At 37.0% G+C, this 121896-nt stretch overlaps 10 protein-coding genes across 21 annotated transcripts; 7 read left to right on the top strand and 3 right to left on the bottom strand.

Annotated features, from left to right (window-relative positions):
- The first annotated feature begins 247 nt into the window (after positions 1-247).
- On the top strand, positions 248-11288 carry LOC108103071 (embryonic polarity protein dorsal). Its single transcript, XM_017208415.2, is given in 7 exon segments — positions 248-1748; positions 8064-8426; positions 8511-8689; positions 8751-9145; positions 9207-10547; positions 10549-10887; positions 10889-11288. Coding segments are annotated over 6 exon segments (2985 nt in total). The 5' UTR covers positions 248-1748; positions 8064-8082; the 3' UTR covers positions 11276-11288.
- Positions 11289-11724: 436 nt separating this feature from the next.
- On the top strand, positions 11725-14123 carry LOC121529967 (probable basic-leucine zipper transcription factor R). The gene is made up of 4 exons (XM_041818123.1): positions 11725-11866; positions 12833-12895; positions 12968-13533; positions 13598-14123. The coding sequence occupies exons 1-4, from the start codon at positions 11725-11727 to the stop codon at positions 13901-13903; spliced, it is 1077 nt and encodes a 358-aa protein (XP_041674057.1). The 3' UTR covers positions 13904-14123.
- Positions 14124-14320: 197 nt separating this feature from the next.
- LOC108103054 lies at positions 14321-15088 on the top strand. The gene is made up of 4 exons (XM_041818634.1): positions 14321-14449; positions 14499-14657; positions 14714-14878; positions 14933-15088. Exons 1-4 carry the CDS (start codon positions 14390-14392, stop codon positions 15086-15088), a joined length of 540 nt encoding a protein of 179 aa, XP_041674568.1. The 5' UTR covers positions 14321-14389.
- Positions 15089-15168: 80 nt separating this feature from the next.
- On the bottom strand, positions 15169-17088 carry LOC108103051. The gene is made up of 4 exons (XM_017208365.2): positions 16861-17088; positions 16225-16771; positions 15687-16153; positions 15169-15633 (listed from the first exon to the last, which is right to left on the bottom strand). The coding sequence occupies exons 1-4, from the start codon at positions 17019-17021 to the stop codon at positions 15294-15296; spliced, it is 1515 nt and encodes a 504-aa protein (XP_017063854.2). The 5' UTR covers positions 17022-17088; the 3' UTR covers positions 15169-15293.
- A 647-nt stretch (positions 17089-17735) lies between these two features.
- LOC108103063 (dorsal-related immunity factor Dif) lies at positions 17736-38107 on the top strand. 3 transcript variants are annotated; one of them, XM_017208407.2, is made up of 7 exons: positions 22347-23343; positions 31575-31625; positions 32544-33131; positions 33251-33633; positions 33721-33796; positions 36024-36131; positions 36990-38107. In XM_017208407.2, the coding sequence occupies exons 2-7, from the start codon at positions 31595-31597 to the stop codon at positions 37817-37819; spliced, it is 2016 nt and encodes a 671-aa protein (XP_017063896.1). In that variant the 5' UTR covers positions 22347-23343; positions 31575-31594; the 3' UTR covers positions 37820-38107. The 3 variants fall into 3 exon arrangements, with proteins under 3 accessions (XP_017063895.2, XP_017063894.2, XP_017063896.1); XM_017208406.2 differs by lacking the exons at positions 22347-23343; positions 36990-38107 and adding an exon at positions 17736-18061 and having other exon boundaries at positions 33721-36140; XM_017208405.2 differs by lacking the exon at positions 36990-38107 and having other exon boundaries at positions 21761-23343; positions 33721-36140.
- LOC108103064 (putative E3 ubiquitin-protein ligase UBR7) lies at positions 37836-40788 on the bottom strand. The gene is made up of 2 exons (XM_017208408.2): positions 39832-40788; positions 37836-38556 (listed from the first exon to the last, which is right to left on the bottom strand). The coding sequence occupies exons 1-2, from the start codon at positions 40664-40666 to the stop codon at positions 38180-38182; spliced, it is 1212 nt and encodes a 403-aa protein (XP_017063897.1). The 5' UTR covers positions 40667-40788; the 3' UTR covers positions 37836-38179.
- Positions 38743-39756, top strand: LOC108103065 (radial spoke head protein 9 homolog). Its single transcript, XM_017208409.2, has 2 exons — positions 38743-39151; positions 39212-39756. The coding sequence occupies exons 1-2, from the start codon at positions 38804-38806 to the stop codon at positions 39707-39709; spliced, it is 846 nt and encodes a 281-aa protein (XP_017063898.1). The 5' UTR covers positions 38743-38803; the 3' UTR covers positions 39710-39756.
- Positions 40789-41049: 261 nt separating the features above from the next.
- Positions 41050-41753, top strand: LOC108103066 (DNA-directed RNA polymerase II subunit RPB11). The gene is made up of 4 exons (XM_017208410.1): positions 41050-41203; positions 41276-41365; positions 41426-41600; positions 41664-41753. The coding sequence occupies exons 1-4, from the start codon at positions 41151-41153 to the stop codon at positions 41697-41699; spliced, it is 354 nt and encodes a 117-aa protein (XP_017063899.1). The 5' UTR covers positions 41050-41150; the 3' UTR covers positions 41700-41753.
- LOC108103062 (restin homolog) lies at positions 41749-68024 on the bottom strand. Of its 10 annotated transcripts, XM_041818730.1 has the most exons (19): positions 67269-68024; positions 66868-67203; positions 57799-57861; positions 53359-53478; positions 53184-53225; positions 51383-51538; positions 51107-51322; positions 50871-51036; positions 50597-50774; positions 50304-50369; positions 49324-49434; positions 46962-47072; positions 46210-46276; positions 44685-46141; positions 43683-44615; positions 42638-43558; positions 42446-42576; positions 42148-42356; positions 41749-42088 (listed from the first exon to the last, which is right to left on the bottom strand). In XM_041818730.1, exons 2-19 carry the CDS (start codon positions 67130-67132, stop codon positions 42042-42044), a joined length of 5259 nt encoding a protein of 1752 aa, XP_041674664.1. In that variant the 5' UTR covers positions 67133-67203; positions 67269-68024; the 3' UTR covers positions 41749-42041. The 10 variants fall into 10 exon arrangements, with proteins under 10 accessions (XP_041674664.1, XP_017063883.2, XP_017063882.2 ...); XM_017208394.2 differs by lacking the exons at positions 41749-42088; positions 42148-42356; positions 42446-42576 and having other exon boundaries at positions 43471-44615; positions 50304-50366; XM_017208393.2 differs by lacking the exons at positions 41749-42088; positions 42148-42356; positions 42446-42576 and having other exon boundaries at positions 43471-44615; positions 66868-67166.
- A 968-nt stretch (positions 68025-68992) lies between these two features.
- Positions 68993-81998, top strand: LOC108118474 (leucine-rich repeat and calponin homology domain-containing protein). The gene is given in 8 exon segments (XM_017231199.2): positions 68993-69292; positions 77684-78201; positions 78262-78687; positions 78689-78840; positions 78900-79518; positions 79582-79719; positions 79784-79861; positions 80416-81998. Coding segments are annotated over 8 exon segments (3276 nt in total). The 5' UTR covers positions 68993-68994; the 3' UTR covers positions 81463-81998.
- The last annotated feature ends 39898 nt before the right edge of the window (positions 81999-121896 follow it).

Here is a 121896-nt window from a genome sequence, read left to right as displayed (position 1 = left end):
TTTGATAATATTTACTAAGAATTTAAGACAATTCTGTTTCAATTTAATTCTGATTGCAAAAGGAAATAAATTATTTCTTAGAACGTTTATTACCAAGAAGTTTGTTTAAAAATCTATAATTACTTTTCTAAATTATGTAAATTGAAATTAAGAAATATAATAAAAGAAGCTTAAATGTATAACTACATTTTAATTTAATTAATTTAACTTAAGTTCAAATTTCTTAGTAGTTACAGTAACTAAAATATCTTAAATAAAGTGTGATTAATATAAAAATATATTCATATGCATTTTAAACACAAACTTTATGTAATTTATCACTAAATTACACTTAAAGATGCCTTCGCAGAAACTGTATTACCAGGAGACCTCAGTTAGCTAGAGTTAGTGGAAAACTTTGATTGAACGATTGTATTGTACATGACTCAGCTCAGCTGATCTCAAATTCTTCGCTAAGCTGACTCTCTGAATTCTTCTCTTCTTCTGAGCTTAACTTGAATCTTCGCAAAGCTTGCGTTTGACAACTTAACTCCAACGAAAGCTCGACGATCGTAAACTTTTGCGGTACTTTCAATGGCGTCTACGGTATTGAAAGTTTAGCAGCTGGTCTTCTGCTTCTTGGCGGGCAAAGTTACATGGGTTAGTCTTTAAAACGCGGGCGTCGAGATCGGTTGTGGGTTGTATCGCAGACCTTCACTCCGTGTTTTATCTTATTATTATTTACCTTTTTCTCGCCGTGCTTTAAGCTCTCGCTCTCTTTGGCACGTTCGCTCTTCCAAAGTTCGAAGGCAGGTTGTTACAATTACCAGTAGATAAAAATAAAACGAAAAGTAAAAGAGCTGCATAAAAACGCATAAATTCAATTGAGCTAAGCAAGTTTCACTTGCTTTTTTGTATCGCGAGTGACAAAAATAAAAAAAAGAAACAGACTTACCTTTATAACATGGCGCACGTATTGATAATTTCGATTAAAAATGAACGCTTTACCGATTAGATTACACACAGCACATCGACAATTCAACCAGAGACATTGCGAGAATAGCCAAAAACCGAAAAAATATAAAGAAAGAAAATTAGGTAAAAATAGAGAGTCAGAGCGCGATAACAAATTACTTAAATTATAAATTGAATAACAAAAACAAAAGCTAACCGATGATCGCATAAGCATAAAGCCCGGAATTCCCTAGAGGAATACGACGTCACTCTCGCTCTCTCTCTCTCTCTCTTCCCCTGTCTTTTTTTCTCGCTCTGCCCACTCTCTCTTTCGTCGGTCTTCGATTTCTTAACTTTTCATTAGTTTCTGTTCTCTACCATCCGTTGTTCTTGTTGTTATTATCGATATTATGGCACCCGCTTTGTGCGCGCGCAAAAATTAAAAAAAAAAATATATATAAAAGAATCCGAAAGAAAGAGAAGAAAACATTACTTATATATATATATAATATATATTCACATATATAAATAATAAGTAAACCGGTTTCTCTCATAGTTCGTTGCTGTGTGTGTGTGTGAAAATTAACATTAAAAAAGCCATATTTTCCACTATAAATAAATGACTTATTTCGCTCGCTTTGCATTAAACAAATTTACATAACGGCACCATTTTCCAAATAATACAAAACAAATTAAAAACGTAAAAAAATAAAAAGTGTATTTATTGATTCGTGTTAATTTTCAGGCACCTGTTATTATTTGCAAGCCGAGTGATCAATGCATATAGCAAATATTCAGTTCACTCCTTCATTTAGGTGAGTCCCCAATAGAGCCTAGACTTTTTTATTTATTGATTGTGAACTTTGATAGTAAGGGCTTAATAAATGCAATGGAAAATCCTAATGGCTCAGATCTTCGAGAAGGGTCTCTGTGTTTTGTATTTTCAGTTATATGCAATGGAAAGTTTAAAGGGTAGAATATTTAACTTTTGTCAGTAAAGGAAACAATTACTTGCTTTATAGAGTCAGAAGTTGGAGTCATTCAAAACTTTATCATAATTAGCTGTAAGAAGATTTAAGATTTTTAAACGATGATTCACACTTTTACACTTTGACAAGAAAGCATAGCATTATAACTGGTCATTTAACTATCTTAATTATGCTGTTTTGTAGGATAATTGCTAATATAAATATCTGGGTTTTTCTTTTATTAATAAGCATTTGACGCATTGCATGTTTTTCCGTATTCTTTAAACATAACCTTATATTGACAACTTCCTTATTACAACATGTATTAGTTTTCAAATCAAGTTAGACTTATCCTTGAAAGATTTTCTATTGATCATAAATATAATAAATTTACCTTTGAAAGGAACCTATACTTTTGGATCCATTGACTTTTACAGTGTAATCGCAAGTTTTCTTCCTTTTTTGGGTGGCAATTATCCATCTGCGTATTAAATAATCTACGGTGAATGCAAACGATAAACTTAAATAATATAACCAAAACACCTGTGTACATGGCAGCGCAGTCGCATTGGCTTTTTTCGACGTCGCCATAAATGAAAGTTTCTTACGAGCACGTGGGCGGCAAAGGGGGTGGTGCGACAATGGGGGGTGGTGGTGGGTGAAAAGCTTTTGCCACTTGCATTTGTTTTTTCCCAGTTTTTTTTGCGGCCACTCAAATACGCCGGAGAGGTTTTCAATTGTTTCATTCTAAGATCGACTCGATGCGCCTGCGGTCGTGTTCGCGCTAAAATTCTTTTAATTTTATTTATATTTTTTAACTATTTCTACTGCTCGGTATATATTTATTTGTTTCTTTCGTGTTAGAAACTAGTAAAATTTTGAAAAATACAATTTTCAAACAACAAAGAACGGTTATTGTGTGTGTTGTGTGTTTGTGGCCGAAAAGAAATAAACGAAATAAGTTAGTCATGTGTGCTAACTGGTCCTTGGTTTAATTCGCAGGTAATTATGAAAAAAGGCCTTTTAGATAATACGGTTTAATTTCGAAAACTGCAGTCCAAGTTAACTGCAAACCGGCTGCTGACTCATATCATCGAGAGTGTCGTGCCAAAAGGAAAACAAAACGCTAAAATCGCAAGTTTTTCAGCAAGTCATCGGCGATATACAAAGCTCGAGTGGAGATTTTTGTGTGCTAACAGAGATCTAAGGCCAAGTCAATAGATGATATTCCGTATATCTAGTGGTAGTTTCCCCGCATGCTAAATCCAAGTCATGATTGATACGATCTGGCTGTGGGTAAGGCCCTGTATGCAAATCATCAATCAATAGGGATTCTGTTTCTATACGAGATATCATTTAAGCCATATGATATGGAAGCATGACTGATATAAGTGAACTGATGGATAAGATATGTGAAGGATGGAGTCACATGTGTCTAATAATCCTCAAAATATAATCCATTGTGTACATGCAAAAAATAAAAGCTTTTGCGATTTTAAAAGTGGTCCTTCATAAATAATAAAAAAAAAAAAATTATAATATCTTCCTGTATTTCATAACTATTTGGAACTAGTTCCATCGATTTGTCAGCATATCGGTTATTTATTTTTATTTGAGCTGTAAATTGCTTGACGCCAACGATCGTTAAAAAACATTCTGTCTGTCTGGAGGTTTTTTTATGCGAAACCCGTTCCTCTGAGGAATTTTTGGCTGCTTCTGCTACTTTGATGTTGATCCTAATCTTAATTTGTGATGCTGGCGCCAATAGAACTTTTTCTGTGTGTCTTAGCTATTGGAAATTGCATAAAATTAGCATATTAAATGATCGAAACGAAATATTTTTATTTTATTTTGTTTATTTACCTTTTTATTTTTCGCCAAAAGAAGTAATAACTGAAAGATAGCCAAACGTTCTTTTATTAATCAATTTTATGGTTTTGAATAACTATTTTTGAGATAATTAAAAGGCTACAAAATAATTAAATTAATATTTGGTTTAGTTTTTAAGATATGTATAGCTTGATTGACCTTTTGAGGAAATCTAAAGTAAGTCTTAATTCATAAAAATGATATCCAATATTATTACCCTGTAGAACAGGTAGACAAACTATTAACAAATCCTCAGTCTACCGCCGTTCAGTTTTATTTTTATATTTCTAATCTTATTTCTGCTTATCGGGTGTATTGTTTTCGATATTTATACGCCAGCCACCTGAGCATTATCAGTCTGAATGTTACCGCTTTGCGAATTCTATCTGATGGGCATAAACAGTAGCCAATTTGGTTGGCAGAAAATGGTAATAATATCTGTGAACCTGCGGATGATGAAGAAATAATGGGAAATGGTGTCCGTACCTATATGGCAATTAAATTCGGTTCTGTACTTTACCTCTGAGTGACATTTTCAATTGGTTAATCGATTGAAATTGTGGGAATTTCCCATATTTTGATATCCTCAAATAAGGAGATTGTATCTTTCAGGGTAACTGACCTATTCTTTGCCAGGGGGAAAGTCACGCAGTTTGGTGAATGATTTCTGCCAAAAGTGGGTGGCACTCGAGCAAATTCCTGACATATTTCAATCTATATAAACAGCTTTGGCAATAGCGAGAAATTTGTTTTGTGACTCATTGTATTTCGTGGAAATTCATGGGCCAGATATTTTGTTATTAAAAATCTTTTGCTACGGATATAAGAATGCATCCCCCATTCATTTTGCCAAAAAGTATATATCCTCAGCATAGATCGTATAATTGGGTTCGAGCAAACTCATTTAAGAGCTTTCTGAACTGGCGCCAAAGACTCAAGGCAGATTGAACGGTGACAAGTGGCGACTTTTTCTTCTTTTTTTGCTGTGTATTCTGAAACGGAAATGCCAATAAAGCCCAAAGCCTACAGCCATATGCCTACTTTATATATTCGATACAAACAAATGTACTTGAATAATGTGTTTAGATTCACTGCAAAAGCAAACAATCCTCTGTTGATGCATTTTATGATAATTTGTAGATACCTTTGCATCTTTTGCTTAGATTAGGCGCATTTTGTGCGATTTGGTTTTTTCCCTCAATGAAATTGAAAGGTGACTAATTTTTGAAGAGTTTGACATGTAAAGTCTTTTCCTGTTTAAATATTTTTCCGTTAGTTTTAGGTTTACTTTTAAATTTGATTGACAATACTTTAACAGTTTTAAGGCATAAAAGTATTCATAAAACTTTTTAAAAAAGTAATCCCTATTTAGCAAATAATCTAGTTCTATTCTATTCAAAATTCATTACATTCTAATAGAAAATAACCTTTTTTATTAGAATTAATCGCTTATAAATCAATAAAAGTCGTGTACGAACTCAATCAATTCTATTTGTTTACACAACCGTCAGCAAAAGTTTATTGACATCGGAAATTAAGTTTTCATTTCAATTGTTATGATACACGGCTATGAATAAAGGAAATTAAAAACATATATATATATATATGTATATCTGCGATTTTTCGTGAAAAATTGGGACAACTGCCTCGGAGAATGAGAAAATTCCTTGAAAGCAACAGCAATAAATACATGACAAGATACAAATATATAAAAGCAAATGTACATTGTACCTACAAGCCAAACATTTAAGCGGAATACATTTTTAAAATATTAAGATAAATAAAAATAGCAGAAAGCTCAGCGACAAAACTTTTCGCTGGGCAGGCGTGCATTAAGAATTCTATGTTTTTTCTCAAAAACATTTTGCTCGGTTCAGTGTTCAGACATTTGGCGAGTACTCAAGACGTTTTCCGAGTGTGCTTTTGTCGGTTCCGTCCTCTAGAGAAATATTTCTCTCGATAATACCTATAGATTCAAAATATATAGATACTCGGTTCAAGACCAAAGCGACAAAGTACAGAAAAGTGTGTGATTATTGCAAAATAAAAACCATATTACTGAACTGGAAATATAAATATGTATATTTAAAAATATATTGAAATATTTTTGTCAATATAATAATTGATTAAATAATAAAACCTTTTTAATATCGAAAAAATCTTCGAATTCTATCTGTGTGTGGTGAAGCATTTTCCACCAAAGTTTGGCCGTGATAAGTGAAAGGTGATTTATCGTTCAATTCCCTGTCAAGATAAATACGTATGTGTAAAATATGTAGTAAATAAGTTGCCTTTATATTACATTTGTTGGCTTTTGTCCAATTGGCTATTCATACTTGCCAAAATCAAATTATTTTATGACGTAATTCATTCGCAATATTCTGTGCATGCTGATCGGTTTTTGGTCCCAACAATTGTTCTTCAAATCACAATTTCTTTTAAAGATATTATAGAATGACAGCACGTGGGAATGTCTTTTGATTTATTATTTATTTCGGTTGCTTTTAAGGTTATCGGACTTCTTTCGCAATTGATTTTTTGTTCTATAACTTAGAATTTATATATTAAATTTTGAACATTGTCCCATTGGACATGATTTATAATCGAAATATTTTTAGTTGACGCACAAAAAGCATTTGGCAGCTGCGAAAACTTTGATCGGGAAATCGAATTCCTATAGAAGAAAAACAGATGTCTTTTGTATATATATTTTGATAAGCTAAAACAAGTGTTTAGGAAAATAATATCACGATTTTCTAAGAAAATGACCTTCAATAATGTTATTACTGTAAAATGTAAATAAAACCTTTAGTTAAAATTAATTTTGTCCCGTTTCCCGAAGTTCATTCACCCCTTTTACAGTCTGATATTAATTAAAAGAATCGCAGTTATCAGTCATATTTTTCATTTTCTTGTCTTACTGAATATTAATATATATATTTATGATGAAAAAACAAATGAGTATTGAATTAAAGATAATTATGAGACATGGCAGCGTTCTAAGAAAACTGCTTACTTATTAAGATAATTATAGTTTATGAAAATAATTCTGCCTTTATTCAACTTTATAGATTTATCTATATCTTCAACTTGCCGATATTTACATGTCTTATAAAACACAAAATTGGCACACGTTTTCTCTAGTTTCCCTGTTTTTTTTTACCCCCACCGATCAGATCGGTTGGGATCAGACCAATGTATGGGCATTAGTTTTGTCAGCCATTGACGTATTTTACCCACGGCAGACCGATGTCTAGACATGATCAGAGAATAAACTCTGAGGTCATATAGCTACTTAGTCTTTGTCTGTATCTTATATCTTGAGTACGTATTTCTAAGATCGGCGAACGAAACACGTTGACAATTTGCTGAAATCATTGATAAAATGTTTTGTTTGGATTGCTCCAAATTGGCCAAAAACAAAAAACCAAAATAAAAAGCTCTCGCATCTCCGGGGAGGCCAGTCTGCGAGGCGATCTATATATATGGATTTGGTCCAACCTATATACATATACCACCTGATATATGGGGAGGCAGAGTTTTTGTCGCTTTGTGGCCGCGTTACGCAAAATGTTATTTTTAAACAACGCGTCCGGAGCTTTAGCCGGACTATACCGGACCAGACCGGGGCCGGACTCGGAGCCGGACCCGGCCAAAAGGAAAAACAGCACAGAAACGCATCCACTGCACCCAGCTGCCTTAGATTCTCTGACCAGTATTATGAAAATATACATTTTTCCTAATGACCCCTAAATAGTGCAATTAATGCCGTCCATCGTATACAAAAACCCACCCACTCAGATATAAGACGCTGAATTTTATGATTGCGATCGGTCTGCGAGAGAGAGAGTTTTCCACCTTTTCAGTTTTCCGCCAGACGTTTTACTGTTCGGTTCGTCATAGTTATATGGTGGTCAGGAGAATCTTACTCATTTAGTGGATCACTGCACGAGTCTGAGGATTTATTTTCGATCAATATCGTCATCGTCTGGCGTTGTCTGGGGGCCTTCGATTTGCTTGCCAAGGAATTGTTTCTCTTTTGCCATTGGCCATAACTTTAAACCAGAAAAAGGTGCGGAAAATCAAAAAATGTAACAAAAGATTCTATTTTAGTGAATTATCTCAACTTGAGAGTGAATTACAGAGAAAACCTTATGATTATTAAGTTTTTGTTGGTATGAAAATATACTAGGACTTGGAATGAAAACTAAATTGTTGTAAATTGTAAATTAAACATACAATATGTATCTCTATTAAGAATTATCTCAACTTGGTTTCTCTCTTATCTTTCAGTTAATATTTTGGCCACGTAATGTTTCCCAACCAGAACAACTTGGCCGCTTCTGGGCCGGGTCCAGCGGCTGATGGCCAACAAAGCCTCAACTACAACGGACTGCCCGGCCAGCAGCAGCCACAGCAGCAGCAGTTGCCACAGTCCACCAAAAATGTGCGAAAGAAACCGTATGTCAAGATCACTGAGCAGCCGGCGGGAAAGGCTCTACGATTCCGCTACGAATGCGAAGGTCGCTCGGCGGGTTCCATTCCGGGCGTAAATTCCACGCCGGAAAGCAAGACCTATCCGACAATCGAGATTGTTGGATACAAGGGCCGCGCCGTGGTTGTCGTCTCCTGTGTTACCAAGGATATGCCGTATCGGTGAGTAAATTTTTTTTCTCTATTCTTTATTTTATTACATAATAAATTTGAATAAATAATTAATAAAATATAATTTTATATCAGTCCCCATCCTCACAATCTGGTGGGCAAGGAGGGTTGCAAGAAGGGCGTCTGTACACTGGAAATTAATAGTGAGACAATGAGAGCCGTGTTCAGTAATCTGGGCATTCAGTGTGTCAAGAAGAAGGACATTGAGGCGGCGCTCAAGGCGCGAGAGGAGATCCGTGTGGATCCATTTAAGAGTAAGTTTATTTACTTGATATAATTAACTTTGACTAAATTTTACGTTTTTCCTATCCTCAGCTGGCTTCTCGCATCGTTTCCAGCCCTCGAGCATCGATTTGAACTCGGTGCGATTGTGCTTTCAAGTATTCATGGAGAGCGAGCAGAAGGGTCGATTCACTTCGCCCCTGCCACCGGTTATATCCGAGCCCATCTTCGACAAGAAGGCCATGTCCGACCTGGTCATTTGTCGGCTTTGCAGCTGTTCGGCCACCGTTCTTGGTAATACCCAAATAATCCTGCTCTGTGAGAAGGTGGCCAAGGAGGACATCTCCGTGCGTTTCTTCGAGGAGAAGAACGGCCAGAGCGTTTGGGAGGCCTTTGGTGAATTTCAGCATACCGATGTCCATAAACAGACTGCCATTACCTTTAAGACGCCGCGCTATCATACCCTGGAAATCACAGAGCCCGCCAAGGTGAGGGAGTAGTTAGTAAGAGTTTAGAGCTGCTCTAAAAAGGATACAATTTTCCATGTAGGTTTTCATCCAACTGCGACGTCCCTCGGACGGAGTCACCAGTGAGGCCCTGCCCTTCGAGTACGTGCCAATGGATTCAGGTAAACATACGTTCTGGAATCTTCATCGGCACCTCAAGCGGAAGCCCGACGAAGATCTCTTTCAGCAGATCCTCAGGTTGGACGCCAAGCGGGAAGTGCAGGCGCCGACTATTGAGGTCATTGATTTGGATACACCGAAATTAGAGGTGCAACATAAATTACCATTGAATGTGGACTTTAATCAAGAGGAATCTCAGCCAGAAGAGTCAGCTTTTGACCAGGAACCATCCTTACAACAAAAACAATATCAATCAGAGCAATATTTGCAGCAGGAACAGGAAACGTCCCTGCAACAGGAACAATCTTTTCAGCTGGAGGAACCGATGCAGCAGGATCAATCTGTGCATCAGGAACAGCCAGTACAGCAATCTTTGAATGAAATCCGAGACCATTTGACCGATCACACCTCGGATCATATTCCCGAGGATATGGAGGCGGCTGATGCACAGGCAGAAGCCGAGGCTCATCGCTTGCGATCTGAGCAGGAAAAAGAGATTGACACCATTATTGATGAGAAAGTGAGGGAACTGGAGCAACTTGAGCTGGGTCAGCACTTGGAGCCACGTCCCTTGACGGCCAATGACAAGATCACCGAGTGGATGAAGTCTAGTGAGATTGAACAGCAAGACCATGACCCGAGTCCCACTGCGGAAGCAGATGCTTTGGACTCGGCCATTGAGATTTCGAAGGCAGACAAAACCCTTGATGAACTCCTTGAGACAGTGGCCGAACTGGATGAGATTTACACGGACTTCAAAGTCCAGCGCGATACCTACAATAATACCATCCAAAATGAGTTGGCTGGAATTCAGGGGCGGGCCCCGCTGCAGGTGGAAGATAGCTTCGATGATGCTGCCACCTACACCAGCCTGCAAATTGCTTTCAAGAATCCCGTTCTTATACCCTTGGATGATATAATGCCCCCAACACCGCCCATGTCACAATGCGCTCCCGAAGATGCCCATCAGCATTACGATCCCATAGAGGTGAACTCACAGGCTAAACAGCCAGAGACTCCACCCCGTCCAGTTCCTCCGGCGCCGCCTGCAATTATAACGGTACCATTTCCACCAGAGGAGGAGAAACTGCCGCCCTTGCCACCGAAAAGGATTCGAAAGCAGGACAGCAATGTGGAGAATCGTTCCATCGAGGCCAACACCGTTCAGGCCAGGCCATCCACAGCTGAATCTCCTCTTAATAAGAAACTTCCTCCAGCACCAAAGAATCCGAACTTTAATACCCTGCCCAGGCAGAAGAAACCAGGGATTCTTTTCAAAACTCTTCTCCCGACGAAAGAGCAAACCAGATTTGGCCCAGGGACAGGAGAACAGCTCTCTGTTAGATTCCAAAGCGAATAGTCGGGAGCCCAGCATAGGTCATTTTAGCCTGCAGGATCCGTTGAGGGCATCCCTCCGCTCCTCCAAGTCAGCAGCGCCTTTAATCTCTAGTTCCCCACCTGCAAAATCCAGTCCTGTAAAGGCCAAGAAACCAGGATCAAAGTTGACCAAGCCTGTGGGCAGGAGTGTGAGCAGTGTCTCTGGAAAGAGACCCGCCTACTTGAATGCCGACGTGGTGCACATACCCCTGAAGGGTGATAGTGCCAAACAGTTTGCCCCAGCAGCAAAGAAACGAAGGCTATTCCCAGTCTAGTACAATTTCGGTGGGAGCGGGATTGGATAGACGCACTGCATCTGCTTTACAGCTGGCTGACATACCAATTAGCGAAGGTGGAATGGAACTGGTGGCCATTGCCGATCGCCAGAGTCTGCATAATTTGGTTAGCTCCATCGAGGGGCACTTCAATGTCCAGCTGGATCCCAATCTGGATCTAACTGAGGCCGAGCACTTTGCCCTGTACACGAGTATTCCGCCACTTGCGGCGGCCAGTGAATTCGATGAGACCTCCGCCTACTATGCTCCCGTGGATGCAGGAGAGATCTTAACTCCTGACGAGGTGGCCAAGCGATTAGCGGCGGCAAATGGTCTTTAAATTTCTTGGAACTGTTGTTTATAGGAAAAACGAACCAAAGGAAATCCTCCAACGAAACCCAAAAAAAAAAACGAAGCAAGTTGGCTTCAAGCCAGAGGAAATTGTATTTCCCCGAAAACTATTTCCATTATCTCTGGCGCCACAAATTGTCCACTTGTCAAAGGGAATCTGAAGGGAAAAGCTCTTCAGAACCTTCAAGAAATTGTATTTGTTTTATATTTGCTAATTGTGCTAAAAGTATCCCCGAATATTTTGTAAGCGATACCAGGCAACTGACCCCAAACCGAGGTCAAATCAGATTTGTTATTGTCCAGGTTTGGCCCATTTAAGGGGCCAACCTAACTGTTGTATTTAAGCGAAATCACTCAATTTTCAGAGTAGAGTAAGATTTCAAGAATATGGAATCGAATATATATATTGTTTAAATTGAAACCGAAAAACCCGATTATATGTACAACATGGTGTGTATATTTTGTCTTATAGATCCAGCGCACTTGAGGCGGAAACGTCAGAAGACTGGCGGTGATCCCATGCACCTGCTGCTCCAACAGCAGCAGAAACAGCAATTGCAGAATGACCACCAGGATGGCAGTAAGTTGACTGTTCAGATTTTCCATAAACTGGTGTCGGTCTTTTCTATCCTATCCTCCTATTGTGTGTCTCTATCGGCTTTGATTCGATTTTGTCCCATGGTTTTGGTTCCACTTGGGTACATAATTTGTTTTGAGATGCCTTTGGCCATCTAAGTGAATCCTACCTAGTCAAATATTTTTATATATTTGATAATATCTTTCGGTATACCAAAGACTTAACTTAACAAGTCATCGGCTCTGATGATGTATTAATCGAATAGACTCTTAGCAACTATTAGAAAGCACTCACTCAATGCACACACACTCACCAATGAACACCAGGAGAAAAAGTGAACTATGTACAGGGAAGGAAGTCCCTACTATATATTTATATATTGATTTACATCTATAGTCGAAATTATATAGTCAAGGATGAAAGAGATTGATTTGAAATCAATAAGCAATTTTTGTCGCTTTTCTATTCGTTTACATGCGAAGAATATTTGATATTTTTATATAATGAAAATTACAAGTTTGGTAAAAATATTTTATATAAAATAATGTAGCTTAATAAAACAGAAAAAAAAAGTTTAAATTAAAAAAAAAACAAAATTTAAGAAAAGGCTGTTTAATTCAAAAGGAACTGTTTTTAGGTTGAAGTAAGTTTTGCTCTATGATTGCATACTTTGAAGAAGTTTTTGACAGTTCTGAGTAAGTTTTTATTGGAATTTAAAATAGTTCATTTGGTTTTCAAGTTTGCTATTTTTTTATTTTATATAGAAATGTTTTTTGCATGTTTTCCTTACAAGTTTGATTCAATTTAATTTTATTGTTGGGCCATTATTCTTCATTAACCATTTTTAATACTAATCTCGTTTGTATTGTCTGGTGTTTTGTTGTTTATTGTTTGCTGTTTTCGTTCATGTTCAAATATATATTTTTTTTTATTTGCTTAACAATTTACGATTGATTTTTGCTTTTTTAGGACAAACTAACATGAACTGTTGGAATGCACAAAGTATACCGCCCATCAAAACGGAACCACGAGGTACGTTTCTATTTCGAATTTTAATATATTTAAAATTGTTTAATATTTCTATATTATACCAATTTCTATTAGATACCTCACCACAGCCCTTTGGACTCGCTTATCGAGCGCCTCCTGAGCTTACCCCCTCGCCCCAGCCGTTGTCGCCTTCGAGCAACTACAACCACAACAGCACGCCCTCGCCCTACAACATGGCCTCTTCGGTCACGCCTACCAACGGCCAGCAGCAACTGATGTCGCCCAACCACCCACAGCAGCAACAGCAGCAATATGTAGCAGCAACAGATATGGGCAACAACTACAATCCGTTTGCCCAGCAGGTTGTTGCACAGCAGCAACACCAGCAACAGCAACATCAACAACAGCAGCAACAACATCAGCAGCAGCAGCAACAGGCCTTGCAATTTCATGCCAATCCATTCGGTAATCCCGGAGGTAACAACTGGGAAAGCAAATTCTCCGCGACAGCTGTTACAGTAGCAGCAGCAGCAACCGCGACAGGAGCAACACCTGCCAACGGTAACAGCAATAATCTCAGCAATCTCAACAATCCCTTCACCATGCACAACCTGCTCACATCCGGCGGAGGTCCTGGGAACGGCAGCAATCTGCAGTGGAACCTGACCACAAATCATCTGGTGAGTGAACTTATTATTTTATTTTATTTATTTTATTTACTAAATATTTAATATTTAATTGTAGCACAATCAGCATACGCTCCATCAGCAGCAACAGCTACAGCAACAACATGCCCCGCCCATGCATCAGTACGACAATAATGCGTCCAGCAACAACAATCCCAATAATGGCAATACCAACAATAATAATAATAACAACAATAACAATAATAATAACACCGCTGGCAACCAAGCGGATAATGGTCCAACGATCAGCAACCTGCTTAGCTTCGATAGCGGGCAGTTGGTGCACATCAACTCAGAGGATCAGCAGATACTGCGCCTCAACTCTGAAGATCTGCAGATATCAAATCTATCCATATCAACGTAATACCTTATTAAATCAAACCCAATTCAAAAAACCGAGCAAAAAACATAGGAGGCAGTAAGATGATGATAATGATGTAGAATTCAAACTGATCGACCTGGTCGTCGTCTAATTGATTGTTTTAGTGCTGTAATAACTAGTCTTAAGGCAAAATGTAACATGTGTGTTTTTGTAGGAACTAAGGATTTTTAAACATGAATAAATTAATCGTTTTAGTAGTAAATGGAACGAAACAATTGATATTTTTACAAAACTCTGCTTCCACTTTGCTAGAGTGAACAAATATAATTGATTTCTTTTGACTAGCTATGCCATTATTTGGACATTATCTTTATCTGATTTATAATGCTTGCGCTTAATTTTATATCAATTTTAATTTTGTGTATTGATTTTTAAGCTAATGTGAATTTAATGCTACGTCATATTTACCTTTCAGTCGTAGTTAAATCACAGATCGTATTTGTTGTTAAATAACAGTCGAAGGCTATAATGAATTTACGGTATTCTGCATTGGTTGGTATAATATTTTTGATATATAAAATGCATTTGGTAAGTACAATTCTTAATATCAAAATCCAATTAATTTTTTTTTTCTAAGATGGAAAGTCGTCTTATTGAGTTTACAAACATAAAGTGTACATCGCTGGACAGGAAATTTAGCGAATTCGAGTATTGTTACTTGAAAGCTGCAAATCGCACTTATAAATATTTGTCATTAAAGGTTCTTCTCCATAAGATGCCGGTACCTCAATTTTCGGTTTGTTATAAAGTGAGAAAGTTTTACCTGATCTTAAATAAATAGATTTCCTTTAGCTAAATGCAGCAATTAATAAGCGATCGAATGGACTGATGCCGGTTAGCTATAATCTTACTTTTGATGGCTGCAGGATGGTAGCAGATATGGGTAAACCCTTGATTTCATTTCTTTTTGGGTTAATTAAAGCTTACTCAAACATCAACCATTCATGTCCCTTTGACGTAAGCAATCTCTCCTTAATGTTTACTTTGTTTAATTTTCTATTCAATTTCTAGCATGATATTATTGTTGATAAGCTGCCCACTCATTTCGTAAACCAACAACTCACCGGATTTTTACCCTTACCTGATGGAGATTATGTATTCAATAGCAATTGGTTGGCAAACGGCATAAATCGGGCCAATGTTCGGCTTCACTTCTCGTATACGTAATTTTTCTGCTTTTTTAAAGGTTTAAAAGGTGTTGATTTAATTATTAACTTTTGTTTCTTCTTTAACATTGAAGAATCGAATTTAATAAAATTATTTTTTTATTTATTAACAAGGATTTAAGAAGCAATTTTAACCATAAGGAAAAATATTGAACGTCTAAACAATAAAAGCAACTAAAGTGAATAAACATTGAACGTTAAGCAACTTAGTTTTGGGCTTCTGGAATTTCACCGTAATCGGTCTTATTCAAATCATCAGCATCATACTCAAACTCTAGTTCTCTGTGTGATCCCCGAGAAAAGAAGCCCTTCAGCCTATTAACCGCCCCTGGAAGAGATGGTGCCGGTGGCGGAGTACCGGGTAACATATAGTGGGCCACGAAGTGTAACATGCGATAGGTGGCCTGTTGGTAAGCCTGGCTCTGGGCGAAGCACTGACGGATCCTCTGGCCTAAGGTGGCAGCCAAGCAATTCTGGAGGGTGACCAGCTTTTCCTCCTTCTCCTCAATGGATCGTTCCATCTTCACAGTTTGCTCAAGCAGTTTGCTAGATTATATATATTTAAGTTGAACTCCATTTATACATTCTGGTTTCCTTACCTGTACTCCTCATCGGAACACCGCTTAAGATCCTCCAGCTTGGTCATGTTCTCGCGCAGTTGATCAATGAAGTCACGCTTCAGGGCCAGATCGATTTGGAGGAGATCCAACTGGCGAACCAGCTCTTCCTGAGCAGACTGGCTCTCCAGGTAATCGCGTTGCAGGCGAGTCAACTGTTCCAACTGCTTTCTCTGTTGGCTATTCACCTGGAAAAGTTCGTCTTTGAGTGATTGCTGCACCTCTTGAAGATTTTCAATGGTCTTGTCTTTTATCCCTAACTCCTCGACCAGTTTATCCTTTTCGGTCCTGATCTCTACTAGTTTTAGGCTCAGCTCCTCGTAAGATAGCTTTGTCTGGGCATTATCTCGATAGGATTGCCTTAGTTGATCGTTCAAGGTTTCGTTGCGACGCTTTTCAACGCAAAAAAGTGAATTGTAGACATGCAACTGGTTGCGATTCTTCACGGACTTTCGTTATAGTCGATATAGGAATTGGATTTTTAAAAGACGAAATATATAAAGATACTTTTGATACTCACACTCCTCTTGTAGTCCTCCACCTGGTCAGTGAGATTACGAACCTCCTCTCGCCTTTTGCGCCAAGCGTGAAGCATAACGGTATTGAAGATTCTCAGGCTGGCCACCCGGGCATCCTGATCTGGACCAACCACAAAGCTCATCTTTCCTTCAATAACAGCGTTATCCTGCAACACCAATTTGGCCATTTTCCCCTCCAACCCCAAGGCTTCAGTTGCTTCCTGCGGTTCTTGCTGTATAGATTTCGAGGGCGAGGGAACATGGGCCACCAGCTGATAGTTGCCTGTGCGTCGAGCCTCTTTAAAATCCATTTGAGAAAGTGATTTGCGCACACTGAAATTAATCAAGGTAGACGTTTGCTGACGTTTAAGGGTCAAGTATGGGGTCAGTGATGTTGGCTCCCGAAGCAGACTGGTCTTTGGCATAACTGTGTAGGTCGGTTGGCCAGAACTGGACACCGTTGTGGTCACAGAGTTGTCCGAGGAAGACGGTGTTAGTAGCACAGCTTTGGGTATCTTGTTCAGTTGTTGGTTATTCTTGTTACCAAAGCTGTTAGAGGATTATACGAAAAAATATGTATTTAAAAAAAATGTAAAATATGTAGAATAATGTCGTATAATCCCTTTCATTAAACTCACACGTTCTCCTTCTTCGAATTACGATATTCCATAAGGCGACGTTTGTTCGCCTGACTGGCAATAAGTGTTTTGGAGTAGCTGGTTCTAGGTGATCCCTTCTGAGGGATTCCGGTCAAGCCAGACTTGTTTCCCTGACGAATGCGTGGACTTTTGGGCAACATTTTGATTAAAAATAATATATTCAACTTGAAAGGAAACAAAGGTAAAAATAACTTTTTTATTTTGCTTAACACGTATAGAAATCAACAAGAAAACTGAACTTCTGTTGTAGAAGCAAGCAAGCATCTAATGAAGTCTAATAAAAGGCTTACTCTTTAGACATGTTTTTTAAATCAAAATAAATATACTTAACCTTGTTATTGAAGTACATTATTCTTGTTATTCCTTAAAGTTTTTTTTAAACTGTTTGTTTTACAAACTTAAGTTTACATTTTAAAGAAATCAGAACGATTGACACATGAAAAATTTCGGTCCAGCAAATAAACTTTGAGTTCAAAGGAACAAGATATCCTGTTGAGATGTCTGTCCCACAATCGCTTAGCTAGCACATCCGGTGCGGTTCTCACACATTGTGGGTAACATAATGCGGTGGCGGCATCCGCTTTTCTTATTTTGCGGGTCATTTTCCCTGGGGCAGAAATTTCCGCTAGATTGGGCGCCAAATGTGCGTTCGAACCTAGTTCACCACATGGAGCTTTTTTGTGGAAAAAACTCACCACACTGGCGGAGTCTGCGCAGGTGGTCAAAGCTTTCGACCCTACGACAACATTGTATTTGCTGCTGTTTTTGGTGTTTTGGGTGGTGTTGGGGTGGTTTAATGGCAGAGGGTGGTGGGCGGTACGACTACTCTGCGTGGTGGCCAAGGCGTCGGTGGCTTCATTAACGGTTCGTCGCTGTTGGCAAACGGTTCTTCGCTTCCTCAGAAATAACAACCTAACAAAAATCGACAACAAAATTACGATATCGAAAAAGTAACGTAAATTTAAATCGAAGTGTGTGAGCTCATAAAAACCTTAAATAATTAATCTAAATAAATCCAGTTGAAAAAATTAAATCGAAAGCGTTCAGTGTGTGCGTGTGTGCGAGTGTATGTGATTACAAAATTTTCCAAACGAACATAAAAATTCGAAAATTTAAACTAAATATCGAAAATCAAACAAAGCATATTAAATTATTGCCACGGCTGGAAATTCTGATTTAGGTGAGTTCTCCGCCTATAAATAATCTCTGGCCGTTCGATTACAAAATTCCAATTTGTTTATAAATAATTAAGAGCGTATTCATCGTAAGCGTAAGCCAGAACATCAATGAAATTGGGTTTATCCCAGCAGACCGATTAAGGTCCAAACAGGTCTCTTGGGATCTTACTCATTTTCGATCTCAGTTCCCAGGTGCTCTTACGTCTTGGGGAAAAAGTTACTTAATTAGACAAAAATTAAATCATCTCTCGATCATTTACCAAATCAACGTCATTTTCTAGTGACCTGTTTTGCGGTTATAACTACCAATCGAAAGGTACTGACGTGTTAACTGGAATCAAAATGATCGGAACGGCGCGCGCCTCCCCTTCCGAGAATTCTTTCTATTAATTTGTAATGTTTTCAGAACTGTTATTATTCCAGGAAAGCAACTGCATTATAAAGGGGTAAAGAGTAAACGTAAACCACTTAACTTGCAGTTATGACATTTAGAATTCGAATATCCTATAAATAGATAATATTACCAAGAAACATGTTTAAAATGTAAATCGTTTAGTAGATTAATTCAGCTTGCCTGCAGTGAATTATTTATGTTTGAGAGTAACATCACCTAGAAAAACACTTCTGCTTATTTTAGTTTTAACAGTCATTGTTGGTTTGTTGGTTTGTATGGTTTTTCCACCTGTTTCTGATAGTAATTGTGTTACCATGTTGTTTTTATCAATGAAATTCTCGTATCTATCACACTATAAAAGATTCAAAGAGTTCCACAGATCAAAATTCACAAAATAAAGCTCATTATGGAAAGTTATTCACATGAAGAGATTGGCACTTTGACCTTTGAACAATAAATTCACATTCCTCGACTGGAGAATATGTAAATAATAGTAAAACTTTGCAATTGCAGTTGCACATGAGAATTCAGTTCCAGTTTCATTTCCAGTGAGAAATGCCAATAAGTTTTAATCCCCATACCGCCCACTTGCATATCTTTGCCTTACAAATTGCTGACACATTAATTAATTAAGAATATTTGCGCACAAAGTTGTTGTTTTTCTGCTCGCGATGCTTGGCAATATTGTTTTTGATTCCCTCTAAAAGGCTGAAGCAAAACAAAAGTGCCGTCTATCTCCATTTGTGTCTTCGTTACCTTAACTTGTGAAATGATGGAGTCAGTGTCTTCGAGACTTTGGGATCAGACAACCTTGATATGGTCACAAAAACAAACTGTATACAGAGAGAACGAAAGTTTTAGTTACCATATTAAAAAAGTCGACTATATAAAATGTTTATAAATGTTACTTAATTCGTACTTTTATTTTTTGTGTTATTTGAAATGGAACTATATTTTTCTATGACAAATTCTTTCATTTTTTAACTTTTGTTCAGAAAAGCGTTGTTTGGTTTAAAAAACATTTGTTTGTCTAAAAATACTTGTTTAATCCCCAGTTTTTGTCAGTGTATAAAATGCAACAGAAACTACAGCCACATCATCGGTAACAAAAGCTGCACATTGCATGCGGAACTCCAACGTATTTACGAACAACTCCTGCAGTTACCAATTATGTAATGTGGCATGGCAAAGTGACTGGGAACTGGAATGGCAACCATACCCCCCTGGCCAATAAGTCCTCAAAAATTTCCCACTCTCTGGAGTTGATCATCCACGTAGAGATCTCTCTTAGCATTTTGCTCTCAGCAGATTTCCGCATGGGCAAACACTAAAACATACACAAACGCCGTAAGGCCCCAATTGAAAGTGACGGTGTGCGGGGGATACAATTGTGTTGTGTTTAGTTGGGCCGCAGAAATTACGTATACGTATGTGTGCAAGGTGATGATTCATCAGCGATTCGGGGAATCCAAAAGCCAATCAAGTGCCGCAAAACCAAAAACCAAGACAAGGCAGACGGACAGGTTTTTGGTTCACCTTTTACGTTATCTTTTTGTATGTCACGCCAAAGTTTTGCCAATTCGTAGAGTATTTTCATAGCTCTTGGATAAGTTTATCAACTTCTTAATGAGTTAAAAGGAAACTACACTTTAATTTATATATATATATTATTGTTATATAGCGAAGATATAGAATTGTAAATCAATAAGTAAACCATTTTCGTTGACAATTTTAAACATTTTTCTTTGATATTTTTTGATATATAAAGAAATATATAAACATAAATTGTTTTTTTGTTATCATACTACCAGATAAAAATAGTTTTTGAATTTCTATATATGGAAGGAAGTCTTTAGAATACTTTATCAGAGTACCTTATCGTTTCTTATGTTTTTACATATCGAACTTTGAGCTGTGACGTTTTGTTTTTTGATTTTGTTTATATATTTTGTTCCTTTATGTTAGAATACACTTAAGTCCCATGGAAACGAATAAAGTAAATGTCGCAGGGGATATGTATTTGACGTAGCTTGTTGAGTCATTTGTTAATCATGTTTTTTTTCCGCTGGACAAACATTTTGAGATGGTAATATTACTGCTCGTGTTATTGATACGCTGCCCCTTCATCCGTCGCCTTCTCTTATCACCAACTTCCCCGCCCGATTGTCTTGCATGTTAATGCTCTACGGTCTTTGTTTCTTTGGCTCTTTTGAGGGCGGCGGCGACCTTTCAGACTGACATATACTCGGATGATTTTAAAAAACTTTAAGTAAGAAAATTTTTTTTTGGTATGACTTGAAAATAAATAAGATTTAAATTAGTTTTAACTTTTTTTTCGTGTAATGAATTTTTATAAAAGTTATTCCTAAAGGAACATTTTTTTTTAAGTTTTGCATAATTTGTTTCTCTCAGTGCACAAATGTTGGCCTTAAACTGGCGCTGACTGAAGAGGAGCAATAAAAGCGGCAGCAACAACAAGTGGTTGCTTAACTATGCGCTCCACAGTTACGCCCCTGCCCTGCCGCCCCGATTTCTTTGGGGCCTGGCTTTGTTTGTCTGCAGTCCCTCTCTTTCCCACACTCTCTTACTCTTTCTCTTCGTTACTGTCCCGCTTACGCGTGTGACCTTGAATCACACATGTGCCAGAATTGCAGGGGGGCTTCATTTTGGGCAGAGAGGATGGAGAGCGGGATGTAGCTGCTGTGTCTTTGACTTCTCCCCTTCTTTCTCTTTTTCTTCTTCTTCTGCAAGCGCATAAAACAAACTTGACAAAGAGTTTGAGATTTTCGTGACGTCTGGATATGTTTTGTTAAACTTTGTTACTACGTCATGGGATATTTACCTTGGATTTGATCACAACTTAATCTTGATCTGGTTTTTAAATAAAGTAAAAAGTATCATAAAAACAATAAAATTAGCTCCTAAAATGTAAAGAATATCTTAGGTTGGCAACTTTCTTTAAAGTTTACGTCGTGACTGTTATTTAAATTCCCACTACGTCATGGGTTTTTATCTTTAAAGAATTAAATCACAGCTAAAATTTTTCTATTTTTTTTTTTTGTCAAGGATGTCATGTATTTCAGGGCAAACATAAAACTTATCTGTAGGTTTACTTATTTTTGTTATAATCCTATATAGACTATGCACATATATCACAGCCGGTAAATTGACTCGAAAAATGCATTTCCAGCGTAGACCAGCGCGGCCCACGCTGAATGCAAACTTTGTTTTTAGTTCAGAATTTCGTGGGCCAAACGAAATAAATTATATACTATTTTCATTCAAGCACAACAGTATTGAAATATTTCTGCCCGATTGGCAATGTTAACTGCAAATATTTTCCGTCTACGTGTTTGGCCTGCACTTGTGTTTATTTAAAATGACTAAAATCTGTCGATGGAACAGAAGCCAAAAATTGAGTTAATAACTCAGTTCGACCTTAGACGTTGCTTTTTTCGGTCTCTTTTGGGAATTTTGCTTGCGTGAATTAGCAACGTTATATGGATTTTATAATTTACATTTGACTAAGGTCGAGCTAGTTTCAGGTCTGTCAATTCCAGGGAAAATCAATAAAAATATTCAGCTGTCATATCTATATTTAATAAATAGATCTATTGTTATGCATCTGGCGAAAAATTGGCGTTTATTCTTCAGACTTTTGCGCCTAGAAACACGAATGAATCATTCAGAAATAAGACTTTTCTATTGCTGGATCTCTTTGATCTTGATTAACTTTTAGCCATCATAGTACTTTAAACGCCTTTTAACGAAAATGGAGTTCATGTGAAACAACATTTCAGGGATTTTAAATTTTTATGTGATTTTCAAACTATTTATTTCAATAAATTTTCACTCCCTGCAAAAAACACACATTTTTTGAGAGGAACCAATGTTTATTTATAGTCGAAAATCGAAATCCGAACACCTGCAAAGCGTTATAAAAATCTCATCACTTTTCCGAATCCACTTAAAAATCTATAACCATTTTTTTGCGCTCGGTTACGTCATAGGAACGCACTTGAAAAGAAAAAAAGAAAACAAAACGCCGAGTACGCACAACGGAAATAAAAATAAACAAAATAAAGGAAAAGAAAAGAAAAAGTGAAGTGAAGTAGGTATGGAAATGGAAAACAAAATTGGGAGCTACCCACAGCAGCGATCGGCGATCGACGGTCATATCAGCGGTAGTAAAATTTTTATCAAGTATACGGATCAAGTATACGAACCGAGTGCAGGCGATCGCAAAGAGCGGTCAGCTGAGCGTAGAGCCTAAGCAATCGAAGCTAGTCCGAAGCTCTCTTGCAATCGAGAGTGAAGCGTACCGCTCAGTTTCAATCTGAACTTGGCCGGCGACGGACGTGAGTGAACCGCAAACTTTACTATACACATATGTACACATACAAATACATACATATAAAACTCATATTGTGCAAGTCGCACGCGACTATATAGATGACTGTGTATTGGTTAATTATACGCAACACGACAACTACGAAGTGAACTACAAATGTGTGTATAAATCAATGTCCGCTTTTAACAGGCGGTTGCAGTGCCAATAACAAAAATATACAAAATATAATATATATATAAACCTAAGCAACTACGGCGTTTGCTGGAGCAACTTTTGTTTTTGTTTTCTACTTAATTTCTTCAACATTTTTTGGCGCGCCTTTTGTGAGTTGAACCGCGCGCATGATAAGTCAGACAAACAAACCAAAATAAAAAAAAAACCAACAACGGGGAATCATAAAAAACAAAAAGTTAATCAATTACACGTGTCGCCACAACAAAGAGATAATTCGATTATTGTCTCGTCAAGTGCATTTGGATCAAACAAACAAAATTTAACAAGAAAATAATCAAATTAAAAGCATACCATTCCACAAAAAGGTTAGCAATAATATATTAACTGAAATCAAAAACAAAGTCAGCTAGTCTAAGGCGCAGTTTGTAAAGTCCCGCCTATCTATGAGTCGTCTTTGAAAACTTAGGTACAGGCAGCTTCCCGTATCAAGTTCTATTGCAATGACACTGCAAGAAATGAATAACAAGCAGCTTAGCGGAATTCATAAATTTTAATCCCAGATACATAAATAAATATACTATTAAGATACTGACAATTCATTTTCTGAATGCCACGTGTAATGAAAATTGTATTTATTAATATTTAACTAAAATACAACAAAAAAGGAAACAAATGAGTTCGCTAGTCTGTGCTCCAAGCCAACAAATAGAGAACAAACTTTAATTAATAACAATGCTTAAACATTTTTTTTTAATAATTTATTTTAATAACTTCCCCTTCCTGCTGATATGAAATATATATTGGAAGATGCATATAAGTGAAATCAAGAATAATATTTTAACCTTAAAGGTCAAATAAGAAAATATATTAAAGACTCTTAATCTTGTTCATTTAAGTCTTAGTTTTAATATTTTAACTTCCTGCTGATTTTAAGAAAGTGTCAAAAAGGTCTTCGTTTAAATAAAATCCAGAATAATACTTTAACCCCAATTATCAAATATATATATACTGCAACCATTAATCTTATCAAACTTAAGCAACCTTATGATGACACAAAATCTTTTATTGCTTTTACATCCTGCTAATTTGGAATATATAGAAAATGAATCATTTTATTTGAGCCCAAAATGTCATTCTATACTAATTATTTTTTATGTTTTGCGGGTATATATTTTTGCTAGTGTAATTGCAGTTCTACTAGTGCAGCAAACGTATAATATATGCTAATAAAACTCAAAACAATGAAGGCGACTTGACTGCGATTTATTAAAAAAAATATAATACTTAGTTGGTATTTATTAGTAAACCAAGTGTTGCTTTCCCGTTTGATTTGTGGATTGCGCAAAATCATTTACATACTGGTTCAGATTTCATTCTTATATGTACAGAACATATGCCGGAACTGCTCCCCAGAGTAGATATTTCCTCTCGAATGTAATTACAAACATTATAATGCTTATCGCAAACATAAAACTCTTGCTAATTGCCTTTGGATGTTTTATTTTTATAAATTGTCAAGCGATAAATATTCACTGCGCAACAAAATTCAGAGAAACAGTTTACTTAGATTGTCTTCAGGTTCTTATCAGATATGCAGATCAGCTCAAGAGGATGTTTCTTAGGAACAGGAATTACAACAATGAAGATTTCAACATTAAAAAAAAAAAAAAAAAACCAAAAGCAAATGCAAATATTTATATTAAGGAAATGTAAATATTTTTACAAGTGAAATCGGCACGGAAAAAGTTTATAAAAATTTGCGGCGGCATCTGGAATATTTCGTTTATTTCATTTGTAATCAAAGGAATATATACAACCTGGACAGGCAACTGGAACTGCAATCGAAAGACACGAAATGCCATAAAATCTTAAAGACTTTTGCTTTATCCGCACGCACACACATTCGGCCAGTTGGCCATTTGGCCAATTGGGCAGTTCGGAACCCATAAAAATAGAACAAAATGGAACAGTCATGGTCAAAACTTACTTAAATATCGATTTATCTCAGGGCCCAGAAGCCAGAAGCTATCTAAGTTAAACTGGGCGATGAACCGATGGCCAAAAGGCAACGGAATTGTTTTCGTTAATTGTTGAAAGCAAAACACAAACAATACCCACACTTTTCACACCTTTTGGTCCATGTATGTGCGTTTGCTTACACAAAATATAAAGTCGCTCTCATGCATATACCAATAACTTTGCCAATTGTATTAAGCAGACATGTTTCCAATTGAAAGTTATTGTAAATTAAATGCCAAAAGCAGATGGAAGGTCACAGGTTGTACGTTCAGCATAGTGTGGGTGTGTGGCATAGAGCTGTAAACATTGTTTGGAAGGGTGCGGCTCTAGTTAGCGCATTTTGTTATTGAATTCTTAAAGAATCAACTTTTACCCCAAAACTTTAACTTTCGTTGAATTATTATATCGGCGAACAGGTGATTTCTTAAAAAATGAAATTTAAATATCTATCGACTATTACATAGTAAGTAATCTAACATTGATTCTTTTAAAAGTGTATATTTTTTTGGTTATTACATATAACATATTATTAACATTTCTTAACAGTCTAAACTAAAACTGCAAATGCATTTAAAATAAGTTCGCTTTGAGATTTTTTCAATCAACCGATTAGGTTTCGACTTTAATCAGCAAGTAGAAATTCCCAGGGGTCTTTATATTTTACGAGTCTGATAACCCCTCTCAAGAATCTGTATTCTATAAACATATATATAAAAAAACAGCAAAAATACTGTTTTTCCGCATGAACAAAAACCAACTAAACTTTACAATGATCTGTCATTCACATTTACACCGCTATCCGATTGCCAAGTTCCACAAAGAACTCACACCAACAGCAACCCCCTCCGAATTTTCACAAACAATAGAAAAAGCAGAATCCCATTACGCATACGCCATGTTGTACGAAATCAGAATTGATTGAATCGTGAAAAGTTTTATAGCAAAATAATTAAATGCTGCGGTTTTCTTCCAATTTTCGGTCATCGCGTGTCGGTCGTTTTTCTTGGCCAAAACCGAATGTATGTTTGTATGAATGTGCGAACGAACGTTTTGTCTTGGCCATTAGAATGGGAATTGCTTCAACGCTTGGGTAAATGAGGTCTGGTGCGCTGTGGTTCAATGTGGTGTGATGTGGTCTGGTTCGGCATTCTGGGAATGCTTTGGGTTACTCGGGCATTATTTACTTGACTGCAAAAATGCTTCCTTTGATTTGCTTGAAAGCCAACCAAAATCGATTGGCTGTAGAATTTAACTTTTGCCAGCTGTAATGGTCACTGATGAGCGAAGCCACGCCAAATGTAACCGAATTAATTGCCTTTTAATTAGTTGTACACATTAACAGTTTTCAGGTGGCACGGCACACCAAAGCACAATATATAATTGTACTAGAAAAAATATCAAACAACTTTTAACGATCATCATTATAAAAAAAAACACTGTCGGAAATTGTTTTTCGTGTTTATGGTTTCAGTCGTTATACAGACTCAGAATTGTGTCTCAACACAGCAAAGTTTACCTAAAGTGACACCAAGTCTAGTTCTTGCCCCATCTAAAGCTCTTCGTTACTTTGTTTAATCTCGGACATCATTAGCTGGGGATTAACCATTGATAAAACCTTATCAAAAGCGTCCTAGTAACTTTGGCACGTGACATCGCCAAAGGAAAACCCACTTCAGCAGCTGTTTATTGATGTTAAATATACATTTTTTTGGTAAAATATATTTGAGTTATCAGTATACCAAAAAATGTTCAATATTTAATTCGGAGAAACAAAAAAAGTAGAGATTACTTAAATATAAATGAAACTTCGCAGATATAAGAACAGAAAGTAAACAAAATATTTTATTTTTTCCGAGAAATAAGATATCTGTATGTTTCTTAAAAAAGTTGATTTTCTTTAATGGTTAAGTTAAATAATAAAATTTCTTAGAAATAACAATAACTTAAAGTTATTAAAAACTCTGTAAGTGATAAGACTTATTTTGAACTTACCAAATCTCACAGTTTCTTAAAAAACACACCTAAATAAGTGCAGTATAAATAGAAAACCCGACCAATATTTTCTGTTTGTGTTAGCAACAAATTCTATCGATTGTGACCTCAGCAAACTTCGGATCTAGGAGTAAACAAACATTAGTTATTTATATATGCAGTGCATATAGAAAGCCAAATGGATTTCCTGCAAATGACAGCGGGTCATGGAATGGTGAAGGACACTGTCAAAGAACTAGAAGAAAATCATAATTTCCAACGTTTATTGATTTTCCTGGGGACGTTTTTTATCCCCATTTTCCATTTTCGGCGACAGTCTAAATTTTTGTTGGGAAAGAACTTTTTATTTGAATTTAATTTTTTGTGCACATACCGAATATAATGCAAGGCACTCAGGACTAGGACCAGGACATTGACAGGACCAGGCACGCACACACACATGTCAGCCTAAGCACTTGAGGTGCCAAATGGGAAATTGTGTGGATGGATTGGGGCCAGTTGTCTGTTGTGTTTGATGTAGAATTTTGTGTGTGCGACTGGGTGTGATTAGGCCATCAGTGGGTGAATGGTGTGTGTTCGTTTCAGGCTTCTAGCCATCCCATCTCGTCATATTCCATCCACCATCTCCACCTTCCCATACCATTATTTCTCCTATTTAGCTGTGTGTTTATTTTCGGTTCAGAACGCGATTTTCCAATCGATTGGGCACGTGACAAGGTTCTAGCTACTGAAATATGTATGTTAGGCATTACATTCCAATATAGAGAAAGAGACGATATAGGACTCGAGCGTAATTCAAAACCCAACATCATCATTCCCGATGCCAATGCTATTTTTGACAACATTTAATTAACATTTTTCTTTTACCTAGCTCAATTTTTTTGTATTCTGCCGACGACATCCTTTCTTGTTTGCTTTATTTATGCATCAATTTGTAGCTCTGATTTATGCCACCAGAATTTTTCCAACCCTCCTGCTAACGTAAGCCTAAATGCGAATTAAATTTTGTGCGTGGCGTTTTTTCGTCTTTTTTTTCTTTCGTTTTAAGAGTTGGTAGCCCGGCCTGTCTTAAAGTATTATTGAGCTTAAGTGTTGCCCGAATCGAGGAGCTCCGGCAGGTAAAGTTACTTCGGGCTAGACACGAAAAATGGTACGAGAAGGTCCTAGAGAGAAGAGAGAACCCTTTGGAGTTGAACCAAGCAATTACGCGCTTTAGAAAAGCTCTTTGCGTGTGCCGCGCTTAATGAAATCTAAAAAAAATAATCCAAAAAGCCAGACAAAACGCGTTTGGAATATTGATATTTGGAATTAAGTATTTTAATTTCCGGAAAATCAATTGGGATTTGAAGTTAATCTTTAAAATTTTTATTCAAGCAACTATGTTTTTAAAATTGTTCCAAGTCGAATTTCATTTAAAATTTATTTTTATTATAAATGTTTACATTTTTATTGATTAAATTAATTTCCAAACATAAGAAGACAAATCCTTCAAAGTTTGCATTAGAAAAAGGTTAGAATATCCTTTTCCCTAAGAAAACAAACGGCTTTTAGACAAAATTTCGTTAAAAGGGCTAATTGACATACTTAAAATTCTATATTTATATCATTTGTACAGGGTCTAAGCCAATTAGCCAAGCCATTAGTCTGGTTTCCTATTTTAAGAACGATTTACCCTCCAGGGCACTAATGATTTTCAAGTAGCTAGTGTGGGAAGGGCTTAGATAAATGTATTCGTCATGATTTTGATTTATATAAAGCTACATATCTTTAAATTAGTAAAATTCAGTATTTAAAGAAATACTTAATAAAGTTGAAAGTTGCTTGGCAACCTGCATAGTTAAGCAATTGTTCTTGTATATCGTGTGTGTGTGTGTTACACTTGAGTTGCTTTATTATTTATGCCCATGAGCAGGACAATCGATAGGGTTCAACTTTTTGCTACCCCCTTTGTATAAAAATTTAAACGATGCCGCAGGAATGACCCCCATCACCCCACTGCCGGGATATCCTTAATGCTCGTCCTCTTGCCCACTGTGTGTGTGTGGGTGTGTGTAATTCTGTGTGTAAGAGAGATTAGCGAGTTAGGGAAAAGCGATGCTGCTGCTGTCAGAGCCAGTTAAGCCGCAGCTAGCGCCAAATACTTAAAAGTTTCCTGATGTCATTTGGCCCCATGTCGCATTGAACACTGAAAGAAAAAATCTTTTGTGATGTTGACATACAAAAAATGTTTTAACGAATATCTTAAGTGTAACCTTAAAAGTGTTATATTCAAACTTATTTATAATAATTTCTGAAGTGAAATTTCAATCCCTTACAGTGTAATTGGGCTCGACTCGTGCTGGACTTATAAAATTTAGACATTTTTTGTAAAGATAATGCATTGCATCATTTTTTGTTTCATTTTTTTCGGTGGCTACTGCTACCAACACATCGACCCATATTTGCTTATTACACAGCTCAGATGTTCGACACACGAAAAGTGGGTTTCGAGGAGGTGGAGAGGTGGACACATAAAGCGTCATGCGGTTCGTAAACAAAACCGTAGGATCTGTCTTCACTGAGGAGGAAGTGTGAGTGCAAGCGAGTGGTGTGAATTGCTAAAGAAAAAACACGCAACAACAAAAGTATATCCAGTGGCGGACAAATTGTTTTTGCAAGGCTATAAATGTAAACAAAATTACCATATGCAAATTTTTTAAGCCCCCACGTGTGTGCGAATGTCTCAGTATAAGCGATTGTATTGGTGGCTGCACAGAAAGAAAATATTTAAATTGCTGACGTATAACCACAGATTGAAGATAATTTTTAAGTTTCTAAAAGAAATTTGTATTTAATGAACCTCATTGGTTCATATTATGAAATGTACAAATCCTGTGTTTTATAATAATTAATTACTTATGACTTTTTAAAGATTTTTTTTAATATTATATAAACTTTGTAACTAACAGACATACATATGTCAAAAACCCAAAATATGAATAACTAAAATGACAAATTATATTTTCCCCAAAAGTTGATTAGGTTTAGAATTTAAAAACAGATATCTTAAAAAACTGAAACATCTTTTTTCCTGTGCAATGTTTCTGTGTTTTTGTGAGTCTGACGCCAACGTTTGGCATTTAGACAAATAGGCTGTCTTAAGCGGTGACTTCTTGCTGGATTTTATCTTTCAGTGTCCAAGAGAGTGTGCTCGGGTGTGTGTGTTCGTGCTCTTCTTTTGTTGAAAAGTTGAGTTATGTGCAGAAAATGCAAAATACTTTCGGCATATGCCTTACTGCAGTTGCGGAAAAGAGACCAAAATACGGGGAAAATGTGTCTCAGAGAGTGACTTGTTTGGCCTTTTTATGGCTACGACTATTAAATACACATTACACCGACATTGTTATTATCCCCTACAAGCGACTAACCACGATAACCTTGATCGATGCGGCAGTAGTCGCTATTTGAATATATACTAAAATAACAAGGGTAAGGATGAAGACAGAGGAAAAGGAAATCGTTAGGAGCTAAGCCATATGTTTGCCATCATTAAAAGGAAAACGCAAGAAAATAATGGCAGTTTGCTAACCAAGAACTCTTACAAGGTCTATACAAATATTAGCAGCAGTTGATCAATTTAAAGTGGCACCAAGGAAAACAGATGACAATATAAATATTTGCATAATGATGTAAAAGGGTTAAGTAATTGAGTTCAATAAATATAAAGGAGTTTTAAAAACTATTACATAAATTCTTATATTAAATTAATTTATTTTATTATGCAGTATGAATACTTATTAAACTTATTAAAAACTACTTAATAATCTACTTTCGTAGATTTTAATAAGAGTTTGTTTTAATGAAAACCGAAATGCAGACCTAACATTCTGTTAACTTTCTAGGAAATGTACGTGTAAACCTATTGATAACACTATCATAAATATGGCAGTCAATGCCATGCTAAGAGATTCCCCAGTACCACCTTTCCTAGATTATCACCAAGCCACATTCGATTTTGCTATCAGCAAGCATTTTGGGAAAGAAAAAATCACAAAGATAATACAGCACCTACAAAGAGCATTGAAAATGGGATTTTCTACTTTATAAATCAGATCATTATTGAGCTACGAATATCCCAGTGTACTTTGGGCTCTTGCGAAATTTGTGGGAGTTTACCAAACTCAATAAACTATAAGTACTTATTAAGTAGGGGGAATGAACGGAACTAAGATTAGGAACTTAATCTGGAAAGGCTTACTAAATCATTTCTTTGCCCTAAAATTAATTGAAATGATTAAAGAAATAAACGAGAATATAAGTGTAGTTATTTCATAATCAACAATGTATACCCTTACCTGTAATATTTTAAATCGTGTAACAAAGTAAAATATTTTTCAATATGGAAAATCGAGTGTAATCAATTTTAAAAGTATATGAAAAAATTTTTTCTAATAGACTTAATACATAAAATGGAAAACAATCCATCATGCTTATGTTCTACATACAAAGGAAAAAGCTTTATCTATCTATAATAATCTATCACTCCTAACATTAGCTAGATATATCTGAAAAGTTAATGACAATCTATCATTGGTTTAATTTTCAGGCAATCAACAGTGTAATCCAATGTTTGAGGAGGAGGCTTTTGGCGATATACGTACGTATAAACAGCCATCAATTTATGGCACATACTAACCCCAATTAATATTAACATAAACTGAAAGAACCCCCCATAATCCAACTCCTTGGTGGGAAAAAGAGATAGAGCTCTGGTTAATGAGTAATCTGTGGGCATAAGTCAATCGACAATGCGCTTAATTAGGCCAGACCAGAAAACATCAGATTTGTGTGGGGGAATTTTTAGTGGCTAATTGTACATTGTTATTGCTCTTTCCCTGGCTATTTGGCTATACAGACGTTGGTGTTGCTGTTGCCATCTGAACAAAATGCCAGCGGCATATATATATCGGAACAAAGTGGCATAATAAGTCTGGCAAATGGCTGCGTAACTTTTGACGTCAGAACTCGTCGCATAGTCGACATCTGGCAATAACAAAGTTCAAATGGAATTGAAGGAGGAAGCCTTCCAGCCCTATAGCCCTTCACTCTTTCGCCAAAAAACAATGGCAACCTAATGCCTTCCATATATGCATGTTGGTTAGTGCGTATCTGATGGATACAAAATTACTCACGCACACGAACTATTCCATCATCATTTAGCTGGCTGAATTATGTAATGTTTGATGGATGATTGAACATTCGTAAGGCATTGACTTTCATTTTTGGGAAAATATCAAAAAGTTCTAAGGTTTTCTTAAGTATTTATCTAAAACATATTCTTGCTTTATTCTCATTTCAATGAAAATATTTTCTAATATTTCTCACACGTTTCATTTTCTTGAGGTGGGTGTGGCTACTCCCATAACTGTCAGGGGAAATGGGTACGCGCGGGTACTCCATTTAATCTTGGAGTGTATTCTGAGCTTCTTTTCCTAGTTCCCCTTCCTTTAACCTAAGCTAAATTGTTTCTGGCACTCTGACTTATTGATTTTTGTGTAATACTTACCTTCCCCAGAGGAAATTATCAATGCCAGCATGGAGTTGAACGGTGGCGCCAACGGAGGAGGCCGAGTGGTTGGAGGAGGTGGTGGCGCGCAGCACATATTATCGCAGTCGACTTCCTTGCCGGTAATGCCGTCCCACCTGCCGGTTCACCTTCTGAACCAGAATCAGAATATGAATCAAAATGTGCCCACGTCAAGTGCTAGAAGTGGACCTTACCTGCGTATCGTGGAGGAGCCCACGAATCATATAATCCGATTTCGATATAAGTGCGAGGGTCGTACTGCCGGTTCAATTCCTGGCATGACTTCCAGTTCGGAAACAGGCAAAACCTTTCCCACCATCGAGGTGTGCAACTACGACGGTCCCGTTATCATCGTGGTGTCATGTGTTACCAGTGACGAGCCCTATCGCCAACATCCCCATTGGTTGGTCAGCAAGGAGGAGGCAGATGCCTGTAAATCAGGTGTCTACTCGAAGCGATTGCCTCCGGAGGAACGGCGATTGGTTCTGCAGAAAGTGGGCATCCAGTGCGCCAAGAAGCTGGAAATGCGCGACTCACTGGTGGAAAGAGAGAAAAGGAACGTCGATCCCTTTAATGGTGAGTCAATTTAAAAAAATCCCACTAAAAGATAGCTAAAATATAAATTTAAAAAATTGGTCTTTTGTAATTTCATAATTTTATTTATATAACCCTTTTTTTCCTAAACTCTTTTCTAGCCAAATTCGATCACAAAGACCAGATCGACAAGATCAACCGGTATGAGCTTCGCCTCTGCTACCAGGCCTTCATCACAGTGGGCAATGCTAAAGTGCCATTGGATCCGATCGTATCCTCTCCGATTTACGGCAAAAGCAACGAGCTGACCATCTCCCGGTTGTGCAGCTGCTCGGCTCAGGTGACTGGCGGAGCGGAGATTATCATGCTGTGCGAGAAGATCGCCAAGGACGACATCGAGGTGCGATTCTACGAGACGGACAGGGACGGACGGGAAACCTGGTTTGCCAATGCGGAGTTTCACCCCACAGATGTATACAAGCAGATGGCCATAGCCTTTAAGACACCACGCTACAGGAACACCGAGATCACTCAAAGTGTTAATGTAAGTTTATTTATTTATTACTAAGAATAATATTTTATATAATTATAATTTGTATTAACTTATTTTCCTATATTTTCGCCTCAACAGGTGGAGCTGAAGCTGGTACGACCTTCAGATGGAGCGACGAGTGCCCCGCTGAAGTTCGAGTATTACCCAAATCCAGGTACGGTAACCTTTGCCCGGTTGCAGCGAAAGCTAAAGCGCCGCCAAGAGCTGGACGTGTTCCAGCAGATTCTTTCCCTCGACAGCGAAACCACGGCCACCAAGTACTCATGCCCACCGATGGATCTCGAGGAGGATAATAATACGGTTTCATCGGACGATCAACAGAGTTCCGGAACTCTTAATGAATTTGAGATTGCAGTCAAGAAGCTGCAAATGCGTCAACGGGGTGAATCACATGAAATGGATGGTGGCACTGTCACCGAGTATACGGATAACGATAACGAACCGGACATGGAAATTGAGCTAGAAGTTCCGCAATTGTTACCCCAATTGGCGGACGACTGCACCCAAACATCCACGCCCATGGAGGAGATCCTACAGCATCCTCAACTGCAATCGCGTCCTTTAAGCAATGTGGACAAAATAACCGAGTGGATGAAGAGCAGCGAGTTTGAGAGAACGGATAGCTTGACTGTAGAAAATGGGGATACCCAATCCCTTTCGAATAGCACAGCTCAGACTGCATTTACCAATGTCAGCAGTTTGACTGCCAATACGACGATAACAAATCAGTTGGATGAGGAAGGGCACGGTCTTGTGGCTAATGGTTCGCGTAGGGATACCCTTGAAAATCCCGCCGTGAAAGACTTGCCGGAAAACGAAAAGGAACCGGAATTGGTTTCAGCCAGTGCCCAGGCTTCTGTGGACTTAGACGAGAACTTCGATGAGACAGCCACGTATACTAGCCTGCAGATAGCTTTCAATAATCCCATAGACATAGGAGTACCCAAAGAAAACCGAAAGCCAGTTCAAACTTATCCACCTACCAATCCGTTTGGTCAGTTGGATGATGCCGAGTTGGTGGTACTAACAAATCCTCCAGCACCCAAGATCAAAGTGAATGCTGCTCAGACCCCAGCCACGCCTCCCCATTCACCACCCTTGCCGTTGCCACCTCGAACTCCTTCACCAGTTTCGGACCAAAGATTACCTCCCTTGCCACCGAAACCCCAGAGAAACTCTCAAGATCTGAGTATAGTTAGTGATTCTATCTCTGTTAGTCGCTCGAGAAATGGCAGCTTGAGCTCCAATAGAACCACTCCATCTCCAATTATCATTATGCGAACCCCTGACCAGAGTCCCACTAAAAGGCAACCCACGCCAAGTGCTTCGCCCAAAAAGCGTCAGGGATTCTTTTCAAGATTCTTCTCCCGCCGAAAGAGCAGGGCCGATGACGATGAATCTCTGACACCCGGCGGCAGTCCCAATAAACAATTATCTGGTGGATCCAAGGCCACTACACCCACCGGCAGTAGGGAGCCCAGTGTGGCGCACTTTTCCCTAGGAGATCCCAATCGCAGCTCCACACGGTCCATGCAACCATTGGGCAAAAGCGAGGGTAGAAATGGGAAGCCTGTTGGTCGAAGTTCCAGTAGTGTTTCGGGAAAAAGACCTGCTCATTTGGATGCAGATGTAATCCACATACCACTAAAAGGCGGCGATAGTGAGAATAGTTTGCTACGCCCGGAGAGCTACTCAAATGCCAGTACCCTCAGTTACGGACGACCGCTGGACCGAAAGACCTTAAGCACTCTGCAACTAGCAGATATTCCCTTGAGTGATGGCAATATGGAATTGATAGCCATTGCCGACAGACAGAGTATCAAGAATCTGTGTGAGGGAGCCTACGGGGTGGTATTGGATCCCAGTGTGGATCTCTCCGAGGCGGAACATTTTGCTCTATATACGACTAAAAGTCCGGAACCACCGTTTGGCGGGGAGATCGGTGAGGGTGGAGCAGTTGGTGGAGCGGAAGGCGGAGTAGATACATCGGATTTCCTTAGTGCTGATGAAATAGCCCGACGACTGGCGGAGGCAAATGGCTTGGAGTAGAGATGGGGGGATGATGAAAGGGTTTTGGGTGACTGGCTTGCGTAATATGATTCATAATTGTTTTTTTCTTACACTTTGTTAAAACAAATTTTAGAATGTTTAATATTTTTCAAATGCAAACTATAATCAGTTACCCAAAACTCTAGCATCTAGCTTGGAAAAAAACAAAGCACAATGCACCTGCAACAATATCTTTTCTAGTCGTCTTCTCTTTCAGTATTAATTACAAATATGTCATAATGAATATACAAATTTTTAGCTAAGAAAACTCACCGATTTCTATTATATATATATGCTTTTCTAATCGCCCCAAAATCCGAATATCTTTGTAGAACTTCTAACAAAATACAATCGTTTGGTGGCCCGAAAAACAGTCGAAAGCCTAAAGCGCAGTCTCATGAGCACCGATTTGTATCCATCCAAGCAGGTTAAAACGTCCAGTAAGTTTTCAAGAATTTTCCGCATTTATTACTGGTGCTGGTATTGGGTTTCTTTATACAACCATTACGTCTGTGTAGTTCCTAGAATAAAACACATCTCTCACACAAAACTCATTTCTCGATTGTAATTTCGAGTAGGCGAAAATTGTTGGTGAATATTCACTATATATAGTACAGGACTTAATACCTTGTGGACCAATGGATAAAGTTGATGTCCGACCCAGAATTGTTGAAAAATGTTAAGATGTAGTCGAAGATTATTTAATTTATTTAGGTCGTTCGAATTGAATATATTTGTTCTATCCGCTCTTAATGTATTAAAATTTGATGAATAAAAGTTTTTTGGTAAAAGTCGTTGAATATCAATATATATTTTTGTTTATTTAAACTTTTATCATTTTTTTATACCCTTGACTTTTGGTAGAAGCAAAAATAAATAAAAATTTCATATTTTAAAGATTATCCACTTATGAATGATATAGTTTATTCTTTTAAATGTATTTATTGGTTAAAGATTTTAGTTTCATTTATGTGTTAATATACAAAAGCAAGGGTATTTGAGACTTCGGACCACCGAGGATGTGTCACTTCCTATTTTTTTTGTCTAGTATTCAACAAGCTTCATATTTACTACCAAAGCTGGACATCAAATAATGTAAGTTGATATTGCTGTCCTAAAGGCAATTTGATGTTGTGGTTTGCTGTTGTCCTTTTTGAGTTTTCGCAAATTGCTTTAGTTTCACCTCAGTTTCGCCTCAATTATGTAAATGCTTCTTTTGGTTTACTGTTGCGTTCATTAAATTTTTCTTTCGGTCATATTACAAACAAACAGCTAAAACTTTTGTATATATCTTCTAGGCCCGTATACGAGTACGGTGGCTCCAACACCACAGATTTTGACATCAGCACCGCAGACACAGGTGTCGCCGGTTATGCCAATGATGTATCCAGCTGGAAGTCCCAATTTTGTGAACGACATCAAAGTGGAAAACGGATTTATGGATGGGGATAGCTGGAGAAGTCAGTGCCCATCAGTTGAGCACAGTTTCGCATCACCTCGGTCCAATAGTACAGTGGATAGCATTCCACCGATGCAAATCGGCCAGAACAACCAACATCTATATATGCCAGAGACTTCAAACTTTCCGAATAATGGGAATTTTGCATCGCCTCGGTCCAACTGCAGCACAGTGGATAGCATTCCGCCGATGCAAATCGAACAGCGTAATCATCTATATCTGCCAGAGACTTCTAACTTCTCAATTAATAGCTGTAGTCCAACGCATTTTAATGGCGGCTCCGTAACACCAATTAACAATAATAATATCAACATTATGAACTACAATAACAATGATTTCTCGAGTCAAAAAATGAGTGCCATAAGCTTGCCGCCACAAGGGAATTTGGACTTAAAACAGGGATTCCAACAGACTCAGCAGCAGTTCCTGCCTCAATCGCAGCCAGAGCAGCTTCAATATTTACCCCAATCCCAGTCAGAGCAGTCTCAATTCCCACAGCAACATCAGCAGCAGCAGCAGCCGCAGCAACCACAGGAAGATTTACACGTACAATCATTAAGTGATCTTATTTCCAGCACAATAATGGATCTGTCGACTATTGACAGCACCGAACTTATCCAGGGCATTGATGCAGAACTAAAAAGTTTGGGATTGCAGACATTTAAATAAACAAAAACAATATTGCTAATTTTTAATGTACATATATTCATAAAAATATACCAGAAAATAACCAATTAGAGCTATGTAAAAAGGTCTCAAGATAGGTTGTTACCAATTTATAATAAATTTTACTTCTTTCTTATGTAACTCTATTTCACCGCAATGTACATAAATATTTTGGCTGGATAGCATATAGAAGAAAATGCGAATCTCATGGCCCGATGCCTTGTTACAACTTTTTCGTTATATTGACAGATCATGATTATTGTTTATAATAAAGTATAACTTAAGAATTTACATGGTGTATGTATGTTTCTTTTTTCATGGAGGAATGAGTGTAATACTATAATAATTTAAAGAGCTAAATATTTAGCGACAAAAATATGGCTGACCCAGGTTGGCATTATTCTCATTGCGCATGCCGGCAAAGAACCGATTGATGTCCTCCTCAGTGACTACCTTCTTGCTAGCAGCAAATGCCTGCAGGTATTCTTTCAGCTTGTCCTTCATGCGATTGTACTCGGTAATCGCATCGATTTGCTGTGTCCGGTCAATGGAGGCCAGTGCCCGAATGCCTTGCTCATAGCTGGAATTCTCCTCAGCCCGCTTCATGCCGCGCTCCTCATAAGTCTTAGCCGAGTCCTCGGCATCAAGCAGAAACTCCACGGCAAGTTCCTTGTAAAGCGATAGGCATTCGGAGCACTGGCAAAGCGATTTGCGCCAGTCATTAGTCCAGAAAGCGGCACCTTGAAAGAGGAATTGGAAAAATAGGTTAATAGGAGAGATTGTGGTTAATTGCAAAAGTTTGTGGTGCTAAAACTGTGCCATTTAATCCCAAGAAAATCGCATTATCCTTTTTGATTTTTGTTTAAGAATTCAAAAGGTTATTTTCAAAACGCTATCCAAATAGTTTCGAGAAATCGTTCAAATATTCGTAACATTATAGACCTAAACGAATTCCTACACTTCCCATTTAAATTTACAAAATATATCATGAATATAGAATACTTCACGGAAGGCCTCGACTGCCTAATGTACTGCGGCTTGAAGCTATCGCCGGAGCAGCGCATCTTGATCGAAAATTCACTAATCTCTTTGCAGAATGACAACCGCTTCTCAGGCATGTACCTGTGGGGTCGCATTACTGCCACCAAGAACGATTACTACATTGCCTTTGGTTACACAAACGATTGCCTGAAGGATCGAAAGTATTTCTATAGTTTGGACCAGTTTCAGTGGCAGTTGTTGCCGTTTGTTCAGAGCCCCAAGATCTTTCAGGCCACCATTCTTGCTAGAGAGCCTTTTATAGGAGATCCGAGCCTGATGTCCTATGTAAAGTTGGTAAGTTGAACTAAGGTTATATAGAAGATGTTTTGATTAATCGGTAATCCTTGTCTTTAGGATCCCACATTCGACATTGTGGGCAACCATGTGGCTGGTATCAGTCTCCCTGAAGTAGTAAAGCTAAAGGAGGAGGAAAGATTGGCAGCAATTGTGTTTATAATAACAGAAGAGTGCGCCATTTGTCCACGCGGTGCCTTCTACAAGATGACCGATGGTCGTGTTATACCCAACCAGATGTTCCGGGGCCTTAATGACCTGCAGATCGACAATCAATCCTATTACCAGCTTTATCGTCTACCACGCAATGATCTCAAAGTGAATTTGGCCAAGAGGAGCGACTATAACTATGCCGTAGACTTTCTGGACACTATCGACTGTGTAATACCGCTGGGTCAATCCTTTGCCCTGAATATGCAACGGAACGAGAGTTTGGTGGTAATTAAGTCGTGCCTTTGGCTGGGCATGACTTTCTTCCACAAAATCAACTCGCACAAACATGGTTTCCTTTACCTGGGCGATGGCAAAAAGAACTTTGACCTGCTTTTCATGTATTAAGTTTGATTTTAAATAATAATTCTCGTTATTTCTCGAAGCATATTATCGTGAAATTATAAAATGAGATATACATAGTTGCTGGAGAAGCTCTGAAGGCGTATCAAATAATATAATTTGCTTACCCTGGTGCTTTGTTGGCTTAGGACGTCGGCAGTCCTCTAGTTTAGGACGCTTCTTGCTTGGTTCGCCCTCCTCCTCTTGAGATTCACCCTCAGGAACTTTCATAATGTCGCTGATACTGCGGTCCAACTCGTTCTTGAGTTGGTTATCTTCAACCTCCGGTTTGGCTTCTTTGGAATCATTCACAACTGGCTGCAGGGCAAGCCCGGTATAATCCTTCAGGAAGGGTTTGGCATCCATGCAACCATCGCATATCATTTCGCTGCAGGTGTCCAACCATTTCTCGCATGAACCTGGTGCCTTCATGTGTGGCAAGTGGTACCAGTCCTCGCAGATAGCGCACTGCAGCATCACCTCCTCGACGGTACGATCAGGATCGGGATATGGTCGCTTGCACTTGCAATACAGACCCTGGAAATTCTGATTATATAAATTGCCCTCGTTCCGGGGTTGGACTCCCTCGACTTGTGGGTTCAGAGAGCACTTGCCCAGTCGCTGAGTCGGGCAATCACAGCGGAAGTTCCGCTTGGTATACAGTTCGACTAATTCGTGGTGCTCATGGCAGCGATAGGAGCAGGCCAAACAGATTCCAGCGGCCTTGGCCAGATCCTCCCGAGCCTCCGGGCAGCACGTGAGGCAGGAATACAGGGCCTGGCGGCCAATAGCGCCCTTGGCATACGTGCAGGACTTCTCGTCGGAGGCGCCCAGCACCGCGGCATATTCGTCTTCCATTTCCTTTTCATGCTCGAGGACATCTAGCATCGTTATGGTCGACTGTTCCAGCGGATTGGCCTCCTCGCCTTCGGTGGCACCAGCGTTGGCATTTAACTCACTCATTTCAACAGTTTAATAAACCAAATTGATCTTGGCGTCGTGTCGATTTCTTGAAACTAGAGGAATGCGCAGCGTTTGGCGCGATTGGATGAAAATTGCAAATAATTCAACCACCTATATTTAGGGATGGCCAAAAACTGTTTGTCTATGCGATATCTATCGTTTGCTGTGCTGGTGAGCCTTTGTATATAAAAGAAGCTAGATTTTTAATAGCCAGAAATATATATGAAATATAAAAGGCTAGTGTAGTAATAACAAAATAATATATAAATAACATGCGGATATATAATACTATTTTTGTGTGAGCTTGCAGAGTTTCAAGAAATTAACATTAATAGCTAGTTGTCTATTAACATACATAGCTACATTAGCAGTAAGGTGTTTAAGCGTTTTTCAACACTATACCAGCGAATTTTCGGAGCGTGCTGCTGATTTTAATAAACAATTTTGATTTTTGTCGTATTTTAAAGAAAACGTTTAGATCAAAATGAATGCGCCACCCACCTTTGAGTCATTTCTGCTCTATGAAGGCGAGAAGAAGTGAGTACGAAGTTAAATACCTTAGCTGAGAACCTGTAACCCGTTTTTGTTTTTGTTTTGGCGCGTTGATAGAATCATCAAAGAATTGGACACAAAAGTGACAAATGCGGCTATATTTACGATAAATAAAGAGGATCACACTCTAGGAAACATGATCCGCAAGTAAGTTGGGTAATTAATACTAATAATAATTACGAAATACATGGAAATGTTACTTTACAGCCAGCTCCTGAAGGACCCCAATGTATTGTTTGCCGGCTACAAGGTTCCACATCCCCTAGAGCATAAGTTCGTTATCCGGATCCAGACTACGGCTGACTATTCACCGCAGGAGGCGTTCATGAATGCCATAACCGATCTTCTGGCAGAATTATCTCTCTTTGAAGAGCGTTTTAAGGTAAGATATATCCATAAAAAACCAAAAGGACCATTTTTAATCATAGTTTTTCTTTATTTTTAGGATGCCATCAAGGAGAAAAAGGAGGGCGGCGATTAATTGTAGATTTACCACTCGTAATAACCCAATAAATTCTAGACAGTCCTTCTTCCACATTTTGGCTTTTATTTTTACACTAGTTTACACTCAAAAATTACGAAAACAACCGATTGTGTGTTTGCCACTAATCGCATTAAATAAATAAAAACAATTTAAAATAGGCTATTATCCATGAATGTGTGCATAACGCAAGATCACAATTTTGTATAGAGAATGTAGTTTGTGTGATTGAGTGAAGCTCTGCTGAGGTAAAAAACTGATAGATACGCGATCTCGCCATAAGGTTATGCTTAAGAGTCAAAACAAAGTAAAATGGAAAAATAATTTAGAATTTATCTAGAGCTAATAGGTTTCATCATCGGCGCATTCGCTCGTATCGTGGCCAAAGACTGAAATTGTGAAAAATGGTTAATTTTAATTTTATCTTTTAGTTTATAGTGTCACTTACCCTCACAGGAATCGCAGTATTTCCTGGGCGCAGGCAGCTTGCGTTCTTTTTCGTTGTTGTTGGCCTCGGATGGTGGTGGGGAGTAGTCCCGATCCTCACTAGCCTGAATTGGACAGTCCTCAGTCTCGTGTTGATCAAACTCATCACAGATGTCGCAGAAAAGTCTGGGAGCCGGTTTTCGCTTGGTCAGCACATCGAAGGCATGAGGTCTGAAATTATAGAATATAACATACCTATATAATACCAAGTTCCGGAAAAGAATATTACTATAAATGTAATTAGATAGAAATTTCCTCACTTGGTGAAATCCATTGGCAAGGTTTCTAGAGTTTGCACTTTGGCCTTCAGAGCATCATTCTTGTGCTGCATGTCTGCAATGATTGAGTTAAGGAAGTTGATCTTGGCTAGACTTGTCTCAGTGTCCAGTGACTATAAAGAAGATATGAATTTTAAAACCAATAAGTTTTATGTTCTTAAAAAAAAACCCCACCTCCAGTTCATCCCCCTGTCCTGACTTGCTGCCAGCTCCATTCATCTGAGTCTTAAGGGTCAAAATCTCCCTGGACTTCTCCAGCTCCAGCGATTCCAGCTGGCGCCTCAGTTCCTTAGTCTCCAGAGAAGCAGTCTTCTGAGCTTCGTTGGCTTGATGAAGTGCGGCCTCCAGTTCCACAACTCTATTCTGAAGCTGTTCCAGCAGCTTGGTCTTAGCAGAGGCCGAATCATCCATTTCATCTATGACTTTCTGATACTCCGCCAGTTGAGAGTCGAATTCATTGCCCTTTTCCAAAAGGGATTCTTTCTGAAGGAGGGACTTTTGGAGCTCCGCATTAGTTAGTTTAAGTTGACTCAGTTGCTCTGCTAACTTGGAGGTTTCCTCTTGTAGGCTTCTCTCCTTTTGCTGGGCCTGTTCCAACTTATCCTGGAGTTCGTTGTGGCTCTTCTTTTGACCTTCCAACATAGAATTAGTTTCCTGAATTTTAACCTCAAGGTATTTTAAGTTTTTATCTTTTTCAGATAGACCCTCCTGAAGTTCCTGATTGGCTTGTTCCAGCTGACGCAATTTCTCGGTGACTGCCAGCGATTCGCCTTGTAGATTTCCTTCGTTCTCTTGAGACTTCACCAACAACTCCTGGAGTTCTTTGTTTGTGGCCTGTTGAGCTTCCAGCTGGGAGTTAGCTGCTTGGAGTTTCTCTTCGAAAACTTTCACAAGTTCTTCTACTTTTACTAGGGAATCCTTCACCTCGGTATTGGCCTGTTGTACTTGCTGCAGTTCACCAGATAATTTGGCAGCCTCTTCCTGCAGGATTTTCTCCCTCTCACGGGCCTCCTCCAACTTAAGTTGAGTTTCCTTTGATGAACCGTTTTGGATTTCTAATTGTATATTACTGTCTTTCAATTTATTTTCTAAATTCTGTACAAGTTCTTCATTTTTCTTGAGGGTTTTGGAGAGTTCCGACTGGGTCTTTTGGAGTTCCTTCAGTTCTTCTTGTAAACTCTATTTCATTCTTTTGAGCTTCTTCTAGTTTTGCTTGTACTTCCTGGGACGAAGTGATTTGACCTTCTACAACGGAATTGGATTCCTTCAGTTTGGCCTCCAAGTTCTGGACAAGTTCCTCTTTTTGCTTCAGACTATCTTGAACCTCCACCAATGACTGTTGTAGTTCCTTTAGTTGTTCCTTGGAAGTCAAAGATTCTTGCTGCAAATTCTGTTCACTCTGCTGTGTTTGTTCTAGCTTTGTCTCCAGTTCTTGAAGCTTTGTCTGTCGCTCATCCAGTTGAAGATGTGTTTCCTTCAGCTCATCTTTCATTCCAGTGAGTTTTTCAATCAACCGCTCTGAATTCATATCCGCTTCCATTTCAAAAAGCTCGAATATATGATTCGTTTCGCTTTTCTCTGCCTGAAGGACTTCCAACACCGTCGAGAGCTCTGCATTGGTGGCTGATATGTTTGCATTGGCAACTTGGATGGCTTCTACAAGAGTTTTAAGATCAGCTATTTTCTGTGCATCTTCGGAGGCCATTTTCTCCTTATGCTGAAGCTCGGCATTGGTGATTTCTAATCGCTCTTGCAAGTCCTTAATTGTCTCCTGCGAGCCACTGCTTAGTTCTTGATTTTCCGACTTAGTCTTAGTGACTTGTTCCTGAAGATTCTTTATGGTTTCTTCCAGAGACTTTTCTTTTCTTTCACCCTCTGCTTTCAGTTTGGTTTGAGAATCCTGGCTATCTTGAAGCTGCTGCCTTAGCTCCAGAAGTTCTTTCTCTTTCTGCAGCATTTCTTGGCTCCAGGCATCGGCCTTGCTGGTCAACTCTTTTTGGCCTGTAGCTAACTCTTCCGAAAACTTGGAGAGTTTAGTGTGAAGATCACTGGAAGAGGATCGTTCAGCCAGTAGTTCAGCATGTAAGGTATCGGTGATTTCCTTAACCTGATCTTGCAGATGTGAAGCCTCCGCTCGGGATTCCGCGTAGTCCTATTTAGATTTAAACAAAATTATAATTTTTTAGTAAATAGGAAATTTTTTAAAATTGAAATTCCCTACCTTGTTGACCTTTTCCAGAGCTGCATTAGCAGCCTCAAGTTGCTTCGTTTTAGATTCCAAATCCGTATGACTTGAGCTGAGAGCTGTCTCCGTCTCTTCAACTTGGGATTTAAGTTTGGTGATCTGTTCCTGCAGATTGGCCAACTTTTTAGCTTCCTCCTCGAGACTTTCATTAGCTGATGCCAATTGTTTGTTTTTAACTTCAACATCCGATTGGGTAGATTTTAATTCGGACTGAGTTTTCTCAGCCTGGTTCTTAAGCTGATTAATCTCCTCTTGTAACTTGGCCAAATTCTTGGATCCCTCTTCGCCAGATGCGGTTGCCTGTTGCTGAAGTTGCTCCAATTGCTTTTGTGTGGAGACAAGAGATGCTTCAGTTTCAGTTGACTTGGTTTGGAGTTGATGGAGTTCCTGCTGTTTTTGGTTTAGGGCAGTCTCCTGATTTTTCTTAAGCTCTTCCAAGTCAGTTAGAAGTTTTTCTTGGGCTTGGATTTTCTCTTCCAGCTGCTGTTGCAGTTTCTTAACGGATTCGCTGGACTCAACTAATTGCGAATCTTTTTGGGCATTCAGATTTTTGTTTTCCTCAAGATGAGCCTCTGTTTCAGTTTGCTTCTTTTGGGAATCCCTAAGTTCGGTATCTTTAAGGGCCAACTGCTGCTCGATGGCTACCTTTTTTAATTTTAGTTCATTAATTTCAGTATCAGCCTTTTCCCTGACTAGTTTTTCTTGCTCAGCTAATTGTTTTATTTCTGTTAATTGCTTTTCAAGTTTCTCTTTTTCCTGTTGATTTTTAGCAGCCTCTTCTTTACATTGAATCAGTTCCTTTTCGGTTTTCTCAAGGAGACTAGATTTCTCTTCACTACCAGCCTTTTGCAGCCGTAGCATATCATCCAAAGCTGAACTGTCCGCTTTTTGTACATTCAATTGGGTTGTTAGCTCATCGAGTTGTTGACTTAGCTCCTTGATTTGCTCATCCCGTATCCTGACTTCGGTTTGAAGGATTTCACATTCATCGGTCTTGTTAACCCTTTCGCTTTCTAGAGAATCTGAGGCTGCTTTCAGCTTCTGCAATTCAGAGGTAACTTTGTCCAACTCTTCGGATTTTTCGGCCAGTTTTCGGGCGAAATCTGCCTGAGCTTCCTCCGCTTGCTTTTCATTTTCCTCCTTAAGAAGTGTTAGCTCCTTTCGCAGGTTTTCAATACCACATTCAGAAAGGGAGAACTTCTCCAGTGACTCATCCTTGGAAACCAATTCAGCCTGAAGAGTAGCATTCTGTTCCTGCAGGTACTTTACATTTTCTTCCAAACGCTTCTGCTCTTCCAGATGCTCGGCAATCCGTAACTCTGTCTCCCTTCGCTCTGTGTTTAGAAGTTCTAGCTGTTTGGCAAGTTCCTCCTTTAAGGCGCTATCATCAGGAGGCGGGACCGGTTGGGGCATGCTCTGAAGACTGGGCGTGGCTAAAGTAGTACAAAGTTGGACGATATTAGTCATGTTTTATTAAGTTTAATTAATGGTATTTCTTTACCGGATACCAGCTGTGTGATCTTTGACTCTAGATCGTGGATCTTTTCCCTGTAGACCTGGGACTGAGCCTGTTAATTAGGAAATTTTTTTATTAACAGAAATCCAGAATATATTTCGATGGTTAAATGGAAATGTACATTGACTTTTTTCTTATTTTACTCATTCAACATAAATTTTTAAAAATCTATCTAAATATAATTTTGAAATATTTCAATCGGAAATCTGCTATATAATATCAATACCAAAACATTTGTAAAATAAAAAATAAATAATCCCTAAATTATTGTATATTATTTATTTCAAGTAGTCATTAGGCTAATCGTACAAATTTTAATTATAATTTATTTTCCAGTGGTTGACTAAAAAGCTATGATGTAATATTGAACAAAGTCCAATCATTCTTCGATTTCGCCTCAAGCTGTTTATTTTCCATTTAAATCGCTGAGACAAATATAGCATACTTTCAGTTATAGTAACTGCAATAGGCTTGATGATATGCAATTTTGTGTGGAAAAAATGTTATATAGAACAGATTAATCTTTCAGACATTTTATTTGCCTGAAGGACAAAATAAATTACCTAAATTCTCTTAAGGTATCCTACGTTAATCGATAAAACTAATAAAATAAAAAATAAAGCAAAAATAAGAAAAATTGCAACTACTTCAGAAAGCATTGGATAATCTAACTACAATTTGATTTTTATGAAGCAAGTCAATGTACATTTCCTAATAAAATGTCTACTTATTCTTACATTCATTTCATCGCCACAAAACTGGGCTTCGTCTACCGAGAATTGCAACTCTTCCGACTTCTTTCGTTCATCTCCCAAAGCCGACTCCAATTCAACTATTCTTGCTTTTAGCTGAGGATCGAAGGATCATAGAGATAGGAAAAAAAGGATTAGCAAACAAATAATAACCATAAATAAAACAACATTTGGGGATTTCAAAAATGTTTTGCATATTGTTAATGTATTTTTCATCATATAGATAGTTTAAATGTATTTCGTATATATCGTATCAACTAAACCAACAGCAAGAAAATTCGCTTTCGTACAAAATAAACAAAAATTGTTAGACAACTTTTCCATTTTCCATTTTTTTCTTTCAAATTTCGTTTTTTTAGTTTTTTTAAGCCAGATAAAACCATTTAATTTAACTTTATTCGTTTTGGTTTTTCGATTGGCTTTCGTTATTTTTAAGGCTTTCTCTTTTCAGTATTTTAAAGATCTTTTATTCTTTATTTGGTTGTATCAGCTTAAAACGCTGTGCAGACTTCAACATTGTCTTCAGTGGTCTCTTTCTCGGTGCGAAGAAAGTTCATTCAAAAATCATCCAATCGAATAGTTTTGAGCACTGTGGCCGCCCATCCATCTGTCTTCCAGATTGTTTTTACTTGATGCGCAGCGGTGTTAGGACACTGTGCAGGATGCAGTGACTCTCGTGTTTTCCAGACCAGCCGCGGAACTCGCGTCGCAGATCGGATACCTTAATGCTGTGTCTCGCTATCAGGCGTCTCCATCGATCCGCTTCGATCAGTATTTGCTATAAGAATCATACAAAAATAGTTTTGTGCAAACAGAATTTCTTTTCTAGGGCCAGCTAAATTTTGTTCAAATTCAGAGTATTTCTTTTTTTTTTTGGTTTTGCGTTAAAAAGGATGGATAGTTCAGTGGATGAGAGAGGAGGAAATGGATAAAGGATGGAATTGGTGTGGTTTGGGATTGGGTGATAATTTTGTTGCTAATTTAACACTCAAACTCAAAGTGCGCTTGACAAATAGAAAAGTCTAACACGGATCCGCATATAATTACAAACACAAACAATTTATTCAAAACGAAACCAAACAGAAAGCACAAAACTCAATCATCCCAGACAGTCATCTTCTAGAAAAGCCCCCAAAAGCAATTGCCATAAAAAGCACATAGAAGTGTACAGTGCGCTTTAAGATTATAGGCCTTTTTTGTGCCTGGTTTTATATCGCAAAACAAACTGTATGAGTAAGCCAGCAGTGCAATAGTGCTAACATTTAATGCAAATAATTTTATTTATTTATAGTAGGGGGTTGCTGATTTACTCGTTGTAATTTTTAGGTAGTGTTCATGATAATTGAAGAGTTTTGTGAGATGAACTCAATGGAAATTTCTTTGAATGAAAAAACTAAAATAAAATATAAACTTAAACCCATTCAATCTTTCAAGATGCAAGTTAGATGTAAACAAAAATTTTGTGCCAGCACAAAATGCAAAAACAATAATGTTATTAATGTATGAAAGGTTGATTTAAAATCAATTTGTTTTGTATACATTTTAACAATAACCTTAACCCATTGTTAGCTGAATTTTGACCGAGTTAAATGCTGTTGAACCCCTGAAACCTTTCATGCCTAGTTAAACTTATGAAATTTGTACTCTTCTCAGCGTTCAAAGTTAATTTGATGAATCATTTTGGGAAAATGACTGACAATTTGGAGATGACTTTGTGTCTAAGCTGTGGTTAAAGAACAAAAACATTAAATAAAAACGTGCCAAAAAATCAGGTAAGTTTGAGTTAAATTAACAACAAATAAACACAAGACAATGATGAAAGATAATAATAAAGACGTAACTGTGAAAAATAAATGAAAAATTAACCAAACGAAAAGGAAAATGGTTGTGTATGTTTTTGTGTTTTTTCTGTCGTTAACATCCAGAGCGCGGGTGCATTGCAAAAATAAAATCAAACCAAAAACAAAACACAATTAATCGAAACCGAAGCATCGCACAAATGACTGAGCAAACATTGACTGGGCCCCGTTTTGTGTGTTCTTCAGCCAACTGGAAAGAGTTTCTTTTTATCGCAAAACCAAACTTTCTTTGGCTTGGCCTGTTGCTGCTGTTGCGTCTGTTGCAATATCTGTTGCTGCTGCTGAAGTGGCTGTCTGTTGCATGTTGTTGCTGTTATTGTTGGTCTTGTACTGGTCGTAATGCTGCTGCTCAATGTTGTAGGCACCCAGATATGTTGTTGTTGTTGTCGTGTTGGACTCTTAACCCTTGGCTTCTTGCCTGGACGATATGGTCGCGATCTATCCGCATAGGGCAGCGGTGCGTACATGGTATCGGTGAAGATAATTACCTCGTTGATGTTCCTCTGAAGCTGCAGCGCCTGATTCTGGGCATCCTCGCGGTCCAAGTCCCGCTCCACCATCAGCTGCTCTACATGTTGTTGCTTCTCGCGCAGCAGATCCTACAATATCGATGATCGATCGACCAAAAAATAAACAGAGCACAGAGAGAGCACAAAGCAAGCTTTTATGAAATGCCTGAACACACACAATTGCAATACAGGAGAGATACAGATACAGATACAGGAGGATATAGATACAGTTTCGGATACATATAGAGTGTGGGTGGGTGTATGTACAAGTATATAGGGTGCAGCTTGGTAGCAAAGATAACACTCATTATTGTAGCTTTACCATTTACCGGCGACAGCGAACACACATGCAAATAAAAATAGCAAATTTAACAAAACATTGAAAATAATCAACACTTAAACAGCAAAAGCGTGCAGGAAATATTTAAAAATATATATATATTGTTTTTGTATTATACATTGTGAAATAAGAACCAACTCAAACACATGGCATAAAATGCATAAAGACTTCATAGGCATACATTTATTATTAATTTACATAGTTTATTTTGGTGGGGTTTTGTTTCGTTTTGGGTGTGGGTTTTTGTTGTGTGGTGTTTTTTTTTGTGGATTAGTGTCTTATATGTTAGTTGTACGCTTACGATCTAAGGGTTAAGACACAGTTAAACAGGAATAATAGTCAGATCCATTAACGTCTTACTAAAAATGTATATCTTCTGATTCGAAAGTTCATTAATGTACCAAACCAATAAATCTAATAAGTACAGTAAATACCAAATAATCAATCAATAGCATAACCAAATATACTTTCAACGTTAATGGACTTGGCTATACTAACAGCGAGTACAGCTTAAACGCTTACAGCTCAGCAAACTAATAGAGCTTTTAAGATCGAAAGGAAAAACCAACAGCGAATACCATAAAATTTATTTGTGGATTTTGTAGAAGGGTTAGCATACCTGCATGGAAAATTGGCTTTTCGGCGTCGCTAAAATTGGCTTAACGGGCGTGATGGACTTGCGCTGCTAGGAACGGAACGGGATTTTGCGATTAGAATTGGAACGCGTTAGTAGCAGGGGGCTCAAAAATAAATTAACAATCAGGTTAATGTGTAGAATTAAAAAAATTAACAAAGAACATAACCAGAACGGTAAACGGTATTTGTGTTTCTTTTTTTTTAGGGACTGTGGGTGTTCTTTCTGTGGGAGAACTGGTTGGTGAGGGATGCCCTTTACGAGGTCACCGCTTATACCTGAGCATTCATGCGCATGCGCGATGTGGCCGTGGTGGCGATGCTGTTCATGGTGCCGATCGAGGTGAGGGACTCCCGTGATCCTGTCCTGGAAAGTCGCGTTTTCTTCGACGATGGCGACAGCGAAACCTTCGCTATGGGTACAAACACTCCGTACTTGGGTTTGCACTCAAAGTATCTGCAATGGAGGTGGATTAAGTCTTTGGCTTGAGATGTACAAACAAAATAAGCAACTTGTTCAACTTCACAAGTTAATTTCATTCATTTTTTATACCTTATGTCATCCACAGCTCCATCGTTCTTGCCACTAGGCTCATCCAATTCCACGCCGCACCAGTTGCCAGGAGCAAACTGTGTCTCTCCTAAATAGCGTAAGATACCCGGACGACTGCCAAATCCAGAGGAGACAATCACACGATCACCCACAGCCATGCCGTTTTCTGAAGTTTTTTTTAAACATTTCTTTAACTCTCAAAGAACTTTTCTACTATTTCCAAATAAGAAACTTACTGCCACCAATTCCGGGACTACGAAGCATAGAGCTGCGAATACTCGCAGTTGGAGAGACTGTGCGAGATCTGTCCGGTGAGTTTTTGGCCAATGGAGAGGTCGGAGTCTGAGCTCCGGACATTGGATATGTGGTAAGACGTGTAAGGCGTGAGAAAATGCCGCGTTTCGGCTCGCACTGGAAGTATCTTTTGCCCGAGACACAGCCATCGTTTTTACCTTATCACAAACATAAAGATTAAATAAGGATTTCCATAGGATAAGATAGAATTCTCGTACCATTAGGTTCATCTAGAACAACACCGGCCCATTCGCCGGGTGCAAAATGTGTCTCTCCGATGTAGGCAATCTGTCCGGGACGAAGGCCACCAAGCCAAACCCGCTGGCCAATGATGAACTGCTCTGTGTTAGCTGTCAGCACGGCGCTGTTGTGATCTGTTCGATGGGAAAAAATAATATCAAGTTGGGGGGTCCCATTAGTATATCACCCGTTAGGTCATCAATCATAATATACACAATGCTAAAATTGGCTAGACTGCGTTTTCATTTATCTCTCCCAATACAGTTCATTTTCATGTGTGTTGATGTTGGCTATGATGTCATTTGGAATATTTGCATATCGCCCGCTCAATGGAAAATCATTGAGAACGATCCCCCGCATAATGAATATATATTCTTTAAACGGATTTAAGCATTGTAAACTTGACATTTGCAAACTGTTCAATATTCCACTTCTAAGTTAAAAGTGGCTATGAATACTCTCCGATTTTACTTTTAAATAGCCATTTATCTGCTATCTGTCGAAAGGGGAAAACCATTAAGTGGAAAATTACAGGAAACAAGCGGATTAAAAAGCTAAATAAAAATTGCATGCAGCTCAATGAAGTCATAACAACTTTTTTCCAAGTTTGGCTGTCGTGTCAGTTAATTTAATTTTGCTGTTGACTGCATCCACCCACATCTATTAGATATGGCAACTTGTTCAAAGTTTTCACAAAGTCGTTGCTAAAAATTAACTGCTCTTAAAATTGCATTTCAGTAACACTACAGGCAGAATAAAATAATGGTTTATTTTTCATTCCCATATGCGGTTTTTCTATTTAAAAGGTATTTAATTTCCACTAAGCCTTTAATGTTACATTATCCTATTAACTGTGTTAAATTACTGTCAAGCCTGTATCTAATTTCTATAGCATAGAAAAATATTCCATTCGAGTGATTACAAATCGAGTCTCACAAAAATAGGTTTCTCACACATTGTTTTTACAGGGAAAAATCACCAAAATCCTTTCACTAAATTAACATAAACCGAAAAGAGTTTGAGTTTTAACATAAATCACCAACCTTGGTCATATATAATATTTCTTAATTTATTTTAATATTTTCCAAGTTTTTGATGGATTAGATTGCCTCATCAATTTAATTCCTATTAAAACCGTAACGATTTTGCCCCAAATTTCATTAAGCCCAAGACTTGGCCAAGTTAATTTAAAAATAATGAATTATAAAATGTGCATAGTTAACCCTAGAAAGACCTTGACTTGCTACATTAATTCAGCGTAAATATTGTCACAGCAATGGCTCATTAGAGACGCAATTACACCCACAGTGAGAGGTAAACTTGAACACGTTTTCAGTGGCTCATTAGGCTTTGTTAATTTGACAATACCCGATGCTACCGAAGATGCAGAGATATGTGCCTTAAGCATGGAAAAACTATTTGACAGTTTGGCCATAAATTTGCGCCTTTAACATTTCTGCCGAATGACCATTTAAGGAGCGATCAACTGGCCTAGATACATAGTTATAGAAAACGCCATCCACCTGCGCAAATGGTTAGAACCAGACAAGCTCTGCAGATACAAGGTACAAGCTGGCAATAAAATTTTTCTTTTACACAATAAAAAAAATATAACTTTGAAAAGTAATGAACTTAAATATAACTTTTCTTCAATATCTTTTGGAAAATCCAAAGATCCTGTTGTTATTTTTTAAGTAAATTAAAATCCCATCCATAATTTTTTGGGATAATTTTTTTAGTTCTGTGTATCAGCCACCCACAATCGTAGCGAATGCTTACCTGAGCTGCGACGTCGCCCAGTGGCCTCTAGATAATAATCATCTTTGGCGTTGGAAAACAAAAACAGTAACGAAAACGAAAACAAAACAAACAAACAGAAAAGATACAGAGATACGAGATACCAGATAAATAAACATGCGGCTGGCATAATGGCAATGGCGGCCAAAGAACTTACAAGATGTGCGACTTCCAGCCTCCGATTTTAGCGAGCGTCGAGCGGGCGAAAAGCGGTCCCAATCGGATGTGGGTGAGAGCGAAGATCGCGTAAAGCGCCTGACAGTCTCTTGATAGAGATCTATAGACGGGTTTACATTTTGTATATATATATAGTCAAACCGAATTTCCATAAAATGCATTTGCAATTGTTTAACATTTCGGTGTGATTTGTGGGTGTTAACCAAGCGAGCTGTGCAGCCAGTTTTCCTGACATTTCCCCATTTTGTTACAGATATATATATTTATGCTTTATATTGGTATTGGTTAAAAATTAGCGTATTTGTGTTAAGCCCAATTTGCTCTTTTGGGTTGTGAAAGTTTTTGGCAGCTTGTGTGCTAGGGTTTCTTGTCTTTAATAAGATCTTGGCCGCAAGCAGTTGTGGTAAAGGTTAGATGGCAGCACAAAAATAGCAAAACAAAAAAAAAAACAGCGAACGGTAATCTGAGATGTTATTAAGCTTGAAATATATAGATATGGCTTAGAGAGAGGTTGTCGTGTGCTAGTAATATGATTTTAATGGAATGCTATAAAATTTCTCTTGATATGAATGTAAGTAAAGCTTTTATTTCAAAATATCTAAAATAACAATGAATAAATCATGTTTATGTATCACTAACTTTTGTATCTACCTAACTTTGAAATCTCCCAAAAAACTGATTACTTTTCCTTTTCTTTTTCCAAAATATGTGTGTCAAATTGTTTATTAGCATTGATATGTAACGTATTCTGTCTTTTTTAACTGCAACTTTCAAAATCAATTTACACTTTGGCCAAAAGACCAATCAAAGTATAAATCAATTAAATTGTCGACGGTTTGGTAACGTTTTCAGAGCCATTGAATGACAGACGGCAGGAGATTTAAAATCACAATTGCAGCTGACAAAAGAGATGCTGCCGAGAAGGAAGGAGATCGAGAAAAGATTTCAATTTTTCAATTGCACGATTTCGGTTTCCGTTTACTTTCAGTACACAACAAAAAAAAAAGTTAAAGCTGAATAATAAATGTACAACTAATTGTTAAATTGAGCGTATCAATATTATTTAATTTTGTATCTTATTGTGCTTTTTCTGTTGTAAAATAAAATATGTTTTGATTATATATTTCTTTAACGAAATTGTTTTTGAATTATATTTTATCATTCAATAGATGTTAGTTTTTCTTTGTGTAGCATCCTCATCTTCAATTGTGTGCCGTGAAAACCTCGTCGTGTATACGTCATGTAGTTAATTGTGTTTTTGTCAGTTGAAATTGCTTTTATTTTCCCCGTTTTTTTTTTATAATTTTTCATCATTTGTAATTTACGCCAGACATGCTGTGCTTGAGTACGACGAGTGTGTTGAAGATGCTTTCCAGCGGCTTTATGTCTTGTGGGCTACTGTTTTTGGCTAATCAACCGATTGCGTTGGCCCAGCCATGACATGACATAACTTGGCCAGGCCAGGCCAGACCAGCCAACTTCAAGGTTCAATTGTATATTGTATCTGGCAGATAAATATATATACATTCGCTACCGTTCGCCGATCGTGCAAGACAATTTGTTATTATTTGCCATTATACATCATGACGGTGGCAATTTATTTTCTGTATCCTACATGTTCGTAACTATCTTTTTTTTTTAATTATCACAATTGGGCGTTGTAACTGTTTGTATGTCTTTCGCTTCGAGTTGTTCCCTTTTTTTAATTTGCAAACTTTCACTAATTGTAAAAAATAAAAGGGGAAAAACATTTTCTCCGGTTTCGACGTTCTGTTTTCGTATCGGTAACTGAGTTTTTATGTAATGACTGAAATAGTAGCCAATGTCAGGCAATAAATCAGACATTACCTTCGCTAAGTTAGCCACCTTTCCCCCGTCTCTCATTTAATTTGCAACATTTAACTGTGAAACGTGGTCATTCTAAAAATACGCACGCACCTAGATGACAAACAATTTCCTTGCAGTTGACATTCAGTGTCAGTGCTGCTAATGAACTCATGTATCTGACAGATGAATCATCAAAGAGCACCGCTCAGAGCCCGGTCGAAACCAAGTGGAGTGTGGCGCCGCCAATAGTTGACTTGACTTAGCCAAAAGACAGCCCGGCTGCGACCCACTTTGCTCACGATTCTGGCCAAAATGAAGCAGCCAGCGAGATACGTTGAAATCGAAAACAAATATTTCGCCAGCCATTTATGGCGGATCGATCGCGCGTCGTCCGGCGATAAATCAGCCAAACAGTGCCGGCCATGTCAATAGCACATTATCTTTTGAGATGATTAAACAACATTTAATTAAACTAAACTGTGTGCAGGTCGCCAAAAGCGCCAGCTCGATCTACACCTTCTCATCGTCTCTAGCTCCCTGTGTAGGTTGCAATTGCAGTTCCCAACGTTTCGTATCTGGCTTTAATGTGGGTTTTTACACTGACAAAAACTATTGGCTACCATACTTGTAAGTAAATGCCTAAATTCGTATAACATTTTTAATTATATCTGACCAAGATCACTTCTTTAAGTTAACTTTTTGAGTGTGTTTCATCGTATTTTTCTGTCTTTTAAACCATTTCGAGTCCAGTTTTTACTACAGCTTTGACTACCCACATATCGAGTAGTTTTTCACAACCCCAGGCTCGGACTGTACATGACTTACATGACTTTTCGGCACGTTACATGCAAATCCATCTGCGAGTCTATCTGGCAAATGCCGACAAAAACTGATTATTAGCTGCTGATTGCCGATCTCTAATTCCTGATCACTGTGGGCTGCTTCAACATTTCCACTGAAATGCTCGAGCAATTACAGTGAAGCTTGTAATGAGGGGGAGCGCCTGGATAAATATAGCACGCTTATAAATACAACTTTTATTTTGGGGGGTGTGGCGGCTGAAAGTAATTTAGTTACATGCCCCGATTTAATCTTTGTGTTTCCTGACATCTTGAGTCAGTGCTTTCCCAACTCTAAAACATTCGTTATAACACAATCCACACTGTATCTGCTCAAGCATGCCATTATTTTTATCTCAATTGATTTAATTTCTGCTCATTGTTCTGGGCACACAATAATTGCATCGACAATGCATTTATATGAATATTTATTTGCCATTATTTGAAATGCTAAATGTTTTCAACAGGAATCTTTGTGCGACAAACTAGAATTTCACCAAATAGAAAACTGGTTTTCCAGATGAAGACGCTTACGTGACTCGCGCTGATCGCTTAAAGGCGTGTCCCATATATTATTAATTATAGATATATACTATATTGTAAATAACCAAAAAATCCGGTTGGGCCTCAGTTCCAGTCGCGTATTTCGCATTACAATTAAAATTTGTTTAAGTTTAGAACGTGTTTCGAATGCGAAAAGGAAAATACAAAACACATGGGCCAGAAGGGCAAACAGTTGAATGAACATTCCAGTGAACACACATACCGGCTATAAAGACGATTTAAGCCTAATGAAGTTGCCCTACGGCTAAGGTAAAAAGCGATTAAAATTATGACTGATTACGACTGACTTTGATAGGTCTTTGATTGGAATATATATGAATGGGATATAGAGATACAATCTTTAAGCTATCGTAGATCGTGAGATTGTTTTGACATTTTGCCTATCTGAGGGAAGATGTTGCATACACAAGTAGATAAGGCAATGAAATGTCTGGTTTTTGTTCGGGGATCACTGAACTAAAGATTGAGGGAGGAACGAGTAGTGTTTCTGTTTTCAGGGTTAATACATATCGCATTGAGGTATACAAGTTTTTAAATGAAATATATTACTAGGTCGATAAAAGTAAACAAGTCTGATAAGATACAATATCTAGTACAGAACTATTCCATTTCCCTTTCAAGATTTTAGGTGACAAAGTCATTGATTTATAGAAATATGTTTTTAAGTTCGTTTTTCTTTTGAAAATGTTGTAGTATTTCATTTATGAAGATGTTTGGTCATTTAAAAGTTATTTTAGTATTATAATTCCTTCTCAGAAAACTAGAAAGTTACTGGTTTTATATAATCGCTTTTGCTATTGTATTGTAATTTTTATAATTTTTCCAGTAGCCTTTATATTTTCTTAGTAAACTATGACTCAGATAAACTCAGATTAGTCAATGAATTGATTATGGTGTAATTGTCTTTAATTACTTTACCAACATTTTTATGACGTATTAATATCTTGCAATAATTCCCATCGAATTCCGAATCGATTATTGTTATGCCCAAAAAGATGTTAACACAAATGTGTTAATTCCGCCCACATCAACAAGCAATTAATCGGATATTAATTATAAATTAACAATGTCATGGAATAAGATTAAATGAAACGCATTTAGCAGAAAAGCCAATTAAGAAAAATGTGTAAAATTAACAATTAAACGCAATCAATAAAATATAAATGAAACATAAAAATATATATATTTACCTGTATAAGCCGAATTGATCGAACTTAAATTGTCATCGCTTTCACGACTCATGCTGGCGGTGTCTAAAAATAAAATTAAAAACGAAAAAAGAAGAGAAAAACGAGCGCAAGAAACGCAAAGTGAGCATGGCTAAATTAACAGCACATAAATGTTAAAATTAAAATTAAATTATAATTATAGCTAAGGGCTGGGGGCTATGCCAACCGTATTCAGGCCACGGTAACGGGCCAAGAAAGCTCAGCCAAACAAAAATGTGGGCAAAATAAAAGGCACACACAAAAAGTAAAGTGCAAAAGTGGCAATTAGTTATGGGTCGCTCTAGCAGATCAACCTTCCCACCCCAAAGTAGTTTTATTTCATTCGAAACGAAAGATATTAGATAACTGAGAGAGTGTTGGGTGAAGGTTTTCCTGGTATTGCTTCGCAGAAATGAAAGATATAGGCAGCTAAGCAAACTGTTTCCGCAGACTCAAATGTCAGAAATTATCAGCTAAACGAAATTCTGGAAAAAAAACCACCTTTGGCATATTCTGTATATATAAGGTCAAGCAAAAAACAAATCTAATATCAAATTACAAATTTGTATATTTACATAAGATTCCGCTTAATTTCTTTTATCAAACCTCTAAATGACATGACAAAAAATCAAAATTAATGTACAAACTTGACATAAATTGATTTTAAATTTTTATAAGAAGTCATATAATATTTCGCTTATTTTCCTTATATTTATCAAATGCTTTATGGTCCACATTTGAGGTTAAAATGTTTAACCCAGCGAACCAATTGGTTATTTTTAAATCGGTTTTAGAAGACTAATGAATACAGAAGTTGCTAACAAGATATCCACAGACAGTTAAGATAAGCGCATAGTCTCTGGACCACAAAACTCATTGGCTATAATATTGATGTCAAGTCTTTCCCTTGGGTAAAACTTGAAGATTCTTAGCCAATGAGAATTAGCATTTTCAGCTAAACCAATCCATCAATATTATGCAAAAACTTAAAAAACAAGTTTCTAACAGAACGAAAATAGCCAACATTTAATGACCTATAAAAAAAGAAAAAGAAAACTTAATTTTAAACATAAATTCGAATTGACATTTGACTTTTCCACCTGCAATCAATATTTGTTTACCAAAGCCATAATTAACAAACAAACGAGAGAAGTTAAGCAAATAAGCAACTTAAGTGTTATTTTTTATTTGTGAATAATTAATATTCTGACAGACGCGTGTGTTTTCGATCTTGAGATAAGCAGAAAAAACAACTTAATTATTGTTTATTTTGCTATGTCACATTATGAAAAAGACTTTTAGCCAAAAAGCCAGCGAAGAATGCTGAAAGTAATTTGCTTTGTATTTGGTCTGTTGCCATAAAAATTTCGATTGTGCAACCCACACATAATTGGAAATGGAATTTATTTCGATGGATCGCTTGGATAGCAGGCTTTAAAAATGTGGGCGTGTCGCAATTTATAACTGTATTTAAGAGTCAGAAATGGACATTAATGTCATCATTAAAGGAGAGCCCATCATCCATCAACTCAAATGGTAGTCACTTAAGTTTCGGTTAAGTTTAAGTTTTGACAACTGTTATTTTACAATTTAATTATTATTTTGTTAAACCTTTTGGTAATAATTATTTTCCAATTTATTCTTAAACGTTTCAGGGTTCTTCATATTTTAATTATAAATTTAGTTCTAACAAATATATTTAAGTTCGCATTTCTGTTGAACATTTCAGCTTAGCACTTGGGGCTATTTCAGGCGAGACTTAAGTGCTCGGTCCGAGAATTGTGTAAGTGACGTGTTAATTTATTTGACTTTTGCTTTTGCTGTTCTTGCTCAAAGCTTTATTGCATACGAAATAATTAAAAGCACTGAAGTGTAAGACAAACAATGAGCAGAGAACTCAAAAAAATTACCAAAAAATGAGGGAAAAGTGATTAAAAATTGTTGTTTAATTGCTAAATGTTAAGCATTCGAGCTGAACTTGGATTTGGAAGAGGCATGTTATAGCCAAGAAAATCCAAAAGAGGCAGGAAATACCCGGAACCCATTTTTATTTCAAAGTTAATAAATATTATACAAAATAATACCAATTAATATATATATATATATATATATATATACTTCTAGCGACCCAAAAATCTTCTGAGGTCCACTCACATTTTTTAATTAACACTTCCATTAAGCTTACGAAAAACTTCCTAAGCCCATAATTCATTAGAAGCAGAAAAGTATCTTAAAGAAAATAAACAAAAAATGCTGGCCAAAATCTAAGCTAACAAAAAGAGCCGAAAAATGAAGGCAATAATGGGTTTGTTTACACGAACATTTCGAGAAAGACTTTGGGGTTCACTCAGTTGTGACAATAAATCATTTGAAAACATTTTCAAGTAAAACAGGTGCAAACTGAAATATCATTTCATAATCGAAAAAGAAAAGAAAACCAGGTACGGGCCATAAAAATTAATTAACCAAAGGTGGTTACACCTTCTTCAATTTCTTCTCCTTTCATTACCGATTTGTGTTCAAGTCAAAGAAAATGTAATTAAATTGCCGGGGAAGTCAGCGAGGAAAAAAGTAAAAGGTGCCGCCGGCGGAAAAGCAAAGAAAAAAGTCGAAACAATAAATTGAAAATGAAAAATCATTTTCGAGGCGTGTGAAACGCAATTAGGCAAAGAAAAGCGCATTTACCGCAATTAAATGCTTATAAACGAGTGGCAAATAAAGTGCAATGCAAATTAGCCTGGCCTAAAAGGTGCGTATACGTGATCAAACAGCATCGCTTATTACTCATACGCCCCATATACCACCCACGTCACTTCGGTTTGCCTATGCCAACAGCTCTAGAACAAATACCAAGCTGAGATCATTGGCTAGCTTCAAAAAATATACAAATATAAATCAAATATAACAAACGCCACCAGCAACAACAAAATTGTGTAAACAAACCGACTAAATTGAGTGGAATGACGACAGATCATTATTGCCGGTGGCGGGATCCACAGCAAATATATATAAAAGTATATAGATTCGGAAGTTTGTGTTAAATAAATAGGTATATATCCCAGTTAGACAGCTGGGATGATCAGTCTGTCAAGGTGATGCCTTCAAAAGGCTTTATGACATCGCTCCCACACGCCCACAAGTTTGTACAGGTGGATTGTGTAATAAAGAATATATCTAGTTCTATATACGACATTTCCATTCCATTTGTGTAAGCAGCTGAAGCCTTGAAAATTTTTTAAAATTTCCTATAAATCATATTTTGCGTTCTACAATTTAAGTTTTTTTACGTTTTTGTTAGAACTTTTTTTTATGGTTTTTCATATTTATTACGTTGTATATTTTTTTATATTTTTATAAGATATGATAGGTATACATTTTTAAGAAGCTTATCACATTATCTTACAAAGATATAATATCTCTATTTATCAAACGAAAATTCCAAGATTTGATGCATTTTCACTAGAAACAATCAGTACTCTAATCAGCATCCAAAATGAGTAAGAATTTCACTACCTTGCGAAAAAATAAGTATTGATCTCACGCTCATTGCTCACTAACTCAAAAGATAACATAGCAACAGTAAAAGTTGTAGAATTTTTGTGCTGGCAATGACGCTGACAAAGAGAGAATGAAACCCAAAATGTGTTTTCTTATCACAACAGTGCCGGTAGAGCCAAAATATAAATAATGGCAACTACAAAAAGAACACACTCACAAAAATGTAGAGCTGATAAAATACCAGTTAACAATAACAACAACAATGTCAAAGCCAATGCGAATGAAAACACTTGGCCTGGTCCAAAATGCTTAGACAATTGACAGACAAAATGTGCGTTATGCGAACGGAACGTGGCAGTGAAAAGAAAGCCGCAAAACGGAAAGAAAGTTAGCCGCAGACAACTAAATACAAAAATTGAAATTTGCATACAGTGTTAGCCGCCGGTGGAAGCCAACTTGATTTAGCAATAAGACGTCAACGACGAGCCCCATAATAAAAAAAAAGCGAAAAATCACAAACAAATAAAAACAAAAACCAAATTGCACTAAAAATCAAAGTCTTAGGCAATATGCAAATATTGCCACTGTGAAAGTCATTCCATTTCGCATATATATATTTGTATGTATTTTTAGACTGATCAGCAGTTGTGACTCTTTCAGTCAAAATACGAATCAGCATTAACAATTTTGTATATCTAATTAGCGGTTAACCGCAAATTTTCAATACAATCCGCAACCGAACTTTGTTATTGCTGTTTCGGCAAATAAACTTTTGTTGTTGCTTGGAGTTTATTGTAGTTAGATAGATATAGAATGCCTTAAGGTTATCGCGTCGATTTAGCCGACATTTCAATGAGAGAGAGAGGTTGGGGACACGTGCTTAGCCCATTTACATGGCTTACTCGTATTTTTGTGTGCGTCAATTTACTTATGTAAGTACTTGTAAACAGGAAAAATAAAAGCGGATGTCAGCGGAAAAACCGTAATTAGCTACGTTCTCAGTACATCGATAATGGCTAATGGAAAGGGCCAAAAGTACATAAAAGTTACAAATGCCAAGGGCCAAACCTTGCCTTGGGAACGTTTTTTATTATTATTATTTTGCAGTTCTTGGTAGTTCCTTTTGTAATTCTAAGAGAAATAAAAGTAATTGGTTAAAAATGCAATCTAAAAAATCATTCAACTTGAAAATAATTTAGAGATCAGTAAGATATCACTTTTTGATTGAATTTTAATTAAACTCTTTTTACTACCACGAATCTAGTTCAAAGTTGGTACGAAATTAGTCACACGAACGTAAAAACCAAGAAAATTTCGGTTTGTTATTTGTTGACCTTATGTTGTTAGCCAAATTATAGTTGCCATTAAATTGAACAGACATAAATGAGTCAAGCCCAAACAAAATCGGCTAATTGATAAGCACACTGAAATGTTATAATTTAAAAGGATAGATAGCAACTAAATATCTTATCGCTGAATAAAAAAAAAAAAAGAACTTTTAAAAAATTCTAGGTTTGGCTAAAAGGGAAAAATTCAATAAATATTTATGACTCCAGTATGTTGAAAGCCAAATCTCAGTTTCACAAAGCAACAAAAGAATAAATTTGATTAACAAATGGTAATCAACCAGACGAACCCAAGGTCAAAGGCTGTCACTTGAAGTATGAAAAACAAAAGTTTCCAAAAATATCTCGAACCGAAATAAACTGGCATCCTTTTTAGGGCATCGACAAGGACAAGAGAAAAAGGTACACAAAACTTTTGCCTTTACAGTTCATTTTTTTTTTGAGCCTGATATTTTGATTAAAATAATAACTTTATAATTTTCCTAGCACTTAAAATCACCTTTTGTGTGTTTTATAACAATAAATTAGTCTCTGTTATAGAGCTGGCTTTTATTTTGGATTTTTTAAATTTCGTTTGCGTGTTCACTATATAAGCTATATAGTATAGAGCCGATCAAGTTCAATTGGTTGCCATCTGAGCTGCAATCCCGCGTCCAACACGTCCGCCTCGCGAAAAGTCGTTTAAGTAACTGAACGGCGAGCGCCAATCGCAAAGCGAAGCCAGCGCCAACGTTGAGATACTTTTTTTTTTGATTTTGCTTAGCAGCGAGAGAGCGTTGAGCGATTGCCAATCCGGAATCGTAGCTTTGTTGGCCAGTGTTATATAGCAGACACTGTGGCAATGCCTCCGCGCTTTCTGGGTGTTTTTATTGAATAAACGTCTACTCGCGTAAAATAAGAGCCGTAAAAAATATTGTTTTTATTTTCGACTTTTGCACGGAGCCGTACGTTAAGTAAATCCAGTAAACAAAGAGTTGCCACATGGCTACTATTGTGTTTTCCCTTTATTTTCGATCCGATAATGATCGATCTCCCAATGGCTTTCAGCACTTTACCATAAGTGCAGCGAAAGCATTAAAAAAATAATTGAGGAGATAAGTTAAGTCAATATTTCGTTTGGAGTTATTTTCTTACATCAATATTGAAAGATATTTTTGGAATTTTTTAATGTTATTTTCTTTTGTAAAAAATGTAGTGATTCTATTCAATGATTTCCCTAAAAATTACAATTTACCCTGAATAATTTAGTTTTTATATTAAATTTTAATTTTAATCTTTGTTTACCGGCTTAGACTTTTTGTTACGCTAACTAATTAATTATCAAAACCATTGATTTATAACAAATGGTTTGAAAACAGAGAACAATTTCTTTATTAAGATTTTAGTAAAGTAGTTTGCAGATTTTTATCAAGTGGCTTTTTAAAGTGGCTTTCGAAGCTTCTGAATCACTAGTTAAACTAAAAAGTACACAAAGATGGGATATCTTAGGGGTTTTAAATAGTAAAACAAACTACATAACTGAAATCTCGAAATCTTTTTAATATATAAATATCTCATGCAAATTATTTTAAAGGTAAATACAAAATTGATTGAGAAATTCCATTGAGAAATATTGGAAAAACTTGATTTATTGTATCACATAATGTCACTTTCCTTTTAAGTTAAGAAACTGTTTTTTTTTTGGCTGAAATCTGAGACGTTTTCTGTTTAAATATCCAACACGTGTCTTCAATTATAAAGATTTCAACAACTTAATGAAGTGAAGTCAAATAAGTAAGACAAAAAGTTGTTAATCATAACATCAATATTGACTCTCCCACTGAGTTGGTGATGTAAACAAAACAGAGCTTAATCTAGAATCTAATGGAGTAATCCCCGGCCAGACGATGCTCATCCATTAGACGTCAATCCCGGACCCGATTTTGATTCTATCTTAATGCGAAGACAAATGAGCTTTCTGTTTTATGGGTGGCTCCACTTTTGTTTCCGATCGAAACCAATAAAAGTGACATAAGCTCATCCACGAGCCCCACCATCGCATGGCGACCGCAATGATCATATCAGATCAAACGAGAACGAAACCCGGCATCCAAAATGCGCAGCACAAAAACACCTCAGAAGATCGGAACAACACACACAGACAGAACTAGAAGATACATTTCGTGTATATTTTCTGTGTCATCGCCAGAACAAATTCAATTAGGGAGCGACACAGAGAGAAAGATTGCCGGTCGGTCGCCAGGTTTTCTCGGTTCCGAGTTGATGAGGTTTTCTCAGACGTGTGTGACATTGAGTGTTGCGAGGTAAATGACAGGTCTTGGCAGAGAGTCAAACAGTTCCTTTCAGAATGTTAGGAGAGATTTTAGAAAGCTGATCTAGCCAGCGGATCAAAGCGTTGAGCTTGGAACTGATTTCGATTTAAACGAGTGAATGAAATTTTTATGTCTTACTTTAGTAATTGGTTGAAGCTAACAAAGTAGAACAACCATTCCCACAAAGCCTGCTTATCGCATGGATAATATTTATTAAATAATTTAACTTCTTCTATTAAATGGAAATAGCTTCTCATCAATGACATAATTTCTTTGAACAATAACTTAATTTCATAAACAAAATCAATTATTAGCGATAAACAACCATTTTGCAATTATAAAACAATTTTTTAATGGAACTATGTTGGTAGTTATTAAAAACTAGTTTGCAAGCCAATCTAATCTAAAGAGATAATTAAAATTATCATAGGCGATTGCTACATTTACAGTGACTGCCGAGCCGTGTGAAGTGTTCTCATGGGTGCTGCATTTCTCACACCTGCTGTACTCTGTACGCATTATATGCACCTCGTGACTCAGTTTAAATATGCAACAATATTGCAATACAAATTTTTGTGTTTATTTTGGGTAACATTGCCCTAAGGCTTTCTACGATTTTGCGGTTACATTGCGACTGTCAATTGGATATGGAACGTGTGTGCCTGTGAAATAGAAAACCCGTCGTCGATCAATCGATGGATCATTTGGCAGATCGTTTGCTATATAGGCTAGTGGGTCGCCGAATGAATGTTGACGGTTGCGGTTAGGTTACGTGCCTGAAATGAGCCACAATGGGCGGATCAATTAAATGGTAGCAGCACTTGCCTAATTGGCCATAATTCTCCTTCCCAAAAAACACTTTTCGGGGCAGCTATATAATTATGATCGAGAGTTCAGAGAGTGGGCGGCAATTTGTTTTGTTTATTTTTGTCTTGCGCGTTGGTGGACCAAAACGATTAAATAATTGAGTGAAGTGAAGTATTTGTTTACTAAACAAAACGGTTGACGGTGGGAATTACACTTTAATTTTATTAATGGGTTCCCCTCTTTAAAATGAATTTGCATCTATTTCTTCAAGTTATCGGAAAAAATTATTCTAGAGTTCAATGTAGTGCAAAGAGTGCACTTAAAGTGGGTGGGGTCAGTGCATATATATTTTCAGCAAGTGAGTGGGTCTGTCATCGTTTCCATTAGATCATTGCATTTACGTATGGTATATTGGGGGTGCCAATGTAGGTGGCTGCAGTTGGTTTGAACCGGAATTACAGACGACTTGCTTGGGCACAAGATTTTAACACGAAGTTAGTGCAATTTCGAAATAAAAAATTGATTGGTAGAACAATTTAAATAGACTTTATGACCCTTTTCAATGCCGAACTTTACTTTACTTTATTTCAAATGCCACTAGTTTTTTGTTTGTTAAACTTACCATTCTTTTTGATTTTCTTTTTAATACTTCTCACCATTATTGGGCAGATTAATATGAACTTATATTTTAAGTTGAGAATATCGCGGTAAATTTATAAATATTTAATCATATTAAACAGGGATATTTTCTCGCGATTCAAAGAAATTTACACACTTTCCGTTTTTAATGATGGCTTACTCTTTGTTTACAAAAATATAAAATTGAGAAAGCCCTCCTGAATTAAATTTGGTTTGTATGTAAGTATGAAATCACAATTATTTAGTGAAATAATTGTAGATGTCAATTTATGTCATTTTCGACAACATTTTCAAAGGGGATGTTGTTTAATATAAGACTACTCTTGAAATGTATTTTAAAAATGAATTAAATTTAAGAAAGGTTATAAAGCTTATAAAGAGTTCCCACAAATACCACTCTAAGAACAGATTACCTGGCTTGTACTGCAACGTAACTGACTTGAACTCACCTCTGGGTGGTGGCCCCGTTTTTGGGGTTGTGTGATTGCAGCAGGGTCTTCCGATTTTGGAAACAGAACCCGTAGAACCAAAACTGGAGGGGGCCTTCATTTTGCTGGGCTGCGGTATTCCAGTACTTGAAGCAGCGGGCGTGGGAATATTGGATCTCGTTGGACCCGGTAATTTGGATGGAGTTGGTCCAGGGTCTGGATCTGCATTTGCTGGTGATGGAAGAGGGGCAGTGGCCCCGCCCGTATCGCTGGTTTCATCACTCATTTTTCACTTTTTTGTTATATTATCACTTTTCTTCCTAGACACACGCGTATTAAATGTAAACGATTTAAAAACTTAAGAAAATAAATTAAATAATATAGAAATATTTGTTAAAATTTACTGAAAGCTGGTCACTTACCTTAACAAATTAAAGTATAACTCGTTTAATTACCCTTTATTATTAACTATAGAACAAATTGATTTAGAAAATTTAGCTAGGTTTTCAACCACTGTACCACTTTTTTTGTTGTTTTATTTTGGCGCGCAGGCAGGCTTTCTCACTCGCACTTAGGCGGCCGTTTGGAACAGCTGATTGGAAGCGGATTTCTTTTCTTCTTTTTTTCGTTGAGCTTGAAAAATAAACAAAAACCGCTTTTTGTTGTTGCTGTTGTTAGGTGAAACTTCGTTATAATTTCAAAAAAATGCGGAACCGAAAAAATGTGTTGAATTAATTAGTCGCACACAAAACCGCTCAAGGGTATTCTATTTATATGGATTAGTAATTATATATTTATAATTTATATTTGGCTGCTGATAGCACTGATTTCAACAGATTTAAACTAGATTAAATTGAATCAAATTGCTTATCAATTTGTGCATTTAACACACACACAACCACAGGCGAACAAACGTTGTTCTATATTTGATTGTTGTTGTTGATTTGACACAGTTATAGAAGAGGAAGAAATAGGGGGAGGGAAAGGGACGCGAAAAACGCACTCGTTTTGGGGTGTGTGTAAGGCGCACACAGAAAATGATTGCTCACTTATAGCGTACACAGTACTGCGAAAAACTATTCAGAAAAAACAACGCGTTTTGCTTTATTTTACACTAAATTTAGAACTTTTTGCACAATTAGTTAGCGTTGCGTTGGAATCTTGTTGTTGCACTGGGATAGAGAAGGGAGACTGCTGCAGTGCAGCGGCTATCGATGGTCATGGAGAAAACAATCGATAGTTAGTCGATAGATGGCGCGGGATAATTTCATTTTATTTTCTTTTAATTTTTTACTCGACTTAAGATTTCATAAAATTTAAAACATTTGAGATAAGCATTTCTAACTTGAGATTCCAAATATGTTATATTTATTACATTTGAGATGTTAGATATGAAAATACATTCCCCTCGGCACATAAAAACATATTTGTTATTATTGCTTCATATTTTTATAAGAAAATGCTTAAATACCAATAAATAATTAAAATTGATCTTTAAAATTCACATATAGAGTTCAACGGCGAATTTAATTTTCTATAGAAAGACGACCAAGTTACGATATAAAATAAATATTTCTCAAATTTTCTTTAGACTTCAAATATACGGTTGTTTCAACATTGTCCAAATTTCACACCGTGTTAACATAACGTGAAAGGCCGTACCAGTCTGTAAGAAATGAAGTAAGTACTGCGTTTAGTTCTTACGTTCTGTTAACCAACATACAAACATACTCGCAATGCTCAATCATGTTAACGACTCGTCAGTATAACCAGATGATTCTCTTAGATTTTTTAGGATATTCTCGGTTTGTTATTTATGCCCATTTGACCGTCTGGTAACATCGGGCAGTTGTTTGAAATTATTGCTGTGCGCTTGCTGTTTGTGCGCTGCCGTCTGTTTGTGTGAGTGCGCGTGTGTGCGAGGAGGCCAAGAAGAGGAAGCAAGAAGGAAGCCGCAAAAGGAAAATCCAATTCCGAGAAATCTTATCAATGAGCCAAGAAGACTAAATGAAAAATTATCGAGATGCGTTCGTTTCAATAGAGCAAATTTAGTTTCAAGCATTGTTTTTTCGGCACTTCACTCCGTTCGTTATTCGGTGTGGCTAGTGAGTGTGTGTGTCTGTGAGTGTCGCCACGCCTACACGGGAAATGGCAGCAACGGTTTACCAACGCCTACATAGCGTCGCTGTCGGCGTCGGCGTTACCAGCGCCTCTGGCAGCGGGTCGTCTTCCTATCAAGGAGCGACATCTGGATCGGGATCAGGAACTGGAACTGCAAACAACTCCACCTCCTCCGCCCTCCTCAGCCACTCCCAGCTGACGCGGTCGCTGGAACGAATCCTGGAAGAGGCGCATTTCAGCGGGGAACTAATCCTGACAAATCGGAAGCTGAAGGATTTTCCGAGAACAGGAACAAAGTACGCCCTTACGGACACCGTGATTGCAGGTGGGTACCGATTTTCTTTATAGTGTGTATTTCGTAAAGTGAACAAAGCAATAGTTGGCTAGCAGGTGCGGGTTCTGTAAATGTTAATTAAGAGTGAAAAGTAAAATCTAATAGAATGGGAGGAACGTCTTAGCAAAGCAAAAGACCTAAACCCTCAAAAAAAAAAAGTTTAGTTTAAACTACTAAGATAAGTCTGATTCCCTTATATAGTTTTGCTTTTATTGCTCAAAAAAGTAAAAGTAGAGTAATTTGTAACTGCTGTCTGCTTAATTAAGGGTGCGGCTTTAAACGAAAAGAAGGTGTGTGCCCGGTGAGTTAACAAAGTTTTCCTATCTCCATTGCAGTAGCGAATTTTCTTTTTTTGTACGAAAATCAATAATCTGCAGCAGCCGTCGGAGGTTCTCCCTTTTTCTCAGTTTCTTCGTTTCTGCCCTCCCATCAGCTGCTCTCTCTTTCGCTCTCCCAGTCTCTCCCTTTTTCGCCTGCGCTCAAGGACAATAATTACCGCAGTTTTTCGCTCTCTGGCACTTTGCACTATCCTTATTTATTTCCTTTTTCGCCGCTGCCGGCGCGATAATTTCGTCGAAGTTCAACCAACTTTCGTTTTTGTTAGGGCCAAAAAATCTGCACCAGCAGGGAAATGGAAAATGGGAAATACCAAAGGCGAATCACCCACCCAAAAACAGAAAACCCACAGACCACCGCCCTCTCTATCGACCTCGCCTCCTTCTACAGCTGCTGCTACCCTCGAACAGATGTTCTCACAACGGGACATGTCTCTCATCGATTTTCACTTGTGTTTGTTGTATACACATACGGTGGACACACAAAATAGAAAACCAACAAAATGAAGAGTCTCAATCATACATCATTTTGACTAGGACGGCTGAAAAGGGGTTTTAATCTAATCGCTTTGGGAAGAATAAAATAGAAGACATTGCATATTATATCTTATCGCATTTGTCTATAAGAGACAAACTGATTATGCGCACTGTAATGATTGAAGTAATCAGTATAAAAATTTGACCTAATAGCTGGTTAATCAATGTACTATTTTAGAATTCCTGATAAGACTAAACAATTTCTTAGGCAGAGCATGGATTTTAACTGGTCTAAGTTTTAAAATATAATTTCAATGAAACATCAGGGTGTGAACTCTTTAGAGGGCGCACTGTATCTATATATATTTTTATTTTGGTGGAAATATCTGGAATAGAAGGGAACTTTTTATATTTGGCTTACGAAGATTAATTGCCGTGGCTGAGAGATAAAAATAAATTGTGTCATAAATTGAAAACTAATTTGGTAAAAGAAGTGGAAAAGAATTTTATAAAAATACCTTTTCGCTTCTGTCTCAATCAGTCATCCTAGAATTAAAAATAACGACAAAACGTATCTTAATTTGTTTGCAATTTACTCAATTAAGATTCAATTTTTATAGGTTAGATAAAAATTGATAGATGTTGAGTTTAATCAATTAAAAAGCGTTTGAGACAATTTAAGATTTCCGATGGATGCTGAACATACTAAAAATGGTCCAATTTAATAAGCATGCATTTTAAAATATTTTATCAGCTGCTTGAAACGGGTTTTAAATTTTTCTTAACCTACGCTATAAATTTTCAATTTCCTTTCGTTCCATTCCCATTCCTTGCCTGCATGTACGTGACTCGGCTTGTGAATTAAGCTGTGACAATCCGTGACTTATGGTCACGCGCTATCAGTACGAAATGGGGAAACGATCCCTTCTTCTTTGGAAAACCCTTCCCCATATGGAGACTTAAAGTGCTTCCGGTTTTCCGTACATTTTTCGATTAAGTTTCTTACGATTTCACACTAACAATTGAGTCATAAGCTGCGAAGGCGTGACTAATTACTAATTAAAATGCTGGATTTGGTGTGAATGAAAATCTGAAGAAATAGGGGGAAATCGAGATAGGTTGAACCTCTCGTTAAGGGTTAATCTATAGGGAAAATATTTGTAAATACACCCTAACGAAAGAACCTCTACAAATTGCCTTTTAGAGAACAATGAAGCCACCCTCAGCGAAAGGTTTTCGCATGTGGGGGAGGTGGACCTTAAGAGGTGGCAACAGCTCTTAGCCTTAATGGTCTGCAACCACAAGGGTTTTGAGTTTCCAAGAAATCAATGATTCTAAAGGAAAAGAAAGTCGAAGGAAAATAAAAATGGGGATAAGGAACCATTTTTCTTTTCTTTATTTGTACGCGTGTTGTATTTGCAACCCTTAAAATGGCATGAAATTAATGGAATGGGCCAGGCGCTTGTCAGCATTTCCTAAAATCATTTGTTGTTGTGGCTGCCCACTCCGCCCCCTATTTTTTTTCGAAGTGCATTCCTTTGGGGCGTTTAATTAACACGCGTGTCACGTAAATCAAACAGAACCATAAACAAAAACCTAGACAAAGACCGGCAAACGAAAGAGTCAATCGAGAAGAGCCAAGAATTAACATGACAACGCTGTGGCAGGAAATTGTTTAAAATAATTGCATCGAAGAGGAAAAAGCGAAAAACGGGTAAAAAATTGCAGCTGGCTGTGGCAGCTACATTGTGAAAAGAGAAGCCCAAGTTAATGTAAGAAGGTAGCAACAGCAATATGCGGCAGCAGCAACAGCAGCTGCGCAGACCGCAACGTTGGCGCCGGCTTAGGAATCAGCAGCTGACGAATGGTGATGGCCATTTGGCCTTTTTTTGTATTCATATACAGGGTCTCTTAAGATGTTATCAATAAAATAAAATCCTCCAAAGCAATAGTAAATATAAAAACTTAGAATTAAAAAAACTTAAAAATGAGATATTTAGTAGTTTTCAATGCTTATGCAATGTGATTTGAGTTCATTAAAAAAAGAACTTGAGATTGTCTAGAAATGTAATCGATATTTTAGCATTGTAGTTTTCTTTTAGTACTTGGTGCTACTTCCCCTATGGTAAGAATACCTTTCACCACCCTAAGGCTGGGACTATTACTTTTTTTTAGTTTGAGTGAAATGTCTGCCAAGTGACCGAGAACAAGAAATCTTTTCTGTTTTGGGGAAGTCAGCGTATTTTTATAGAGCGAGGGGAAATGCTTTTGTCGTGTGTATCCGAAGCGTTTATTTGTTGTTTGCATTGTAAATATGATGGGGCATAAAAAGACAGCTAGTCTGGTTTTTTGTACTTTTATTACTATTTATTCTACGTCTGCAGCAGACAAAAGAGGAAATGCGACCGCTGCAGCACGTCGCTTATCTCCAGTGGCTGTCAAACTGCACGGTTCATGGCTTGCATGCACAATGCAGGCGAAAGAAAACATTAAAATGCACCGGGACTGAAGATGGTATCATGATAAAGTATTTCCCAAGAAAGTCGATTTTAAAATACATACTTGAAAAATTGATATGTCAAAAAGGATTTCTTAGAAAAGAGGAAAATGTTTTTTAAAATATAAATTATAATACTTGAAACTTTCGACACTCATATAACATAAAATTAAAAATATTATTTCAAAAACCTTTAAAATTCCACACACGAATGTCGATAATATTTGCGTTTGAATTTTCCCACAGTAATATTATTTCTTACCGAGATCTTCTTTGTAAACAAATTATTCAATGAGTAGATACTATATTATACACACAATACCAGACCATTGCATATAGTCCACGATCCCCTTATATTATATCCATTTCTAAATGCACCCTCTTTGTGCCCATTTGCGGGTTAAAAATAACATTATTATTTCAGCGATAAATGCAATTTGCTTGCTTATCTCTAGTTGAACGACTTGTGCAGCTATATATAAATGTATATGCTTTCTATATACATATACCTAACATATCTTGGCAATATTGAGGGCAATGTAAACTTGACACAGATAAAGGCGAATTAAACATTGAGTCATTTCCATTAATTTATAAGTGTAAGCATTATTTAACAGGCAGACAGGCCAATTCTTCTAGTTGCTTAATTGCTGTGCAGAGCACGCGCTCATAGAACGAGGCAAAGAGAACAAAAAAGATCTTGTTACACACACTTCGAGTACAGGAGCAACCCGCTAAGATGAATTTGTAAACAAAACTAGGGTTAACAATACAGAAATGTCATGAATTTTTTTTCTTAAGAAATGGTAGATCAAAATAAAATTTAAATTAAAAACGAATAAAAATGTTATTTAAACGAACGTGAAGTAGAAGTATAGTTTTAATGACAGTTACCACTGTATGAAAAACTAGACTCTTTTCTTTGTTTTGATCTCCATTTCTTACTATGTTTGTATTTACATTGGAAATATGTAACCTGAAAACACAGCTGTTACACTTTGAATTTCGAAAGAAAAACATTAATCAGCGGCGGCAAAACAACAACGAACTCATAGCTGCTTCCAAATATTTGTTAAATATTTGTTGTTTTCCTAGATGTTTACACTTGGCCAACACAGATTTCTAGTGTTTGCCTTGTGATTAAATGAGCATGAAGAACGGGATGGCTATGAGAAAGAAATTCTACGCGGAATTTGCAGAGTCTAAAATAAACAAAGTGGAACAGACTTTCCCAAAGGAACGGAAGGGGGTGTGTGTTTGCATTTGGAATTAAAAACGCTCTGATTCTACATCAGTTTGTGTTAGTGTGTAACTGTGTTTTGATTGCTTCCAGCTTTCAATATCAAAAAGTAATCAATCGATGTAGCAAGAGCCAAATGCAATTTTCCATATTATTTATTTTGATTACTTCGAAGTGCGCATATAGTTGAGACATTGCCCTATATATGTGAGTGATCTCAAGTGGTTTCAATATAATTCCGAAGAGTGAAATACAAATAAATAAACTTTTATTACCAAGTAAGTGGCTGCCTTTGGGGTTTCGATTCTCAAAGAATTCCTTAGACAGCTTTGTATATTTTGATTCGTGGAAAATGTTATTCGATAACAAATAGTTTCGAGAATTGGATAAATATTTCATTTGTTTATCTAAGGTTATATGGAAAAAGCTTAAAGTTAAGACATATTAAAAATACATTTTATTATTTGTGTTTTTGCATTACTTACTCATTACATCTCAGCCATCTGTCGTTTTCCACATTGTGTATATATAGCGCCCCTTTTTATTCATATCTTTATATGATTACCATTGAATTCCTCCAGACCTATACATAATGATTCATCATTTCATCGCCCCACTTAAAGTCTACCAATTTAGCAATAACACTTAAAGAAATTAATTTCAATAAATCCATCAATAGAATCGTATGTAGATATTTCTGCCCCTTTGCCAGCTAGCCAGACTGGCTACCACACATCCACAATATTAATTTTGTGTCTAAAAAAATTGAAAGACCTAGAGCCAAATAAAGTATAGACTCTTTGGGGATTGAGGCACGTGTTCCACCTCCATTCTCCTAGAAAAGTCGTCGCCCACATGGCTAGACCAGAGATTTCCAAAAAAAAGTTATAACGGAGCGGGAAAAGAAATAAAGCTCCATTTGCCAATCGCGTTGGGCGCCATCAATTTAATTTTTTGCTGCTTCCGACTTGGGCCCACGCCCTTCAATACCAGAACGCCACTCAATGTCTGCCATATGCGTCTCTCTTTTTTGCGGGCCAAAATTTTTAGCGTACAGGGTATGCCATGAGGATTGCCCTTCAGGAGGGTGCATTTTACTATCTATATACTGATGTGTATTATCTTATCTATCAATCAAGTGTTTTGTATCAAACTGATATGGGCTGTATCAATTTATGGCATAATCTCTTCAATACTATACCTTTTAATATATTTGTAACGAAAATTTACAAAAAATAATTTTATTCATATTTAAAATATTTAGTTCAATACCCAAACAATTTTAAATACATTTATCAACTCTGTTAGGAAATATAAAATATTTATGCACCTTCATTACCTCGAAGGAGGGTCATATCCGAGTCGTTCACTGCTCCACTTACATCATCATATTCCTCCATTGTTAGCGTGTTTTTTGACAAAGTTGACTTTGGGCGTTTCTCGAATCCATGTTTGTTCCAAATCCCGAAGTCACACCCTTTTTTCGGTTGGATAAAATGCCTGCTTGGTCCGAGGACGATTTTTGCAATATTTATGACATTACGCCGAGCCTTAGGTGGGCAAATAAAAAATGGAAAATTAAAAAGAAACACGAACATTAAAAAATGCCAACAAAAACAGCGATGGCACTTTGAATTTTTTTCGGCGTGTCAAAAAATTTGATATATTTGGCGAGACATAAAAAACACATTTTCGCCTGTCGCATTGCGTTGAAGTTGGCCAAAAGCCAACGGTGGGGCAGCACAAAAGGGGAGTAAGCGGAGAAATAGAGTGGAAACTCTTGGGAAACTGCCAGAAGGCACAATTGAGCAGGTGTCGCTAGAGATAAAAAATATCTTCGTTACGGGTCTGCAGGTTCAAAGTACAAAGTCTCGCTTGTGGTCCCATTTTGCCCTAAATTGATGCCTCCGCATCAGGGAAATCCAATTTCCGCATCCGCATCCTCGAACAACTTTTCAACTCTGAACCACCTCATCCCGACGTCATTGGCCGGCTAAGGTTTATTCAACTTGTCAGGATGCAAGAAAAAAGGATTTATGCACTTGCAAAAAAATATTTATGATTATGAAATGAAAAAATTTAGAAATATTTTTTCATTCTATAGAATTCCAAAAACTATACAAAAATTTAATTTAATTTAAATTTTGATATATAAATAGTTTTGGTTCAATATATAACTTTTGGTATTACCTTTTTTAAGTGTAAATTTGTTGCCGCCTTTTAGCGTTGCATCATTGTAAGCTCATATAGTATGCAACAAGAGTAGAAGCTCTCCATGTGGCAGGTTAATGTCTAGAAGCTACCGAAGTCAAGCTCCCATTCATTCATCGCCTTTGTCCACAGGAAGATATATGTATAGTCTACAAAGTCTAGTCTCAGTGACTCCTAGCAAGTGCGTAAATCACTTTACACTGTCGTCAGTTCGTCGTCAGTTATTCAGCCAGTCAATCAGTCACTTATTCAGGCTAGCAAGTTTTTCTTGCCTCGCAGTTGTTAGTTTCTGGTTTTCACTGTGTTTTGGCAAGTTGCGTAAAATATGCCGGCGGTAAGGTGAAGAGCCAAGACTGGTCCGCGGTTCGTAAATTTTTACGAGTTGGCTATTAAGATTCACCAATTTCTTATGCACTGTTTGCTAAGTGCTTCAACGCTACTTGAAAAAGGTGAAGTCTTTGCCATCAACATTTTTATTATGATTTTTGGAAACTCGCTTTTCACCTTCTGAACATTATTGGTTTCTGCAATTTCATTTGATGTGAAATTAAATTTTGATCTCATTTGTAGCGAAAGTTCTCGGAAATGGCTTTAAAATAGGTGGCCCGATATCGAACATTTGGTCATTGATGTGGGCTATTTTGGACTACGAATTTTCAAATGTTTTGTTCAATTATAAACTATTTTGTACTAGATTTGTGTTTTCTTTTTCATGAAACCAAAGTATTATGTCACCCTCCTACGCACATTTAATTACTAAAAAACACAATCTTATCCAACCTCGATCTGCCCAATTTCGCAAAAATGCCTTGATGTTAAATTTTCCTTGCGTTTTTCCCCGAAACTTTACGCACAATTAAGAGCTGATTTACGCTTTGTTTGGCTACACAGGGGAAAAAACATTTTTATCAGGTTGTCTTAAATTTTACAAGAATTACATGTTTTTAAATTTTAATTACCGTTTCGTCTATGTAAAATATTTATGTATATTTTAATATTAAGGAAGTTATTATGTGAAAAATTAACAATAAAATGTTGAAAATGTTTCTGTGCACCTTTTCCTGTTTCCATTTTCCTTCTTTTTAGTTGGTTTATTCATTACCACTCCCCACAAAGTTACAGTTTTCGTTCTGTTTGCGCTCATTTCGCATGCAAATTCATTTAGTAAATTAATTGCCCACTCCAAACTCAGTTGCCCACTTTTTGATATTCTCTCGGGTATTAAAATGCTGTGTATGTTAGGGATCTTCAAAAAAATATGAAATAAAATATTGAAATATTAATATGTATATATAATAACGAATTCTTAGGTTGTTTCTTAAATATAATAATTTATAACAATTTATAAAGTGTCTTAAACAAACAAAAAATCTCCCAAGAGAGCATTCAATAGTCGAGCAATCCGGTCATATTTGCATTACTTTTCCTGTTGGTCGGAATGGGGCGAATCAAATTGCCGGCAGATTGAGGTCAGGCGCTCCACTGTGGCGTGGATTTGAAAAATAAGGAGGGGAATGGGACTGGGAATGAAAGTGCGTGTCAAATGGAACAAGGGTTCGGGTTCACTCAACATCCCCCAGCTGGATTCCAAATTAATATATGCCCTCTGCTTCCATTTACAGATCTGTCCCGGAATAGATTTGCCGAGTTGCCTGAAGAAGTCACGACGTTCGCTTTTTTGGAGACCCTGCTGCTGTATCACAATACGATTCGCAGCATTCCGGAATCGGTGAAGCAGCTATCCTCGCTAACCTATTTGGATCTGCGCAGCAATCAGCTGTCTTCCCTTCCCCGGGAAATTTGTTTCCTGCCCCTTCAGGTTCTTCTGGTTTCCAACAATCGATTGGCTTCGTTACCAGATGAACTTGGTCGACTGGATCAGACCCTGACCGACCTGGATGCGTCATATAATCAGTTGTCCAATTTACCTGCTCGTCTGGGGGAACTGAGATCTCTGCGTTCGCTTTCGCTGAGAAGCAATCACTTGCTGTATCTGCCCAGGGAGTTAACCTGCTTAAGTTTGATTTCCCTGGATGTTAGCAACAACAAGATCGCTAGTCTGCCGCTGGAGATTCGACATATGAGCTCTTTGGTAGAGCTGCAGCTGGAGAATAATCCCTTAACCTCGCCCCCAGCTAGTGTGAGTTGATATACCTATTGTCTTACTTTCAAGATTTTAACTATCTTATTTTATTTATAGCTTTGCATGCGTGGCCTGGTGCACGTGTTTAAATTCCTGGAGACGCAGGCCACTAAGGACGAGAAAGGTTCCCGGTCGGGAGGCAACTACGATGGATATACCACACTACGAAGAGCACCTCGTCACAATTCCAGCGGGAATGTTCTTGAAGCCAGCACCAGTGGCAGCAGTAACAACCAGCGGAGACATCAGGTCGACTCGGGCTACAGCACTAGTGATGGTCTAGACAAGCGCTGGTCGCACGATGTCCCTGCTAAATCAAAAACAGATTCACCGCTGCACTGTGTCTCTAGTTCGGCGGCTGCCACTTTACCCAGGACGCTGCCAAGTGCTGTTCATTCGCATGCGGATATGATGGATGCATCCCTAACCTCTAGTACTAGTACCATTGTGGATGAGAGTCTTACTCTGAGTCCCACGGCATCGCCCCTGCAAACTAAGCTATGCGCATTCGAATAGCTCTAGTAATGGATCGTCGCCGGATCAGGATGAAGATATCATGCTGGACCACCAGGAGCGAACTGTGCACACAGCCAATGGAAAGTCTGGAAAGAGTCTGGGCAATATTCAGACCTACAAGTAAGTGTTTATATTTTTTCAAACATTTCTGTATAAATTTCATGTAACTTTTCTGTCAGGGAATACAAGGAGGCCCTGAAACAGCAGCGTAATCAGGAGATCAGCGTCTACAAGCAGAAGCATCCGAATGCCAACCATAGTCCCAATGACGACGAGGATCTTTCCCCGTCAGCGCCGGCAATTTCGAATGGATCGTCTGCAAACACATTGCCAAAGTCTATAATGAAACAGAATAGTAACCAAAACGGTCACAATGGGAACGGAAATGGAAACGGAAATGGGAACGGGAATGGAGTCGATGATGTTGTCATACCAAAGAAACCAATCCAAAAGGTTATACCCTCTCGTAACACGGAAATAAAGCCGGCAACCACATCCGGTATTCCCTCTGTCATTTCATCGGATTGTTTGGGCTACGTTAAGCCACACAGCCCCATGAAAAATGGAGCAAACAAATTTAATCCGTCCAATGGTGGAGGAGTGCCAGCAACTGTGGGTATTGTCAGCAGCACCACCATCAAATCGCCAGTCAGCTCCACAACCAAACTTGGTACAGTAAAGACACACCGTTCGGTGACCTGGAACCATGATATTCCCGCCGAGAAGCTGAGCTTCACCATGCGACGGGAGTTCGATCGCCAAAGGGAGGAAACTGAATTGATGTCGGAGTTGAGAAGTGTAAGTGTGGAGGAACTGATCAGAAAACATGGGTATAGTTTAATCAATAAATTATTTTTGTAGATTATTGAAACGCGTTTAAAAATGACGTTGCCCACGGATATTGCCTCTGCTCTGACGGACGGTGTTATACTGTGTCATTTGGCCAACTATGTGCGACCACGTTCAGTGGCCAGCATTCATGTGCCATCTCCTGGTGTGGTGAGTAGATTGAAATTGTATTTTAATTTTTCATTTTAATGAACTGTTGTCCTTGGCATTTCAGAACAAGTTGACCATGGCCAGGTGTCGTCGGAATGTGGATAACTTTTTGGAGGCATGTCGGCGCATTGGTGTAGATGAGGTACGTTTATGAATCAATGTTTTGCTACAAAAGTACAGTGCATTTTGAAACACAGTAAACCTTATTTTAAGTTTATTGCAAAAAATGATTTTATAAATTTTTTTATAAATTTGAAAAAAATGTTTGATTTTCAAGTCAAATTCCTTTTAAGTTGGAAACAATGTTATTGATAACGATTCTATTTTTAGAGCTCTTGATAACAACAAGTTGGAAGCTAATGCGATAGCCTACAAAGCTTTTACAGAAAATTAATTTCTGGTATTATTATAATTCCTTATTTATTTTTTAACAAAATGCGCTGTTACTTTCTATTGTTTTTTCAGTAGTCATAGTTATTGTGTAGCTTCAAGGTTAAAAGGTGGCTTTGGTTGAATGCTTTACTATGCTGAGTGCTTTCCATTTGCTAAATGTCCTGGACAAATGTAGTTTAGTTTTAAGTGTTAAACCCCAACCCATACACAAGTACACACTCCACACAAACACATACATACACAAAAAATACCCAAAAAATACAAACAAGAAACTGATGCATCTGTTATTGGTGTTGGTTGCAGGAGTTGATTTGCTCCTGTGAAGATGTTGTGCCACAAATTGAACCGCAACAACCACAATTGCCACGTGCTGACGATGACTATGATGCTGATGTTTATGTCCAAGATGATGGCAACATCATTAGCAACAACAGCAGCAGCAGCAGCGACATCAGCAACGTGCCATGCATCAGCGATGGCAACAGCAGCAGCAACTATATTGATAGAGTGCCCAATGCATTGGCCCTACTGCGAACAGTGTCCGCTCTGATTGCCTTGGATGCGAATCCGTATCATCAGCAATTTCATCATCATCTTCAGCTGCAGCAGCAATCGGTTGTTGTTGTTTCCCAGCAGCAGCAGCAGCTACAGCAATATCACTTCGAGCAAGAGCAATTCAGTGAGCAAACTACCTGCAGCCAACAACAAGAACAGATGTTGCAGTTGCAGCAGCAACAGCAGCAACTAGAGCATGTTTTATATGAGAATGGCCAGCCAAGGGCTGAAAATGATGATGGGGTTGAGGATCGTGATGATGATATAGGCAAACGGCAGCAGCAACTGGCTGTAGTGGGTCAAATTCTCCTGAAGGCCAAGCAAAAAACTTATGAGAAAATCAAACACAATCTGCTAAGTGCCCATGGTCAGCATAATTTCCATCCCAACAATAATAATAGAAAGTTGCACACAATTGTGGAGAATGAACATGACGTGGCCGCCGCTGGACCGGCTGGTCATTATCAAATTATTGACGAAAAGGAGGAGATTCCGCAACAGCAACAACCAGAGGACCTGAATGACGCAGGATCATTGGCAAATGCAACTAAGGAAGCCATCAGCAAACGCATCGAGTTTTTCGAGCAGCAAAAGAATAGCAAACAGAAACTAGAAGTGTTTAGCATCTATTTGCCCAAGGAGAAGAGTAAGGAACTCGAGCAGAAATTAAAAGCCAAGACCAACGAAGCTGGAACTTCAATATTAAAGCACGATTCACATACCTTGACAGTGGTCCTGTCGTGCGTATTCATAGCCACCTTCCTCTGGCTGGTCTTCTTCCCGCTGCCCGGCTAGTCTACATAGTATAGCTTAATTTTTTGTTTTTGCTTTGGGTTGCCATTAGATTTAAGATCGACAACAAAGAGAGTTAAAGCTGCTTTTGCGCTTTTCCACTTGGTAGTGAGTTCTTGAGGCTGCTTTTGTTTACCGCTTAGGCTTATAACCCATATTTATAAAAACCATCTATACCCAACTTTTGATCTAACCAAAACCCCCGAAAGAAAAAACAAACAGACAACTTTTGAGGCATTTACTTGAGAGAAAACCCAAAGACTTTGACATTATAATTAATTTTTGGCTCATTTTTCTCTATGATTATTTTAGGGTATGCACAATCACCTATGAAACGTAATTTACTTAAATAGTAAAAACATTAGTTCCCAAAAATACAAATGCTCTTTTTGAGTTTCAATCTAAAGTTCCTTTACAACATAATTTATCTATGTTTCTACATTTCGTTTTTATTATTTTCTTGTATTATTTTACAAAATATTCCTATACTTTAAGACTACTTAATATTTAAGTATCTTACAGTCTTATCTTATTTATCAGATTTAAAAAAGACATTTATACCTGAAGTAAACTATTTTAAGCATACTCCAATGAATAAATATTTTTATATCACCTACAAATTCAATGAACTATAAATCAGTTACTTTAAATAGACTTTGATTGTGCATACCCATAAAAAATAATTGGAAAAGAGCGGTTTTATAGATACCCAAATTATAACCACATATTCCTAGTTCATGTACAAGCTATTGAACTCTAAATTGGATTAAGAATTTTACGAAAAAAAATTTGTAGTCTTAAATCATGCTGAACTGAAAGAAATACATTAATAATGCGCTTCATTTCATTATAATTATATAAAAAACATGATTAACCTTAGTTACAACGAAACTATATCGATTTAAGTTCCATTCTGGTAAAAAGATATATGAAAATCATAAAGAAAATGTATAAGTATAGCTATTAGGATGATGATACAATATATACCAACCTAGTTACCTAGATGGGAAAGAAACTTAGAAAGGAAAGAAACTTGTTACAGTTTGATGGCAATTAACTCTGGTAGTTATTGTAAAGTCAAGCTACTGGAAGAGGTTGGAGTTGTATGGTTTTACTTGAAGCAGGGACACTCGGAATAGTTGTAGTAAAGCGTGAAATAGTTATTGAATGAAGATAAAGATCTATAGCCAACTAAAGTACCAATTTCAGAAAGATTCTTCTTAATGTAGTTCAACAAAATGGTGAGAAAACTATATAGTTAAATACTTTAAATTGTAATTATTAATATTTTTTGTATTCATTTTCCATTCAAACTATTTAGAGAACTTCTTAATAGATCTTTTGATGTACAAACTAAATGTGTCAAAGAAAAACAACAACAGTACCCTAACATGTTTTTTTTTAAGTACGACAGAAACATAACTCACTTTCTCAACTCAATTTAAATGTGCGCACTTTCATATAAAAATCGACCATTTAAACACAAATAATAATCACAAAATAGTGCCTTTGACTGGAGTGCGGCGCGAAAGTCTAGTCTGCCTAAAATCTATCACAACTCATTTATTCTTCTCAAAAGTAAGTCATTGTCATTAATAAATTTTCAAGAACGACGATTTTCTGTATCAATTGAATTTACATACAAACTTACTTGACCACTCTTTTCAATGTGCTAACAACATTCCTAACATTATAAATAATTTATTTAATTTAAGTATACAATTGTACTTAAAGAGAAAAAAATTGAAATCTAATCAAATTTCTACAAGAAGCACAATCTCTAACACTCAGAAAAATATACGATAAACATATATATTTATCTAGCGTCTAAAAGCAGAAGTATATATTTTGTCTAACAAAATTATTGAAGGGAAGACAAGGCGTTGAGGCAGCTGTAATCAGTAATTAATTTTTATATAAAAAACGCGTATTTAACATGCATATACAATACTGAAAATATATATGAAATCTCCAAAATGAAAATTGAAGCCAAAACTTTTTGTCAACATTTGTCAAAGGAATTCCATAAAATTACTTCCAAACCAAATGAAAATGAAAACCGTTGCATTTAAATTTAAGCACAACCTGTCAACTTAGCGCTATATATATATACAAATGAAATCAAAGATCAAATATAATGACAAATATACCAATAAAAATTTAAAATGTACGATGTTTAAAAGCTTACAGTTTTAGAATAATTGTGACCAAGCTAGGACGCAAACCGTAAAGTGTGGAACGCGGAAATTTACCCAGTACATGATCCAATTGCCCAGAAACTGCGTCATTGTGGAACGTAATAAATAAAATCGCTTAAAGTTCGAATAATTATTGGTCTTTAATAACGTATTTAAAGCCAAGTTAAATACGGGTTAAGATTAAATAAAAAAAAAAAAAACATACAAATAATACTCTCTCTTGACCGCCTGCTTAAAACACATAACAAAGGAACATTGCCAACTTTTCGCCAAACTTGTAATGAAATTTTAATTTATTTGTGTAAATCTTATTTTTGTAGAACCTAATTTGCTGTGCTGCCGACGTGCTGGAAGGAAAAGGTGCCGTCCAAGTGGCCATTACGGTGGGTGAACTTTTCCGGCTTCATGGAAATGGTGGCTGTGGCAGTGGCAATAGCAGTGGAGCTGCTACGCCCACAAAGTCACCAACCAGAACGACACGTGCCACAATGTCACCAACGCCGTTGGCTTAGGATCTAAAGAAAAAAGAAATATTCCACTAATTTCGGGATGAGTTGGCAAAATGGGTTTCCTAATGGTCGCCATATACACAATTACATAAAATACATGCCAAATGTATGATTTGTTGATATTTTTATCTCACTCATTTTTCTAGGTTTGTAGTTCATTTATGTAAATACACAAAATACAAAATACACTTACAAGGAACACTGAATGAAACCAAAATACAAAGAACACAAAACAATCGAACTTATATATCGAATCAAACAACATAAATCACAAATTATTTATGCGAAATTATTGTTTTGTGCAATTGTTTAGAGTTAATTATAAACATATATGTGCTATAATTGTCAGTTTGTTTTTTTTGTTAAACTTTCCTTATCACACCCATAAGAGCGAATAATCTGGCCAAAATTACGACTAGCGATTAATTGCATATTGAATACTGTTTTAAGTATGAATCACATATGAACATCCAAATATTTAGATATGTATGGAATTATTATTATGACATATTTATTATGTAGCTTAGCTGTAGATCTTGGATTAACTGTGGTAAAACTTTTCTACCGGCGCTGCATCATTTCTACGAATCGAATTGTATTAGACCCCTAAGTCTTGGATTAAATAAACATATATATCAAATAAAAAGCAGAGAACAATTTTCGTACACAATAACTATACGTGTGTTTTTTAATCTCTGGATGTTTTTTTATTTGCCTGCTGCTCGACAACCAAAAATTGGCAAAAAAATGTCAACAGCTGGGTCCCAACAAAAAATGGCGTAAAAATCGTGAAAGTTTTCTTTTGTAGTTTCATAATTTGCATAATGCGCCAAACAAACAATTGACTTTTTTTGGGGGTTGGGAGGGGTGGTAATCGGAAGGAGCAAAACTGCTCGAGCGAAAATTAAAAACACTCGACACATCCGCCGGTTCTTTTTAACAGCTGCTCTTCTATGGCAGTCATTTTTGGTAAGTCAAAAGTGCGGAAAGTTGACTACAGGAAAATAAAAAGAAAATCTCATCCTTAGAGGCAGTTGTTGTTAAAAATGCTAGAAATAAGAGTATTAAAATATATATTTTTATCGTATTACTATTATAAACTATTATAACTATTATTTGTAATAGCAACTAGTTTATGATATACTAAAAACCCCACATTTAAGAAAATAAGGACAGCATGTAAAAACTGTCCACTAATTTCAGAAAAAATTAACTAACTAAGGACCTCCCTCATCAATTAGTCGGGACATAACCGAAACATCATTCATTACTATTTCACGCCTACGGCCAGAAACAGACAGGACACTGAACCATTTTAAGGATATGCCTGAAAGGGAAAGAAAACGGAGAATGAATAAATAGAGAGGCTCCGAGTCATTTATCACTGTGGAATTTATTAAAATGATTATCTCGTATCTATATTTCGCACGGAATGCCTAATTTTTACCAGGACAAAACAACACGCTCCTTCGTATGACTTTCAGTTGCTAACTGTGGTGTGCTTTTTTTGTGGTTTCCTATTAGGGGTATTCCGGCAGTTTTTGTCATTTTGAGTCACTGATAAGAGAAACGAACAACAAGGCCCAAAAGAGCGAAGGTGCACTTAGAGAAACTATTTCAGAAACGTTTTTTGTTTACTAACACTTTATACGTGTCTTAATTTAAACAAATCTAAATCTAAAACAAAACTGTAATGTTACATAAATGATGATCAAACAATTATTGGAATTTTCAGCAAAAAAGTTGGGAATTTTAAAAAGAAAATATTTTTTGATTTGGAAATTGCATATATTTTTTCAGTGATATGGGCGGAGTTTTTGGGGCCCTTTTCGTTGGGGTTATAGTTTAATTGTGACATCTGAACAACTCCACAACCCCTCCACTAGAATACCGCCTCAGGGGAGGGCAATTAGTTGAACTGCGCCCTGGGGAATTGCGATAATTAAAATGCTTCTGCTGCTGCTGCGGCTGCTACATGCGGAAATATTTTTAAGCAACTAATCTGATTGCTCCTATATCAACTCTGTCAGCTCGATGTGCTCTTGTTCTTGGGCGTTTGCTCATAGTCCTTTTGTGTAAGCGAAACAGAATCAACATTTGCATTCAATTCGATGGCAAAAAGCACTTTAATTTATTTACCCCCATTGAAAGTCATTTCATTCTAATCCTATTAATTCAAATTCAAATTCAAACACTTTTACCGCATCAAATAGAATTGCTTTTTGAAGGACGGGGGGATAGAAAATGTTTGGTAGTTCTTTTCTGTGGGCGAAAAAAAAAAAAGATTGAATTGCATTGTTTTTAGTACCCAGAAAATATTTTAGCTTGGCAAAGGGATTCAACTTTTGTGTTCTCAAAAGCGATTCCCTTTTGACTACGAATTCAGAACCTGGACGCAATCAAAAAATCGAACTAGAAAACTCAATCAAGGGAACGGGTTTTGTCAAATGACATTGGCGAGTATTTGATTTCGATTAATACATTTACTCTTACTGTAAATCTCGGAATGAGGGGAATCTATTTGAAGAAACCAATTTTTATGAAGAAGAGTTAAAGCTTTCACCGATTGATTTTTAAAAACATACTTAAAAAATTTTATAAATTTATAAATTTATTAATTGACTCATTTTTGTATGAAAACAATGACATGAAAATATTAAATTCATTGCTTAAAATTAAATATCTCTTCTTAAAAACAACAATCCTTTGATTTTATTTGATGAGTGAAAATATTCATTTATTTATGTCTATGCCACTGAATACTTGAGGCCTTATTTAAATGCATTTCCACTCACTCCAGCCCTGGCAGCATTATAATGAAGATGAATTTTTGTAGATTGTGTATTTTTCCGGTTCGTGTAACAATTTCTTGCTAAAATTTGTTTGGCCAAAGTTCAAACCCAGTTGATTTTCTGGCTTTTATTAAGCCTTGGGCACATTGTAGGCAAAATTTAAATATTACAAAAATAATATATATATAAATTATGTGTATATAAGCGGGTCTTTAAGATGACTTTATATTTTTTGAGTCGCATGAGACCCATTAAATATGCAGCAGACGATCCTAAAACACGTATCATCCTCTGATGCCGCCACAGTTTCGCACTTTCGTTGCGCTAAATGAGTTTCAGCTGCAAAATTAAAAACTTTATCAGAAGCAGCACCAGCAACAGCAGAGGTGTGTGTGTTCGGAGGAAAAAAAACTTGAAACTTTTTCATGAAGTTAAAGCAAAGTAAAATCAAATTATTGTGGTTGCTCGCAGGCTGGCAAAAGGATTACGCGATGGTGGTGGATCTCAGCCTTACCTGCTGCTCCTCCTTCCCCTCCTCCCTCTTCCACCGCCCCATTTTCCATCCCACATCCCTGCGAAATTTCCACCCACTCCTGTGCCCACCTGTAATACAACATGCCGGCATTGCATTTTCGGAGAGCAGACAGACAGAGGGACGCCGACTCCGTAGCCAGACAGTTAGACTCGCCTGGCTGCCTGTTCACATGAAGTTGGCGCATTCTAATTGAATTTTCACTTTTTTCTCTGGGCCCCGCACACTGCCTTTCCCCGATTTTCCACCGCATTCCGCCCGCCCTCTAGCTCACCTGTGCGACTACGTGACGATGCCCTGGCACAGAAATTGAAATAATTATTTTTAATCTTAAGTACGACTTGCGCGTAATGAGATTTGGATTATCTCGGCACCCTTTTTTATCCAAACTCCCCTCTAGACTTGTGAAAGAAGAAACTGATTACTATGAGACGCATAAAAAATATCTGGGTGTTTGGACAGGACATAAAGGATGTAAAAATCGTTGCCGAATGTGGTGAAACTTTTTTGGGTGAAGCTTTGTAGTTCTTAAGAAACTGTTGATTTTGCAATGAAATAAAAAAAGAATAAAAATTCAATCTTTCGGATATTTTTTTTCAAACCAATTTTTATTAGCCATCCCAATTTGTAAAATATCTAAAATTTTATATTTTTATTGTTACCTAAAAGATTATTTGATCCAGAACAATAATCGAATTATTTTCAATTACTAACCAATTTTTTGAAATTTCTCTTTTTTTTCAATCCTATTTCTTCCTACTTTTTGCCACAGCCGAAGGACGTCTTCCGCAACTTCTGCATCGCATTCTGCAATCTCTGCAAAAACCAAGATATTCCCTCGGCAAAAAATCATTCATTTTCTGCAAACGTCGAGTGCTGCTTTGTGCTCCAACTATAGATCCAGATGATGATGGTTCTGACCAATCGCTATTACTACCATCGTCGTGTTCTTCAAGAAAATCGATCAGTTTCAAGGCAGTTCGCAGGCGATTATTTCGAGAGGTTCCGGCTCGTGGTTTTTTAGTAGATTCTTTGGAAAGTCGATTTACTTCAGAGGAAAATAGACACGACCTGGTCTTCCTAATATTTTTAGAAGATTTTCGATACGATTTCTTAGCGCTGGCTTTGCTGTCGATTTTAACTTTTTTTTTGGGTGGTTCACCCAATCTATTTCGATCTCTTTCATTCTTTTTTAATTTGAGATAACATTTCAAAGGTGGAAATTCATTTTCCGGAGAAGAAGGCCGTTTGCGTTTATTGGAACTATTGGTCGATGTATTTTTTTCCGCCATAATCAAGAATATTTACTTTATTTTCGAATTTTTAGAATTTGACTGTACTTCCGGTTTTGAATGGAATAAATTAGGGACTGAACACTGAAACTTGATTTCTTTTTGATTTCGTTTACTTGGCCTACGTTGGTGCATAAATTGCCAGCAGGCAGGAAAAACTTTTGCCACCAAAACCCCTCGCAAATATTGCATTTTCATTAAGTTAAAGTTTGGTTTTTAGTTTAATTTTTTCGTACCCTTTGCGGCTTTCCTCTCTCCGTTTACTTAAAAACTTTTTGCGGCAAGTTTTTTGGTTCAAACTTTGCATGTGTCTGTCTGTCAGTGTGTGTGGATGTATGTATAAGTGTGAGTGAAAGAGTGTGTATGTGCGTGAGCCCGTGTAATAATCATGTGCGCAGTCAAAGCAAAATGACGATAGCATTGACGCTTGCCTAAAAACTTTTGACGGGCCAACTTGCTTTGGGCCAAGTTTGAAGTTGCCAGCTGCAGCATCGTCGCTTCTCAGACAATTTCCAAGAAATCTCTGTCTGCCAATAAGCTTAAGTTAGGAAGGCTGATTAGGACAAGATCTTAAGTTAAGTGGATTTTAGTGGAAATCAATTTAGTTTTATATCAATTAATGTAATACCTTAAGGTAAAGGTGTTTTTTGAAATTTTAAATATTTAAAATGATGTTTTGAGTATACATGCCTGTTATTAGCTACTATAAATGTAAATATATATTAAAAATATAAAACTTGCAATTAATTATTTCCGATTTAAGTGCAGCTTTTCAAAAGTTTCATTAAAAAAAACGCAGAGAACAAAAATGCCAAGTAACACAGTAACATTTTCAATTCTTTTAAGTTAATTTTCAGCTCCAATCGTTTTATTTAATTATTCTTTTGAAAGTCTCTTGCAAAAATCGGAAATTTCCCTTACCACTACAGTTCATTTGCAACTTCGTGATTTCATAAAGATAAAATAAAACACCAGAGTCAGGGAAATTTAATAAAGTTCAAAGTCAAACTGAAAACCATTTTCACACTTGGACGATCGTTTACAATAACTAAAAATTGAACAATTCTTTCTATCACCGCACTTTTCACACTTCTTTTTTGTATGCATTTTTTGAGCTTTATGTCAAAATGAAATGAATAAAATATTGGCTGACTGTATGGGGGAGATTCGGCAAGGGCGGATTGCCATCATCATTTTTTTAATAAACTTTGTTCAGTTTATGAAAAATCTTTTGGATGTCAATGTGGTGGGTCTGGCGTCGGAATATTGTCTATAAAAATGATTTGATTTTTTTGTGTGTATATTAATAGTGGGACGATTGCAGTTTCCGCTAAAATATTCTTTTGTGCTTTTTCAAGCTTTGATTTTTTTTGTCGTTCAGCTTTTGTTGGTACTCATTTTTTTGTAGGTTATGAAAAATAAATTAAATGCAATTTCTATGTAAATGTTTTTGTCTTTGTAAGGTCATTTTGCGGCGGAATTTAGTGCGAAGAGATAGCTATGAGCTAAGAGTTATATTGAATTGTTAAGTTGTTGAATTTAAATAAAATTTAGAATAAAAAGTATTGTATAAGTTAATATAAAAATATTTTTGTTTTGCCAAAAAAAAATGGAGGTATATATTAATTGAACTCTAAATTTAATAGCTGATAGTCCTGGCAATATAAGTTTTTACATTATTTCCATTAAGACTAAAAAGTCGCAAAAAATTTGTATTTTACTAGCCATAAAATATATACTTGAATACCGCATAAAGCATACATACTTACCTCCAGTTATGACCCCATTTTATTTAGCCATATAGAATAAAGTTCAGCAATCACTCTGGTAGTGTGTTCAAACTTGTTGACCCAAATATTGACACAGGTCCTCGAGCACTCGACAACTTGTTGGGACATCGTCATCTCTATTCTGCCCAATGAGTAAAACATTTTCACTGGGCAATGGACACGGAACTTGCAGTCGGGCAGCTGCTCTCAACTTGTGCTAAGCACATCATTATGTTGGCTCAACTTTCCGATCATTTTTAATTACCCACCCACACTCTCCCGAAAACCCTTATACCTTCATTTTCTCGACTCCTTTTGCTTGCACCACCCTTATTTTCTGTTTTTTTCCGCCATTAATTCCTTTAATGGAATGCTGCATTAATAAAAAATACGTTATGAGCGCATAATAGAAATAAAAGCTAATGTAATTACATGCCGCACTTGTTTCGCCTTGTTGCAGTGCAAAAGTATGAGAATTTCCCACTCCCAGTCTGCAAACAAAAATCCTGAAAATTTAATTTCAACAGTTAGAACCAGTTGAGCGTTAAAAGGTGAGGAGCAATGGGTATATGGGGAATATGAAAAGATGAAAAGCAATTTACTAAGTTAAAAAATGTTACAAGTGGAGATGAAAATGTTTAGGAGTTAATTACTATTCTGTGTCTCTTAATTAAGAACAATGAATTGGATATTAAAGAGCATTCAATCAAAGTTGACTTGTATAATTTACCTTTATTCCTTTAATACAACTCAGAGGGTATGAAAAACTTTGAGTTTCCCCGCATGAAGTTTGCATTTCTTTTATTCGTTTTCCTTATTTTTTCTTTATATATTTTTGTATTTTTTAGCGTGTTGCAGTTGTTGGGTGCTTAAAAGCTTTGCATTAACTATTAAACGCAACTTGAATCGCATAATGGCACTTGGTACACAAAGAGGGCGAATTTAGGGGGTGACGGGGAAATAGAAATTGGTGTCAGCAAAAGTTGCCGTGGGGCTTAACAGGGGAAAATAGTATGGAAAACGCTTGGTGCGGGCTAACAATTGTAGTCAAATTATGGCTAAGGGCGGAAGAACTTCCACGCTTATTGTTAGCTGATTTGTGCCAATAAATTTGAAGCCATCCAATGCCAGGTAAACAAATATTGGTTTAAAAAGAACGCGATAGTGCACTTGAAAAAATTGTTTGAATGAAATCTAATTACTTGTGAAAACTTGAATATTTCCAAAGAATTATGTTTAGAGTTCTCAAGAACAATGAGTACATATTTTTGTTATTTACAACTGATTAAATTTATTTTTAGTTAAGTGTACCGAAACTGTAGGTTTTCCGCTAAATAAATTTTTATTTATTTCATTGCTCGCTCTTCCCATCTCACTTGCTCTTTCAGCTTCACAACGGCACGCGAGGTGTGCTAAAAAATTCATAGAGCATGGGTAGATGCTGTGTAAAATGGAAAGGGGGAGCGGGTTGATGCTGTGCAGCTGAAAATTCCTGGGCCAAAGGAGTTGAGAGTTTGAAGCTGTTAGCCTGACAGGTTGCAATGCTATAAAATGCAATCAGCTGCAAAGAAAATAGGTTTTGCTTCACCAAACAGACAAACTGCGGAGGTTTCGAGGGGAATGGGGAAAAACAGTAGAGTGCATCCACAGGAGCTGTTTCAACTGCTGGCTGGATGGCATAAATTAAAGCGCAACAAGACCAAACAGACGCAGGGCATATTTGCCAACACAGAAACACACACACATACACTGAAAATGGGGGAAAATGTACATGGGTAGAAAAGGGAGTGGGTGGAAGAAGTGGTGTATCTTCAGGTTTATACAGACAAACAGATTGTGGACTGACTGTGGACATTGAATGGAAATGCCACAGGAGAAGACAAGACACGAAGAGAATTCTTCAAAGCGCTGACAACTTTCTCGCTGAATCTACTTCTCTTTCCCTTTCTCTGGGCGAAATTCCTTCCTTTCTTACTTGCTCGCGGCACAGCCAAGTTTAATTGCCGGCTGTCGCTTAGCTAGACAAATGCAAATTGGCCAAGCGAAACGTTAGGCAGCTGGCTAAATGGCAACACATAATTAAATCCTCAACAGCAGTTGGAACTCTTTTCGGGCTAAATTCAATTTAGTCATAATTATGTGATTTCATAGAAGCCTTTGAAGTGTCTGTAAAATGTGTAATTTATACTGGTTAAGGTAACTGAGTGAGTTTATGCACTTTATGGTGAAATAAGAGAAGTCTGGATACTATAGGACTGATAAGTATATGAGTACCAGCGCCCAGTTAGGGAACATACTATTTTGAAAAAATAAAACCATATTACGTATACGACATGAGTACTGGTTCTCTTAGTTTCCTAATCTTTTTTTTTATATCTACTTTTACCTTTTACGCTCTTTCATTGCTTCGGAACTATCTTCACCCACTTCCACTTATTCAGTCAATAAAGTAATTTATTAGTAATCTATAGTTAACTTAAAACCAAATTGATTCCCAAAAAGCCAGAAGAGCTATTCAATTTCAGATCCGCCAGTAGCTTTGATGGACCAAAAATTGAGGGGGAAGTTAGAAAGCCAAAAGCCCAGCAACGCCCACAACCCCGCCCAATTACAGCTCCCTTGTCACCCTTCGAAAATTCCGCTGCAATGTGAATTTGAATTGCAATTGCGAATGGCCGCGTACTGGAAATTAAATAAAACACTCGCAACGAAAGGATGTTAGGACGGGGAGTATCCGCAGATACAAACTTTGTCATAGGGAAAAGTTTTTCGCTGCACACTGAACCAAAATGAAAACGTAGCCGAGCGTGATGAGCCATGGCAGGATGCAAAAAGGGAGGGATCTAGGGAACGAGAGTATGGGCAACGGGATAGGGATGTCCTGACATCTGCACCCAGAACAATCAACAAAAAAATAAAGCGTCGAATAAACTAGAGCCAGTGACTCTGATGCTGAATCAAGCTCAATTTAATTGCGTCTGACCAAAAGTAATCTAAGCCGAAATGTAAACAGCGATCCATAGCTTCAAGCACTATAAATCATGCGTCCCACTCATTTGGGCACAGTGCAGTTTCATATTTGATTTATCCTCGGGCAGACAACCATCATCAACTGTCGAATCAATTGCATTTTTTGGTTAGCAGCTGTATGCGATTTTTGATGGAACACCGTGTAGAGCAACCACTTAGACCTGTTATTAGCCATCATAATTCTTGTGTAGACAACGAGCAGCTGCCACTTTTGGGTCGTCGAAACGGACGGACAGCACATCTATCAATTTGCTATCGTCGACCCAAACATATTCCTCGTCCTTCTCCTTTTTATCCTCTGCCATTCCATCTCTCACTTTTTGTACGAGGGCCTGCATAAGAAATTTAAATAATTTGCTGAAAAAAAAACAAAGATAAAATGTGGACTGAATGTACGGATCAAAGGTTTCAAATTTGAGATGCTCTGTAGTTTAAGAGAGAAATGTGATAAGAATATAATTTCCGTTTTTTAAACAGACAAAACAGGAAATAAATAGTAAAAATAACAAATAAAAACGTAAATGTGTGCTACTTTCAAAAATAATATTTATCCATTGTATGTCTGCTATGGTTTGGTTTTTATACAATATCAAAGTGAAATTTATGTGATATGAGTGTTAGCCACTGAAACTTCGTGGTCACCCATCAAGGATCAACTTTAAGGGGTAGCCAGTGAAGAAAAGAAATCACATCAACACGTTGATAGGTGGGCAGGACGAAGGATGAAGTTTCGGCCATTTATCAGAGTCATGGGCCCATAAATAAAACAAATAATACGAAAATATGCAAAATAAAGAATATAAAAAATATTGAAGAACAGCAACAGAAATACAAAAAAAAAAAGGAAAACGGGTCCAGGATACATTTGCTCTAATAGATGGACTGAAGGAAATGGGCCCGAGCCCCTGGGCCATAGCTCTACCAGGCCATATCCACTTAACCGCCCGAACACCCTTTCTATGCATGTGGATAGCGTTAAACAAATGGCCGATGACCCATAATAAAAATTATTATGAATGAAACAAGAACAAGAAAAACCCATTGGGCCACTGCCAAACCCCCTTGGCATTCCCTCTCGTTCCACCCAATAAATTGGGATGCGTATGGCGAAGGATATGAAGAGAACTGGTGAGAGTACCCTGTATCCTTTGGGACCGGGGAAGCCCCGAATGCGATGCCATCGCAATGTCCGCCTCGGAATTATATTTGGGCTCTGTGCCAGGGCACGTGCATCAAGATTCAATTGAGAGTTCTAAACACAAAAATGGAAAGCAGCTCTACAATGTTGCCACACCACACTCGCACTCTTACTTTCTGCTCAATCTTTTTCTTTGAGTGTGTGCGTGCGCGGGGCATTTCCGTTTTTGTAGCATACTTTGTTGCGACTACAAGAAAGATTTTAAACTTTGACGTTTGCAACATATTTTATGTATTAAAAGGGCTTAAATATTAACTGAACTAAATTTTCTTTATAAATATGTGATATATTTCCTTTATTTTTTTTTAGTAAATTTGAAAAATCTCTAGAAACATAGTATTAAATTTTATATTAATTAAGGTGGAAAATTTATTGACTTTGAATAAAATGAACGACGATCAATATTTTTCAAATTTTTATCAGAAGAAACTAACTATTGAATTTATAAATGAACACAAAAACTTTTGGGATGCCCCATAAAATGGCCTATAGCGCACTGAGTGAGACAAAAGGGACACATCTTGACCCTGTCTCTGGACTCCTGGTAAGTGTAAAATATGAAAAATATACATAATAGAAAAAATAACAAAAAAGACTGAAAACTCTCTCTAAACACATTCCACACGCTTCATTGTGTCCCTACGCCGCCCCCTTCGTTCTTTTTTTATCAGTGAGAGGGACAAGCGAATGCAAATAGAGAGTGTGAGTAAATAAATAATAGAAATATTTTCCTCTCAGCTATTTTGCATATTTTCCATGACCAGTTTACTACACTAAAGTGGGCGATGAGGTGTTGTCAGGGTGAGGGAAGCCGTTGAACCGCTTTTTGGATATGTGAAGTGAAATGTTGTTCGGGCATTGTTTACCCTGTTGTTTCGAGTACTTGGACTGTAAGTGAAAATAAATACATAAATATAACAACGAAAAAATGGAAATATACTCGTATAAATACAGTATATATTTGTATCTATGGGAAGAGGAACTGAAATCCATTAGCCGTCGAGTCTCAAGAGCAATGATAAAGGGCGCAGCAGCGCCAGCGAACCTAATAGCCTCGACTCGACGTGTTGTCCCTTTCAATTATATGAGCGGCGACCACCTCCTCCCAGGGCTAAAACCGCCACCCTCTTACCTCCTCAAGGACTCTGCGGTTGTTTCTTTTTTTCTCTCCCTATTGCTGGCTACTCGAGAGAATTTTTCAATTTTACACGTTGCCCAAAAGAAAAAGGCGTTTCCACAACAGCCACTGAGAATCGAAGCCAGCTCATTGTTATTGTACGTGGGGGTTAGCAAAGAGTCGGGGGAATATACACTGGCATAAAATTTGTAATTTTACCTAAGGATCGTAGGTCCTTTTTTCAGATCTTATGAAGACATTTGATTTTGTTGGTTTTTAATTTAAGTTTTTGAATGAAAAAACCAACAGTCTTAGATATGGACATATTATTTGTTATATATTTTTGATAATTTTTGATAAAATCATTTATATTTCTTGACATCATTTTCGTCATTTTTTCTCCCCGTTTAAGGAAATAAACAAAAAATATTTCATCATTTTAGGTAAGTAAATTTTAAAAACTAGATTTTTTCATTACTCAAGATATTTTTTTTGCAATGTAGAACGTAACAATCCCGTGGGTGGAAACGACTACCGCCCCCCAAAAGTAGTATCCAACAACCATGGGGGACCGGTATCCAATCCTCATCTATTTGCCTCGTGAAATTTATTGGCAACAGAATAATGCGAGGCACGTTCATTTGATTACATTAAAACGAAAGTGGCTAAAAAGGTTGGACCACAAAGAGAGCGCAGAATAGAGAGGCCAGCGAGTGGCAGCGGAGACTAGGCGGAAATTTTTAAATAAATAAATAATAAACGTAGAACGAATTGGTGTGGGTGCCACGATCTTACTGCTTATTATGCTGCAGATAATGTTGATACCTTGAATAAGGGGATTTCCCCATTGTTTATATTGGTCTAACAATAGTTATAATGACCTTTTATATGTGTATATATATGGGCGTGGCACATAAACAATTGAAAAGGTTAATGAATGAGGTTAAAAACCAATCGAAAATCAAGTGCAGTAACTGTATACTAATTACATAAAAATATGAAGAAAAAAGAGTAAATATTTACTTAAAAATCAATTTAAAATGTAGTCAAATTGACATGAAAAATATTTTCAGAAATCGCATTATAAAATCGCAGTTGGTAAAAAGTTTTAATAAACAAACGTATCAATTTAACTTGGATAAAATGCCACAGTTATTTGGCCACAAACATCACATTATAGTTCACTGAACCAATTAAATCAACATTTAAACAGCAATTTGAGGCCAGAAAACCAATTGCAATGCACATCACGCCGTTAATTACTGTGTTTTATGCTAAGCCTAATAAAACGGCCATTTAAAAGGATATATATTTATAATATAATTTAAAATGTACATATGTATTTATTTCTATAAAAAATGCAGTTGGTATCAAATCAAGCACTTCACTTAATTGCATTTAAATTTAATTAGCATTAAATGTTTACAAATTTCGTGGCAAAGCCGAGGGCAAACAATGGTGTTAGGCCGAAAAAAATAAATGGGATTAAAAGTTGAAAGTGGACAGAAAATATACATATAGTAATAAATCCATATAAAACTCACCTAATTTGTATTGAATTTAATGCTTTGTTTACATTTTATTTTATTTTATTTATGTAAAGGCAGAGCCAAGAACCGCAAATGGGATATAGCTTAATTTATATAGATGGGCAATAGAAAAAAATAGAAATAATAGAAATTGAATGTAATTTTATATTTGTTACTTTTTACCTATTTCTATTGCCCATCTATATAAATTAGGCTATATCCCATTGCACATTTATTACGAATAAAAGTTTTTAATTATAGAATGTAGTAATGGTACTGATTAGGGTGTCGACAAATTCGTATATCTAATTCCTTAGCTTTGACTTTTAATATACCATTTTTTATGTTTTATCTGCAGCGGTTAGTTCATTCGTGTAAATGCTGATTTATTATGGCCCACATACCTTTGCCTTCTTTCCAACGCCATTAAAGTTATTAAGCAAAGTGCATAAATTAACAATAATATAGGTATGGCAAAATGTGAAACAACATTCGGATCAATTTACATGGCTCGTCTCTGCATAAATAATAAATAAATAATTTCGCTGGCTCATTACAATAGTAGCAACGCCACAAAAATAAAAAAAAATAGCGAACGAAGAGTTAATTTATCTATCGACTGGACTATAAAATGCAAACGAGTAGTAAATTTAATAAATTCATTATCAGCTCATTAACAGCGGACACACGGGGCGTATGCGCAACGAGCAATTTGTAATTAAAGTGTTTACCCGACGAAAAATATATGTGTAGGAAAACGCTGACTGCTCTGACTGAATAATGCCTACCAACAGTCTGCCAAAAAGCCTTAAAGCCAATAAATTCCAGCTTCCTGTTAGCTTTCCTTTTTCCTTTTCGTTTTTTTTTTTGTTGTTGTTTGGTTTCTCTTAAGCCAAAAGTGTATGGGCGTTGCTTTGAGGCGCAGATTCTTAATTGCAAAATAATACAGACACAAAGCCGTTGCTGGAATTTCGGCCAGGCCTTTCATCAATGCCACGCATACATGTGCACACTTCAGGACACGCACTAACACTTGTTCATGTGGGCGGACCAGAAGGGAGGTGGGAAAGTAAGGCGTAACTACAAGGAGCGCATGTTTCGGTTAATTAGTAAACATCGGGAAAAAGTATTGCCCAGCAGATGCGGAGAGTAAAGTAGCAAAGGAAAACGAACAAGCATAAAATAGTAAAAGTAGGTAACAAGCAGGAAATGAAATTGGATGTGAAAAAGGGTAGACGAAGCAGTGATCATCTTTAACTTCAAAAACTATAAAACTTTTTATATAATTTACTTCGCATTTTAAGTATTCTAATTGGTTAATAAAAAGTAGAACAAAATATAGTGATTTTTCTTACAAAATACATTTTACATATTCTTATTAAATACAAATTTATTGTATTAAATCAATTGAGACTTTTGAAAATTTTTACACATAACTTGAACCGATTTCCTTGCCTACTTTTCGGTTGCTGGGTATTTGAGAGCAACTAGAACTGCTGTTGGCCAAGTAAAATGTAACATTGGCAGGTGGTTAAGGGCCCGGAGTTGGTAGCCAAGAAGAATTTGGGCATGAGGGCAGAGTGTTAAGCCTGAACAGTGCTTAAAGTGCTACTGCATGTGCCGCTGGCCATGCTCTACTTTGCTATCTTTTTCTACCGGCTAGTATCCGTCTCTTTCGCTGGACACTGTAGTCAATGCTTAATTTGTTGGCATATCCAGGGGATCTCCTTTCGCCTGCTGGCAATTGAATAACATGTGTGCGAGTGTGTAAGCCCATGAGGCATTTTATTAAAGCATTAAGCTTTGTATTTTATGCCAGCCATTTGTGTCTTTATGCCTGGCAGGGGGCAAGTTTGTGGAACAGCTTCATCTACAATACCATTGAAATAGTTGCCTGCCTAAATGGTAATTTGTGTTCAGTAAATTGTTAAGCAAACTGCTTTCTTTGATGCAAATCCACTATTTTTAAAAAAGCTGTTCAATTTCTGGTAAGAAACTTGGAGAATTTTTTTAATTGGTTTTAAATCTTTTTTGCTTAAATGAATTATTCCGCCTATGTTATATTACCTGCATACTCGTATATGCAAATCACACTTTAGATCAGCACATCAAATTGTTGCCCCCGTAAGAAATTTCAGGGTTCGCAACTCAGTCAGTCATCAGTTTTGCCAAGGACTGGCCAATGCACTTAGGGCAAAACTTTCTTTCCGGCAAGTATTAAGCAAATATATGATGTAAAAAATGTGATGGTGTGTGTATACGTGTGTATGCGTGTGTTTATGTGGTTATATGTAAGTGAATGTCTGAATAAATTGCGAGCAACGTGGCGTATACACAACGAACACCGCAAACTCACACAGGCATACACGTATTTCTCGCCTTATGAATTCGTATTTCATATGAAATTTTTTCACTCTAGAAGGACGAAGGGATGGATGTTGTTGCCGTTTTGCAAAATGCAACACACCAATGCATAAAAATGCCATATTTCAGAATGCAAATATATTCTTTTAGCTTTTTTGATAAATGACAACGCGGTGTGCGCGCTGCGCTGATGAAAATGCTGTAAAGGAGTGGCGGTTGGGGTAAAAAGGAAAGCTCGTCGTCCTTCGTCCTTTGCTTCAATAGAAGCGAAGCGAAGCGCGTGAGCAATATGAAGCGTGCCGAGGCTACTATTGCCACTCCTACTGCCATTTTTACTACTGTTCTTCTATTTCATCTTTTTTTTGTATACCCATCTGCTGGCCAGACCAGTAACCGCGCCAGCACACACATATCAAATAACAACAGCAAAAACCAGCAAGAAATTACATTTCTTTTGCTGCATTTTCGTTCGCTGGCATTTTAATTTAATTTGCACACACTGAAATTCCTTATTGATGGAACGCTTGGTCTGGTCATTCTTGTTTTTCAACTCTATCTCAATTTATTTATTTATAAATTTCCGTTTTTGCGATTATCATGTAACAATTTAATTTATTTTAACCCGAGCTCAAATGCAAAAATGTCAACTGCAGAGTTTTGCTTTGCGTAAAACCGAATTATTTCTGAATTTAATTTCGGCTTTTTCGGCAGGGCTTATTTTCAACTTTGGGTATATATAAGTGGGTGATGAAATTTATATTTTAATTTGTGTACAGCAAAATTGGATTATTCTTCAAAGTAATTGATAAAAATTAGGCTCATAAATTTGGAAACCATGAAATATTATTATTGTATGTGTACTTTTTCTTTTCAAGAAATGTTTTAAAGATTAAGTTGACTTTATAAAACACCAAGTAACACAACAAATTAACGAGATTTTCATCTGATCTCGACACATTTTTAAACCCTCGGGCTTAAAGCCTCAACAGCAAGATTTGACGGTCCGTAAAAGTGTTTAAGTGCCTGATGAAATATAAATAATATTTTTTCTGCTAGCGTCTGCATGGTGTTTTTATAATTTTTAATTTTTCATTTTTGGTCGCCGCTCATTTTTTGTATTATTAAATTTCAGCATTTACTGTTGACATTTGAGTGCTGACTTCAGCCACCCGCGGCGCAACGTATGCGTAACATTTATGGAAAAAAAGGCATTAAAACGAGAGAGATTGGCTCACGTGACATATGAGCAATTTTTTAATTACCAACCGCAGCAGCAGCAGTAGCAGAAAACCAGCGTTAATAATATTTCATGACGTCTATATATGCGTGTGTGTGCGTATTTAACGGGCTTCATTAAACGTACATTTTTGCGGGTGAAAAATAAAAAAAAATGGGTTAAGCAATCTCCGAGCGGTTGACATTCCATTCAATGATTTGCATGCCAAAAGTCACAAAAAGTTGTGCTTTGGCTTGACATCCTTGCAATTGCAGCACGTAACCATGGGGTAAAATTGGCTGTCTTTAAAGGAAAAGCCAAAGGATTTTCCCCTCACTGTCATTCTCAGTGTCATTCGGTGTCTTTGTGGGCCAAATGATGCAGATGATGATTCATGGCCAGCTATTCTTTGCTAAGACCAACCGCAAGCCACAAATGCAAAGCAGCCACACCGTAAAAGCCAACAAAAACACAGAACACAAGCTGTGCGAGAAACAAAAGCACAAATACAAATTCATGCAAAATGACATAAGTCACCGCAAAAGTAATTTTTCACTAATGAGCTTGCCAGGTAGCGAGAGGAAAATGTAGAAGGAAAAGGTAGGAAAAACGGGAACATTATCACTGGCACAGTGGCTAAAGAGGATATATACGAATATAGAGATTTGTTTACTTTGAATTGGGTATAGTGTAAAAAATTAAAGCAAGGGATTGTTTGTTTAAATAATATTTATGTTGAATTTGAAGCATTTAAATTTATATATAATTTATTTATGACTTATGATTTTTAGCAGAAATTATTCTAGATTTTTCCTCATTTCTGATAAATATTACTAAATACTATTGGTATAGCGAAATAATATAGAACTCAAAATTAATTAACTTATGAAAAAATGTTGGCTAACTTTATAAGTTTTTGCACTACTGTTCGGAAAAGATAATCTCCTCTCCCTGGTGATTTTCCGACACCAACCTCTTTGTGTCTTCCGTTTCCGACCCCTCCTTCCTTTGCCATCATTGCGCGGTATCTTTTGTGTTTAATCTAATGATGTATCTCAGGTGTTTGTTTGTGAAATTTATCGGGAAAAACTTTTATGCTTTTATTTTTTTGCTTAAGGCGGTACGCTTGGCCAGATTTATAACCAGCTATTAGTTTGGATATAAATAAATACATATTAAAAACAAAATATATAACCAAAAACAGCCTTGAAGCTATGTAATGCATAAGGGAGGCAAAGGGGCTTAATCAGATGAGTTTCGGCGGTTTACTGGTATTTCTGTTTGCATTGCCTATAATTAGCTTGCAATCTGACGCATCCAATTACATGCCCTGCATGCCTCTTCCTCGTTTTCTCTCTCACCCATCCAAACAGCTTTCTCTCTCCGGCAAACATTAGCACCTAATCACGACAGCAGCAATGCTAACAGCAACAAAAACACCTGCAGCAAGGACTAATGCACAAATTACAGAATGAATATTCATATTTCGAGTGGAATTTGGGGGCGGTTTTGCCGAAAACTGGAGCTGCAACTCCGAAAACTTTACCATAAATATGGGGGAAGTGCGTAATCGCCGCCACAGCTTTTTGCATATGGAAACCGGTAGTTTTTCATTATTTTTTCGATGCCATTGCCTTTGATTTTAGTTGCTTCGTTAGTTGTTTGGCTGATAATAGAAAATGCCCTACCTAAGGAAAAATATAAGGTTAACAGAGCTATATTAAAATTTAATAAACGTTTGGACTAACAATTTTAACAAATTAAGATAATTGTTCTTAAAATAGCATTAAATATCAAGCTAAAATTTGTCTATAACGAAGATATAAAAGAAAACAATTTTAAAATGCTGCGTTTTAAACTATTTAATCAAGTTCTCGCTTATTTGCTTTTAATTTTTCTTGCACAAAATATAACTTTTACTATCGTATTTGCAGATTTATCCTTTGGTCGTGACTATTTTTCAAACTGTATTTTTCAGTTGTTTTTGCCGTCAGTTCTTTTAGCCGTTTGTTTGTCCTGCGAGCGAACACCTGCACTCCAGTTGAGCTGCTGCAGGTGCCCTTTGCATGGCTTTGGCTTCGGCGCTTAACAATGAAATTTGCGCATAACCACATGCAAATTGCCAACCCACAACAGCAGTAACAACAACAACAACTACATCGCATACAAATAACCTGCACACATACACATACACTGCATTGGTAAATGTACAAATAATAATCTACGAGTTTTCCAAAGAAAAAAATAGGACAAAAGGTGGAACCAGAGGTTTGAGAGCAAAAGAGATGTCAAAACGAAAATTGCTGCAGAAACCGCAGAAAGTACACAAAACTGTAAGAGGAAAATATGTGGCTAAGTGATCGAATTAGATCTACTCTTTTATTAAAAATGGCTTAGTTATTTTAGCTAGAGATGTATAACTATTGCCGTAGAATGGGCCAACAATAAATTGTAAGAACATGAAACATATCTTAATAACCGTATTTAAAGCTAAACTCACAAAAACATTCCATATTATAAGCGAAAGTAATAAATTTCTTAATTATCTTTTTAGATAAATATAAGCAATAAACACAAATTTCAAATTTTCTTTGATCTACATAAAAAGCTTAAATTAATTTCCTCGTAATAAATATCCAGTCTCATCAAATATCTAAAGTGACCATTTTTCCATAATCGAGCGTCTGTCGAATTGAAAAAAAACGTTGCTGGTTAAACATAAATTTGCCATGAAAACCGCTTTTGGGTCAGATGAGGGGAAAACGCGATGGGAAATCAAGTGTGAGAGGTGAGCATATTGAAAAATATTACATGACTATACCATTTCCGATTGCGGGTGGTGGAGGAGCATGGATGGTCATTGGTCGGTGCCTTGTTTTACATATTAATCGATAAACTTTATTATAATTTGTTATGGTTGCAATCGGTTTTGTAGCTTTGCGGTAGAGTATGTTTGTTGCATATTACACATACGCCATGTTGTCCGACCTTTTTTCACCGTCTGACCCGGCCTGTCTGCTGCAGAATTTTTGGCAATTTTCACAATGTCAATGGATATGAATAATATTTCATTTTTCCCCGGGGCGGCAAAAGGCGGTCAGTCCCAAAGATTGGCGGGTGGGCGCCACAGACAACTTTTTGTTTATCAGTTAATTAGAATTTTCGATGGATTGAAGTATTCGCCAATTGAAGTTCGAGCGGAAAACGGTTGAAAGTTATTGCCATATTTTTTTCCCCAACATCCGTTTCGATTTAACTTTTCGTGGGCCCCAGTGAAAACTCTGGACATGCAAACATTGGTTACACTGCGTTTTTCTCCTGCTTTTTTATTTTATTATTGCATTTTTTTATTTTTATTTTTGGTTGCTGTTAAAAGTCCACACAAGCTCATAAATTTAAAAAATGTAATATCCCTCTTACGGAAATGACAATTTATTGGTGGTTTTTACTATTCGCAATTTATTTTAACTCCGCAAGGAAATGCATTGCGGATGTAACACCCCGCCAGTACCCTCTGTCCATCTCTCCAGCCATCCGTAGTAAAAGTTGCCAGTAAACAGAGAAAGCGACAGACGAGCAGACAAACAAACAAACAACCGCTTGTCCAGTGTAAATACAACAGTAAAGGGTGGTGGGGCTGGCTAACGAATGCGGAGGGTGGCTAGGGAAAAAATAAAATAAAATAAATATAAATATCGGCTGCAAAGTGGCCAGCATCCGTAACCGTTTCTGTAACGGTGGTAGATAGAGATTTTCTCACTCTAACACATTGGGATACCCTTCTCTAAGATAAATATGATTAAGTAAATACCCCCAATATTCTATAAATATTTTTTTAAATTTTGCAACTAATAAAACATAGATTTTAGTCTTATATTGATTTTTTTATATCAAATTAATATTCTTAAAACATTTAAGTTTTCCCAAGTTCATATTAACCCTTAACACTTTGCTGAACCAGTTGGCCAAGCTCAGCTGTGGCCTGAAAAGATGGGGCAAAATGTTGGGGGGAAATGGGGAGCAGCGACTGAGATTGAAAATCCGTTAAGTCATCGCCACAGCTAACCGCTGTGGCCATGGATGGATATCGGATTTTTCCAACCCTACACCACCCAGCGATTCACCTTTTCTCGCGTTGTTTCTTTCGGGGCGGCTGTCAATGTGCTTGTGTTTGTATTGTTGCTTTTCTGCCGCACCGCTTTTCCAGCTTTTCCTCACTTCTTCCACCGCTCTTCCGCCTTTATACCATCCTGCCACTCTGCCTTTTGCCGCTGCTTGGCTGGCTGGCCAAATCCTATGACAAATAAACGCTTCTCCTGCAATTTGTACTCGCAGTCGAGACTGACTTTGCTTTTAATTTAAGCAAAGCCGGGGCCGAAAGCTCGGGGAATTGAATTGCACGATGAGATTTGGCCAGACTTATTCGCGTTACCCTCTTTTTCTCTGTCCATTTCCGTCTGTGGTGAAAACAAGCCAATGACAGGCGAACATTAAATCGCCTCCGATGAACTGTGAGCTTAAGTTTTTTAAGCCGATATATATATTTCCATCTAGAAAAAGAAATCACCAAAAACTAATTTTTGTTTGTTAGGAATATCAACAGATTTGGGTATGCACTATGTGGCGTACAAGTTATAAGCTATGTGACTATTTTTTTAAAAGAATAAATTCTTTCATGTAATTACAGACTTGAAACAATCTTCATTCATTCCATCTTGCTTTTCTCATGTTTTACCCGCTAACCAAATATCAGCAAATCATCTGGATCTACATATGCATCCTTTCCATCATAAAATTGCATATTTACTCAACTAAATTGCATTTTCCATTTGACTAGAACACGAGCAAGACATACAGAACTTCCAGGATGGCAACCCTGACGAATACGATTAATTAGACGATGAACTAATTGAATTAGAATAACTTAAATTAGGTAAACAGACTGAGTGGTGGAGTTGATCTGAGTGCACGGAATGCTAATGTTGTTGACAAACTCCTGCAAGAGCAAAAGAAATATTTTTCAAATCCAATTTGAACTGGCAAACGTTACCGTCTCTTTTGCACTCTATCTCTCTGTCTCTCTTGAGCGCAGAGGGAATTAATTAAGTGCATTAAAACTTATTGAACTGAATGATGGGTGGGCTGTTAGGTTGATGCTGGTTATTCTTGGCATAGGGGTTTCGAGGTGGATGCAAATGATTTAACTAGAGCATGGGCGACCAACCAATCCCCCAGGCAGAAACTCCCTTCTTAGAACCCCATCCGCCGCCTATGCCCGCTTGACTAGCTGCAGTCAAATGCTAAATGCCGCCACAGAACGGAGGAAGGGAACACAATCTAGTTGGCCATGGGCGGGGAGGGGACTTACAGAGTAATACTAAAACAATAAATAATTTTAAATATATTTATAGTTTAGTTTATAGAAGTTCAACAGGTGCTATTTAATGTATAAAATTTATTAATCCTTTATTTATCATCAATAAACAAATAAATAAAGTCATTTATTGAATGCATTTTAGAAAGCGAACGATAGGGCAAACTAAACCCCTTGAAATCATTTTTGGTCATGACCATGACCGGCGATCGTCCTCACGTATCCGGCGAAAAACGGGACGTGGATATGGCCACCAGAGGCACACACACACATTTATATGTATGTATGCATGCACAAATGTAAATGCTAGACTGGTATTTGTGTGGCTATGTTTGTGGAATGCGTGATGGAAAAGTTGCTGCTGGCGCGTGATTCCAATCGAGTTATTACAGAAATTAATCATGTTGAACATGTATGGGAATTGCACTCTCACACTCGCCCAAAGAAACACACACATACACACATATGCAGCAAGAGCATATTTGCATCAGCATGTGCACACAAACCCGATTCCAAAAGGGATTCCAAGGACGAGCAGGGGCCACCGAAAAGATTATATCATTGTAAGCATTCTTTGAGTGAGTGATTAAAATGCAAAACTGTGCGAGTTGTGTTGAAAAATTGTCATAGCAGCAGGGCATGGAAGCACTCCAGCGAGGGTGAATCAATTAGTTTATAGAATACATAGGAGAACTATATAAAGTTAATTTGTCAATAAATAAACTAATTAATAAACAATATAGTATATTTCTAAGGAAATTTAAATAGAGATTTTAATTATTTATTAATTTCGGCTTACTTATGATTAAAAGGCATTTTAAGTCTAAATTTAGTTTATCCACCGAGTACAATGTTTTCTTAAGTGATCGATTATTATTATTTGTTTTATATTTTTTCCATTGCTTAAGCATTTTTAAAGAATATCTGTTCGTAATATTATTACATTCCTCCCATTAGATATTAACTCCTTGTTTGCTATCTTTGTTACTGCTCAGCTTCATCTCGTTAAGCCACCAACTCCCCAAAGAAGCATGTGTTAAGCTTCCAGCGATGTCACAAAGCTGGCGAGGAGAAAATGAAAGGGACGGCAAGAGCATTGGCAAGTGTAATTTGCATTGATTTATGAGAGGCAGAGTAGCAGCAACATGCACAGCAGCAACCTGCAACAACCTGCACTGCAGCAACAATGGAACGGTGTCAAGGTGGGTCAGACACACTGCTACTGTTAATGTGTCTACGGTGGCGTTCCATTCGATGCCGATACATTCAGGGTTCGTGCCGTGTCACGTACATTCAATTAAACGCCCTTGAGTGGTGCCACACTGCTACTCCCCATCCTCCCACCATCGAACAGCACCCCTTCCGACTCTTTGGGTTCTGTTTATTGCCATTGCAGTGCCAGGGATAGCAGCGATGGCCTCGGGAGCAATGAGCCGCAGATAAATAACAAGCCATATAACGCATACGCACTGTGTGTCGCCGGACCCAGTATGCAACAGCAGCAGTAGTGCTAAAAGCAAGAGCAAAAGCAAAATGGCAACAGGAGCAGCCGTTTACCTTTGCCTTTTGCCGAAAAGGAAGCGCATTTGGGCGGATACACGCCCCCAGACGGACGATATACGAGTTGTACTAAATATCAGGGAAATTCAGGAAAAAAAAGGTAGATATTGAATTTATTTTCAATTACTTCTGATTGAAATACTATCTCCAGACCTGAATATTTTGTAATCTTTAAAAATTTTTAATAACCATTTAATCGTTTTCCGTTCCTTTCAAGAGTTATTACTGTAGAGCGTTCTCAGTCCGTTTTTGGCAAAGTCCGGACATCAGCAAACAAGCACGAATCGCTGCTAGCAGGAACGATAAGGGAATATCTGCACCTATCGCCACACTAGGGGGGCCCTAGGGGGTTAGCAAACCGCCCTACTTTCCTCAGTGTATGACAAGCTCTAGGGCGTTGATTTCCACAGCTGCCAAACGCTTGTCTTTTGATCTCCCGCGAACCCTAAAACCAAAAATCCCCCTGACCCTCCTCGATGGCTCACAACAAACGCAATTTCAATTAAATTTTAAATATTTATGCGAGAGCAACAGTACCAGAGCAACATTGTGCGAAAGAGGAAGAGTACAGGCCAAAAAGAGACAGAGAGACAAAAGCCGATGCAGACCAAAACAATTACAACATGGCTTAATCCTTTTTTACTGTTGTTTCCGTTTTTCGCCCCTTTCGATTGCATTTTCCGGTCTCCAATACCCACATGTGCATATGTATATGTGTGTTGCGATGGTTTAGTGGCTGTGTTGGGCATTTGCACTTGATCAACACATTTTTTTGTGGGATTTCCATCTGGGATGTTCTTTTGTCGGAGCTGCATAAATTTCGAGAGAATTCTTTGCATAGATGGAAGTAGAAGTCAAGAAATTGCCAGAGAAAAGTCTTACAAATTAGAATGCTTTGCAATAAGTTGTTTTAACGATGAGAAATCGGAACCTTTTTACATATCCTTCTAAAGATATACTACTACTACTATTGAAACTACATTAAGGTTTCATATATATATATATATATAAATCAGTTCGACTAGTTCCAATACTAGATTTATAACTTTAAGTCCTTTAACGATCCCAAAGGATCCCATTAAATAGTTAAATTCTTCATTGGTTAATGCTTGTACTCTTTTGCTCAGCACTCCCCGCCGCCCACCTGCCACGCCCACAAAAGAATGTCACCGCCACCGGCAGTCATAATTCACTGTCTCATAAGCGTTGTTGGTCGCAGTCGGAGCGCGTAAATCATTTCCCGGCTCTCCAATAGCCAGCACCAAACACCCGTCGTCTCTTTTGCACCCTAGCTGCCCCTTCTCTTTCGCCCAGCATGCCTATTATCGTGCATCTCTTTCTCATATTACCCCCAACACTATACGTATATCCCTGTGGGAGTTACTTAAAACAGAGGGAAGCGGAAAAAAGCCAGTGCTCACAACACACACTCGCCCATATACACCTGAATGCCACAAATAAATCTAATAAGGCCGCATAATTTGCATAATTTTCGTATTTAATAGAGAGGTGGTAAGAGTGAAGCATACAACTAGAGGGAGACGGCACAACAGGCAGATAAGCTAAGGTAGCAATTGAAGCCAGCAAGCTCTGTTGCAACATAAAACACTCAAAGGATATGCTGACAATGAGGCTTAACTCTCGCATACAAATACGAAACAAACGCAAGCACACACAAAGCCATAAAGATGGTGCGCGAAAGAGACAGTGAGATTGAGAAAGAGAAGGGAGGAGAAAAGGAGGAGAGCTTAACAGAGCCTTGCCTGCTGGTGCGCCTAAAAGCGCGCTTAAATAAATTCAATTTAACGTGACTAATACCATTTTATCGCATTGTTTAAAGCATGAAAGCCTTGCACACAGGATCTTCCTTCTGCCTTCCCAACCTACTTTATCCTTAGCCCCTTTTCCGGCAACCCGGATTTTCAATCCCCTTTTCCGACGCCTCTGTCATCAGACTGTGTCTGTCTTCCTTACCTGCTCGGATGTTGCCTTTTGTATGCCAACAATATTGTCAAATTTCATAAATACAGTTTAGAGGGCGTGCTAAAAAATACAATTTAATTTAATAAATACAATTTTAAGTGTAAATTTCCAACTGTTTTAAAATTTACAATATGTTAAGGTATTCTTTTAATAACTTATATATCATTTTTGATACCATAATTTTGACCTCAACTGTGCATGTTCGTATTGTCCTTGCTCTCCCAACCCCTCCCCTTTCAAGCATTTGGTTGTTTAACTGTTCCGATTTACGGACTAACTCCAACGACGACGTCATCGCCAAATGCAATGAGGAAATAATAAATACAACATTTTGAGGAAATTGAATTGTATGTGCTTATACTTATCTGTGTGTGTGAGCGTGTGTTGTGTGTGTGTATGTTGGAATATGTGCAAGTATTTGATTGTCGTCCATGCTTTGGATAATTGTACAGCCAACAAAAGTTAATAAAGTGATATTTTATTTAAAACAATATTTGTATAATATTACAAAAATGTTTAATTTTATAAAATGTATTTTCGGAATTTATGTAATATTTTAGATATTTTGTGAAATTGAATTATTTTCCGTATTTGAACTTGTTTTTGAAACTTCTGTCACCTGAACGAGTTCCCGTTAGAGTGTGTTTGCTTCTGTTGGCTGATGTGCTTATAGGCCACTTTGTTTCCTGCCGTTTGTTGTATTGCCGGAGGCTTTCCATCCGCCTCGGTTCCTTCTCCGATTTTCCACCCACTTAAAACTCCCACTACGTTTGCGTTTCGATGGGAGTTAATAAAACAGCCTTTTATGGGCGCCATGGTTGCCTTTGTTGCTGCTGCTCAATATGTTTTCATGGCCATTTTAGCATCTGAACGTATGCAGCAATCAAATTAAATGTTATGTAAGCTTTAAAACAAAAGCTGGGCGATTATCGAATGTACTTACATCTCGCTGCCGGCAAAATCAAAAATTCCACTCACTTTACTGTCAAGAAAGAAAGACAAAAAAAAAAAACGTAACGATAATGAAAATGATAATCCAATCATTATCTTCGTTCGATTTTTCTTCTCTTGTTCTGAGGTTCTCCTATTGAACGATTTGCATTTCAACTAATTGAGTTGCCTTAAGCTAATCGCGATATAGAATACATAATTTGCTAAAATATTCCGTTCCACAATTTGCATAATAATTTTTTTTCCGTCAGAAAAAGCAAACTTAATTTAGCGAATTTTGCACGAAATGCGGTTGGCAATCCAGGAAATATTACCAACCTAAAAACCAGAAAAAAACTCAAACCACATTTGTCAATTTTATTTATGGTCACGTAGCGTTTGCTTTAGATTTAGCACTGCACCGAAAGTAAGTTATTTTCAAAATGGTTTTTCTATATTTAAATACTTAGCTTTAAGTTTTAGGTAATTTATTAAATATGAAGTACAAATTTTAATTAAAAAGTGTTTTTATAGTTTGTGGTCACATACATTATAAGCAAACATAATAAATTTATTTATTTCTTCAGTGCACCACTAATGGTTGCTACAAACAGGACTGAAAATACAGAGGACATGACACAAACAACAACTACAACAATGTTGCACCTGCAACAAGCAGCATCAGCAGGTGTTAAAGGCCACTTAAGTGCTGAAAAATGTAAGAGTGGGCGGTGCCCCTGAGCGTCCGTTTGCCGTAATTACGTCGCCTTTTCTATACAAACTCACATACAGACACACACAAAAAATGAGAAAGAAGGTAAAAACTTCCAAGGTGTCCAAAGGAGTCTGCTAAGTCCAAGGGTTAATGCACAAACAAGGACGAAAAAGGAAGGATGAGCCAGAGAGTGTAGAATGCCGGGCTTAAGTTTGAAGGATAGTCTAGACTACCGCATAATTTTACCTATATTTACGTTTAAATGCAGCTTAATTCAGCAGTAAGGTACAATATTTTACTTATATTTCATAAAAGGATAAAACAGGTTTTTAAAGAATAAAAAAAAATAAATAAAAAGGTATTTATTTAACAAGATTAAATCTAGTGTACAATACTAAACCTAATGGATTACTTAAAGAGTACTAGCTGCTAAAATTAAACTTAAATTCCTAAAATATATGTTCATCAACAAAATATTAAAAACAATTTGAATTATTTAATCTAAGAAAGTGTTAGTCAAAATATTTTGCTTACTTTTAAATGCCATTTGCACAAAAATAATTGCTGATCACTAAAGGCTATTTAAAAAAATGAATTCCGGCATTTTAACTCCCAACTCAATACTTTAAACTCTTAAAATGTTAAATATTCTGTAGACAGAGTTGCAGATTTTATTCATAATTTTCCTTGCCAAGAAAATTTGCATGTGTCTGGCATTCGGACAATTGGAATTTCTCTAAATTTTTTCTTACACTTTGCTAGTGCAAAAATGTCATTTCATGCTTGAAACGACCGATGCAACAATCAACAGTATTTTGAGTATCAGACAAGCCACTTGTACTGCTGTGTGTGCGGGGCAAAGTTATGCCCTGTTAAAAATGCCCATGGAGTGCAAATGTGGAATTTTGGGGCGTTGGGGGAAACTGACAAGTGGAAAATGCCTGGGTGTGGGTCGGCATCATCATCATTTTCACCATCGCCCGAATCATCAGCATCGTCATCGTGTTAACAAAAGAGCATACTCAAGTTACATACGAAATGCAATTCCACTTTGGCGCACTTTATGCCAACATTTTGTACGTAAATCTTTGTGAAAGACTATGCCAAACGCTCGTTTCCTGGGATCAGAGGTGTTCCCAGGATTTTCATTTTACTCTCCCTTGTACCTCAAAGATAAACTGGCTCCCGTTTACATATTTAAGATTTTTTAATTTGATTATTATTAATTAAATTACAAAATTTTGCGTTATTTAAAAAAATCACATTATAAATTGGTATATTTTATAGCTAAAATATTTCTTTAATTATTAAGTAAATACGAAATATATTCCAAATCACCAAAACTTTACAAACTGGGAACCGTTCCAAATATTTATTCTTTCTGTGTATGTAAAAGTGTCAAAAGTGCTTGAAATTTCAGCAGGCTTTTTCTGTAGCCCGGAAAAGAGTGTAAAGAGTGGAGAATGGGGTGGATGAGAAAGTGGAGAAAGTGGGATGAATCCAAACTGGACAGTCAAGCCCTGGGCATCCTATGAATCCCCTTGCCACACTTTCGTTTATGCCCAGCAAAGCTCAAATGCAGAAATCACGCTCATATGCTCAGTTGCACGCAAAGTCAAAAGTCCTTTGAGTGCGGCACACACACACACATTTAAATGTAGCTTGTGTGTGGCTGTGAGTGTCTCCAATTTTTTTTTGTGATGTCCTGCATTCACACACTTTCTCTCTCGGTTCGGTTCTCGGAGGAAAAAACTCCGCTTTCTGTTTGCGCTGGCAAGAAATTTGATATGCGTATTTGTGTTGCGCTTTTCCTTTGCCTGCCATCTAAAAAAAGTCTTGCATCCTCCGTTTCTGTAGTTTTCCTGTTTGCTCGCCTTGGAGAGAACTGTTTAGGCGATGCAAATAAAGAAATCTACACCCTAAGAAAAGTTTAATTTCTTTTGTATTCTTCAATTTTACAAAAATGAAATACAATTTTAGAACTTAAAATATGTTTCTTTATTCCGATAAAATGAAAAAGGGTTGTTATACCAATAATTTTATATTATATCATTAAACAATTTCCCAAATTACACTTTATTAATAAATAAATTGAAATTTATATAAAAAAACTTTAATTTTTTTGATATTTATAGTTCGGCTTTTTTTTTCCTGTAACAATTTGGGTACAACAAGATCAACACACTTCTTTTTCCTTGGATGATCGTTGGCGTTTGCCGTTTTCCCATGAAATATTTGGCTCTTGAAGCGTTTTTCACTTTGTGGCTGACAAAGGCCGTCTTTTTGGGAAACATGGAGGAAAAAGAAAAAGAAATTATTGGCAAGGTGGAAAGCTCTACTGAAGGTTCTCGCGTTAAACAAACCTGCGGCTGTTTATCAACATTTTTTCACACTTCTTGATGGGTAGATGTCAACTTCAAAAAGCATCGAAGTTTACAGATAGCAGTACATATTATCCCTATTAATGGGAATTTAGAGAGATGCACCTCTGTAACATTATTTAAAGGGCATAAAATGAAACATTAGCGCAAGCAAAAACACATCGATATTATGGCAAAGTGGTTACATTACTTTCTGATTTATTTTCCAGCCGGATCAACTGAACAATTAAGCAACAAATCTGTTCATTCACAAAGAAAATTCACCGAACTCATCAACACCGTAATCTATGAAAAACTGAGTACACAATATTCCCACCTCGGTTACTAACTAGCAGCAGGAATTCCCTCAATTGGAAGCGCATTGGATCCAGGTTTAAAACTCACGGGAACTCCCTCGAAATTCCCTCTCAACCCATCTCTATGATAAAATACTAGTATGCAAACACAACCATGCGGCAAGAGTGGGTGGTAAAAAGGGCCAACAGTGAGAAATCTGGTAATATACTGGTAACTGTTATTGACACGACATCATATTGAAAATATGAACATCGTTTTTTTTCAGCCGTTTTTTTTGTTTGTTGCTACTTTTTTAAGAGGGGTTGGGTTTGGGAAACTTTTCTGACTCCGTTGGGAGTTTGGGTTTGGTTTGGGTAAATAAATGCGACACACACTCGAAGCGATATATCAAAAGTGCAACGGCAGCTTCGGTTGCATATTTTATACTCTTGTCCGCACTTGCTAAGAGTGTGTGTGTGTGTATATGTTATTTCTTGTATAGGTGTTGGTTCCACATCCATGTCAAAAATGGGAAAAGGCAAAAAAGCGGTATCATCATGTTACACAGATAAACGCCTTAGGCAGCCGCCTGTCACACGCAGCGCACCGGAAAATGCGTTTAAAAGAATATCGTCGGTGGTGAGACACTGTAAAAATGTATAGCATATCTTTATAAATAAATTTAAAATGCATTCTTATTAAATTATAATATAAACTTACACAAAAATGATTTATTTAGAATTCTGTCTTTGTCTATGTATATACAATATACAATGGTAAATTTGTTGGGGAAAATGTTTTACGTTTCGCTATAAGTTATTTTCTTTCAGTGGGCATATCCTTTTTATAACACTGCACGGACGTTTGTGTATGTGTTGACAGCTTATGATTTTGTAATTAAATGACAGATTAAATAAGAAATGATGGACGTGGACAAGGAAAATCACTGAAAAACAAGATAAGTGATAGGAAAACCAACCCAATCAAGTCGTTTACTACCTTTAAACCACAAAACCAACAGCAAACCGAACCGTAATGGTCGCCATTAAATACCATTTATTCGGCATTATGATGATAGAGGACTGGTCAATCAATCAATCTTGCAGCTGGGTAAATTTATGGTCGGGAATGCCAAAGATTCCAGCTGGCTATTTGCTCATTTTCTAATTAAAATCCATTAATCTTTCAAAATGCTCCCGTAATTATGCAGCATATTTGTGAAGCACTCACGCACATACAATAATTGAAGTCCCATGGGCATAAGTAACTGCAAGTTGTAGATATCCTGTTTGTATGTGTGTATGCCTACGAGTGTGTCAACTTCATTTCAATATTACATTGATTAGGTGTAAATTTATTCACTGTGATGTGGGTGTATTCCATATATATCGGCATATATACATGCGTATGTATTGATGTTATTGTTTCCTTTCACAGATTTGGGCTTAATTAGTGCAAATTCTCAAAATTGACACTCAAGCTGGCGTTAAGAACTTGCTCATTTGGTTAATTATTAAGTTATCATTTACTAATACAAAGTTACACCAAGCTTCATCGAACTTTGTCACTATTTTAGTGGGTTTTGGAGTTAATTTAAGTTTAAAGAAAGCACTCTTGTCAAGTCCCTCAACTTCCAAGATTAAAAATTGAACTTTTTCTCCATATTTCTAGTTCAAAACTCTTATTTAACCAAATGAATTCATGGAGTCATAGTTTCCATCAAAAAAAAGTATGCCCGCGACGAGAATCTGAATCCGAAACTACAAACTCTTGTCCTTGGTGACTGGGGGACCTGGCCCCAAGCTCCATTTTGATTCATTCCGACTAGCAGCCGCTCGTGGGCTAACCATAAATCCTCTACTGACCCACACCCAAAAACCAGAAAAAAACCAAACAAGAAAAAAAGAGAAGGGAAAATCGTTGTATTGTTAACCCCTTTTTGCAGTCCTGCCCCGAGGACATGCTGACTGCATAATTTGCCTTGACGTTGTCGTTGTCTCGGGTTGGAAAAATTTTCGTTTTAATTTTCATGTCTCTGGGACTCACCGAAAAGGGACGAGGCGGGCGGGTGGTTTGCTGTCAAATAAATTATTACAATGTCGTGTAAGAGCCGCAGAGATTAAGCAATTATGTGCCACTTAATGTTGCACTCGGCCTGGGATTATTTCCGCCTCTCCACTCTTTCAGTCCTCCCTCGAATGAAAGTCATTTTCATTTTCTGATTTGGCTGGCATGCATTTTCGTTCTTTGTGCTGGCTTTAACCACCAATTGGATTGGGAAAGCCTGCGGTACGCTGTAGCCCATCTCCAAAAGTTTGGTTAAAAGTTTTCTGTTGCTGTTGCAGAATAATGGGAGAAACCCCAAATGCAATTTCTGCCCCTAATGTTGCTGGTGTGCAGAATGTTCCCGTTGCTCAGGTGCAATCTGAAGAAGCCGAAAAGAAAATTAAAAGAAAACTATAGTTTTTTTTCGTAGATCATTACAATTTTATGATATTTTAATATTTAGCCTAAAAAGTACTTCTATATATGGATTAATAAATTAATTTCTTAAATATTATTTTCATGTCTATTGATTTTGTGTCCTTGTATGTGAGATAAAAAACATACAAATCATATAAACCATTTTGTAAGTATATACATTTGATTTGATAGGTAATATCTTATTATAATGGTCATATATGTCATTTACCATTTGAAAAACACACTTAAAATTCACAAAGAATAATATCAAGGGTACAAAAAATGGGTATCCTAGTTATCAACGATTACCCAGCATAATGAACATTTTTAGTAGTAACTAAGCTGGCAACTTTCAAAGAGAAAAAGTTGGCGCTGTTGTTTTTGATGTTGTTTGCTGGTAGTTACTGCCTTTGTTGTTCTTGTTGCTTCTTTTGTTATTGGTGCTGCCTGTTTTCGCAAAAGTTCTGTGCGTGCGCGAAACCATAAAAACCAACGATGTGGCAAGAGCCCTATTTACTGCCTTTTCCTCCCTCCTCGCTCGGCTTTTGCCACAAAATCGTTTTTTAATAATTTCCCCGTCTGATAGCACGATGGAAATCGGGATTGGAAGCGTCTATTGAATTTACTGGCTAAACTGCAAACAATTTAATCAATTTTATTCCCATTTTTCACTCAAGTCTTGTCCAAGTTAAATTCCATTGAAATTGCTCGGCAAATGCAAATTTCGCCTTTCTTTTTCGGTTTTGCCTGTTTCTTGTTGCTTAAAATAACTTGAGTGAAAAATGAATAAAATGAAATGAAAACATTTTCAGGCAGCAATGGAAAATATGTGAATTTAAATTTTCTAATTTCGATGTTGGTCAAGGGATGTGGGGAGTGTGCTAAGAATAACAAGAAGGATAGCCCAAAAAAAGGAGTTATAAAATGAACAATGAAAATGGGGTCAAAACTCTTGTTGTGTATTTAAAGAAATTTTAATTTCAAACATAACGAAATTGTTTTTTACATGGCCAAAAAGAAATATTTTTTGATGTTAACAAGTCATTAACATTTACGTTTTATTCATATATTTTTGCTTTGTAGATTTCAAAAATATGTTGATATTTAATTGGGTATTCTACACCTTCAATGATTTCTTTCTCCGGTTTTACCCACAGTGTAAAAACATTAGCAACTGCATCACAGCGGCAACAACAACCATACCGTCAAGGAAAACATCAACATTAGCAGCAACAACAACCAGTACAGTAGGAACAACAACAACACCAGTAACCAGCAACTGTCGCCTGCAAATCAATCTCAGCTGTCTTCCTCTAGACAATTTATGCATACTGCCAAAAGGACCACACTTAGACACACACGCAAACACACTCGTCCACGTCCAGGATGCAGGACAAGACATCTTCAAAACTTGCTGCTGTTGTTGTTTTCTCTTATGTTTCATTACATTTTTTGCGGGTTGAGAGAAGGTTATTCATCTATGCATATGGGGAAGCAGGAAAAGAGCAATGCAAGCAATGATGAAGAGAAAGATGAGAGAATGTATTCAGAAAGCTTCTACACTGAGATAAAAATCAAGAACAAACTTCAATAAAGTTGAGGTAATTTTGGAATTAAACGCTTGCCAATGTTTTCTTGAATTATTCAGTTTTTTTTAATGTTCCAACTCTCAGCTTACTTTCATTCAATTTTGTTTTAATATTTCATCATCATTATAATTTTTGTTTCATTTAATTCTTTACAGTGTAATCATAGTCAAAGTAGCATAGAGACCCAGAAAGCGTCCACAGCCCATGTCATTTGTCATTAAAAACTTGGGCAGAAAGAGACAGAGAGATAAAGGAGCATAAATAGAGACTAACAGAGAAGGGGATATTAAGGAGAAAGAGAAGAAAAGACAGAGGATCAGGGGAGCCATGACCAGGACTAAGACAGCAAACAGCTGTTGACAATGGAGCCAAGCTTTTGGTTAACATGGCATATGCGCAATATGTTTGCTCCCAACCCTTCTTCACATTTTCCAACCGAAGCCCCCCGAATCCCTTCTCTATAAAACGATTTTCATCCCGCCCCTGCTGTGATTTTTACTGTCTCCTACCATGTCTGTGTGTTTGCCTTGGGAAACCATAAGTAAAGATTTTAAGCGCATTTTCCTTGCAAAATTCAACATCAACAAAGCTGCTGCAGCCAGCAAAGGCAACAAAAGCCGTCTGGCCAACTGGGAAAAAAGGAAGCACAAATGTTATTACAACAAACACTGCTTTGCTGGAGAGTTGTTGCCGGATTTTTGTAGTTCTTTCAATTGTTGCCCAGCACACATAGTTCAAGGATCAAAGTTAACAGTTTCAAATGCAAACATAAAACGGAAGAACATTTTTCAAATATTTTATTTCGGTTCTGTAAATACGAAAATGGCCGGAGCAATTTTAATTCACTTAACCGCAACAATTATTTACTCAAAAGCTGAGGAAAAAAGCAGAGATTACAGGCCAAGAGACAGGCAGAAAATTCAAGCAGAAATAAAAGCTGCAAAAGAAAAACAAAAAAACTAAATAAGAAGTCTCTATTTCTGAGATAACTTGAATTTTAACATTGAAAGAACTTCGTACTAAGACAAAAAAGCAACACTTTATGTGCTATAAAATATGAACATATATATTTTTGTTTATAAGATTTTTAGACATCATATATATATTTTTACAGATGTAACCTTTTCACCAGCTTGATATTAGCCTTTTGCAAACAAACATTCCTGTTTATAGCATGCTTAGTTACTATGTGGCATACAAAATGTCAACAACTAGTTCAGGTCAAGTCATAAAGTACGCACTTGATATTGTTATTATTGTTGCAGCTGTTGTAGCCTCTTGAACTGCAACATTGTGCAGTTGCTGCAGGTCATTGAGTGTGTTAATATACTCGTATGGAAAATATCAGAATAGAGAATTCCATAAAATCAATAAAAGCCAAGTTTCAAGGTAATAAAAATAGTATGTGAAGAAAATATGTGCATTTATTGAATTTAAATATTCAAGAGAATAATAATAATATATGACTCTGTCATGCTTGCCAATATTAAACTCCAAAGATATAAAAAAAAAATATTCTTAGATATTGTGTATTTTAAAATTCATAAACCAATTACCCAAGTCGGCTCCGCTTACCATTAATGCATGTAATAATCATAAACATTCTTAAGGAAAAAAAGGGAAGATTGTCGCCCAAAAAATATGTTTAGTACTTGTCATTTGTTCCAATACACTTTGCCATATTGAATTTGTGATTAGGCAAATAAACTCGATGGAATTACTCGTGTTGTACAAGTGGCATATTTATTCGGCTGGGTGGGAAAGTAAACACAAATCTGCATATAAAAAGCGCCGTATAAGATGCTTAAAGTAAATATTCATTGGACCAACTTGGGCTTGAATAGGGCCAAGAGCTGCGACAAAGGCGAAATCATCAAATTTCAAGTTTGCTTTGAGAAAGTGTCAAAGGAGGAGTTTCGGTATAGCTGGAGGGGTGAAATAACATTGTAAATTTCCACTGCAACAAATTGGAGACGCCTGGCAATGGCAGAGGATTGGGGAACTAGGAAGCGTTGCCAATGCCATTGTGTCGCCCGTTTATGTTTTCATAATAAATTCATCAATTCAATTTATTTTTCAATCAAAATAAATATTCCCTTGCCTCCTTTGTTCGCTTTATATGGAAACTTGACTGTGAAATGAACTTGACACAGAATAAAGCCGATTTATATAAAATGGGCAAATGAACGAATTTACAAAACAGTTATTGCTATGTATATAAATGGATTTACATTTTTAAACTGATTTTATATATCAAAGTAATCAAACTTCCTTATTAAGCGTAATGTAAAATGGATATCGAGGTATTCAATTAAGCTATAAAACAAAACCAAATCTATTTTTTATGTTAAACATAAATTATCCTCCACATGTCTCTAAGTAAACATAGTTTATGATTTGGTTCTTATATTGAAACTTAAATCATTCCCCAATTTATATTTTCATTCCCGCTTTATAACCCCTCCAAAGTTTGTAAACTCTCATGCAAAAAGTGTTAATTATCTCGCTAAACCGCTCACTGAATTAATGCATCCTTGACTCTGGCAGTTTATTAAACGAGTTCTTAGTTTAAGCCACAAAAATCTCGCTGCTGGAAAATATTGGACTAATTAAAATAAGTGAAATCATTGCACGGAGAAGGAATCTGACAAGCCCGTAGAAAATTACCGCCCACTGAGCAGGTGAAAAAAAATACGCAGCTTCTTCTACCGACTGCAAAGGACGCTACGCCCAACATAAATTATGCACAAAAATAGCGAGCACAGTGTTTTATCTTGTCTATCAAGAGTGTTTAGCAAGTTTTTGAAACAGCGCAGCCATTATGCAAATATGCATACGGCAGCGGGTGGTCCACCCTTAGCAGGAATACTCCACTTGCCCCACTTGCCCGCTTAACATTTTCCTGATCCGTAAGGCCTGTCTGTATCCAACACATACATACACACATTCATTTGTTGCCGAGTTTTCACATAATATTTAAATGCATTTCCGCTGGCGGGCGGAGTTGTCGGCCGCAACTGAAATTGGCTTATATAGTTCTATAACTATTTTGTTTTGTGTACAAATTTAGATATATATTTTTACAAACCCGATTAAAAATAAATATAGTAAAGTATAATCCGAAATAGAACATTTTTAAATAGATTTTATTTTTTATTTTCTGAGTTAGGGTTAACATTTGGAACCCCACTTATAGATTGTATTTCTTGTTACTACATTTTCACAAATAATCAAATAACAATTTTTTATAATAAAATTTATTATATCTGTAATAAAAATATTTAAACACATTAAATTAGTCTATTAAATTAAAGTAAAATATAAGATAAAAATAATGTCCTTTGATGAGCAGTTGCAACATAAATTTCATTGGACAACAGCAGTAACTAACAGAAAGGAGCTTAACAGAAACAAGACGAAGCAGAGGAGAAACTTTAACAGTGCCATTCTTTTACCTTCTTGTTTGAACACGCAGAGTTAACATTAACAGTCCGCTCTGAACAACCCCTGTTACTTCCACAGAATGAACTCTTATAAGGGGTAAGCATTTCCAGGCACTGTTAAAAAACAATCTTTACCTACTCTGTTAAGCCAAAGTCCATGTTAAGCCAGGACCTATG

Source organism: Drosophila eugracilis, unplaced genomic scaffold (assembly GCF_018153835.1).
Source record: "Drosophila eugracilis isolate 14026-0451.02 unplaced genomic scaffold, ASM1815383v1 contig_1197, whole genome shotgun sequence".
Taxonomy (NCBI): Eukaryota; Metazoa; Arthropoda; class Insecta; order Diptera; family Drosophilidae; genus Drosophila; species Drosophila eugracilis.
The sequence above is the reverse complement of the archived record's forward strand: the minus strand, read 5'-3'. Positions and strand labels throughout refer to the sequence as shown.

Excerpts from the sequence above, each read along its gene's own strand:
- LOC108103065 (XM_017208409.2), top strand. The coding sequence starts at position 38,804 with ATGAATATAGAATACTTCACGGAAGGCCTCGACTGCCTAATGTACTGC. Across the intron at positions 39,152-39,211 it reads TGATGTCCTATGTAAAGTTG|GATCCCACATTCGACATTGT; the intron begins GTAAGTTGAACT and ends CCTTGTCTTTAG.
- LOC108103054 (XM_041818634.1), top strand. The coding sequence starts at position 14,390 with ATGAATTTACGGTATTCTGCATTGGTTGGTATAATATTTTTGATATAT. Across the intron at positions 14,450-14,498 it reads TGATATATAAAATGCATTTG|ATGGAAAGTCGTCTTATTGA; the intron begins GTAAGTACAATT and ends TTTTTTTCTAAG. Across the intron at positions 14,658-14,713 it reads TGCCGGTACCTCAATTTTCG|CTAAATGCAGCAATTAATAA; the intron begins GTTTGTTATAAA and ends GATTTCCTTTAG.
- LOC108103051 (XM_017208365.2), bottom strand. The coding sequence starts at position 17,021 with ATGTTGCCCAAAAGTCCACGCATTCGTCAGGGAAACAAGTCTGGCTTG. Across the intron at positions 16,772-16,860 it reads AATTCGAAGAAGGAGAACGT|CTTTGGTAACAAGAATAACC; the intron begins GTGAGTTTAATG and ends ATCCTCTAACAG. Across the intron at positions 15,634-15,686 it reads TGTTCCGATGAGGAGTACAG|CAAACTGCTTGAGCAAACTG; the intron begins GTAAGGAAACCA and ends TATATAATCTAG.
- LOC121529967 (XM_041818123.1), top strand. The coding sequence starts at position 11,725 with ATGTACAACATGGTGTGTATATTTTGTCTTATAGATCCAGCGCACTTG. Across the intron at positions 12,896-12,967 it reads CATCAAAACGGAACCACGAG|ATACCTCACCACAGCCCTTT; the intron begins GTACGTTTCTAT and ends AATTTCTATTAG. Across the intron at positions 13,534-13,597 it reads ACCTGACCACAAATCATCTG|CACAATCAGCATACGCTCCA; the intron begins GTGAGTGAACTT and ends ATTTAATTGTAG.
- LOC108103063 (XM_017208406.2), top strand. The coding sequence starts at position 31,595 with ATGTTTGAGGAGGAGGCTTTTGGCGATATAC. Across the intron at positions 33,132-33,250 it reads GAACGTCGATCCCTTTAATG|CCAAATTCGATCACAAAGAC; the intron begins GTGAGTCAATTT and ends ACTCTTTTCTAG. Across the intron at positions 33,634-33,720 it reads AGATCACTCAAAGTGTTAAT|GTGGAGCTGAAGCTGGTACG; the intron begins GTAAGTTTATTT and ends TCGCCTCAACAG.
- LOC108103066 (XM_017208410.1), top strand. The coding sequence starts at position 41,151 with ATGAATGCGCCACCCACCTTTGAGTCATTTCTGCTCTATGAAGGCGAG. Across the intron at positions 41,366-41,425 it reads CTAGGAAACATGATCCGCAA|CCAGCTCCTGAAGGACCCCA; the intron begins GTAAGTTGGGTA and ends GTTACTTTACAG. Across the intron at positions 41,601-41,663 it reads TCTTTGAAGAGCGTTTTAAG|GATGCCATCAAGGAGAAAAA; the intron begins GTAAGATATATC and ends CTTTATTTTTAG.
- LOC108103064 (XM_017208408.2), bottom strand. The coding sequence starts at position 40,666 with ATGAGTGAGTTAAATGCCAACGCTGGTGCCACCGAAGGCGAGGAGGCC. Across the intron at positions 38,557-39,831 it reads TAAGCCAACAAAGCACCAGG|GTGCCGCTTTCTGGACTAAT; the intron begins GTAAGCAAATTA and ends TCCTCTTTCAAG.
- LOC108103062 (XM_041818730.1), bottom strand. The coding sequence starts at position 67,132 with ATGAGTGATGAAACCAGCGATACGGGCGGGGCCACTGCCCCTCTTCCA. Across the intron at positions 53,479-57,798 it reads GATCAATTCGGCTTATACAG|ATCTCTATCAAGAGACTGTC; the intron begins GTAAATATATAT and ends ACCCGTCTATAG. Across the intron at positions 53,226-53,358 it reads GGCTGGAAGTCGCACATCTT|ATGATTATTATCTAGAGGCC; the intron begins GTAAGTTCTTTG and ends CCAACGCCAAAG.